The sequence below is a fragment of the Haliotis asinina genome, chromosome 12, assembly GCF_037392515.1.
Source record: "Haliotis asinina isolate JCU_RB_2024 chromosome 12, JCU_Hal_asi_v2, whole genome shotgun sequence".
In the NCBI taxonomy this organism is placed as follows: Eukaryota; Metazoa; Mollusca; class Gastropoda; order Lepetellida; family Haliotidae; genus Haliotis; species Haliotis asinina.
In genome coordinates, this window is record NC_090291.1 from 29,376,189 (window position 1) to 29,490,189 (window position 114,001).

Here is a 114,001-nt window from a genome sequence, read left to right on the forward strand (position 1 = left end):
AAACATGTAACTGATCTTCTGTTCCATTCATCCTCCTCAGCATTGTACTATTCTCATTGGTGGATTTAACGTGTCGGTACAAGTCGAGGTGGATAAATATCTTTACAATAAAGCAGTTTCATTAAATGTTTAATTTTTGTTTGATTTCTTTATCTTCTTCACATTTTCGCGTTGATGTAATACATTCCAAAATGATATGTTGGTTTTGAAATAATTTACTAATTTCTAAATGCCCTCCAAAGACGTCACTAATTTGTATGATTTCACCTACCCAGAACCAGCTCGCGAGTTAAAGACGTTTCAACAGACATTGTTAAAACGCTGATGTAAACACAAATTTGAAATTATTCAAAAACAATAATTATCGAAAACCACTGATTTACAGATTTCATATAGCCAATTAAGGTTAGACTGTAGACATGGTACAATAAGAAAGTTGCTTTTATTCTACAACTGCTTTCTAAGGAGAAGTATGCTGTAGGATGAATCTGGGATTGAGATTGGTATCAAACAAACATCGAATCACAATGGCTGTGGCTCGTTCCCCTCCCAGTCACTAGAACACAAGTACGTGTTGTGTTAAATGGACACAGCCTCATAAAACAACAGTTATGCTTGGTCTAGAGGTCAGGAACAGTACCACAGAGTTAGATACACGTTAAAAGTGTATAGCGAGATCGTTATCTGGGCCACATTCTGACCTGTCACATCACAGCGTAGGTCTTACCTTGCTTAATCCTTCCAAGAATATTAATCCAGTTACGTTACTTGTCCGTATTACACGAGTTCGTGTTGCGGGTTGCCGATTACGTATTGATATGTGGAGTTTCTGTGCATGGAATGCACTTCGGACCATTTATACTGTCTGTCATGTCTTGCTTCAGTGACGCCATGTGTGTATCTATTTTAAGATGTGATGGTCACGTGGTACCTTTACCCTACTCCCATTGGATTGTTTGCTTTCCGGCCGATCTAAACATAGCAACTGACAGGTACTTGTTGAATGACGGTGATGACAGATTATAACTCCACAGCTCTGGAAAATCCCAACAAGTTTCCAACTTCCACGGCTAGCCAGGTGGATGTCTGTCTAAATGAGATAAGGTGTATTAATAGGAGACGTTCAAAACACCCTCTTGCGAAATGAATACCGCTGCTTTGACAGGTCTGGGTGTACTTTACCCATGCATGTTCTATTCTCGTCCAGTCCTTTTTAAATTATCAACAGGTTAATAGATTTTTAGTCCAACATGCCATTTGATATGAATAAAGACATACACAAGTACAATGCACGCACATAGGAGATATCGCATACAATAAGGCGTCAATCATATTGGGAAACGATTGACGTACGAACTGATTTGAGTTACGACATAATCTATTGACTAATATAAAGGAGTATTTTTTAACACCGAGAAACTCTCACCGTTCTGTTATTGGAGTGTAGCTTTAAAGTACTTCTTGAGTTCACTTTAAGAAAGTCATATCTAAGAAAGTGATTTGATATGTATTTGGAATCATATCAGAGGTGAATGTCAAAATTGAAACAGAGATGGGATTGCGCGTGGATGGTAGTTATTGCATGTAGCTTAAATGTGAAAATTGAGGGATGCTGGGTTCAAACTGGTAAACAGAGGTGGAATTGAAAGATTGGTTGTTTGTTTGGCTTGTTGTTTAGCGGCGCACTCAGCTATATTTCAGCTATAAGGCTGCGGTTTGTAAATACTGGAGTCTGGATCAGACAATCCAGTGATCAACGACATGGGCATCGATTTGGGAAATTAGGATACGATAACATGTGTCAACCAAGTCAGCCAGAATGACCACCCAGTCAAGTTAATCGCCACCTACGACAAGCATGGGTTACTGAAGAGCAATTTTAAATCACATCTTTTTCCATGACAAGGGATAAATGCTTCATTGTTAAAACGGTCAAAGATCCTTTTAGTAATGTAACTTGTCATTTAATTATTGAATTTTTAAAGGAACACACGTTTTTGTAACTAGAATAGTGTTTTATTATTCGGATTTGAGATTATCAACTGAGATTGTTAGTGGCTGTATTCTCAAAGGGGATTAAAGTACTGTAAAATATTGCCCTCCTGCGAGAATACGTTTCAAAACCTTCAAAGTATGCATTTCAACATACAGTTTTTTTTTAATGTAGCATTTGTGTGATTTTAAGCTATTTCTCAACTTTCCTGCAATCGCTAGCGGGTGAAGAAATGGTAAAACTCTAGCTGGGGGTCTATGCAGGTAGCAAAGGTACTGTTAGTCACCGTGAGCCCTAGTATGGTGACCTACCTGCGGTTGCTCCCAATCTACACCCCGTTTTGTATTTGTATTGTCCTAATTTGATTTACAGATAGATACAGATGTTATTTTTTTTGCGTCAGTGATAATTTAGTTGTCTTACTATCCTTCGTTGACATTTTTATATTATTATTTATCTGTAACACGATCTACTCACGAAATGATTGAAATATTGCCAAAGTAACTTTAAATTTGAATTCACTCATTCGCTTAAATCGGATCTTTACGGATGTGGAATTAACAGAGAAGGCTTTACCGAGACGGGTTTTGCAGGTCGCTTTTACGAACATTCCAGTCATTCCAGTGTTGCCCATAACTGGTGTACCCCGTCGTGATATTGCTGGAATATTGCTAAAAGCGGCGTAAAACCATACTCACTCACTCAGTTCATGCATAGTTTGACACTAAGGGTATGAAGTCGCATGCAGATATAATGGTTTCCCTGACTGTGATCTTTAGTTTAAGTTTGCATACGGATATACTCCAGCAGAATGACAGAGGACTGTAAATATTCCAGACTAGACCAGATAATCCCGTGACTTACATCATGAGCATCGTTCCACGAAACAGTATGGAATGACACGAATCAACCTAAGCCATCGAGAATGGTCACTCGTTTCAAGTAAGTCGCCTCTTCCGGCAAGCATGTTTGGCAAAATCCCAGTTCCAACTGAGATCTATTCCGGGTCCCTAAGATCGTAATCTGCTTCTGTAAGTAGATCGACAGACTTGCAACCCGATTATAGTTTATGAAAATCTCGGTAAAACATATTTCTTTTTATGTTGAGTGGTAAGATATATTTATGCAAGAAAAAAATCGTTTAAATAATAATTAAATCATTTAAGGAATATCAGTCTCTTAACTGCCGAAATATTGATTGTTTTCGCGACATCGGACAAAACCATGAAAGGCAACCTTGATGTGTAAGTAAACAAGACCGGCAGCATGACGAGTGACGTTCCTTTCCGTCACTTACATACACGGTTTTTATTTACTGACCAACAACCAGTTCCTGTGGTGCCCGGCCGTAGATTATGGCGGATCCTATGAATATATTTCACCAGTGTTTCGTCATGTTGTGGGTGTCTTCATTCATCCATTTGTTTCCTCTACACTCAAGTACTATAAGGAGGAACTGGAGGAACGAAGTGGGGAAACCCGCACAAGTCCTCAACTGTAGCCTACTTTTACAATTAATGTACTTAATCCACGCAAATAACTGTTACTGGTCTTTCATCAGATACTACACCATCAAGCGTTATAATTTATAGCGTTTCATACGTGGGTCCCGTCAAGGGGGCGCACCTTCTACTTGAAGCATTGTTATCAGTCGTAAACAAATGCTTGAAGCATCATTTGCTTATTTTCAACAATAAATGAAAACAAAGTCATTTGTGTAATGTTTGATCTGAAAACACACGATTTCCTGATTTGCATTCATCTAACGTGTTCTTTCGGTCTAAATCTTTAAGATCACCGCATGTGCACCCAATTACCCCCAGTAACGCCTTCCCTATTGATCACTGGATTGTCTGTTCTAGATTTCATCATTAACAGACCGCCACCATTTACCGGAATACTGCTAAGTGCGGCAATAAACAAGAAAGAAACCAAATCTTCCCTTACCAAACCCGTGACCATACCTTTACCCCACTCCTACCCCAACCCATTTTTGTGTTCTTGCCACTTTTGAGAAGATAGGAAAATGTAATACATCATGTTGACCCCGAAGGTCCCGCGGTAGAATAGGCCTTCAGCAACCCATGCTTGCCATAAAAGGCGACTAACGGGATCGGGTGGTCATCGGTCCCAATTGAGCAGATCGATGCTCATGTTGTTGATCACTGGATTATATGGTCCAGACTCGATTATTTACAGATCCACCACATAGGTGAAATATTGCTGAGTGCAGCGTAAAACTAAACTCCCTCACTCACCAAAACATTGACTTGCTTCGCGCCTGAACAGGTAATATCACTCAGTGAGTGAATCTGATGTAACATTATTTCAGGTATACCAGGGCATGTGAGCTTATTTGGAAGGGAAGCCCGACATGAGACGTTTCCAACTTTAGTGATGACAAACCCAGAAACACTGCATCTTGGAGCACTGCCGATAAACCAACTGTCAAGAGTTGTGTCCCTTTTAGTTGAGAACGGATCTGCTAATCGTGGATGGCCCTAGTGAAAACGCTCTTCCCTATGAGGACCAGCAGTCACTGATCACCAAAGCAGTAATATACTGAGAGAAATAAATTCAGGATCACAGGACAATTCAGATGCTTGTTGCTAAAAAGGTTGGGTAAGGCCTCAATACTGTCTACGTATAAAGCTTTGCAACCTCTCGGGCTGACAGAAAATAAAACTGACTTGCGTCGCGTCTGAACAGGTAATATCACTCATTATTTCAGGTATACCAGGGTATGTGAGCTTATTTGACAGGGAAGCTCGACATGAGGCGTTTCCAACTTTGGTGATGACAAACCCAGAAACACTGCATGATGGAGCACCAGCTGTCAAGAGTTGTGTCCCCTTTAGTCGAGAACGGATCTGCTAATCGTGGATGGCCCCAGTGAATACTCTCTCCCCTGTGAGGACCCGCAGACATCAAAGCAGTAATATACTGAGAAAAACAAATACAGGATCACTGGACAGTTCAAGTGTTCCTTAATATTTTCCTCTTTTCATTCATCACCAGCTTAAGAATAGCGATGTAAAGGAGGAAATCAGGTATGGGGGAGCCCCCTTATTTGTTTCCCTCAGTATATGTCACAACCTAGCCACTTTACTTTGTTCTGAGAGATTTCTATAAAACGTTTTATAGAGATATCACATTGTGATGTTTCTGACATACACAACGGTATTAGTACCTATGCACGCACTGTTTCTATGTGAAACACTGTAAAACTGCTCCTCGTAGGACCTTTTTAATTCACAATCCGCAATCCAAATACTTGCGCATATAACATATAGCTTCATTTTAGCCTACCACATCCTGTATGTTAAGAATGAGGCAGTTTATTTAGTTTTACGCCGCACTCAGCAATATTCCAGCTATATGGCGGCGGTCTGTAAATAATTGAGACTGGATCAGACAATCCAGTGATCAGCAACATGAACATCGATCTGCGCAATTGGGAAAAGATGATATGTGTCAACCAAGTGAGCGAGCCTGACCACCCTATCCCGTTAGTCGCCTGTTACCAGTATGTTAAGACACACACTTCTGTTAAAAACGACTTGGAATCCTCATTCAAACTTCAAGCTTGAGAAAGGTAAACGAATCTATAAGAAACGCCAAGTTTGATGACTGCGTTAGAACATACGTCCGGGTTGACAAGGGTGTAAGAGTCTACGTTAAATGTAAGTTTGATAACACAAAAAGTACTTTTCTTAATCAAATAAACCAGAAGCTGCCATCAATAAAGTTGCATGTTTCCAAATTTACTCCTTTCTGGAATGGCAGTCCCCGAGTTCAATGATGGTGCTAGCCTAATATGCTCCCACTTTGATTTCTTACAGAACTTATAATGAGTGAATAAGCAACTGACTTTATTGAAACAAATTAACTTCATTAAATTCATTAACTTGAGGATTGAGTTTGGACAGAAAACATTTTAGTGTATCCGTAGATAGACTTAAGCATATCCGACCACTAGACCATGTAGTTACAGATGTTCGCCTTATAAGCCCCAGTGAGTTGAGCTAATTTGTAAGAGTGTGTTAATACGTTATCGATGAGGGGTACTCATTACAAACTGCACCACAAACGTAATAAAGTATAACCCCTGGGTATGGTCAGCATGGTTTTGTCCCGTGGGTACAGGCAGGCCTGAGCTGAATTAGATGTTCTAATTAGCAAGGGGCGGACTGATATAACGATGTGCAGTATTGATTAGATTATATCTAATTAGAACGACTTCGTGACTAGTAGTTACGCATGACGCTGATAGGATGCGCATGCAACTACTGATTTCATTTGTGTCGCTATCTTTTCTAATATTTTCATTTTCGTCGGGTTTTTGGGTGGTTGTATTTGTTTTGTTTTTTGTTGTTGTTTTTGTGTGTTTGTTTGTTTTGATTTGTTTGTTTGCTTGTTTTTGTTTTTTTATCTTTTGGGGTTTCTTTGTTTAGGGGTTTGGTTTTTTGCTAATTTAATTTGAATAGACGTTTTGATAAAGTATTAATTCTCAAAATGTCAAAGGCACCATACTTCACAAAATAACCTTTTCATAAACACACATACAGACATGTATTTTTTAAAAGCATACATGCATTGCAATCTAACAAGGCAGTGTGAATAACTTTCATACTTTGGTCCATAAAATCTGGGATCTCTATCAAATCACGTATCGGCATAGTATTGTTTTAATTCATTGAATATGTTAATATTGTTGATATCCTGTTCTGACATAGTATTCATAGTATTCAAGTATTCATACATCGCCATAAAACAAGGAAATGTATGTGCATGTTTAAGTGAAGTACACAAGCAAATAGAAAGGAAAACTTCCGACATTCAGTACTGTAAATGAAGCCAGAGCACATGAATAGCTGTAGGACATAGGAGTGTCATTTTGAAATGACAATGTGTGTAAGATTACAGGATGTTGTGAAATAAACCACGATACTCAAATGACATCAATGAATACACGCTGGAAGTATTTATGTAAATATTTGACCCAAACACCTCTCCACATTCAGTTCAGATAAAACCGGATATACGGGTGGCCCACAAAACTTCCAGCGACATATCAATATCTATATCTCTATATATATGTCCACATATAATATCTATCTGTATCAGTGGAAATAAACACTCACTCCACGTGCCCTGCTTGTATTAAGTATTTGATATGATGAATATGTGGATATATCATATCTTATCGATAGATAATGGAAAATAGATAAACAGTAGATGGGTATCGACAGTTCGCCAACTACCCCTTACATATTGATTTTGATTACATATATATCTGAGTTAGTCTTCTTAGAGTGTGAGGCCCATTTCTGGCGTCCTCCGTCGTGATATTGCTGAAATGCTGCTGAAAGCTGCGTATAACTTCACTCACCCACTCACCCACTCACCCACTCACCTATTCACTTGCCTCTTACTCACGAGCCTGGCAGTGTGCAAAGAAAATGTCTAGTGTACCTCGTCTGAATTTTGCTGAAAACGGCATTAAACTCCACTCCCTCCCTCACTCACCCACTCATTCATTCAATCCATTCAATCATTCAGCCACGTGTATGAATAGGTGGTATTTCCTGAATTCGTTAAGATAGCCCCCGCTTGCTGTTACATATTAAAAAATATGTAGGGATGAATTTGCATGGCTACTGTCTGCTGTTGTCATTGTCACTCGACTTATACATACGGACTGTACCACAGTCTTGCATGACGGATGCAGGGAGAGGGTGAAGGGGTGGTCACAGCCCCTTTTGTCCTGCAAGTACATTAAATGTCCAATAAAACCGGGTGAAACTTAAGCGTGCAACCCGACACCCTCAAATCAAAAGTACACGTTCGCCAATTAGCTCATCAAATTATCAAGAACAGAAGTGGTTGTAAGACTGATACCAGACTGATACCAGACTGATACCAGACTGATATAAGCCGATAATATCCAAAACAGGTACAGAAAGACATTCTCATCAGCTTGTCGAAGTGAGTGAGTGCCTATAGTCTTACGCCGCTTTTAGTTATATCACTGCGGGGAACAAAATGAATGGGATTCACACCTTGTGCCCGTGTGGGAATCGAACACCGATCTTCGACATGATGAGCGAACGAACGCTTTAACCGCTACCCCACTGACGTTGATCAACCTCATAATTATAAATGCAATTTCATACGCTTTAATTTCTGTATTATTTCAGTTAAAAACATCAAAACTATTTAATATTCATCCTTCCGTGTATCAGCTATACAGAAATGTTAGTTGGCTAAAAAAAATAGTAAAACTTCTCCATTCAGTTACGTGTAAATTCTAATCTGTGGCGGGTTGCATTACAGACAGTGCTTGACGGAATGGAAAATAATCTGGCCTAGGGATTGTGAGATAAACTAATGAGATATCTAAATATTGTGGATACCTTTGTGGCTAATGTGTTGTGTACACTAAGAGTCTCCAGTCAGTCCAAAGTGCGTGAGCCCTGTCCATTCTCAACCGGAAGTTTGTCGTAATCAACTACCATTTCCTCTATAGACAGTCGATCCCGGTAGAGAATGAGTAGGATTTTGATATTTCCAAGTAGTAAATATTTATTAAATCGACCTGAGCTGAATAAGCGGAATGGCCGTGGATTATAAGCCCTGTTTGGTCAAACGATATTTTCCTTACATTTGTATTTCTTGACATGTCTTTAGGCTCGAATCGGCAAACCCGAGAAATCGACCATACAATCAACTGAATTCAATTGACATATTTTGCATTTTTAGGCTAAATTAGGTGATGTAGCCGCTGTATCAAGATTTTAGCTTCTGTCAAAGCATACATACTGAGATACCCTTTTCACCAAATGTTTGGTTAGGTATGATAAAGGGGCGGTGTGGTAGCCTAGTGGTTAAAGCGTTCGCTCGTCACGCCTAAGAACCGGCTTCAGTTCCCCACGTGGGTACAATGAGTGAAATCCATTTATATGGTTTCCACCTGGAATATTGCAAACAATGGCCAATACCCATACCATACCCAATCGCTCACGTGAGTTAACAAACACCAATGGCTTCTCTAATTGTATCATGGTGTGTTTTCGACTCTTGAAGATCCGGGTCAGAATTGATCTTCAGTAACCCATGTTTATCTAAGAGGCGACTAACGGGATCGAGTGCTCAGGCTCGCTGACTTGGAAGGCAAATGTCATCGTATCCTAGATGTGTAGATCGATGATCATGCTGTTGATCACCGGAATGTCTGGTCCAGAATCGAATATTTACAGACTGTCGCCATTTAGCTGTAATATTGTTGAGTGTGGCATTAACCAACTAACAATGATGAATGCAAATCAACTTTTTAAAAATGTTTGGTTATGTGTGGTCTTGTGAAATTCGTTCAAACACTACTCACATGTGACCCATGGTCACAATGAATTGCATGGAATTGTTTCAATGTGCAAAATTGTGTACAAGGTTAAATTGCGTAATAAATAGCCTGTGTGTGTCATCGCGATATCAGGGTCGCGTGATGACATGAACAATGTGCCGTGGAGGTGTAGTAGCGGGTAGAGGGGTAATGTTGGTGGAGGGGTGCACGCAACACAACGCTACTTGTGGTTATAGTTGACAGCCGTTTATTTCAATTAAAATGAATAGTTGAGGTGACCCTGAAAACATACATACACGTAACTACATATTTGAGCGTAGCATTCATAACATGGCATTCATATGGAAGTATTGCATTTTCCATTTATTAACGGGATATAACTAGCCCTGATACTGCTCTAGCACAAATACATTGCAAAATATGAATAACAACATGAAAACTATTCATACATACATAAATCATTTTGGATATTCAATAAGTATGTTGCACATATACCTGAGGAAAATGCATTTAGTTTAATACTTATAAGGTCCTATAATGTACACTTACCACTGTGTGGCAATGAGTGACTACGACCTCTCATGCAGTCGAGTTGTCGAAGATCATTCTAAAAAATTAAAATACCACCTTGATAATACTAATAATGGTATATAAGATACGTTATGATAAAATCCACAAATCTCACATCTACCCTCACCACTTCATATCACATTCACACGATTATACATTCACACCATCTGTTAATTTTGTCTAGTTAGTTTTAGCCTGGTAGAGACCAACTGTATATGCCATATTTAATGTAAATATGTAATTTATATTCGATGACGTAATTTAGATAAATTTCACTTAACATACTCGTCCAACCGACGGTACTGATAGTTGGGAACATGGTGATACATTTAGTTATACAATAGATACATTTAGTTGTACAATAGATACATTTACTTATACACGGAAGCATTAATATAACACTTCCGTAAGGGGTACACTATATACAATATCATAAATACACATACAATATATGTACTGACCTGATAAACTCCTCATTAACTCCATAAAACATCCAATATAGTGAACTGATCCTCCTCTTTTTATGATCTTTATTGACTGCCACTAAGCTGTGTGTAACACAAACCTTTAAAACTTAGCAGACAATAGGTGGCAAGCTGACCAGAGAAACTGAGACAGAAAGACAAAAGAAGCATGTGCAGAGTGGAAGCGCATGGGTCAGAAGCTGGCCTGACCCAGTAGAGAGACTATTGTTAATTGGAGTGATTGTGGGTGCAGGGATACATTTAACTGAGAGGGTTTGTTATATTTTATTTGTACACATAAAAGCTGACACCTATACACTATATATTAACTATATACAAGTCCTTAATATTGAAACGTATAGACTATGAAACTAATAACGATTAAAAACATGACCTGGCCACAGAGGCTCCATATTGATAGCATATTTGATAGGTTTTGTAATATATCCCTCACATGACACATTTCACAGAGAGTCTTTTAACCTGATCATTTGTCCTCAAGACATTAAAGATCATCTTCGGGTAGAGAAGATGTCACTGTCCCTGTACCATATTTTTGACATTCCCGCTCAAATTGTCCGCAGTCTAGAAGTCCTAGATGAACAAAGTCGAGATTTTCTAAAGGTTTTGCATCTTCCGGTTCACTAGTTTTCAGTTAAATAGAGTTATCTGATTCAATTAAAATGACTTCTTTTCAGATACTAAGCGTCTGCCTACTTCAAGCTATATATATGCTTTTGAGAATACGTCGTTGGTAGTTAAAACATTATTTGTGTTCAACTAGTTATCTCGTAAGTTGATATAGTGCAGAAATTTTCATAATATGGCAAATGTCCAGTTACCAAAACGCCAAGTGAAAATAACTGTGTACAGGTTAAAGGTCACCATGTGTGCAGATACTGAGTGATAGCTAGTTTATGATAATTAACTAAATGGGCTTGATCGTTATGACAATATAGGTATGATTTATAATATTATATATAGTTTTCCATTATTTTAACCACTGAACGGAATGCATTTTCCGTAGCAACGCGTTTTCCGTAGGAACGCAGATATAGTACACCTATTCTGAAGATTACCCCCGTAGGCATGTGGAAGTTTTGAAATCTGCAAGTTTATTAAATAAACGCTTTTGCGAAAGAAAGTAAATGGCCTATACACTGTGTTGTTGACGTTGTTAAAGGAACTATGTAATTCTTTACTACCTTATGTCCATTGCAATTGCTTCTTCTGACCATATTCGCAAAAATTTAGAAATTGTACGAATTTCACATTAAAGTGAAACGTAAGTCAGAAGTAACCATGGCAGTGGATGTAATGTGGCATGTTGTCCTGTTACGTTGAATATATTTAGATATATATTTCTGATACAATATACTAACGTACACCTCTTCGTCACCATGCCAACGAAAATGTTCTACTGCGTATGTTCTGAGACTGCAGTCCCAATGATGACAACGGAAGAGTTCACTAGAATGGTCCAAATGTGTATACGATTTCTTCCAACTTGAAACATACAAAGTATATGGGTCTAGTACGTTGGACACGAAAAGAGAACTTTTATTACAAAAGCAACAGAGAACCAGAATCCTCTGATTGGTAAAAATGGGCTTCTCCTCTGTTCTCTATTAATATCCTGCTTGATGATATTTGGTCAAAGACCTGTTCAGTTTGTATACCTCAGGATATCCACATGTTCTTGAAATTAGTTCTAGGTATTTGTAGGACTCTACTCTGCATGTAAACGATCAATGCATGTATATCTTTAACATCATTTATTGACTGTCAATTTATGCCAGGTTGTTTCGTTATATATGGAGACAACAATGGAGACATGATACAACCTTGCTGCACGCCGGCATTAACATTCAACAAGAACTCCGCAACATTGTATATACATGTATGTAATCAGTACTTGTCGTGTTTTCATACGAGTGGTTAGAACCCGCAAATTCTTGCTTTCCGTAATTTCAACACTGACAGTATTGAATGCATTCTTCAAGTCTTTCTTGAAAGTTACACTTTGAGCTTCTGACTCCAGTCCTGTTTTTTTTAAAGTCGCGTAAAACAGTCGAAACAAGCTGCATATCCAAACTCATTGAAGGCATGACTCTGGTGAAAACAGGAAGATATCCGTTGATTTAGAATGTCATAAAGTATTTTGAATATGACGGGAACATCCGACTATGGTGGTTTATGAATATTCAGCCTCGCTTGATTTTTATCATAGATAGTGGTTTATTATATTCTTTTTTGCCGGATTGATAATGTATTATCTCCTTCGATACATCTTTGCTGTCCTAGGAAGTGGGAAGTGGAACAAGGAAAGACGTTGCCTCATGTGGGCGTAGATATAACTGACTTTGGGACAACTGTAATGCGCCTTGGGTATAAATAGATTATGTTTTCGGCGAAGTGGTGTGAATCAGTTTACTAGTCTTTGTAAGGTCAAGAAGGATTTTGGATTTTACTCAAGTGAAAACGTCCTGTCTGTTTATGTAGAAACGTATATTTTGCGTATATTTATATAATTCACCTGTTCATTTCACTTTGATAAGACGTAGCACTATATTCCAGGTATATGACGGCAGTCTGTACATAAGCGAATCTGGACCTGACAACACAATAGCTGACACCGTGGGTAAATATACTGAGTTGAGATATAATCAGTTGAGTGTTCGCTTTAGACTTGTTGCTGGAGATATAAATATTCCCGTAACTCCACACCTAAGTAGTTTGGAGGTGCGCATACATAAACACTCGTAGCCTTCTTGTGATCATGTGGCTTTTGATTAGTTGCTGCCTCGTGTATAATCTGTATGAAACTTATGTTAAATCATGAAAATAAAATACGCAATATGTGAAAATGAAAAGAGAATGAATCAACCCTTTTTAAACAATCCTTCGACATAACTAGGGCGTGTCCAGAGTGAGGCAGGTTCCGCTTCGCAAAGCGATCTTAACGTTACTCCCATATCCTAAGACCACACACACAACTATTCTTGTTTCTCTAAACATATGAAATATTTTTACGTTGAATTTTTGTTATGTCCAAAACCCTTGATTTATTTGGAAATCCACACCTATTTTCTCCGATAGAAATCAAATCTGAGAAGTTGAGTTGCGTTGAGCAAACTCGGGCTTTAAGTCACATCGGTATCATTCCAGCCATAAAGTAACGAAATCAAGACTGAATATTCTTAGACATTTGTATATGTTTTGATAACATACGCATTTATTACATTGTTATTTAAAAACAGGAAATGTCGTAGCACCAAAAAAAAAAACCAAAAAAAAACTTAATTCACATTTTGCGAGTCATCGTTTATTTATTTATTTATTTATTTATTTATTTATTTATTTATTTATTTATTTATTTATTTATTTATTTATTTATTTATTTATTGTTATGATAATTATAAGGGTTGTTTGCTACTTCTGTCCTATCTTTGCCTTTGTTTTAATTTTGTTTTTGTTGCTGTTCTGCTTGGTTTTGGTTTGTTTTCGCAAGGGTTACATTTGTAAAGTTATTTCAATTTAAGAAATAAATATATTTGTTATTCGATATGTATATTAATATATATGTCATTTTTTGGTACAACACACCTTTCAACTATTAGTCAGGTGAAACATTTCTAGAGGAGGCGCAAGTTAAGAACAAAGCTACAGCTGTTTCATGCATGACGAGTGACGGGGAATGTGAGACAGTCGTGTAATTACATCGAACCTGGGTTTTCTCATACGGAGTATCGCCTGGCTGGGATTCCCCCTCTGGTGACGACATCACTGCCCTGTTTGTTGACACACATTCTGTCTTGTTAATACCTCCGCGTATTCATTTCTACGAAGCACCTGTTGTTGAAGAGGTTTGCTCCCGTGTCATCGGCTTGTCCCGTTTCATCCGCTGATGTAATGTATGGCAACTCCGAAGGTCAAGAGCGAGGGGCGTGGCTTGCCGCCTCCACGTCGACGTTTCCACGCGTTTAATTTTAACACGAAAACGGTGTAAGAATCTATCCCATGAAATAGCACAAGAAGTCGTTGTCCATAAAGTTCCAGTCTTCATTATTGACTCACTAACTTCTAGACTACAATCAAACAATATACTCAACCGTTTAGAATTCTTGGCGCGGGTCCAAAGGGTGGGCTCGGGGGTTTGAGCCCCCGCCCCTTTGGGAAATCACTTATGACCACATTGAAGATTTTTTTTTTCTTTTTGCGTTTGGGGGGAGGAGGGGATGGGGTTAAGAGGTTCAAACACTTCCATCCGCCTTTCAAAATCCCAAGATCCGCCCATGGACTTAGTCTCGGAATTTAGGTAAATTTGATGGAGACAAGTTATTCCTTTCAGATGCAAAGGAGTCCCTGTGATTTATGAGATTAAGAGTCTGAGGAAATCTCTACTTGCTTCTCTTATGCTTTTTGGTGTTGTGAAAATGACTGACTGGGCGTAACAGGAAATAATGCGGCTCCGGGGCAGTGAGACAAGATATTAATCTGAGGTTGACATTTAGTTACATTCAGACCTAGAAGGAAATACATAAAGTTATATCTACAAACAATAAAATGCCAAAGAAGACCAGAACATTTCTTTAATTTCAGAAGCCGAGGAAATTTGCAGTCTAGACTTGCCCAATGTTTCTTTACTTGATTTGGGTTTCAGACTCCGAAGTTTTGAAATCATGTACAAAATCGAAACAAGCTGTATGTGTTCCGAAGCCATTTAAGGTATCAAATCAAATCTCTTGAATCCAGTCACAGATATCCGTTGATTTATTTTGCCTTCACATCCCCCATTTAACTGTACAGGGGTTTATCTCCGTCCGCCTGTAATATTTCCTGTCCGGACCATATCTCTATAAGGAACAGGATGTCATCCACGAAACTTTGCATACACAGTGAACAGATTATCAACTGGTGCCTTTTGCTGTTTAGGGATTTCAAGAATTTTATTTTCACTTTACAATGGCAACAATTATTTTAACCTTGGCTCTGTTCGTAGTAGTGACCTTGTCCGGGTCATATCTTTGAAACTATTCAGAATTCAGCCACGAAACTTGGCACACACATTGATAAGGTTTCAACAAGTGTATTTCGAATTTCCTTTGATCAGGAGCTTCGCAAAGTATTACATCATAAGTCATCTACAATTTCTGACATCCACTTGATCATCTTAACACAATGAAACCTTGCTAATACCAAGTTTCTTATTCCTATTCCTTTAGGCCATAGCTTAATAACCAGCGCCTAGATTGTCGAAGCTCTCTTGGCGCCAAGACAGCGCTAAGAGAGCTGCGGAAATGTAGGTCCTGTATACTACCAGGTGGATACATGCATTCTCACGATGTTGGATATATGACTCTTGTAGGACTTGATGATCACCTCTTTCAGTGAGTGAGTGAGTTTAGTTTTACTCCACACACAGCTATAATGGCGGCGGCCTGTAAATATTCGAATTTGGATCAGACAATCCAGTGATAACAGGAACTTTCAAGGGGGATCACCCACAGGCCCTCGTGTCATTGCGAGGATTAAAGATTTTAAAAAAGTACACCGTAGTGTAGGGGCCCTGTCTAGATATATGGAGCGGTTAAGTCGGGGGACATCTCAAAATTGTTATATTTTTAAGAAAAAAAATCTTTAATCACGAGGGCCGGATCTCCTCACATCGAATTTGTGCGAGACGAAGGATTTGTTATCTCTTGACCACTCTTATTTAATTTATTCCCTTGGGCCATGGTGCCACACATGGTTAGTCGCTGTTGTGTAATCTGTCCTCCAGACAACATTTTTTAAACAAAATCTCATTCATACAAAGATGTCATCCATGCTGCACGATAGGCGGCCCAGTTTGTGTGGCGATTAGAACCCATCGCGGATGGGACTCATTAGCTGGTTGTTCATTTGCGTTCAGGAATCTGTGCAATTCAGTGCAGGGAATCCGTGTGCTTCACTTTGATCTGTCACACAGTTATTGATACTTTCCTGAAGGCCCGTGCACTTCACTTTGATCTGTCACACAGCTATTGACACTATCTGGAAGGCCCGTGCACTTCACTTTGATCCGTCACACAGCTATTCACACTGTCTGGAAGACCTGTGCACTTCACTTTGATCTGTCATACAGCTATTGACAGTGTCTGGAAGGCCCGTGCACTTCACTCTGATCTGTCTCACAGCTATTGACAGTGTTTGGAAGGCCCGTGCACTTCACTTTGATCTGTCACACAGCTATTGACACTGTCTGGAAGGCCCGTGCACTTCACTTTGATCTGGCACACAGCTTTTGACACTGTCTGGAAGGCCCGTGCACTTCACTTTGATCTGTCACACAGCTATTGACAGTGTCTGGAAGGCCTGTGCACTTCACTTTGATCTGTCACACAGCTATTGACACTGTCTGGAAGGCCCGTGCACTTCACTTTGATCTGTCACACAGCTTTTGACACTGTCTGGAAGGTCCGTGCACTTCACTTTGATCTGTCATACAGCTATTGACAGTGTCTGGAAGGCCCGTGCACTTCACTTTGATCTGTCATACAGCTATTGACAGTGTCTGGAGGGCCCGTGCACTTCACTCTGATCTGTCTCACAGTTATTGACACTGTCTGGAAGGCCCGTGCACTTCACTTTGATCTGGCACACAGCTATTGACACTGTCTGGAAGGCCCGAAGGCCCGTGCACTTCACTTTGATCTGTCACACAGCTATTGACAGTGTCTGGAAGGCCTGTGCACTTCACTTTGATCCGTCACACAGCTATTGACAGTGTCTGGAAGGCCCGTGCACTTCACTTTGATCTGTCACACAGCTATTGACAGTGTCTGGAAGGCCCGTGCACTTCATTTTGATCTGTCACACAGCTATTGACAGTGTCTGAAAGGCCCGTGCACTTCACTTTGATCTGTCACACAGCTATTGACAGTGTCTGGAAGGCCCGTGCACTTCACTTTGATCTGTCATACAGCTATTGACAATGTCTGGAAGGCCCGTGCACTTCACTTTGATCTGTCACACAGCTATTGACACTGTCTGGAAGACCCGTGCACTTCACTTTGATCTGTCACACAGCTATTGACAGTGTCTGAAAGGCCCGTGCACTTCACTTTGATCTGGCACACAGCTATTGACACTGTCTGGAAGGTCCGTGCACTTCACTTTGATCTGTCATACAGCTATTGACAATGTCTGGAAGGCCCGTGCACTTCACTTTGATCTGTCACACAGCTATTGACACTGTCTGGAAGACCCGTGCACTTCACTTTGATCTGTCAAACAGCTATTGACAGTGTCTGGAAGACCCGTGCACTTCACTTTGATCTGTCACACAGCTATTGACAGTGTCTGGAAGGCCCGTGCACTTCACTTTGATCTGTCACACAGCTATTGACAGTGTCTTGAAGGCCCGTGCACTTCACTTTGATCTGTCACACAGCTATTGACACTGTCTGGAAGGCCTGTGCACTTCACTTTGATCCGTCACACAGCTATTGACACTGTCTGGAAGGCCCGTGCACTTCACTTTGATCTGTCATACAGCTATTGACAGTGTCTGGAAGGCCCGTGCACTTCACTTTGATCTGTCACACAGTTATTGACACTGTCTGGAAGGCCCGTGCACTTCACTTTGATCTGGCACACAGCTATTGACACTGTCTGGAAGGCCCGTGCACTTCACTTTGATCTGTCATACAGCTATTGACAATGTCTGGAAGGCCCGTGCACTTCACTTTGATCTGTCACACAGCTATTGACACTGTCTGGAAGACCCGTGCACTTCACTTTGATCTGTCACACAGCTATTGACAGTGTCTGAAAGGCCCGTGCACTTCACTTTGATCTGTCACACAGCTATTGACAGTGTCTGGAAGGCCCGTGCACTTCACTTCGATCTGTCACACAGCTATTGACACTGTCTGGAAGGCCCGTGCACTTCACTTTGATCTGTCACACAGCTATTGACACTGCCCGTTTGGTCAGCTCCTAATCAGGAACACAACTATATTGTAGTCTGTTTCCAAAACAGCTCACGCACGTTCACATAACAGAGTCTAAACGTGTTGTGATATTTTCATGACGAACTCTGTCACATGCATACTTGAAAGCTGAACTATGGGGTAGCCTACTGGTTACAGTGTTCGCCCGTCACGCTGCAGACACGGGTTCGATTCCCCTCATTGGTCCATTGAGTCCATTTCTGGTGTCGTAATATCGGTGATATTGCTGGAATGTTGATACAAGCGGACTAAAACTAAACTATCTCATGGCTGAAAAGCGGTCGGTACCAAATTCTGTCAAACGTGCTTTTTTTAACCCATTTTATTACACGTTTTATATGACATTGTAAAAAATATTGTTCATACTAATATTTCATTAGTCCATTTGACGCGCATTCTCTTCCCACAGAGGTTACTTGTAATATCTTCCTACGAACCTCTATTCTAATACGGCCATATTTCGCGGTTCTCATAAAATACCCTAGCGGCAAAAATGTCAGCATATTCAAATCCCTTTATCTGTCCAATCTAAAGACGTGTTACATCATCGACTTTGATTCAACTTGACAAGCAATGTGGAGAAACAAAAATGACATGACTGAGTTCTGCCTAGAAGAAACGTTTGAGTATCGCGCTCGGGAAGAGGTTCTAGTTTTCACGATGCATCCGGAAATTACCGAGATCTTTCGAACGATCACTTTTGAAACAAGGTCGCTGACTGCACTACATGATCTGATTGCCCCCAGTCACGAGTCTTGAACACTCGCACCATGAAAGGGTCGTATTAGAACAGAGTTTACCTGGGAAGATGTGACAAGTAACCACTGTGGGAAGAGAATGTTTGACTCGTTGTGGTGTAAATGTCGGAACTGTTTTGTGAGGTACCCATTTTCTTTTATTTTCTTATTACAATAGGAGTATGACAATATTCATACGACTGGTTAATACAGAGAATGCGTGTGTTTAAAATGGGAGATAACATACGTTAAATAACTGTATGAATAAAGTGTAATTGAAAAAGATTGGAAATTTAGGAAAGTAAGAGAGGAGAGAGGAAGATGTGATCAAACATTGGTTTGCGTCCATCTACATTAGTAAGGGGGCCTATTTTCTGAAAATTTGGTCTTGTCTCCAGACATGAATTTTTCTATGTTTTGATTTTATTTTTTTATCACTGTATTTCTTTTTGATCTAGGTTCAACACTGACAAGTCAACATATCTTTGTATAGAGCAAGTCAAGCTATGAAGCTATTATCTGTGTAAATAGATTATGACAAGACGACCAGAAAGTCACAAAAGTGTCATATTTTCAGTAGGAGTATGCAATGAATTTATGGAGTTGGTAATTGTATTTCAATACTGATTTCAGACTAGCGAGAGAGGGTACAATGTTTGCTTACTTTATAAGCCGCTTTTTTGTTTATAGTATCTGTGTGAAGAGGCCTGTGGTGAAATAAGCTACATACTTTCTTAGCTTTGAGTAGTATTTCGAAATTAGGTGGAATAAGAGGCAAGTCTTTTTGAATATCAATTTGGAACGAACTCTGTTTCGAATATAATTTCAATGATAATAATAACCCTATATATTCAAGGAGATTTTTTTACCCCATACAGTTCTACGAATATATTTTATTAGCGGTGATAATTGGGTTGGTATGGGAGTCGTCTTATTGTAATGACAATTTTGAATATAACGCTTTGTTGTTATAAAAAAAGGTGTTTTCAAGAATATTCAACTGTGGATCGTCAAGATGGAAATATATTAAGTCTACTCTTAAGAAGGTTCTATTTTCATACCAGTATTTTATATTTGCACTCCTTTGTCATAGTTTGAACATTTCGACAGGGAACAAAATGAATGTTCTAGTGTTTCACTCAACAGTTTCTCACTGAAGTTGCCTTAATTTCTATGAACCAACTTCTGTGTCTGGTGTGAGTGTTGGCATTCTGTGGAATCTGAAATTCTTTCGGGAAATTCAGTGTGTTATGTATTTTTATAACACCCCCATTTGCCCGACAACATGTAAACACTCTCGTGTTCTATATTTACTAGTGGGCAATCTGTCATACCAAAGTTTCCCACTGTGGGCTACGAGTTAAGATGGAAAACCCAGATTGCGAATGACAAGGGAGATAACTCTTAACATGTTCCTTTATGGACTGGTTATACATTCTGAATGCGTTTGAAAAACCGCGAGCTCCTTACAGCGTTCATCATGGCCACAAAGACAGCATCCAAGTTTGTTTCCGCCAGTGCGCAGGGTTTAGTTTCGTTTTAAAAGTTCCGTGTTGCCAGGTGGGCATCTATCATTTTATGGTGTCATCGTGGTAAAGCGTAAGCGTTTGGTTTCTTTCGCTGAAATTATAATGTGTTTAACATGTACCAGTTATCATGATGACGGTTTGGTCCGGTGTTTAGTTAACTGTGTACCATTTATAGTACCTCGAGTTGTATGATACTACCTTACTGCACAGTAAAGAGTGACATAAATCCAGATATGAGCTTCACATGCTGGTGACACTTTCCAGTCTACAACAAGATAGCCTGATTAATACTAATACTTTAACTTGTTTAGTGTGTCATTAAGTAAGAAGTAAGTGTTTCTTATACTGTCATGAACAGAATCAACTAGAATAATTGTGTAACTATGTTCAAGCGATGATTTTGTGTACCATGAGTCATGACGTTTAATACGTGACATTTAATGTTAATGGTGTTTTGCATTCAACAGATGTCTTGGAGACAGTGTATCATATGATCAATGAGACCAGTGGACACATTGTGTTTGTTTTGCTGGATGTTTTGTAGTTAGGTAGATATGTCCAGGAATGCTGAAGGATGTTTTATTTATTGATAACATGACAATGATATTAATGATAAAAATGGTAGTTTTAATCTGCACCCAGTGTGAACAACCAGTTTCAGTAATCGACCACAACGATGGAGGATGAACTGCATTGTGAATAAGTGTTTCTAAGATACTTCAGTGCTATCAGACGATAATATACTCTTTTTGCATTACATCACAGTGGTTGGACGACACTGTGCCATTCTAGTCTGCCCACTCATAACTGAACACTTTTCCATTATGTCACAATGAAACCGACGTCACGATGCATATCAGTTGTCATCACCTCGTACAGCCTGCTACAGTAAACTACTCTGTTGCATCCCGTTTCTTGGTTTGCAGTTACGTCCCTCAGCTGACCTTACTGGTGGAAACATTACGTTAATGTTTTCTGATGGATAAAACATCTCATAGTTCAAATCACAATTTTCCAGCGATACGGTAACATTTGCAATGTTTACTCTTCCACAATGCAATCGTGGAATGTCGCTTGACTAGTCAGCTTCATGTGTGTGTGCTGATATAAACTTATGTCGGTGGTTGAAATGTAACATTCATATTGCCCCATATGGTTTACATTAACCACATATGTAATTACAATAATTTGGAGAAGATACTTTTCCCAAAAGTAAACCGCCATCATACTGTTTATTATCTGTTTTATTTGGTAATGTTACTCTCACCGTAGGGCAGCAGACACATCAAAGGAACAGCACATCAGTTAGCCCTGTGCGAGGATTCTTACTATAGGTCTTCACTGTCGTTTGTTTTCTACCTTACATTAATCGTAATTATCATTAGAAAGTATTAAATTTGGCATCTTAGAAAAGAAATAAAGTTCACGCTACCGCAGTGTGTGTTGTAATAAACTATAGTTTTGCCCTGAACTGTTATAACATCAGAGCACTCTTACTACCGCCCTCGTGCTTTAACTATAATAGTTCCGGGCAAAACTATACTATTACAAAACACACTGAATTTCCTAAATAAAACTAGTCCTTCAGACCCTGTTCCAGTTCATGACTACATAATATTTAGGTTCACACAAATCTATGCATGTGGATACAACTTTTATGAGAATATGGGATATAAGCAACTAATGGGATCGGGTTGTCAGGTTCAGTGACCAGGGCCAGTTTCACAAAGCAATCCAAGCATTATGACTGTCGTAACTCTACTTTAAAGTATGGGAGTTACAATCACCTTAGCGATATGGTCGTTTTGTGAAGTAGGACCCTGAATGGCTCATGGTATCCTAATTACATGGATCTGATCACTGGATTGTCTGGTCCAGACTGAATTATACTGCCACCACATAGCTGGAGTATTGCAGTGTTAAACAGTAACAGGCAAACAAAGAAAACAATGCTGTTATTTCACCATAGCCTAGATGGTTAGCATATTTTGCCTAGAAAGTTGTTCCCTTTCTTTTCATCAAAATCTTCAAAGCTGTGTAAATTTCTCAATCAAAATTTCATGTAATACCATTGCAACGGTATATTTTGTCATTGCATATAATTTTTCTCATCTCTTGACAAAATGGAGGAATCATTATATAGTTTATCAATTTTGTGTGTCTTTTGTTTTCCTATCATCACTGTTACCTCTGACAGTCAATTGAATTCAAAACATTGAAAATATTTATGTTCCATTTAATGCCTCATCTTCAAAACACAGGACTGCAATCTAACCAACATACAGCACTCTGCTGCACAGGCTGATCAAGAATGTGGGTGCAGGGATGCACATCTACCCGACACATACCACATACCCACTCACCACTGAAACAATTTTCCCTGAGGAGTATATCCCTGGGGAGCATGATTTATGTGCACAGCCCTTCATCAAAATCCTGTATCCTTTCATGGCTTTGATGTTGGTTGGTACACACTCCTACCTTCTGAAGACAACTGTCGATGATGACCTCTGCATTTTCACTTATCTGTGTCCTTTTTTCACATGTGCAGATTAGCAGACCCAGGGATACCAATCATGTCAGGGCCAAGTATGCCAGAGGTAAGAGTTGAGTGAGTGAGTGAGCTTAGTTTTACATCGCTTTTAGCTATATCCGAGCAATATGACCAGAGATGGACCACAATGTACATGTGGAGAATTAAACCCTGGTCATCAGTATGACAGGCGAAAGGCTTTATTAAAACCACCAGATAAGAATTAAAAGTCAGAAGGAAAGTGTCCCCCAATTCTGACATTAAACGACAAAAGCGTTCCTGGTTTTCCTGCAAATGTGGAAATTTATGCCTTGATGTGATAGGAAAGTATTTTTTGTCAATTTGATCTTTCTTATTCTTGCTGCAAAGTCAGGGGATCAGATCAAAACCGTGACTTTGATGATTATTGTGTTCAGACCTGACTTGCTGGCATTGATAACTTGTCTTTATGCAGAATATAGAAGAAGATGCCTCTGCTGAGAAGTCAGGAGCTTGTGGTGGGAGCACCGACAAGGACAGCAACAACACCACCACACACATCACATACACAGGTAACTAGGGCTGGGACAGGTCTACATTTTCTACCCAGGTACTCCACCCCCTTTTACCCAACCCTACCCAGATGCCCATTATGTTAATTCCTGACATCAAATTTTTAAAACAGGACAATAGAGTTTTCAGCTCGGAGACTTAAAAATTAGGATTTCAATATTTTTACCTTGTATTGTATTTAAAAGAAGTGACTGGAAATTATGTCCAAATCTTCCAAGACAATACGACCAGGAAATAATAACATATTACCATGTTTAATCTATTACTCACATGATCATAACAGTTCGGGTATTGAGACCAGTGTCAGGGTCCACCTATCACCCACCTGACCCGTCCCAGCCCAACACGTAAACACTTAATATGTCCACTGGCTTGTACCTTGATGATCTTACAGTGGATAACAAGTACCTGGCTTTATGTGGAAGTAGATCTTACTGTAGGTAACAAGTACCTGGCCTGATACTGATGTAGATCTTACTGTAGATAACAAGTACCTGGCCTTATACTGATGTAGATCTTACTGTAGGTAACAAGTACCTGGCCTTATACTGATGTAGATCTTACTGTAGATAACAAGTACCTGGCCTTATACTGATGTAGATCTTACTGTAGATAACAGGTACCTGGCCTTATATCTAAGTAGCTTGATGATGTTTCTGTAGATTAGAAGTGCCTAGCCTTATATTGAAGTACCTTGATGATCTTGCTGTAGATTACAAGTACCTGTTGTAGCTTGATGATCTTTCTGTAGATTACAAGTACCTGGCTTTATATTGAAGCAGCTTGATGGTCTTACTATGGATAACCAGTACTGTGGTATGCACCTAAGTGGTTTGTTTATAATTACACACAAATCATCCAGCTCCTCACATTCACTTTTTCTTCAATTTCTGCTCAGCCCCAGATGGTGCCAAGTTCAATGTCCACACTTCTGGCAAGGCACCTAACATGCAGGTGGGCTACAACAATGTCATGCATGTGACTGACAGCTCATTCTCCAACACAAAAAGACCCAGGTTGCGACCAAAGATAGAGCCAACTCTGCCTTTAGTCAGTAAGTTGGCCCCAGAACATTTCAGCATTAGTATGACTGGTGTTTCAATGTGTGGTGTTTGGCCCCAGAACATTTCAGCATAAGTGTGACTGGTGTTTCCATGTGTGGTGTTGATATTTCTGTGACTTTCAAGGATTGTCCAGGACAGGAAATTACATGCAGTGCTTGTTTGATTGGTCATCTTAATCGGACATTTCCTGAAATTTAGCAGCCATGTCTCAGCAGAGGACTATATCTTGATCTTTGCTGTACTACAGTCAGTTTGACTCCAGATAAGAACAATGTATAGTAAGCATAGAATATTAATTGTCAGTATGATACATGGCAATATCTCCTCTATGCTTTTATGAACCTAACTGGGAAAAGTTGTTTAAGAAACATATTGTTACATCAACCAGTTGACATCTTAAATGGTAACAGAAACTGATCAAACTTGCACTTGGTACTCAACAATTCAAATGACCTGTAAGATCTAGTGTTTACATTATGATGATGATACCAAAATTCTTAGGTTCTCAGCAATTTTTGCAAGGGTGTTTCTTAATTTTACATGCAGCAAGCTGGCTAGTACATCATATATGTTTGGTTTTCTTGTCATATTTTGTCCCTGCTGGTGAGTAAATGCGTTAAAATCTATCACATCAGCATTATTTTTGCCATGGCGGAATATGGAATGTTAAATGTGAATATTGGTTCTGTTTTCGTCTATCAAAATATTTACATGTTCTTGTTTACACTGTGATTATGACATTTATAATATTATAATTTATCCCATTTTCAAGAAATGGGTCACGTGAGCTACAGTGCCTTATGACTCCATTTTTTTAACATTTAATTATATGTTTTGATTTATGTTTACAAAGTGCCAAACAGTATCTGTTTCTCTCTATTAAGAATCAACAGAGGTCCCTGGGGCCACTGCTATGGAAATAATTGCCGCCAATATCGGCAAGGACTGGAGATATCTAGGACGAACACTTGGACTGAGTGAAGGAGAGCTGGACAATATTAGAGCTGACTACCACATAGAGGGCCAGTATGAGATCAGCTACCAAACTGTTCGCAAATGGAAGGAACAAGGATACCCAACAGAACTCCGACGACTTGCAAAATGCTTAGTAAAAATGGGCCGTGGTGATATCGCCGACAAGCTGGCAAAAATGAAGGCGGCAGGAGAATCCTGAGAAGATTTGTTCCTGTAAAACTGACTGACTTTTATTAACTTTTTTGTCAAAGGCAGATGTTCATCTGTGATAACTATTGTCATACCACTCAAACTCATTAAAATCAGTCTTTGAAGTTTGTACGCTACATCTTCACACAAGGTGCAGTAATTGTGAACAGATACCATTTTTCTTCAAATATAGGACTTATGGTTTCAAATACACATATTTTGATAATAGTCTGCCTGTGTTCTTTCTTGCAAAGAATAATTTATGACTGAAGTGCCATAATTGAATATTTGTAAATCATCCAAAGCTGATGGTTCAGACATGAAAAAAATTAGTTGTATATGTAGTCAGTTAATTTTTTTTTATCATGATGATTGAAGCTGCAAGTAACATAAATGTCATGAGAGGTGATCAGTTGGAGAGTTGGCTGGTGTTTTACGCAGCACTAAACAATATGACTGTATGACAGCGGGCAGTAAATAATTGAATCTGGATCAGACAATTCAGTGATCAACAGCATGGACAGGTGGAAGGATTCATTTTTACCCTTCTGGCCAGGACCGGTGCTCAAGGTGTCAGTCACTTGTTTATCTGGTCCAGACTGTTAGAAACTGTTATGACATAGCTACAATGGTGGGGGTTGTATGAACAAGTGAACAGTTTTTTGTATTAAAAAAAGTTGTTTATTAAGGTTGAAAAAAAAAAGAAGTTTACATTTGTAGACAGGGTATTCTTTAAAGATATCACATCATTATTTATTTCTGTTAGCGAGTTCTGAAAACATGAAGGCCAGCATGTACATGTATGTCTAAATTCCCAGCCGGTCTCCAAGAGACATTGATCTGCCTCTTATCCAGATTTTTAAGAAATGTTTAAAGAACCTAATAGTGTACATAATGTCTTGTACTATTCACTTGTATGACTTTTTACAATAAAATGTAGAAAAGAGAAAATGCCTCGTGAAGTCTTTTACCAGTTTTGAATGTTCGTTGTTGATATTGATATTTACTAGAGTGAGTAAAAATGAGAGAAAATTGGATCCAGATTTCAACTATCTGCAAGCGTATCAGTTTACATGGCAGTAAAATGTATTGTCAGTCAATACTCTCGACCTAACTGGAGCCAGCAGTTTCCCACATTGGGGAGAGGCAGGGTTTGGTGTGATGTTTTCTTACCTTGATGAGGCAGCAGTATTATTTGTATTATTATCAGTATTAGATGTTGTGTTACCTCAACCAGGTGTGAATGGTTCTGCTTATACTGATAAAAACACTCACTCTACCATTGAAATATTCAGAGGTGCTTATTTAATTTTATATTTCACTTAGTATGTATTATACTCAGAGTCTGATAGATTAATAATGACCCTATTTCTTATTGTTGTCCTGTTGGTTTTGTTTTGTTTTGGGTTTGTTTGGGTTTTTTTTTTTTGGGGGGGGGGGTTGTTGTTTGGGTTTTTTTTGTTTGGTTGTTGTTTTTTTGTTTATTTATTCTTCCATGGCATAAGTCAAGAAGTCTGAAAACATGTCGAAATTAATTAAATCACATGTTTAGAAATATAAATGAAAATCAAGCTACATTCTTCATGCAATTTACTTTCATTGCAAAGACAAACTCAGTCGCATGTCATTGCGATGACATTAACATGAGAGGTGTCGCTTACAATGCATTCGCGTGGTACAAGCATTGCACAGAGCTTTTAGAAGCCGGAAGCACGCTGTTATCTATAAATAGCAGTTGCGGGAAAACCCAAAACATTTTCCAACTTTCGTTACTGATTTCGTCTTTAAGAAAACCCAACATTTAGAAACTAGCTTTTCCCATATCATTTGACGTATACTGATTTTGAAGAAATGGTAAGTGTTTCATCGCATAGTCTTTGACTCGAAGCAGGACTTCGGTCTGCGGACAGATATTTAGAAGAGGTTATATCCTGTTACTAGTCTCAGTAAGTTACATCTCAAATATGTACGATTGTGTTCGCTCAGTGTCAACTGTATTGTAAACCGAGTGAGTGAGTTTATTTTACGCCGCTTGTTTAGCAATATTCCAGCAATATCACGGCGGGGGGCACCAGAAAATGGGCTTTACACATTGTACCCATGTGGGGAGTCGAACCCTGGTCTTCGGCGTGAAGGGCGAACGCTTTAACCACTAGGCTACCCCCACCGCCCCCGTAGCGTAAACTGTTATATTCACCTTGCGTATATTCATATAAAAGACATATATCATTTTAAATAAATCATTTTATCGGTATGTTTACACTGAATTAATTGAAATCTTTATGTTGGTATATATATAATAAATTGATTGAAATCTTTATGTCTGTACATACATAATAATATTTAATTGAAATCTTTATGTCCGTATATATTTTTAAAATTAATTAAAATCTGTCTGAATTGGAAATCTAACACCAATATTTAACAACCTTAGTAGAGACTGTACCATTATTATCAATCAAAGTCTAACTTCACTTGGTAGCTATCATCATCAGTCTGGATGTGTTCCGTTTTCCTTAATTAACGTGTGACAACTGAGTGTGTATGTTGAATATTATATGGGGAGAGGCATTAATATAGGCAATTTGCCTGTTTGAAAATCTCCCGAAACCTTGTCCTTTGTAAAATTATACACATGTTTAACCCCCACCCCCTTAATGCCTATGTTTTATATATAACAAATGAAATGAAATCTTAATATGTTTGTGTTGTCAGTTGAGTCTTTTTATACAAAAAGAAATAAATTGTAATCTTTATCCATTAAAGATAATTATCATAACCATTGATACCGTTACTTAGGGGCTGGTTCAGCTTAAGGCCGGTTCGGGTGTATTCGGATTACATTGGCCTTTTGGAAGTAAGGCTTTAACTTGTGTAACATTGTTGGTGTTTGTTGGCAGTGAAAAAGCAATGTTTACCAGTGAGAATGATTGATAAAATTGTTTTCAAACATTGAAAAAAAAATATTATGTTAATATAGTGTTTAAAGTAAGGACCATCATGATCTTGTTCTGAAAGTCATGATTTGTTTGACAGGAGTGAGGCTGAAACTAGTTCTGTCAGAAGGCATTATTGTAATCAAGTGAAATACTGATTTCAGATCTCCTTATAAGAAAGTGGAGACATATATCTACTTTATTATGTACTGAGCATTGAAGCACTCTTATAATGTCAGTTGATGTTCCAGTTTTGACTCACTAAAGTCACAACTCCTAAACTTTATTCCTTCAATGTTATTTACCCTTATTTACCCTCTACCCTCTACCCTCTACCCTCTACCCTCTACCCTCTACCCTCTACAAAACCCTAATGATGTCATGTATATTGCCTTTTATGGCATATGTAATGTATCAGAGAAATTAAAAAATGGAAATGTATTTAACATTTCATTTTTCAAGAATAATAAAGTATTTGTTCACCTAAATTTGAGGTGTTTTATATGAACTAAGGTGTAAATGTTCCTGTTTTAAAGTACTATAGCTAGTAATCATGACAATGGTATATGATGAGTGTGTCCAGTGAGGATGTGATGGCAGTAATCAGTCATAATTCCTGTGTTTAATGTTGTAGAACAATGGTGGTGGTGCTTCAAGAGGTCCTCCAAGATCTACCGGTACGTGATGTGCAGCCCTTTCAGTTCGACTTTTGAAGATCTGGGTTAGAATTGATCTTCAGCTACCCATGCTTGTGACTAACAGGATCAGGCTCGCTGACTTGGTTAACACATTGTCATCATATCCTAACTGCATGGATCGATGCTGATGCTGTTGATCATTGGAATGTCTGGTCCAAACTCAATTATTCACAGATTGCTGCCATATAGATCCAGTATTACAAAGTCTAACAACAAACCAACCAAACTTTCCTATTCACCAGGATGATCCAGGATAGAATTAAGTTTCACCAACCAGTGCTTGTCATAACAACTGACTAACAGTATCAGGTGGTCATTTTGCTGACGTATTGCTGAGTGCAGCTTTAACAAACATACAAAACAAACAAACAAAAAGATATCATATTTTAATGTAAAAAGTCCAGTTCCTTGAAAATTCCCAAAGTGTGTGAATTATCTTTCAGCAACAGATATTTACTGGTGTACATAACCCTTCCCTAATTCCCTCAGTGGTTCTATTCTGTGATGGTTCTGCACTTCTGTTTTCGGTAAAACTTTCTGTCTCCTATGCAAAATATTTACTGGTGTGTAGATTTTCAATCTTTAGGGGCAGTCATTTTGAAGATTACTTCTAGACTGATCTTGAAATCGGTCTGGATTGAAATCGGTGCTGTCTGGAGCCTGGCACCTGCCGCTATGAATATAGTTAATCTATACCATTAAAAAAAGTAGGGGATACTGGATTTACAGGATTGATAAAATGCAAATGATGAAGCCAAGGAGAAGATAGATGATGAAGAGAAATTAAAGAAAAATGTGACAGTTTGTTCCTTTTCCTTGGCAATGTTTCATGGGTGTGGATATATATTACTTTTTCTCATATGCATAGGCATTGACTAGTGGTATGTTCACAAAATAGAATATCTCCTCCATAATATGGATAGATAAAAAAAGTCAACATGTAGCTCAGTAAGATATTTGAGGTGATCTGGATAATATATGAGACTTTTGATGATCATGTATTTAGTAAAAACTGTTATTGAATGAACAAGTTACATTAGTTATGTGTTGATCATCCAGTCTAAACTAAAAAGTAAACCAGGAATCATCCTGTAAAAGAACTTGTTGCAAACCCAACAAACATCAAGGCAATATGATGTAATTAACAAGTGTATTCTAAAATAACTAAGTTCACAAATCAGTGAGTGCATGAGTTTTATGCCGCACTCAGCAATATTCCAGCTATATGGCAGCGGTCTGTAAATAATCAAGTCTGAACCAGACAATCTAGTGATCAACATTATGGGTATCGATCTGCGCAATTGGGAACCGATGACATGTGCTAACCAAGTCAGCGAGCCTGTCACCTCTTACGACAGAGTCACCTTTTATGGCAAGCATGGGTTGCTGAAGGCCTCTTCTACTCCAGACCTTCACAGGTCCACAAATCATTGCTGAAGGCCTGTTCTACCCCAGACCCTCACAGGTCCACAAATCATTACAAGTCACAGTGGCGGTACAAACTGAAAGGCAGTATAACACATATCTGTGATTGTAGCAATTAAGACAGTCAGGGTAATATCCACATCACTAGACTGAACATTGAGGGTGAAAATGATCTCCACACAATGGCTGGTCTACTTCGAACATTAGATGCGATATGAGGCAAGAGTTAGCTCCCCTTATATACTTAAGCTCAAGACTCCAGGCTGTTCTCCAACTCTCTGGATCAGGATAGCTCATACGGTTTTCGTACTTTGTAGTAAGTGAATATGTTTTTTGACTGCTTTTAGCTATATTCCAGCAACATCACAGCAGGGACATCAGAAATGGCTTCACAGATTGTACCCATGTGGGCCTACACCATGACAAGCAAACTCTTAACCACTAGATTACCCCACGTACCGCTCCTCCAGAATATAACACACCAGTGCACATCATTGACTGTCCACATGTAAAGTGTTTGCTCTGATGCAGAATACCTGCATATTTGACACACAAATTATCTCAAATACGCAGTGAACATTAAAGCTTAAGCTTAAGATTAAACAATCACAGCTGATGTCTTGATGAAATTTCCATACTGGAGTTGACTCCCAAAAACATGTCCATGACTTCTCATAACACCATGGAGTCATGATGACTCCTGAATTTTCATGTCTAGGACAAACACTGCATGTACAATGCATTACACTTGGAACATTGTCACACAGTCAGCTTAAAACAATATTCATAACCGTAGTTATGTATTTATGCATCTAATGTCTGCTATCTCCAGCAATTTAAAAGGCTACCACCTTTTCCATTTTCGATAATTTAGCTTTGTAGAAAGTCAGGTGTTGTTTTGAAGTGTTAAATTTCTGGCTTCGCAGTGTTTTCGGATACAAAGAGCTCTGGGATACAGATAGGCTGCAGTAACATTTTGAACGTGCAAGGTGGTGCAGGAGTGCAAACTAGGAGTCGGCAGAGGACAGCAGCATCTGTACCAAAAGTGAAAGAAAAGAAACCCAAGCGACTGCCGTCCAGTAAGTATACAGCAAAGGAGTGAGGTTTGTTTTATGCCACACTCAGCAATATTCCAGCTATATGGGGGATACAGCAAGGGAACATTGGAGCATGTTTAATAGAGATAAGGACTAGTACATGTGCTGTAGGGGATTGGAGAGGTAGGTTTTTGTTCATACACTTTTCTTAAAGACACAATTTTGTTCCCATGGAAAGGAAGAGCTGAAATATTAAGCAAAATATTTTTAAAATTCATTGGTGAATCAAACACCCAGTCACGATCTGTAGTGCGTCAACCACCCATGTCACCATCAGCAATGAATCAAACACCCAGTCACCATTAGTAGTGAATCAAACACCCAGTCACCATCAGCAGTGAATTAAACACCCAGTCACCATCAGCAGTGAATCAAACACCCAGTCACCATCTGTGGTGAATCATACACCCAGTCACCATCAGCTGTGAATCAAACACGCAGTCACCATCAGCATGAGTCAAACAACCAGTAACTATCAGCAATCAACCTCCATCAGTGGTGACTCATACATCCAGTCACCATCAGCGGTGAATCAAACACGCAGTCACCATCAGTAGTGAATCAAACACCCAGTCACTATCAGTTGTGAATCAAACACCCAGTCACTATCAGCAATGAATCAAACACCCAGTCACTATCAGCTGTGAATCAAACACACAGTCACTATCAGCAGTGAATCACACCCAGTCACCATCATCTGTAAATCATACACCCAGTCACCATCAGCTGTGAACCAAACATGCAGTCACCATCGGCATGAGTCAAACAACCAGTAACTATCAGCAGTAGACCAAATTCCATCATTGGTGACTCATACATCCAGTCACCATCAGCAGTGAATCAAACACCCAGTCACCATCAGTTGTAACACTGGATCAAACACACAGTCACCATCAGCAGTGAATCAAATACCCAGTGACCATAGCAGTGAATTAAACATGCAGTCACCATCAGTAGTGAATCAAATACCCAGTCACCATCAGCTATGAATCAAACACGCAGTTACCATCAGTAGTGAATCAAACACCCAGTCACTATTAGTTGTGAATCAAACACCCGGTCACCATTAGCAGTGAATCAAACACACAGTCACTATCAGCAGTGAATCAAACATCCAGTCACCATCAGCAGTGAATCAAATACCCAGTCACCATCAGCTGTGAATCAAACACCCAGTCACTATCAGCAGTGAATCAAACACACAGTCACTATCAGCGATGAATCAAACACCCAGTCACTATCAGCAATGAATCAAACACACAGTCACTATCAGCGATGAATCAAAACCTCAGTCACCATCAGCAATGAATCAAACAACAAGTCACCATCAGCTGTGAATCAAACACCCAGTCACCATCAGCTGTGAATCAAACACACAGTCACCATCAGCAGTGAATCAAACACCCAGTCACTATCAGCAGTGAATCAAACACACAGTCACCATCAGCTGTGAATCAAACACACAGTCACCATCAGCTGTGAATCAAACACCCAGTCACCATCAGCTGTGAATCAAACACACAGTCACTATCAGCAGTGAATCAAACACACAGTCACCATCAGCAGTGAATCAAACACACAGTCACTATCAGCAGTGAATCAAACACCCAGTCACTATCAGCAATGAATCAAACACACAGTCACTATCAGCGATGAATCAAACACCTAGTCACTATCAGCAGTGAATCAAACACACAGTCACTATCAGCAGTGAATCAAACACACAGTCACTATCAGCAATGAATCAAACACACAGTCACTATCAGCGATGAATCAAACACACAGTCACTATCAGCAGTGAATCAAACACACAGTCACCATCAGCTGTGAATCAAACACACAGTCACTATCAGCAGTGAATCAAACACACAGTCACCATTAGCAGTGAATCAAACACACAGTCACCATCAGCTGTGAATCAAACACACAGTCACTATCAGCAGTGAATCAAACACCCAGTCACTATCAGCAATGAATCAAACACACAGTCACTATCAGCGATGAATCAAACACACAGTCACTATCAGCAGTGAATCAAACACACAGTCACCATCAGCTGTGAATCAAACACACAGTCACCATCAGCAGTGAATCAAACACCCAGTCACCATCAGCTGTGAATCAAACACACAGTCACTATCAGCAGTGAATCAAACACCCAGTCACCATCAGCTGTGAATCAAACACACAGTCACCATCAGCTGTGAATCAAACACACAGTCACTATCAGCAGTGAATCAAACACCCAGTCACCATCAGCTGTGAATCAAACACACAGTCACTATCAGCAGTGAATCAAACACCCAGTCACTATCAGCAATGAATCAAACACACAGTCACTATCAGCGATGAATCAAACACCTAGTCACTATCAGCAGTGAATCAAACACACAGTCACTATCAGCAGTGAATCAAACACACAGTCACTATCAGCAATGAATCAAACACACAGTCACTATCAGCGATGAATCAAACACACAGTCACTATCAGCAGTGAATCAAACACACAGTCACCATCAGCTGTGAATCAAACACACAGTCACTATCAGCAGTGAATCAAACACACAGTCACCATTAGCAGTGAATCAAACACACAGTCACCATCAGCTGTGAATCAAACACACAGTCACTATCAGCAGTGAATCAAACACCCAGTCACTATCAGCAATGAATCAAACACACAGTCACTATCAGCGATGAATCAAACACACAGTCACTATCAGCAGTGAATCAAACACACAGTCACCATCAGCTGTGAATCAAACACACAGTCACCATCAGCAGTGAATCAAACACCCAGTCACCATCAGCTGTGAATCAAACACACAGTCACTATCAGCAGTGAATCAAACACCCAGTCACCATCAGCTGTGAATCAAACACACAGTCACTATCAGCAGTGAATCAAACACCCAGTCACCATCAGCTGTGAATCAAACACACAGTCACTATCAGCAGTGAATCAAACACCCAGTCACTATCAGCAATGAATCAAACACACAGTCACTATCAGCGATGAATCAAACACCCAGTCACTATCAGCTGTGAATCAAACACCCAGTCACTATCAGCAGTGAATCAAACACACAGTCACCATTAGCAGTGAATCAAACACACAGTCACCATCAGCAGTGAATCAAACACCCAGTCACTATCAGCAATGAATCAAACACACAGTCACTATCAGCAGTGAATCAAACACCCAGTCACTATCAGCTGTGAATCAAACACCCAGTCACTATCAGCAGTGAATCAAACACACAGTCACCATCAGCAGTGAATCAAACACACAGTCACCATCAGCAGTGAATCAAACACCCAGTCACTATCAGCAATGAATCAAACACACAGTCACTATCAGCAGTGAATCAAACACCCAGTCACTATCAGCTGTGAATCAAACACCCAGTCACTATCAGCAGTGAATCAAACACACAGTCACCATCAGCAGTGAATCAAACACCCAGTCACTATCAGCAGTGAATCAAACACCCAGTCACTATCAGCAGTGAATCAAACACCCAGTCACTATCAGCAGTGAATCAAACACCCAGTCACTATCAGCAGTGAATCAAACACCCAGTCACTATCAGCTGTGAATCAAACACACAGTCACTATCAGCAGTGAATCAAACACACAGTCACCATCAGCTGTGAATCAAACACACAGTCACCATCAGCAGTGAATCAAACACCCAGTCACTATCAGCAGTGAATCAAACACCCAGTCACTATCAGCAGTGAATCAAACACCCAGTCACTATCAGCAGTGAATCAAACACCCAGTCACTATCAGCAGTGAATCAAACACACAGTCACTATCAGCAGTGAATCAAACACACAGTCACTATCAGTGATGAATCAAACACCCAGTCACTATCAGCAGTGAATCAAACACCCAGTCACTATCAGCAGTGAATCAAACACCCAGTCACCATCAGCTGTGAATCAAACACACAGTCACCATCAGCAGTGAATCAAACACCCAGTCACTATCAGCAGTGAATCAAACACCCAGTCACCATCAGCTGTGAATCAAACACCCAGTCACCATCAGCTGTGAATCAAACACCCAGTCACCATCAGCTGTGAATCAAACACCCAGTCACTATCAGCAGTGAATCAAACACCCAGTCACTATCAGCAGTGAATCAAACACCCAGTCACTATCAGCTGTGAATCAAACACACAGTCACTATCAGCAGTGAATCAAACACACAGTCACTATCAGCAGTGAATCAAACACCCAGTCACTATCAGCAGTGAATCAAACACCCAGTCACTATCAGCAGTGAATCAAACACACAGTCACTATCAGTGATGAATCAAACACCCAGTCACTATCAGCAGTGAATCAAACACCCAGTCACTATCAGCAGTGAATCAAACACCCAGTCACCATCAGCTGTGAATCAAACACACAGTCACCATCAGCAGTGAATCAAACACACAGTCACTATCAGCAGTGAATCAAACACCCAGTCACTATCAGCAGTGAATCAAACACCCAGTCACTATCAGCAGTGAATCAAACACACAGTCACTATCAGTGATGAATCAAACACCCAGTCACTATCAGCAGTGAATCAAACACCCAGTCACTATCAGCGATGAATCAAACACCCAGTCACTATCAGCAGTGAATCAAACACCCAGTCACTATCAGCAGTGAATCAAACACACAGTCACTATCAGTGATGAATCAAACACCCAGTCACCATCAGCTGTGAATCAAACACCCAGTCACTATCAGCTGTGAATCAAACACCCAGTCACTATCAGCAGTGAATCAAACACACAGTCACTATCAGTGATGAATCAAACACCCAGTCACCATCAGCTGTGAATCAAACACCCAGTCACTATCAGCAGTGAATCAAACACCCAGTCACCATCAGCTGTGAATCAAACACACAGTCACCATCAGCAGTGAATGAAACACCCAGTCACCATTAGCAGTGAATCAAACACCCAGTCACTATCAGCAGTGAATCAAACACCCAGTCACTATCAGCAGTGAATCAAACACCCAGTCACTATCAGCAGTGAATCAAACACCCAGTCACTATCAGCAATGAATCAAACACACAGTCACCATTAGCAGTGAATCAAACACCCAGTCACTATCAGCAGTGAATCAAACACCCAGTCACTATCAGCAGTGAATCAAACACCCAGTCACTATCAGCAGTGAATCAAACACCCAGTCACTATCAGCGATGAATCAAACACACAGTCACTATCAGCAGTGAATCAAACACCCAGTCACTATCAGCAGTGAATCAAACACCCAGTCACCATCAGCTGTGAATCAAACACACAGTCACCATCAGCAGTGAATCAAACACACAGTCACCATCAGCAGTGAATCAAACACACAGTCACCATCAGCTGTGAATCAAACACACAGTCACCATCAGCAGTGAATGAAACACCCAGTCACCATTAGCAGTGAATCAAACACCCAGTCACTATCAGCAGTGAATCAAACACCCAGTCACTATCAGCAGTGAATCAAACACCCAGTCACCATCAGCTGTGAATCAAACACCCAGTCACTATCAGCAGTGAATCAAACACCCAGTCACCATCAGCTGTGAATCAAACACCCAGTCACTATCAGCAGTGAATCAAACACCCAGTCACCATCAGCTGTGAATCAAACACACAGTCACCATCAGCTGTGAATCAAACACCCAGTCACCATCAGCTGTGAATCAAACACCCAGTCACTATCAGCAGTGAATCAAACACCCAGTCACCATCAGCTGTGAATCAAACACACAGTCACCATCAGCAGTGAATCAAACACCCAGTCACTATCAGCAGTGAATCAAACACCCAGTCACTATCAGCGATGAATCAAACACACAGTCACCATCAGCAGTGAATCAAACACCCAGTCACCATCAGCTGTGAATCAAACACACAGTCACCATCAGCAGTGAATCAAACACACAGTCACCATCAGCAGTGAATCAAACACACAGTCACCATCAGCAGTGAATCAAACACCCAGTCACTATCAGTGATGAATCAAACACCCAGTCACCATCAGCTGTGAATCAAACACCCAGTCACTATCAGCGATGAATCAAACACCCAGTCACTATCAGCTGTGAATCAAACACCCAGTCACTATCAGCAGTGAATCAAACACCCAGTCACTATCAGCGATGAATCAAACACACAGTCACTATCAGCAGTGAATCAAACACCCAGTCACTATCAGCAGTGAATCAAACACCCAGTCACCATCAGCTGTGAATCAAACACACAGTCACCATCAGCAGTGAATCAAACACACAGTCACCATCAGCAGTGAATCAAACACACAGTCACCATCAGCTGTGAATCAAACACACAGTCACCATCAGCAGTGAATGAAACACCCAGTCACCATTAGCAGTGAATCAAACACCCAGTCACTATCAGCAGTGAATCAAACACCCAGTCACTATCAGCAGTGAATCAAACACCCAGTCACCATCAGCTGTGAATCAAACACCCAGTCACTATCAGCAGTGAATCAAACACCCAGTCACCATCAGCTGTGAATCAAACACCCAGTCACTATCAGCAGTGAATCAAACACCCAGTCACCATCAGCTGTGAATCAAACACACAGTCACCATCAGCTGTGAATCAAACACCCAGTCACCATCAGCTGTGAATCAAACACCCAGTCACTATCAGCAGTGAATCAAACACCCAGTCACCATCAGCTGTGAATCAAACACACAGTCACCATCAGCAGTGAATCAAACACCCAGTCACTATCAGCAGTGAATCAAACACCCAGTCACTATCAGCGATGAATCAAACACCCAGTCACTATCAGCAGTGAATCAAACACCCAGTCACTATCAGCAGTGAATCAAACACACAGTCACTATCAGTGATGAATCAAACACCCAGTCACCATCAGCTGTGAATCAAACACCCAGTCACTATCAGCGATGAATCAAACACCCAGTCACTATCAGCTGTGAATCAAACACCCAGTCACTATCAGCAGTGAATCAAACACCCAGTCACTATCAGCAGTGAATCAAACACCCAGTCACCATCAGCTGTGAATCAAACACACAGTCACCATCAGCAGTGAATGAAACACCCAGTCACCATTAGCAGTGAATCAAACACCCAGTCACTATCAGCAGTGAATCAAACACCCAGTCACCATCAGCTGTGAATCAAACACACAGTCACCATCAGCAGTGAATGAAACACCCAGTCACCATTAGCAGTGAATCAAACACCCAGTCACTATCAGCAGTGAATCAAACACCCAGTCACTATCAGCAGTGAATCAAACACCCAGTCACCATCAGCTGTGAATCAAACACCCAGTCACTATCAGCTGTGAATCAAACACACAGTCACCATCAGCAGTGAATCAAACACCCAGTCACTATCAGCTGTGAATCAAACACCCAGTCACTATCAGCTGTGAATCAAACACACAGTCACCATCAGCAGTGAATCAAACACCCAGTCACTATCAGCGATGAATCAAACACACAGTCACTATCAGCAGTGAATCAAACACCCAGTCACTATCAGCAGTGAATCAAACACCCAGTCACTATCAGCAGTGAATCAAACACCCAGTCACTATCAGCAGTGAATCAAACACCCAGTCACCATCAGCTGTGAATCAAACACACAGTCACCATCAGCAGTGAATCAAACACACAGTCACCATCAGCAGTGAATCAAACACACAGTCACCATCAGCTGTGAATCAAACACACAGTCACCATCAGCAGTGAATGAAACACCCAGTCACCATTAGCAGTGAATCAAACACCCAGTCACTATCAGCAGTGAATCAAACACCCAGTCACTATCAGCAGTGAATCAAACACCCAGTCACCATCAGCTGTGAATCAAACACCCAGTCACTATCAGCAGTGAATCAAACACCCAGTCACCATCAGCTGTGAATCAAACACCCAGTCACTATCAGCAGTGAATCAAACACCCAGTCACCATCAGCTGTGAATCAAACACACAGTCACCATCAGCTGTGAATCAAACACCCAGTCACCATCAGCTGTGAATCAAACACCCAGTCACTATCAGCAGTGAATCAAACACCCAGTCACCATCAGCTGTGAATCAAACACACAGTCACCATCAGCAGTGAATCAAACACCCAGTCACTATCAGCAGTGAATCAAACACCCAGTCACTATCAGCGATGAATCAAACACACAGTCACCATCAGCAGTGAATCAAACACGCAGTCACCATCAGCAGTGAATCAAACACACAGTCACTATCAGTGATGAATCAAACCTTCAATCACCATCAGCAGTGAATCAAACATCCAGTCACCATCAGTGGTAACTCATACATCCAGTCACCATAGCGGTGACTCAAACACCCAGTCACCATCAGCAGTGTATCAATCACCCAGTCACCATCAGCTGTGAATTAAACACCCAGTTACCATCAGCAATGAATCAAACACCCAGTCACCATCAGCAGTGAATCAAACACGCAGTAACCATCTGCAGTGAATCAAACACCCAGTTACCATCAGCGGTAAAACAAACAAATATAGTTCAGAAATCCAACATGGAAGTCAGTTTTCATAATAACAGATTTCAGCTGTCCCAGGATGTCCCAGGACGGGTATATGGATATATGGACTGGGATACAGGGGATATAGTATGTCCATCCATGTTTTTGCCTGCTCCTTTATCTGGATGTTCACATTTTGATCAAAGACAGGTCACTGGCAGTTTGTTATGGCCATGTTTAACTGTAATCCTTTCAGAGTCTGAAAATGAGCCCTCACTGGACCAGATGGACAAAGTGTGTAAAACACTCAACAAGTACAAGGACACAGCGTGGAGGGACCTGGGGACCAAGCTGGGTCTGAGCAATGGGGAACTGGACACAATCTACCATGACCGCCATGCAGAAGGAGACTATGAACTGTCCTATCAAACCCTGTTGCGATGGAAACAACGACAGCCCACACCCCCACAGGTTAAGGTGTTGGCTCAAGCACTCTGTGATATTGGAAGGGGAGACCTCTCGGACATACTGGCATAACATCAACAGTTTCATTCCATAACACCAAAGAAAGAATAATACAAAGAAAAGAAGATTTATGGAGGTCAAATTTTTTATTGTGAATAATGCGTTGTGTATGAGGGCTCCTTCATCAGGTGAATGGTGGGAATATCTGTAGACATATATTGAGGTGCTGCAAAGAACACATGTTTAACAATTTTGAACAGTGTTGAAGAAATCTAATGTCATACAAACATGAGGTTAGTGATACACTAAAACAACAAGGTAATAATTAGGACTGGGACGGCTACTTAGGTGCTCGAATCTAGGTCTGGTACAGCTTGAATCGAGTACCCGGAAAGGGAGAGAACTCTGTAATGACAAGGGCAGATAATGACTTGTCTCTTTCAGTATTGACATAATATATATATACATCATTGGTATTATCCGATTAATGGATCTCAGTGTATAGTCAAGTTACAGTAACAGCTGGAAGAAAATGTTCCGTGTTTTAACAAGGCATATAAGTATTGGTGTTATTTTGATATTGGTTATACAGACGTAAATAAACAGCTAGAGATTAGGTTTAATGTCTTATTGCCAAAGTTTAAAATTTTTAATAATAATTTCGGTCAAATAGTGATTGAAAATTCAGAACAATGATAGAGCGGGCTTTATTCTTTACATTTCCGGGTACTCGATTCTGATTCGAGTAAGTACATGCAGATTCTCAATTCCACGTTTTCCTACCCGTCCCAGCCCTAATAATAATCGATATCATGGCGCATAGCATTATGTTGATAGGTCGCAGTTTTTCCCTGATGTACAGTTTTTCAAACTGACATAGAACCTGGTAGATGCATCCTATTGCATTAGGGCTTGCAGAGCAGGATCCTCTGCTGTTGACTTTGAGCAAATTCTTGATTGTCTTGCCACTGGTAAATGTGACTACACTGCCACCTTTATTCTTGAAGAGGCAGGAGATCCTGTGGCTGATGGGTTCCATGTAGGGATTAACTCACTCTGATGGTGGATGGTGCAGGCTTTGTGGATGGTCTCAGTGGTGTTGAGGGTTTTGTATATGGTCTTGGTGACAAGGTCCACAGGGTACCCACAGTACCCACTGAGATATGTGAATGTGTCCTTTAGATGTTGCAGTTCATGGGTGTTGGCGTCTGGATGGCAGGTGGACTTTGCACATGTTGAAAGACTAGCTACAATGGCTGTCATGATCTGGGAGTGATGACAGGAGTTGTAGTGGATGTATTGGTCTATGTTTGTCAGTTTGTGGTACACAGAAGTTTTGAGTCCATAGCTTCTGGCTTGCAAGTCAACACCTAGGAAGGGGAAGTTGGTAGTTGGTCTCCATGGTACACCTGATGGGCCCTGAGATGTAACAGGTGGTCGTGGTCATTGTGGTGGGCGATGGTGGTGAAGGTGTTGTCAACTTTGCTGTACCAGCAGAGAGGCTGGAATGGATCAGTTGGGAGGGCTGCTTCTTCAATGGATGTCATGAAAATACTCCCTACCATTCACCTGATAAAGGAGCAAGCATGTTAAGTCAAGACATTCAAGTACTAAACAGAAAATGACTAAAGACTGCAATTTCCCTGAAGGACTAATGTTCAGACTATATAGCCCATAGACAGCCACAGATGGCCCAGTTGTCTAGATGCAAAGTGGAACAGGGGATGTAGATATGAGCTCTGTTCTCCACCTCCAGTCTGTGCATTTCCATCCATTCAATTTCAAATTGGACAGGTTTTCTTGAAACTACCATTTATGCACTTGTGATTCAAGGAAGAGGGACATGTTCATTATAAAACGAGCATGTTAATCAGTTCCGAAACCCAGTGTTGAGGTTAATTTTTGGAGAGTTATGGCTCTTGTATATCTTTTAGGCCATGGAGCACTGTACCTAAACACTATGGATTCAAGGATGACGTTTTGTATACATCAGTTAGGGATGGGATGCACTTGAACAACACAGTAATCCCATACATATGTATGGGGTGTCAATCTTGATTTTTATGTATTTCAAAAAGGTCGATAAATTAGTGTAGACCATTAATTTGACAGCCTTTTTCGATCACATTGTTTTTAGTGTTTCTTTCTAGCTGAATGTATTTGTTTGAAAGTGAAATATATACATGCAAATTTCAAGTCATACACCAATCATCTTTCAAGTGCAATTTCTTTACTAACAACTGTGGTCATAAAGAAGTGCATATTGACTTTGATTTTTTCAATCATAATTTAAACATTTACTATTTTTTAATAGTATAGTATTGCTTAGTACCCAATTTCAACTATACTGTGTTTTCCCTTTAAGTCGCTAATGCTTATAGATAATCTGTTTTGGGAATTATTTTGCTTAATCGAATTACTTAGTATTTAGGGCGAAACAAGTTTAAACAATGGTTATCCCACACAAGTGAAAAACACTCAAGGCAATCAGCTTATATGCCACCTGTCTGTCCGCAGACTGTTTTACATTTCTGGAGCAGAGCCCAAGAATTGTTGAATGTTTCTAAGTACAATATACTGTCTTTGGAAGGTATATGTCACAGGTTCTGTTGAGTTCTATGAGCCAGCTCCATATCCCTGCCAGTAAGCTTCTCAAAAGTGTTACCAAGCCATAAAGATCCAGGACAGAATTCAGCCCATCATGCTTGTCATAGGAGGTGACAAAAAGGATCAAGTACTCCGCCTCACTGAAATGGTTTGACGTGTCATCGTATCCCAGTTGTGTAGATTAATGCTCACTGGATTGTCTGGTCCAGACTCCATTATTTACAGACTGCTGCCATATAGCTGGAACTTTGCTGAGTGTGACATTAAACAACAATCAACGCAATCCAAAGTGGCAAGGAGCTTTGTCTCGGTTTTAATTGTTTTCTCAAACTAAACTGACATCCGGTGGTATTACTAATGATTTGCTCAGACATTAAAGCATATGATGGTGTTTCTGTTCTGTTGATATTTGTGTTGATTACTTGCTTGCTGATCAACAAAGTATTACCTCTGTGTTATTTTTTATATTTTCCTCAAGGAGCATAAATATGCTTGAGAAGAATAAAATACTTAAAAAGGGTATTCATTGTTTTCTTTCACTGATTGAGTGAGTAAAAGTAATGTTTCATTAACATTGTTTTAGCTTTATAGCGACTCACTGAAACAGCCAAGTGGACATATTGGAAGGCCACTAATTCACTCTTGGGCAAGGGATGGAAGTGTCATTAAATTATGGTGTTGTCAGTATTGGCTGTCGGCAAGAGATAGCATCATCGCATGGGCATCATAGCTAGGGTATCATCGTATGATGGTGTTGTCACAACAAGATGTAATCAGTGAAGAGGTTCATCGGTGGAAGACATGAGATCAAGTTGTCATCACTTCAAGATGTCATCAGCAATCTTCATAAGTGGAAGGCATCATCAAAGCAAGTTGTCATCAGTTCAAGATGTCATTAGCACTCTTGATTAGTGGAAGGAATCATCAAATCAAATTATCATCAGTTCAAGGTGTCATCAGTGGAAGGCATCATCAAATCAAGTTGTCCTCAGTTCAAGATATTATCTTCATCAGTGGACGGCAACATCAGTTCAAAGTGTCATTATTTGAAGGCATCATCAAATCAAGTTATCATCAGTTCAAGATGTCATTAGCACTCTTGATTAGTGGAAGGAATTATCACATCAAATTGTCATCAGTTCAAGAAGTCATCAGTGGAAGGCATCATCAAATCAAGTTGTCCTCAGTTCAAAATATTATCTTCATCAGTTGACGGCATCGTCAGTTCAAACTGCCATTATTTGAAGATGTCATCAGCAGTCTTCATCAGTGAGATCAAGTTATCATCAGTACAAAATGTCATCAAATCAAGGTGAGTGCAGGATGTCAATCATAGAGTATGTCATCAGTGAGGAGTGTTGTCAGTGGAGGGTGTTATCAATGGAGGATGCCAGGGATACGTGTAAGTGGGGGAGGGCATCAACAATACAGGGTATTTGAACAATGCAAGCAGTTAAAAGAACATCATGTCAACATTACATGGTGCTATTGGTAAAGCCTGTGAACAGCACAGAGTGTCACTGGTAAAGGCTATGAGGGTTACGGGGTGTCACTGATAAAGGCTGTGGACAGCACAAGGTGTCATCGGTAAGGGCTGTGAGGGTTACAGCACGTCATTGGTCAATGCTGTGAACAGCACTGGGTGTCATTAAATTACATTGCAGAGGGCGGTGTAATAGCCTGGTGGTTAAAGCGTTCGCTCATCACGCCTGAATTGCAAGGCCAGGGTTCGATTCATCACATGGGTACAATGTGTGAGGCCCATATCTGGTGTCCACCACCGTGATATTGCTGGAATATTGCTGGAAGCGGTGTAAAACTAAACTCACTCAGTCACTGGTAAAAGCTGTGATCAGCACAGGGCGTCACTGGTAAAGGTAGTGATCAGCACAGGGTGTCACTGGTAAAGGTAGTGATCAGCACAGGGTGTCACTGGTAAAGGTAGTGATCAGCACAGGGTGTCACTGGTAGAGGGCGATGGAGTAGCCTAGTGGTTAAAGAGACAGCTCATCACGCCCACTCACTGGTAAAAACTTTGAGCATTACTGGGCATATCAATATGGGGGTCATCCGTGGAGGTTGTCTTCATGCAAACTTCACAGAAAACACTAAAAGTCCTTTTAACAAATTTATTCATGATTATGCGTTTTCATCTATGTTTTTTTCGTTGTATATAACAATGTATAAACGGACATGGCATAATCGGAAATGTGGACAAGAGACACACAGCACTCGACAAAACAGTTTCTTCTTTACTTTGTAAAACATATGATTTAACAAAAGTGATGTTACGTTCGATGTGCTGTGGGTAGAACACTAGAAGAAGAAACCATCAGCCATGCATTCAAATAGAGTTTGACATCTGTAGGTCAATGGTGTTACTAAAATTTCGCAAGGATCGTGTCTCTGAAACTTCATATTACACTCGTATACGCTCGTACATCGCATACATGTCTCTTGCATACTGGCATAGCTCATAACTGACAGACAGAACTCAACAGAAACAAAAACACATACATATACTTAAGGGAACAGATTCTAAGCAACCCAACCCTTTCTAGTCAATGACATTATGCATACATAGGGTATATTAACAGTCATTGCATAGCTTTTATTTGAGAAGGAAACGATATGCCACTAGTACCGTTTCTCATTTCACCACTGTAAACACCGTTCAGACCAATAAGATAAAGCAAATAACATGATATAGATAGGATGAATCTGCTTGTTGGTGCTATTCCTTGCATATTCTGAGGTATTACTTACTTATAATTATTGTACTTATAATGATACACGAGAGAAAAAGAGAAGCGAGTACAAAACCACACTGACTAGTTTCCTTAATTGTGACAATCTTAAGTGCGCCTGAAGTAATAAAACAGAATAAAATAAAATTCAACGCTCATGGGCAAACGATAGAAAATAAACATGAATGCGACACGAGGCAAGCAATGAAATATATTTGCGGTAGACACTAAAAATTTACTCTATGAAATTGCCTACTTCCGCTTAAGGAAATATAATGGAAACTACTCTGTGGGCGTGCTAGCGAGTTACACGGCTTCACCTGGCGCATTCCAGACATCAGGGGAGCTGCCGAAGAACGTGTTACTGTAATTGCTGCCAGATAACAGATGACCTGACACATCTCGACTAACAGAAGACCTAACACATCTCGTCTAACAGAAGACCTGACATATATCATATTTGGGGTTACACTTTATTTGTAAAGTACAGATTTTTGTACTTTTGAGGTTGAGTCCCATTCTGGATTCGAATCCATACTCTGAGAGTGAGGCATCGCAAGTCAGCGATCTAACATACTCAGCCACCGAGGCATCTACATTAAAAGAGCCTGAGAACTGGTAGTCTTTGACAGTTAAACCGAATATAAAGAAATGCTTACGTTTAAGACAAATTATGGAAACACCTTTAAAGCAATGAAATAAAAAAAGACATTATATTATATATACTGATATGATTGCATATCAGTGACATGATGCACTGAGTTAATCTGACGCCAATCTGTTTTGTTAAGTGAAAGTCACGCTGATTCCACCAGCGCTGGCAAAAACGTTGACCAGTGGAGGCAGGCCAATGGTGCATAGATCACGGTTGTCTCCCTTGTATTCAAAACAGCCCATGCTATAAATCCCAATAGAGAGAAGCAGTTGGAGGTAAGCACAAATTCTTTAAGACCAAGAGAGTTTGTTTACGCCGTCTATCACTTAAACCAGATCCTCTAAAAACATCGCCCATGTAGATACCACATCCCAGGATGTGAAGTTATTTGTTTGCCTATTCTTGGACTATAGTCCCGGGTTGTGTATGATGAACAATATAGGCCTACGACACTTCAAAAAGTTCAATTCAAAGTTCAGTAACCAAGGGACTTTTATTCCATTTATTGAGAGTCAGCCTCGATCTCTATCTCCCCTACGCCAGTGACGTCACATATTTGTTTACTGTAGAAGTTGGCGATGATCTCTTTCCGACCCAGACGTCTGGCAGACGACATTTTAATAGTTTCCCTGTGTTCTTCACCCGGGGCGATATTCTTCCTGCAAAGTGCAAGAAAAAAGAATCCGTTACTGAGTATGCACAACATTTGCATTTGAAAGGCAATATTGATAATATCATCTAAATGAATAGATTTTAAGACCACTCAAATCGACGATATACAGGATGCATGTTTAAATCACCCACCCATCATAACCATAATGGATTGTCCTGTATATGGAGATCAACACAACGAATGTGGGTCTTGTATTTAACGTATATTGTCGTAAGAGGCGACCGCTCCACCTTTGATTGTCGTAAGAGGCAACTTAATGCTAAGTGAGTGACGTACCCTCAACGATGTGGGACATGCTTCTTCCTGCAGCAAACACTGGACCATCTCATTCCGACAGTTACAAAGTGATTGCATCTGGTTTAATATCGTTGTTAGTAATATTCCTTCAATATCATGGCGGGGTACACATATTGTGCCCTTGTTTGAAATCGAACCCGGGTATTTGACGTGACGAGCGTACCCAAACCTTTACCCACTAGGCTACACTACCCCATCGTCTCCATCAACAGCCGCTATATTGACAACAAATATTATACTATGTGTACTACAAACACATGCGTCATATTTCCCCCTACAGTCACTTACAGGGTGCCCATTGGCGGATCCAGAAAGGGCGTTCAGGGAGTTAAGGGGTGCTTTTGCGTTGGTGGAGCCAGTGTGTGGTTCAAGAGGTTCGAACCCCTCCTTTCAAAATTCCTGGATCCGCCTGTGTTTTTTTTTTTGTTTTTTTTTTTGTCGTAGAAGCAACCTAAAGCAAGGTCCTGTTGAGTCTATGTTAAAGAAGGAGAGTTCTGGTCACCTTAGTGCTGAGATCGCGTTGTGCAACAGCACCCTGGTAAATATATCACGTTAATGTCTTGGTGACTCTTTCTGTACATACTTTATTTTGATGCCTGATATTCGTGGCATGCCGGGTCCTTCAATGTTGATGACGCCGCCAGTCAGGGGAAGTGACAGCGTGTTGGCGATCTTGACGACGACGTCAAATGGTTTCCCTAGCTGCGCATGTCCCTCCGTCTGTGAACACAGGTAGTTGAGTATACCCACTGAACCATGAAAGCAAATGAATGGACGCTGCAATTCTGAGACCATCCCTTTGTTTTTGCATGGCGAAAGAGACGTCATCGCATTCACAAAGTAGAGTGAGTCCTAGACTGTTTAGTTCTTTTGGATAATATCACACCTGAGATCAATCAACGAAGAATCTTGTTTTTTAAGTAACTTAACTTGAAAACATCAACGGTAACAATACGTACAGGTGTAACTGAAACTGCCAACTCGGCTAATCATTCGCGCAAACTCACCTATTTTGTATAAGACTCATTTGTGTGCTCAGACAGTAAATACCGAATGTTCAGTCACACAATCAGGCAGTCACACAGAGGCATACAATTGCGAACTAAGTGCACCTGTCACTCTAATCCATCCTCGATCAGTTATTAATATCCTCAGGCTTCTTTGATTGTTGCTACTCGGGGTGGATATTGCAGAGAAATTCCATATTGCGATATATTGCGATGCGAATGCATATACTGGGATTCGTATTGCAGTATATTGTAAGAAGATCTTTTTAGCAAAACACTGCTTATAGTCGAGGTAATGCTTGATTTATAAAGCAATATCACAACACAATCACTATGCTTGATTAAGCTTAAACAGAAACCTTTAATCATGACAAATCTCCACTCTCCTAAAAAAAGCCTTGAAATTTTACACAGCAACTTGATCAAGTCAGAACATATCAGAGATATATTTAAACCATTCAGATCCAAAACATTGCGAAACACTTGAACAAATGTGAAGAACACAGCTTCGAACTTAAGTTGACTTCCGGTCTGAAAAACGGAAATATCCGAAGATTTCCGAGTGTTACGAAGTTTCCAGAATACATGTCAAAATAGCAGTTTTCGATCAACGTATCCCAATACGTATCGTTTTCTTGTCAACCGGTATATACCGGTACATCGGTTATATTGCACAGCCCTAGTTGCTACTCACTGACCTTGACCTCTAGAAGAGGCTTGTCTACCCAGAAGACTTCTCGGGTAGCAAACTTCTGCCCCGTTTCCTTGACTATGCCGCAGGCGTACACGTTGACGTGGGAGTCGGCATCGCAGCTGTTGATGTACTCGGTTGGATTCAGCTTGAGGCACACTGCGCTCTCTACACAACAAAAACAACACTGTACCTGTTGCTGTATTCTGTAGGTGGTCTTCAAACACTGTCACCATTTCTTTGAGAGGTATTATGAGTGAGTGAGGTTAGTTTTATGCCGCTTTTACCAAAATTCCAGCAATATCACGGCGGGGAACACCAGAAATGGGCTTCACACATCGTCCCATGTGGGGAATCAAACACTGGTCTTCGACGTCACGAGCGAACGTTTAACCACTAGGCTACCATACCTAAAAGGTATTGTAGTTTGATGTCAAGCCACAATAGTTTCGGATAATTAAGTGCAGAAAAGTACATGTAGATAGAAGCAAACGAGTAACATAGACTGGTGAAGACGATGGGCTTTTGATACGAAGGTGTTCAGTTGGTATGCCTTACCCCCTGATGGTTCAATAACTATGGTGGGTGACGTCTCCTTGAGATCAACGGCTGACACGCCGGTGTAGTAGGCGGCAACGGCCGAGATGTAGACGTCAATGACCCTGCTTTCCCTGGAATCGTTCTTCACTTTGAGAGTAGCAGTTATCTCCCCTGACTTCAGAGATTCCCCCATGAAGCTAAATTCCATGTCCTCTTTAGTGGTGGGAAGTGTGATTGGCTTCCGGAAACACATCCCCTGAGCCCGAACTATAGCCTCTTTCTGATCACGACTTCCTGCGAAAATTAAAGAGAGCAAAAGGTGACCGGACCTTGAGTCACAATCCCATTACCGACATCTTTATGTTCCACTGTGACGATTCAAAATATATATCTTTTTGAGGAAGTTTATATATGCCTATATAACCCAGCCTTGTTCAAGCATGACATCCTGCTAAAAGTGTCCATATTGCGAACAACTGCAGCATGCTAGCACCCAAGACACATTTGCAACATCTTCAAAAAACATCATTACAGCGGTGGTGGACAATTCTTTAGGTATGTTTAGATATAGCTACCAACCGCCTATAAAATGTTACCCACCATCTGGTTTAATGTTTACATGTTTCCTGTCAGCTGCAGGTTGGCAGAGCAAGTTAGCTACCAAATGTATGTTTGTATATGATGATACCCACTAACTTTATGTTGGAATGCTTGTCACCCACCGTCTATGGAGTTGTTATAAGACGTTATCGGCCGACCGCACGCTTACATGAAATGTTACCTTCCGTTTGTACGCTTATATCAGATGTTACCCATCATCTGCATGTTTGTCTGTATCACGTGTTACCCACTGTCTGTTAGTTTTCCAATGACTGGATGGTCATTGTATGGTCCGTTGGCTGAAATTCTTGAATAAAAACTGTTACCCACCATCAGCATGTTTGTAGGAATTGGTGATGTCTTCTCTAGAGATTGTCCCGGCAGCCTTGGTACTGATGCACCTCCCAACGATGTTGGTGTCGGCTTTGAAGGCGCCCATGTTGCCGTCACTGTCAACAGTCCAATGAAGCCGGTCGCCGTTCACTTCGGCGAAGATGAACTTGGCGTCATAACCTAAATAAACGTCTCCGTCTTTGATCGCCTTCACCGACGCCGGTCCACAAGTAAAAACACCTGGAGAATGGTCAAGACACAATGAAAATATGTCTCCGAATTTATCTGTCATAACAAACATTTTTACTAAAACCTTTTAAACGATTCTTCTTCCTGTGTACGTATTCATTGTTTAACAACTACACTGCCAATTCACAAATCACATACATAATGTTATCTCCGTCGTTTTTGTTGTTTAACTCTGCAACCTCGTAGCTACGGCAGCCTATAAATATTCGAGTCTGGACCTAACAGTATAGTAACATGCTAATAAGTTATTTGATTTAACATTTTCACTGTTATATATCCTTTAAGATCTTGCACCGCATAGGCTGATTTTTGAGAGATGGATAGGATACACGCGATAATCAGGTCAGAGTCTGATGAAACACTTACCTTCGTTGCACTCTTGAGGGGTGGGGTCAAAGGCTTGCCAGCCATCGTGGCCAGATGGGAGATCAGGACGCTTGAACCAGGCCTCGTTCCATACATGAAAGTCCCTGGTAATCGATACAGTTCATTAGGGATTGGTTACGAAATTGTATTGATTGAATCAGCAAAAACGACTACCACATGATCTAACAAAGTAACAAGTGAGTGCGTTTGGTTTTACGCCGCTTTTAGCAATGTTCCAGCAATATCAGGGTTAGGGGACACCAGATGTGGGCCCTTATAACAGGTAAAGTCTAATGAGAAACATGGTTGCTGAATTCTAACCCGGAACTTCGATTTTTCTACGAATATTCAAGGTTCTGTGCTTGTTTTTGAGCCACTCTCAGGAGTGTACAATTCTGTTAGACTGCGTTTTATTAGAGGCAATATTCAAGGAATATCTCGGCATGGAAGCCAGACATAGGCTTCACACGTTGTATCCGTGTGGGGAATCGAACCGGGTTCTTGTACGATCTACCATGTAATCACTAGGCTCCCCCCACAACTCTTGTGGTGAATGAGGTTGAAATGATGGTGAGTAGGATACGGTCTTCTTAAAATTATCACACACCTACCAGATGGCATCGTTCATGGTTTTCCGGGGTCTGCCTTCTGGCGTCCAGTGGAAGTTCACGGTGCTGCTGAAATCACTGTCATGCGCAGACCGGAAACACGACACGCATCGAACAGGAATGCCAAGAGCTCTTAATACTGAAGACAGACGAAATATTCCCAACACATGTTAACTGAAATTATGTAAAACAGCTATGTTAACATGCATAATATTTACTGAAATAGGACACGGGTGACGGGAACAACTTCACCCGACTGCCTGACCAAAATCTTTAGGGAATGAGTTCAGTTTTAGCCAACTCAGCACTATTCCATTTATATCGTGGCGGTCTGTTAATAATCGAATCTGGACCAGACAATCCAGTGATCAGCAGTATGAGTATCGATCTACGCAATGGGAATGCGATATCATCGGCCAACATCATAGATCTCGTTACTCGCCTCAGATGACAAACACGGGTTACTGACGTCCAATTCTAATCCTTAAGGATGTAGCAGTCACAACGCTTCAATTCCCAGCAATGTTTTAATAGCATAGATAGAAAATGGACGACGAGTCAGTTGTTGCAATGCCGAAAACTCCGACTTACGCGTTGTCTCCACGGCAGCGAATGTCCAGCACTGTCCATACTTAACACCCTTCCTTTTCTTTAGGAACTCTTCCAAGATGGCGGCACTTCCGTTCCATGCATATGGAGCCACGCCGTCATCGTACTTTCCAGACCAGTTGCCATTAAGAACGCCGCCGTCACGCTCGTTGTTGTTGATCTGTACATGAACATCATAATATGTCCCAAAAGCATTCCAACACATCGTGACTGATACATACCAGTACAATGACTACATCAACACCCACGTGTCAGCTGCCCTTTTAGACAAGGCCCTGATTGTACATAATGACCCACACTCTATTGCACGTGGGCCTTGACAATAAATAATGACACCTATAGACAAGGCCATGTCTGTAAATAATGATGACTGCCCCTTTAAACATGAAACTGACGACTACCAATTTACACATAGCCCTGGCAAATCAATTACGACGCCTACCACTTAAAACATGGCCCTGACAATGAGTAACGACACCTACCAATTTACACATGGCCTTGACAATGAGTAATGACACCTACCACATTACACATGACCGTGACCTTCAGTAATGACACCGACCACATTACACATGGCCCTGCTAATGAGTAACGACACCTACCACTTTACACATGGCCCTGACAATGAGCAATGACACCTACCACTTTACACATGGTCCTGATAATGAGTAACGACAGCTACCACTTTGCACATGGCCCTAACAATGAACAATGACACCTGCCACTTTACAGATAGCTCTGACAATGAGTAACGACACCTACCACTTTACACATAGCCCTGACAATGAGCAGCGACACCTACCTTTTTACACATAGCCCTGGCAATGAGTATCGACACCTACCACTTTACACACGACCCTGACAATGAGTAACGACACCTTCCACTTTACACTGATAAAAAACAATGACACCTACCTCTTTACACATAGCTCTGACAATCAATAATGACATCTACCACTTTATACACGGCCCTGACAATGAGTAATGATATCTACCACTTTACACAAGGCCCTGACAATGAGTAATGATATCTACCACTTTACACATGGTCCTGACAATGAGTAATGACACCTACCACTTTGCACATGGCCCTGACAATGAGTAACGGGTTGTTTCTGGCCTGGTCGCCCAGTTCCGACTTCTCCATCAAGGCCAGGGCGGCAATGAGACATACGTCGTCAAACTGCAAAGAATGCATTAGTGTACAATTGCCGAGGTGTCCAGGGCCCACTTGCACAAAGCAATCTTAGCGCTACGACTGTCTTAAGCCCATGTTGAAGAATGTGAGTTACAATCATTGTAGCGGTAAGATCGCTTTGTGCAATTCAACCCTGGTAGGTACAACACACGTAATGTCTCCAAGTAACACTCACTGCGAATGTGGCGTATGATGTCCACGCCAGTCGGCATTATTTGCCCATGCTATTGTGATCATGTATGAAATATTTATTCAATGTTTTATATAGATGCGTGTCCCTCATAAATAACCTTTTTTAAGGACGTATTCAAATACATTGACTTGTTTATTCAACAGGGCCCGTTTCACACACTGTCGTAGCATCACGGCTTTTTTGAGTAAGCATGGCAGGTACGACAGTCGTAGCTCTACGATCGCCGTAGGTCTATGTGAAAGAATGGGAGTTACGATCACCTTAGAGCTACGATTGCTTTGTGGAACGTTGCCTTGGACCGCGACCACCTAGCGATTTCAAAGGTAGGACTTCTAGCGGGACCCAGAAAACGGTCCGGGCCAGACATTTGTCATCTGAAGCTGCATAACGTATATTCGACTGAACTCTTTTTGACTCATTCTCAAGCACAGTTTTGCAGACATTTATCCAACGGTAGATGATATGTGGACTCACCTGGCCGAAGTTCCACGGTCGGACGCAGTACTTGCCAACCGTTCCCAACCAGATCCGACCAGTTTCCCGGAGCACGTGCTCCTGACGTTGAGTCTCGTCTGGCAGAAACACGCTGTCCGCTAAACGTACAAACATTTAAGTAGATCGATTCACCTTCAAATTCAGCTAATCACCAAGTATTGCAAAATATATGCACAAAAAAGTTTTCAGAGCTACCATTAAAAGACCATTGAGTCCATCCATTCAAAAGAATCCATCAATTTAAGACTTAATTCTCCTCCTGAAAGCGTTAGGCTACCACATCACCCCTCCACGAGAAGACCTCTGGTGAAATATGTAAACTTTCAAACCAAGACCATATATAGTTCTCCGTGGAAAACGCTATGTCGGTAATGACGAGCTCAAATCTCCTGTATTCGTACGTATACCCCAGCATGCTTCAAGGACCTGTTGCCTTCGAACTAGTTGATCTATTTGAGTAAAATATCTGGAAATGCTGATGAAAACCACCGTCCAACAACACTCCTAAGATTAGTTGGTGTCTCCAGTCTAGAAGTTATGTAGGCTTAAAACTTTGTGACCATCCCTCGTAAACACAAAGGCACGCACGCACACATTGCGTTGTTTAAAACAGAGACCATTTCCACTATATGGTCTCTATTTACAATCACTCACCATCACACCAAGGGTTGAACAGAATGTATATGTCGTCTGGATGCTTGTAACGGAACTTCTCCACGTTCCCCTGGCTGGAAGTGTGCACGGTGTCCACAAACAGTTGATACCGACCCACGATGGAGTCAGCATCAGACGACACCTCCAACACCAACGCTTTTTCCTCCACCGACAAAATCTGGAAACCCCATGCATTTTCCTTGACCTTGTCCACTTTCTGAACGGCCACCACGCTACCTTTACTCTGCTGTGGGCGACTACCTAAGACGGGATGGAACATAAACTAACATGCAGAATAAACACATTTTACCGAAGAAACAGTTCTTAAATTATTTTACTTCAATATAATATTGAAGAGCCAAGAGTCTACCTTCAGTGTCAGAAGATCCAGAAATCTAGATTTGCCTCATACTACAGACGTGCAAGGACTAACTTTGCATATATTAGTTTTATGAATCTGTATTACTGAACAAGAAGAATTTGAGAAAAAATGTCTAAATTTAGTTTTCGAAATGTTTTGCATGGCTAAATACAGTTGCAAAACATTTCATCGTTATGCGATAATCAAATAAAGTGACGTCTCTTTTACTTAAGCCTCTCTGTTTGTGGTTTTGATATATTTAGGGTTGTGAACAAAATATAAATTAATATAAAATGGAAAAAGACTTTTGTGAGGAATATAATACTACATAGTTAGAATCACGAATCAAATCATGTGACCAATTTTATACCTATAAAAACAAAACAGAGCATAATTAGTGCTAAATCATATTCTCATTTGCACCATTAACGATAGGGACCTTCATAACGGAACGTGCTGGAAATAAAACACTGACCCACCTGTGACAAACTTGAGCACAATCTGATCCTCGGGGGCGATGTAGTTCCTCTCGAAATATATTTTGACTTGGAATTCTTGCCCGCGTCTGATGACGAGATTCGGGATCTCATAGTCACTTGTTCTGTGCGCTTCTCGGTTGACACTCTTTTCCAAGTCGATGTTCTTCGGCTTCAGCTGTCCCTCTGGATGAAGGTATGAGTGAATGAGGGAACAGGTCGTGTCGGTTCTGCACTTCTCAATAAGGTGGGGATAGAAATAAAACTAAGTGGATGTTTGGGGATGTTTGAACGAATAGGCTTGACCAAAGCTGTGAAGTTCCATTGAGAATGAACATGTTGTCTTCCTATTTCCGTAAAACTGTGAACTAACATAGTTTCCCATCATGGCGTGATCAGTATTGGTTAGACTCACGCGTTTGAATTAACATGAGACTTATTTCACACAAACCTCTACCAGTCATATCTCCACAAAGATGAGTCACAATGACCAAGTCAGACAATTACCTACTTTTCAGCCGATCCGAATGCTCTCGTGTGAAAGTGAAAAGAAGCACTACAAACAACTATGTTTACAGAGAACTCGAAAGCCTTGCTTCATAAGAAAATGGTATTTACAAATTAATCTTAATTTTAAAGTTTAATTAAATCTTAATTCTATATTTTATGTCGCGGTTTAGGTTTAGGCAGCATGTCGTTAACTAAGGCCCCATATTGCCCCTGTTAGAAGAGGTCGAACAATGATTCACAATTCATCTGGCTTACTGGTTACACCTGTTATGTGATATTTCTTTGCGCTTATTAAGTGTATTTTTTTAAACGTGCAATACGATCATATAGTATCACGGCCATAAAAGACAACTTTTCTAGCGGCCGAACATTGTTTTGAGATTTCCAGATTTCCTTTAGTCAGAGCACGCTGTACGACAAGCGTGTTGGCAATGAGAAAGAGGACCGTAGTAATTAACAAGTGATTAGATGTGTCTAATAATACTGATTGATATCCATATATCAGGTTGAATGAGTTGGTCTCAAAATTCTGGACCGGTTATCGTATTAAGTTATGCAACAAGACGGACCCAGTCTGCAGGATACGAGACGGGTGTATAATTAATATTTTGACTACACAATATTAATCCTTAGCAATGTCTTCTTGCCTACAAACATTACTCACCTTCTTTCTCCTTCTTGAAGCCTGTCAACTGTGCATCCTCTGCAAACGGGTTCTCCTGGTCTGTCGCTCTGCGTCCAGCCAAGTTATTCCCAAGTAACGACGTTCGGAGATTTCCGTAAAAGGATGCGAACTTCTCCGACAATGACGTTCTGGAAGAGAACATCATGTCAGTTACAGACACCACCAGACGACCACGACGTGTGCGCCTTTCAGAGATGAGGTACACTGAGAGGACAAACTGATAGTTCAGAAAGACAACAGAATCAGACACAGGTATGTCCTCTGGAGGATAAGTTTAAATACTGGTCCCGTCAAACCGTGGTAAGAACATTCAAACAGCTGGTTGTAATGTTCTGTAACCAAAGTTCACTTCCTCAAACTGAGAATCACCACAGTATTTTCCAATTTCCCTGTTACCAAAAACCCTGCTATGCAATCCTGTTGTTTTACAGCGTTTTTCTACGCTACGAACACCTGTTTCAAGAACAGGAGATTGAAGATAATACTTGTCCGAACATCAGTTAGAAGGTGGGGGCAGAATCCACGACCCTACATTGACAAAACTGCCAATTATCTTCGCAAAAACTGTTTCCGAAGTGGTGGTGTCAATTGAAAAATGTTACGGTATATTTTCGTCTGATGGAGACAATCTGGTCATATCTTGGGGAGAACTCCGCTGGGACTTCAGGAAATACCCAACAAATACTCTCGTAGGAGTTTGCCATTTGTTTCTCTGGGCATCACAATTGCCATTATCAATGAGACGAATGCCGTTTAGCGTTCGTCGATATGCCGTGCTCATTTTATGTGATATAAAGAAACGCTCTCTTGGTATTTACAGGGTGTACAACATAGCCTAAAGCTGCTGCGGTCGTGGTAGTTAGCCAAAGATTACAAACAGGCCTAGGCACTTATAGCAAATGAAGACAGAAGCGCTAGGTGAGTTGTAAAATACTATTCACTGAAGTGGCGATGATAGACATGAAGTCTAGCACTAGATATAAGCGACTGCTTATAGAAGCAAGGGTGGGTACTGTGTATTTTGTTTGAAATGCATGTCTGCAATTTTCCCTCTGCATTTTGTCCTTGAAAGTTCCAAGGAGATTGTTGAAAACAGGGGCCGAAGTTCCTGAAACTCGCGTTACACAGAAATGTAAACATCGGGCTAAAGAATTCACGTGTAAAGGAAATGGGCTATGCGCTGACCATGCACATCAAATTTGATTGAAATTGATATTAAAACATTGTTAGAATTATTTTCTTTTGGAAATGGCCAATTGCAATTGACCTTAATTCAATTAGCCTATTTATCTAAATGCACATCTAAAAGCAAAGCTTTATTCAAACGATTGACAGAATTCTTAAAAGGCATTTAGAAGTTGGAATGAATACATGACACCTTTCTATGCTTTCTGACCACCTGTTTCTATTCTTTTACGACGTTTGAGAGCTAATTCTTGCTCTTTCAACGACTGACAGTTTGCCAAAACATTTCCAGCCGTCCAATTTGAACTTAATGTCGTGAAGTCAAATCAAATGTCATAAATTCATTTTACGTTAAACTCGGTATTAACACACTAACTATTAATAGTGTAGCCAGTCGTCTTAGGACTGTCTTGCGTCCTTTGGACCAAGGTGAATGGGTAGTAGGTTTGAATCCCAGATACGCCCCGATTATGATCCTTGGATTTTCTGTGAAACGCGATTCACTTTGAAAGACTTTGAGTATGCGCTAATTTCAAATACTTACAATAATGCCAGCTGATATCTTGTGACATGCAGTTCATAGTCACACTAATAAATGGACATCGCTATACACTCGTGTTAATACGCTATTGATGCCTACTCTCCCATCTCTATATACCATGCGTCTCCACGCACTGGTACACTCCATGACTCACGGCTCCCATTACCTGAACATGGAAGGACAGCATGAGAGTGATGAACCAGCCACCTATAGCGCTATTGTGCATGCAGAGTAATGTCCCTTTGGTGTGCCAGAAACCTACGACAGTTCTTTCGAATCTCGTTCGGCTCTGAGGAATATTTATTGGTTCTATCAACCCCATAACCATTTGTTTCACTGAGTGTATTTTGTTGCCGCTTTCAACAATAGTCCAGCAATATCGCGGCGGGGACTCCTGAAATGGGCTTGACGTGATTTTATGAATGAGTGAGTGAGTGAGTTTTACGCCTCCTTGAGCAAATGTTCCAGCAATATCATGGCAGTGGATACCAGAAATGGTCCTCACATGATTTCAGTCACTTGGTAAGTATTGAAGACCAACCAGTCTCCAGACTTCCGAAATGAATCTGGCGCGGTATCATATTAATGAAGTGTTCAAAGCATAGTTCATAGTCAAAGTTCAAAGCGATATCATATGAATTCATTCATTCACCCATAACCTCATGGTCAATACGACTTAACTTCTAAATATCAGTATATTTAAGCCTGATAAATTAATGCCGATTAATATCGCACCAACGTTTTGTCTGTTTTCCATAACTGCATATTCCTTGAGGGACAGATGTTCCTTGTCCTTCACATTTACATTCAGTTTGGTACCGCAAAATATGTCATATTTGGGATTTCACTTTCTTAGTAAAGTACAAATTCTAGTACTTTTTTGGTTGAGTCCCATCCGGGATTCGAACCCGCACCCTCAGAGTCAGACACCTAATCGCCAGCACACAAAGTCAGCCGCCTAGCCCGCTCAGCCACCGCGACTTCCAATGTGCCCGACTCTGATGGTGCGGGTTCGAATCCCGGATGGGACTCAACCAAAAAAGTACTAGAATTTATACTTTACTAAGAAAGTGAAATCCCAAATATGACATATGTTGCATTTGACCACTTTCTAAATGGCATCGTGTAATCATAGCTTGGTACCGTAATATTACGTCTGTCAGTATGTTAGTAAATTATTTCTAATAACAGGCTGAATAAAATATTGATCATAGATTAGACTTTCTGTTTGCCAAATGTATGGATCGACAATAAGTAATTTGTACAGGTGCTTTAGATTCGTGGTATATCATGGACGTCGTAAGGAAAAAACAGCAAAAAAACGGTCTCTCAGTTTATATCCCCCATGAGGATTCGATCTTTAATTCATTCCTCAAGGGTCGGTCAGTTAACCATGCAGGACCTGCTTGTCTTGGGTTTCATTTGCATTTCTATGTATAATATCCCTCACTCACAAACACGCACGCACTCACGCACGCACGCACGCACGCACGCACGCACGCACGCACGCACGCACACGCATGCCGTACAGGAAATAAAATATCAAGCTTGTGCCACGCGTATCAGTATGGGAACAAACTGCGAGCGAGCATTGCCAGTGTGTATTTCGTAAAGCACAGCAGCCAACACAATCATGTACAGCCATACTGTAGCACATTAAACGTTCAGTGCTTACTTGACATAATGAAATTGTTACTGTTGATTTATCTAAATGAACAAATAATAGCAAATTTATAATGCGTAAACATAGCATGCATCTACAAGCTGTCAGTGACCACTACTACTAGCCATATCTAAGAGTATTTCCAATGATGTATTTCCATAGCCTGAAAGTATATAATCGACATTTCATTGTGCACGAAGTTGTAAGTGATGAGAATCATTTGTATGTATATACAGTCTTCTACTAAAGCGGATACAGTTAGCTCCCTTGCCCCATCGTTGCTATGGAGAGCCTAGACCGTATACTTACTGTGGAACCGGAGCAACGCTTAAAAAGAAATACATAATTAAAACATGAACGTTTAAAACACACGAAGTAACCTTGATACTTTTGAAGTACAATTCTATATTCATTCAAGATTCACAATGTTCTTGGAAAGAAACTCCCATCAAGGAGGTGCCCTGAAAGAGAATTACAAACCTATCTCAGTCCAGGACCACTCGACTGTTTCTGTTACCTATATAATACTTCGGAAATCAACGGAGTATGGAATACTGTATGAGTTTATACCTCATACCAACTGATCCCTCGGCGCAATGTTCTTACGATAAGATTTCATAAAGAGTCAATATCGCGGTATGCTCAACAATTTGAGAGCAATATTCGTATAAGGTTCGCAACTACAACCGTCGTGTTCTGTTACGTAATGTGCGAGTAACATGAAACAGAGAGACAAGATTCAAAATGGCATCTTAATGCAGTCCGAGATAAGGTCTTTAATCTAGGTGAGCCGAGTGAGATATAACCATTCGTTCAGTAGCGTACCTTTTTTACTACATATTATTGCGCTTTCACAATGTGTCCCCAAATCTGAAATCATAGATAACTGACGTTTGTGTTCTATTCATTGACGTTTGTCAGGAGCGAAATACGCCATGTACAGATACGCAGTCGTGTAGCATCCTTCTTCAGAGTGAGTTTTACACCGCCGTTATCAATATTCCTGCAATATCACGGCGGGGGACACCAAAAATGGGCTTCACGCCGAGTACCCATGTTCGAAATCGAACACGGGGGTTCTGGCGTGACTAGACTACCCCACTGCCACCCCAGACACATGTTATTGGGATTTGAAAGATTTGTTTAGCCATTCAGTTTGATAAATCCAAATCTTGCGTTTGATGGGGCAGACAAGAATGCCGTAGTGGGGCCGTCAATACAGTGTGACGTCACGCAAAAAGTACTGTTTGAGTCTTTGGTCTTTTAACAAAGCATGTTAGAATGCTGTGTAAAATACGACTTAATTTACAACAGAAATTCACTTTTATTTATTAAGAGACCTAACGACAGCTATGTGGTGTATATGTGTTACGACGTGACAGTAGACGGGTGAGCAAACTCATCGGGGCATGATTTGTTGGCGTTATCACTTTGTTTCACTCAACAAACGTGGGCGTGTGTGATATAGGACATTATCTAGCCTCATGTAAGAATGTCGAGCTTTGATTGGTCCACGTGACTCTGATAAAATACCATGTACATCCATCACGATCCGCCAGCGGGAGTATACGACTTTTATACGAGTCTGTACCAAACAATCCAGTGATCAACAGCACGAGCACTGATCCCTGCAACTGGGAAACGATGGCGTGAGTCAACCTATAGTCAGAGAGTCTAGCCATGCAATCGCAAGTGTGCCAAGTCTAGATTACAACAGCATATGAAAATGAAGACATTCACTGGCCTCCTATTAACTGTATTTTATTAACATAATCTTTCGTGTAAAATATGTTCATTTGGGAGATTGCATTTTAGCCCATGTCCCTCGGTGAGACCGTGAAAGTGCAGTATTTATGACGCTGACACAGACACTGATGAAACTCGCTCGTCAGATTCCGGGCCTCTGACAAGAGTGCATTCACTGCACTGACGGTTATCTCCGGATGCAGACAGACTGGAACTCGACACTGATTGGGAATGTAATTCATACCACCAAGAATGCCCTTTTCACTTACGAGGAAATAGAGTTATCAACGCTCTGACAAACAACCTAGGGCTTGTTGTTCTCCCTCCTCCCTCGGGCCAGACCACTCTGAGCGTTATCACAGGATTGTAGGCATCGCCTCCACACACTCACACACCTGTCGCTATTGAACCTGTCGAGACTCGTGTATCGTACACACCTTGCACAGACAACACATAATTAGATGACACGAACGACTAATTGCCATCTGCGAAAGGAATGAGCGAAATAAATATCTCTGCTCAGATCTGGTTTTAATTATGTGCACAGAATGTCGGTGAAAAGTTAGATTTTCTCGAATTTTGTTTAGTCGACACATCGTTTAATACAATGTTCGGATAAATAAATTCGAACATTACGTAGTGGTCACTTTGAATATTATATCATTGAAAGTACGGTCTAAGGGCGACACTCTGTTTGTCTCGAACTGAAGTGAAAAGTATGCAATAAATAGTGGGTAACTTGCGTTTTAGGCCGCTTTTACCGAAAATTCCAGAAATATTACGGCGGATCACCAGAAATGGGCTCAACACATTGTATCCATCCACCCGGGGAATGGAACCCGGGCATTCGGCGTGACGAACGTTTTAACCACTAGACTACCTATGTGGTAAATAGTCAAAGGACTTTCAATCAACAAGGTGTACGGAGACGAAATAACTAGTGACTAAATAGTCTCAGAGACAAAATAACTATCATATATCAGATGAGGAATAGCTTGTCATGCGGGCCTGGTCAGAACTGGTACCCACAATCCTGTGTCTCTCGTGGATAGAGTGATTCTACTGGATAACCTTGGTGAATGCCTTAATCGTGATATTGATCGTGATATCAGCCACCGATTTGTTTGGTCCAATCACAGGTAACATGCTACAGTCACATACCTAGAATACTGAGTGCAGGCCAACCATTACTTACATGCTGCTGTCATACAGCATACATACTGAGTGCGGGCACGTGTTTTCTCACAGAACTCACTGGTCACAGTTACTAACAGGAAGGACGGGCGGACACACACAGACACGTGAACACACACACACACACACACACACACACAGAGAGAGAGAGAGAGAGAGAGAGAGAGAGAGAGAGAGAGAGTAGAACAATCGACCAATCAATGCCTTAAAAGTATCTTAAGGACCGAGAAAACCAATAACTGATGGAACGAACATGAAAGCACCAGGTCATGATCAGGCTACAGCTGAGTCGGTGATTAACACGAATGCAAGGTTCCTTCAATGTTTGAGGAGGCATTAGGTTACAGTTGAGTCGGCGAATACATGGTTCCCTTAACAGGCGAGAAGAAGCCATTAAATGCATGAAGAAGAACTCGACATCTCAGTTACACCTGCACGAGTATACATGGACATTCTCATACGGCGCCTTCGTGTACGGCGCACACAAACACGGGAAGACCACAAAACCTTATCAGCCTCCCACATGTAAACAGTGCAGATACCTCGGAGGAGGTCCTGTACACAATATCAGTCAACACGGCCCGACTGTGGCTTCCAAATTATCAGTGATCCTATGCATAACCTGCAAAACATCGCAGTGCAGGAGCCAATGGTTGTGTACCATGGATATAGGCAGCAGGTCAAACATAGTTTTATTGTGATGTGTGTTTGAGATGTCCTGGGTCAATTCTTCAAAACATGCCATTATATATACAACGGTCATAGTTAAAGTATATTTAATATTCCGTCTCAGGTTTCTTTTCTTTGGAGGGTGGGGGTGGGGAGTAATCAATTTAAGTTTGTTTTAGAGACGAACGTCCAAGAACAGATGGTTATGGGTCTGGTCCGTTAAATTATCACTACTGACACCACCGATGCTGTCAATATCCATGTTGAATCAATCAATAGTTGCAGTGTCTAGATGGACTATGTATACTTCTGTATTGATGATGGTGAAGTTTGTTCATTCAGTCATTCGATACATGCTGCTGCATAAACACTGTGTACTATTTTTCAACATGTATGTGTCCACATCATGACTGTCAAGGGTATAATGTACGTATAAACTATGTCTCCACACTGTAAAGAGAAATGTCAATACCAAACTGAGAAAAAAATTCTATTTCATGTTCTTTCAATAGCTTCCCATATTTTGACAACATCTGATTTGGAACATTTTATAGCGTCATAGAAAACATGGTGTGGGACGCAGTAGGAGGGTTTCAGACAGTCGATATCTTATGTACAAGTTTGTTGCACAGGAGTCGGTGGCGTTGACGGCTGTCATGGTTTGTTACGTTCACGCTGACGTATCTACAGTAAGCTCAAGGTCATATTTCTAACCTGATTTCAAGAGGAGTACCATAGAACTTCAAAAGGACGTTTATACCGGACTACATTAACTTTAGAAAACACCGATACTACAACACAGGCCTCATTAGAAACAAATATAACCTCTACAATGACTTCAATAGGAACCATTACACAAGCTTCGATAGGCATGCCTCCACGCTGAGAGGAACAGGCATACCCCCACACTGATTTCAAGAAGAACAGTTATGTTTCTTCTAACTATGAAAACTACCCACGCCACACCTCCCAAATGTCAGGTCACTCAGGTATGTATCTAAATGTAATGGGAAGATACTTTGTGGATACCTTCACTCCCCAAAATAAATTTGAAGTTGATAGCAGCCAGTTTTAATCAAGTGTGATAGTTTGCACAGGCAAGGATTTGTACGTCGATCCTGATATACGCCACAGTGTACAGTCAACACGCCATTGAACCATGATACTGGTACATCTTCAACTTAAGTATGTGCGTTGTGTTCTCTGTGTTTGTTGTTTAACGCCAATATTCCACCTATATGATGGCAATCTGCAAAATAAAAACGTCTGGACGAGACAATCAAGTGATCAACAGCAGGAGCATCGATCAGCAAAATTAAGGTTACGATGACATGTGTCAACAAAGTTAGCGATCCTGACCACCCGACCCTGTTAGTTGCCTCTTAAGACAAGCATTGGTTGCAGAAGATAAGTTCTAACTCGGATCTCCACAGGTCCTCCACAAGTATAAACAAAATGCCATATTTCGCAAGCCTTCACAGTTGGTAATAAACTAAAAGCAAGAACACACGCATCTGGCACGTGAAGTAGATAGACAGCAGAGGCGCATAAACAAGAAAATATTTCACCAATTAAACCTTGGCAAAAGTCTGGAAAATACTTTTCACGTAAGCAAAGTGATGTGCAGGTGTATAGCTGCGTGTAGACATGACCATTTGCCTGGTAGTTCCTGAGATACTGCCAGAAATAATGGGGACAGAGAGAACAAACACGCTACGCAAGTGACGGCAAACGCTCAGGCGAGTGACGACAAGCACTGAGACGAGTGACGAGAAACATCGAGACGAGTGACAAACATTGGGTGGTTGTTTATCTCTTCCCTTTTCTCTCTTCCCTTGTAATGTTCTATGTATTGGGATGTGGACGGTAGTTGCAATGTGCCGTCGTAAACACGTTTTCTTTGAAGTGCAAATGTGAAAATAAAATTCTTCAACTTAACATTGCTAAACTTTTTCCAGATACCACTTGTCGCCCATGTTTGGCGGCACTTACCACGCGATCAAGACTGTGCTGTCTATGCTTGGTAAAGTAGTCCTTCAAGCGTATCGGACAGTACAGATTTCAAAGCAACACAAGTTGTTTGTTTTTCTCGTTGTTGTTTTCTCGTTATAATTTCTTGTTTCACAGAGTTAGACTTGCAAACTGGATAAAAAAAAATACTTCAGTTCTTAAGTTTAAAAATATGTATGCGGTTTCGTTTCAATATTCACGTATATATAACTCATAGTACCAACAAATAAATTCGATGTTAATGGTGTGGCATAAACATGTGATTGTATATCTGTTACCCACGAACAGACGGATCGAGTTAGTCACTTAACAATGAGGCACAACTTAAAGTCTCAATATTGTTGTGGTAGCGTTCTTTCTAAAACAATGGCCTCTTTCTGGACTTGATAGTGCTACCGATACGTTCCCAAAAGTAGTCTTACTGTGATATACTAGTTGTTTTACTGTTCTTGGGCAACAGATTATATAAAATAAAATTGTTAAGCATTTACCCTTTCAGTCACGATTTGGCTGAAATATTGCCAAGGTAACTTCAAATTTGAACTCACTCGCTCGCGCTTTAACGTGACATAAATGAAACATAAATATATAAGGCACCTGTGATCTCACATGTTGTTGACAATAACCTATACAGTCTTAATGAAACAAATACCAAGAATGGTTTGATATTAAAATTACATTTCTCAAACTAAGCTTATACTGATTTGGTCAGATTAGTTCAGAATAAGTTCTTATGTATACTTCAAGAACACGATATTTACATCAGTATAAAGTTTATCAGTCAATGTGTTCTTTATGTTCTTTTGCTTGCATATTGTGCTGTGAAAACTAACATAACATTCGGCTCCTCGTTTCAGAGAACGAATGGTACGACAGCGTTGGAAAATAATAATCTACAACGTGTAAATCTGAAACACACAATTAATAAGTCACTAAAACAACAAATGAAATACATCGCATACGTTTGTTAATAGGGGTGTAACAAAATACACTTTCTTTTGTCCGTCCCTATTGATGGTGTGCGTGTGCGTGTGCGTGTGCGTGTGCGTGTGCGTGTGCGTGTGCGTGTGCAAGCGCGTCTGCATGTGTAACACTATGTATCCAATACTCCGTACCCCGACATGCTGGCTTCCACTCCGCTGGTACCAGGTGCGAAAAGATGCGAACAGCGAATATGGCGTATGTTATTCGCCCGCAATAGTTTGTTTATCTAATTTCCTTGGCAAATTATTTTAAAATACATTGCATTAAAACACATATTACTTCCTTCAGCACGAGGGAAGGGGTGTTGTGCGATTACAAAAAAAGAATCTGCAAGCATTTTATATCTTATGCCTAAACGTGATGAAAGTTACCAGCCGGCTGAATGGCGACCTGATATTTTGCTAGCGATATAAGTGCTCATTACGGTGGAAGTGTTGTGGAAATGGGTAGCCTCGGTGAGCAGTTCGACCCCATCTGCCAGGGATCACTTGTGCTAGATTCGATCTCGAAGCCTCCCACGCTATGAGGGATGTGTCGGTATGTATACTGTTGCAACTATATCGCAGCGGGAAACGCCAAGAACATATCTGACTTTGCAGCTGTCAAAGTGAAAGAATCGAACTGGGCAACGTGCCTGAGGACTGTTCTTACCACGTGGCTAGGGCACAGCCCTTAATTACTGTAGACGGATACCAGATGTACCGTGCACCGGCGTGTTAAGGAGATGAAGTAATATCTGCAGTTCGAATCTAGAGCTTCCTGGCATCAGTCATCGTCTCACCAATCTGAACCTAGACCCGGGTTACTTTCAGTTGGTCTTCAGCAACCAATGCTCGTCGTAAGAGGCGGGAACGGGATCGGGTGGTCATGATCACTGACTCGGTTGACGCACATCATTGTATTCCAACTGCGTAGATCGATACTTATGATGTTGATTTCTGGATTGCCTGGTTCAGACTCCAACATGTACATACCGCCGGCGCATAACTCGAATATTGCTGTGAGCGGCGTTAACAATAAGCAAACAGACTGACAGTACGTGGCGCAGTTCTGTTTCTGGAGTTGCATCTTTCAGACACTGTGATGATGGGTTCGAATCCAGTAGTAGCCCTGATTATGTTTTAGGACTGGCACCATAACATTGCTCGAGGTTTTCACCAAAATAGTAAATGTCTAAAATATGAGCAATAACTATTTTGACCTTTCCTCCCACGTCTACCTGACACGCCGTGACATAATTCAATTCTTCAAAGTTCAAATCGACATTAACCAAACTCACGATCCTACTTAAATTAAAAACAAAGTCATTATTACAGCAACCGCACAGTGTATCTGTATGCCAATGGCTGCACCCCAGTCATGTCCTTCTATCAGAGACCATATAATAGATTATATTATTATATGGTCTCTGCTTGTATCTTGATTACAACCATGCGTTGAATTAGTTTGTGTCATGGCCATGCCGTGATGAATGAGATTGGTAATCTACGTGGAATCTGCAAACCGTAACTAATCTACGTGGAATCTGCGAACCGTAACGCCTATCACCTTACACTAGATCTCTAAAGACAGAATGCAGTCGTAGTGCCGTATTTAGGTTGAGAATGCGTAACCCTATTTCCTCATTTCGGTGTTTTGGCTTTCAGAAGACAGACGCCCAGTTTACAACAGCATTCTCCGGTCAGCGTGACCTTTCACACATCGTTCTCCTCTACACTTAAACCCCTAAGGTCAAGAGGTCAGATTGAGCATTCAGTGGGACTGGAAACAACACCTAGACATTCTTGTTTGTCCACCTACAGTTCATTCCTTTTCTCAACTGGATCACCATGACCCGTCGCTGGGCCTCACGCTGGGCTGTAACCCAAATCATTTCTCAAGACACATGAATCCATCAAAAGTTGCACATGTGCTGTTGTCATGGTAACATGACGAATGTCTGACGTAATGAATCGAATTCGTTTATATCTGATTGACTTCAGATGTAACTTTACGTGATCCATTCCAGAACTCGGCCTCTTATCTTAATTAGACTGACCAGCGTCTCTCCAATACGATTCACAGCGATAACGCCAAAACTCGATCCTTACTTCTGAACTGACTAAAACAAATCAAATGTTATTACGATTACTTTTCATGACCTATGTCCTCATGCACAGTACAAAAGCGTAAGAACAGAAGGCTTGGGTTGGTGGATTAAGTACTGAATCATTTCACTAAAAGGCTTGGGTTCGATTCCACACATGGGTGTCTATTCCTGGTTTCCGCTGCAGCGTGTTTTCCTGGAGTATAGATGAAAGGCTACTCACTATCAAACACAGTCAGTGGTATCTGGGGATGTACTTACTATTTTAAAGTGATCTTTTATTATGGAATAAATGTTAAACAAAAATACTATATAATGGTACTACTTACTGTCCAACATAGCTGATGGAATTGCCTTCAATGCGTGTAAGTGTATTTTTTTTTAAATTCAATTTATGCATGCTATCATTATTACTGTGTTAGTGTTTTGTTCTCTTGTTTTGTTAGACCTACACCCAAGACATTGCATCTTTTCCCCTTAACGGCCTTACAGGTTATAGTACACTATTAAAATTGACCATATTTGTTTATGTTTAGCGTTGTTTGTTATTAACATCATGCTTTCGCTGAATGTGACCACAAGTATTTTCAAGCGGTTGACATTTTGTGCGGAACTGAGGTTCGTATGTTTAGCTTCCTGTACTCGGAAAATGAGCTGGCTGGGTGATCAGTTTTAAGACCTGAATATACTCTTATGCCAATGCAATAGGTGTTGATGACGCCGCTCTGAACACATATTTAAGAGACAAATATTCTCTCAGTTGATCATAGGCTTAAGATAGTCGGAGCCCGTCTTACATATCTTACATGTGTATAACCACGTTGCAGGGCTACGCATTTGGTGCCTATATACCATAGCCCTTAATCGGGTTACTACCCCAAAGCCAGCAGATCACGAGATGGCTAAGTTCCATCCACGTCTACTGTATGAACTACTGACTGTACAACAATTTCCATATTTTATAATTAACAAATTCCATATTTCGTTCTGCTTCCTTTAAGAAATATGTGATTAGAATAACATAAAAAGAAACATCATGAGAAATTAATGAAATTCCCAACCTTAATAACCTTTTATTGCAATGATTTTCTCGCTTAAATACATCTTATTTACAAGGTCACAGAACACGTGGAGGGTGAAATGCTTCCTACCACATGTATTTGTCGTATGTGTAAGTGTATCATTTAACCGGCTGCAGTAATCGTGGCCAAACATCCCTGTCTCTCCTTAGTATGGAGTTCCCCCATTGTACGGCGTCCACACCGCATCTATTTATTCCCCGGCACGTGATGATGCAGCTAAGTGTATACTCAGTGAATGTGTCAGAATGAATGCCTCATTGTTTACATGGCCGTCAAAACACCCCCGCCCACACCGACGCCATCTTCCAACAACTCCTGAACAGCTTCATGCAGATGACTAATGGAGCCGGTCTATCGCTCCGTCCCAAATACTTGCACGAACAATTGGGCAGGATTTGCTACCAACTATTTGGATGCACGAAATGGATATACAGTTAACTGTGGTTATAAAGAAAAGAGAATATTGACTACAGATCGGCATAACCGTTGTCCACTGTACGTATTTCGACTGAAATATACAGCAAGCGTTCGGACAGTTCCTCATACCCGTCACTTCTTTATAAGCGTGTTCGGTCTAAACGTAGGTGACAGTACCCTTATTAGCGTATTATTTGGAATTCATGTAAGAGATACCAACGACTCACCAAGTTTCATGGCCGTAGAGTAGCGTGTATTCTAGAGGAGGGACCCCCGAAACAAAATTTATGTGTGATGTTTCCACTAGAGTAGCTGTGTTCCAAAGCTGTACTGAATGCTGAACCAATGGGTGTATAGTAATTTTATCCTTTAAAGAGGCAAGTCTTAACAGTATATCATAGGCTGTCAGTCTGTTAGGGGGATATTCATAGTTTTTAGAAATTATCATTTAAAGTACTGTTTCGTTAGAGATTTGTGCAAATCTGCTACTGGATGTGCAAACCTCTGAACAAGACAAGCAAGTATGTATTTACTATCAGATTATGAACTTATGGGGTCTTGGAGTTAAGGAAATCGCTGCCCATACTTCCGGTTATCTGCACAGCGTAACAAGTAACACTCTGTGAACCAGGCAGCGGGGCAGTCAAGTTCATTACAATCAAGACAAGATTATGCTGAGCGCATAGGTGTATAGTAATCCTGTCATATAAAGAGACAAGTCTAGATAAGCGGACAATCCAATGATGTCAGTCTTTAGAGGGATATCTATTTTGGTGAGTTTTGTTTATTTAGAAAAGTATTATTTAAACAAGTATTTACTGCCTTAGAGACTTGTGCACGTCTATCAGAGGCCATACACCAGCAAGTGAACTGCGTGAAACGAGAGCAGTCACAATGGTTCTGGAGTAGGAAGAGTGCTGGGATGATCGCGGGTTCAGATCTCAAATGTACCATGATTATCTTGCTATGTTTGTCAGCGCTATTGGCATGTTGTTTGGGTTCACCAACGTGATACGTGTCTAAAGCATACGCCACTCAAACATGTTTATTCCTGTACGTGAACTACTACAGACTTTCCCCATAGCAAGCTGACACTCCGTCATCTACTGTTCAAAGCGTTGAAACAAACACCCTCACTCAACATGTGGTCACACATGTACCATGCTTCCTTATTCACTTTTAACTGCATGTATCACATTATATAAGTCGGACGTCTGTAAATAAATAACACAAAGCCGGAACAAAAAATATATTTTCGAGCCGTGACTAGTTCAGAAGAACTACTTGGACTCATGTCCTTCTTATGCTGTCTCGTGGATGTACGGTAATACTCCGTACGGGAGCAGTGAGCACGTTGTGTGCTATTATTAGCCTATAGTAAACGTATGAAGCACTGGCTAGCCCCCGTGTTGGGAAATGTCAAGTTCATGAGATCGAGCATGAACCGCTTCATATAGCATCGTTGTTCCCGTACGTTGTACAACACACCCAAACCACAACCAGATTATTACAAGAATGACGTGAGCCATGGCGGTTGTAGGAAGAGCTAATTCAGTAGAACCCATATTACCCTACTGTATCTGATATGTGGCATGGTTGTACTGTAAGTGATGAGACGTCATCATGAGTAGTGAGGCATCATTAAACGGTGGTGAGACGTTATATGTGTGACAAGACATTACAATGTTTGATAACACGTTAATATATCCGAGAAGACGTTAGTCTCTGCAATACGACGTCACCATATGCGGTAAGACGTTAGTCTATGCAATAAGACGTTACCATAGGCGGTAAGACGTTAGTCTCTGCAATAAGACGTTACCATAGGCGGTAAGACGTTAGTCTCTGCAATAAGACGTTACCATAGGCGGTAACACGTTAGTCTCTGCAATACGACGTCACCATATGCGGTAAGACGTTAGTCTCTGCAATAAGACGTTACCATAGGCGGTAAGACGTTAGTCTCTGCAATAAGACGTTACCATAGGCGGTAACACGTTAGTCTCTGCAATACGACGTCACCATATGCGGTAAGACGTTAGTCTCTGCAATAAGACGTTACCATAGGCGGTAAGACGTTAGTCTATGCAATAAGACGTTACCATAGGCGGTAAGACGTTAGTCTCTGCAATAAGACGTTACCATAGGCGGTAAGACGTTAGTCTCTGCAATAAGACGTTACCATAGGCGGTAAGACGTTAGTCTCTGCAATAAGACGTTACCATATGCGGTACTACGTTAGTCTCTGCAATAAGACGTTACCATATGCGGTACTACGTTAGTCTCTGCAAAAAGACGTTACCATAGGCGGTAAGACGTTAGTCTCTGCAATAAGACGTTACCACAGGCGGTAAGACGTTAGTCTCTGCAATAAGACGTTACCATAGGCGGTAAGACGTTAGTCTCTGCAATAAGACGTTACCACAGGCGGTAAGACGTTAGTCTCTGCAATAAGACGTTACCACAGGCGGTAAGACGTTAGTCTCTGCAATTAGACGTTACCATATGCGGTAAGACGTTAGTCTATGCAATAAGACGTTACCATATGCGGTACGACGTTAGTCTATGCAATAAGACATTACCATAGGCCGGTAAGACGTTAGTCTCTGCAATAAGACGTTACCACAGGCGGTAAGACGTTAGTCTCTGCAATTAGACGTTACCATATGCGGTACGACGTTAGTCTCTGCAATAAGACGTTACCATATGCGGTACGACGTTAGTCTATGCAATAAGACATTACCATAGGCGGTAAGACGTTAGTCTCTGCAATAAGACGTTACCATAGGCGGTAAGACGTTAGTCTCTGCAATAAGACGTTACCATAGGCGGTAAGACGTTAGTCTCTGCAATAAGACGTTACCATATGCGGTGAGACGTTAGTCTTTGCAAAAAGACGTTACCATATGCGGTACTACGTTAGTCTCTGCAATAAGACGTTACCATATGCGGTACGACGTTAGTCTCTGCAATAAGACATTACCATAGGCGGTAAGACGTTAGACTATGTTATAAGACTTCACAATATGTGTTAAGGCACTACAATATATGATACGTGTGTGATGAGACGATACAATACACAAGTCGTATCTATATGGGATAAAACGTTTACATTTTCAGTATCAGACGTGATATGTGGTGAGACTTACATGTGGTGAGGTGAGATGCTGAATATATGCGGCGATAAATCACTATATGCGATGAGACATTATCGCATGTATAGTGAGAGCTTCTCATATGTGCGATGCAAGACATGAGATGACTATAAACCGAAGGGAAAATATACCTAGTTATGTATTTTTAAACTATTGAGTTTATAATGTAATTGACAGCGGAAAGAACTGTTGGTAAAAATGCATGGGTATTTGGGTATCTTGTTTAAAAATAAAATGGTTAATGTTGACCAGGATAAGAAAGGAATTGGCATCCGCATAGCCCGTACCATGTTTGAAAGGTTCTAAACCTGTACAGACTACAAAAAAGCAAATACATAGACTTTCCAAAGACAATATTCTCAAATACGTTCAAGCAGTTGGATATTATGCGAACAAAATGTTTTTAGGAAGTTCGAAGTGCAAAGATATTTTATAATAGCACGTAGACGTTTTCACTGAAGGTTCATAAAGCGGAAGAAAAGTTAATTCTTGCATGTAGTATCCACAGGTAAAATATTTTCAACTTAAATTTATACCAAATTAAACACAGAGATGTGGTTATTTTGCTCAGTTTATAAGCGATAACAACTAATCATATGGGCGATATAACATCATAAAACACGAGATAGTTGCTGCTACACGTAATACTCGTCCCTAGATGTGCGCCATCATGATATCTTAGGGGTTGTTTTATAGGACAAGACATTATAGTACACGATAACATGTGACGTGATATGCAATAAAATGTTAACAGGTTTATCTCCCTGATATACACAGCAATGTTTCCGTGGACTCTTTTAGCAGGTTAATGGCCAACATTTCCAGTCAAAATGTATATAAACAGAAAGTACAAGTAATGGTGGATAAACTTTAACTAAGATATTGTTATTCACTATTGTTTTGTACATTAAGCTTGCAGTGTTTCAGGGACTGTTTTCAGTTTAGCAACGTTTTCATACTGTTTACTCAGGAATATTGTTTTCAAGAGTATTCTTTGTGCATATATCTGATTACCATACTTTTATCTTAATTTTGCAATGTTCATGGTTTCAGGAACTGTTATCACCGTAAAGTTTATCAGTTGCGCAGTTTATCAGATAGAATTGTTTTATCAAATCAAGTTTTCAAACGTATGCTTTCGCTCTCCCTTCAGGTTGTGCAGCTATTAAATCTTATCTGATTCATCAGCTAACGCCAGTTAACAAGACCTTCTCCACAGTCCGAGGGTTTTTTCTCAGGATTTCCCTTAAAGAAACAGCCGGTCCCGTGTTATGTACAAAGCTTGGTTGGCACAGGCCCAGTGGCCTATATGACTGTCTCTGTATAATGTGTCTGTCAATTCCCTGCTGACTTACATCCCTTCAAATAAACTGATAATAAACACCCGACTGAACAAATACACATGGTAGAATATATCTCCCCTGCATCACTGACGTGCTTCATCCTTCGGTCTGGCTGCTACAGACTGGAAGGCACGACGAGCCTCTACATCCACATCGGCAGTGTTTCTGGCGCCAGTGGTGAAACCTGGATACACAACCAACAAGGGCCACTTAGGTTTGGTTTAGATTGTTTGTTGTTTAACGCCGCACTCAGCAATATTCCAGCGTGTATGGATAATCTGTATGAATAAATCCAGCTATAGAATTAGTTTGAACCAGACAAACCAGTGATCAGTATAAGAAGCATCTATCATCGCAACTGTGATGAAATGTGTCAATAAAGTCAGTCGTTTCTGTAGCACATGGATGATTAATGTTTTGTCTATATAAGAACGAACTACGGATAAATTATTATCTGTTACATGGTCTCTGACTGGATGTGTTATTTGACATTACTAAATAACTTAATGTAAATCATCACTTCCTGTAGCATAGGGAAGTGAAGTTGAAAGTGTATTTGTCACATTGGTGGTTCAAGGTCACTCGTCTCTAGGAATCTGAATGCCCTTTACTGAACTGAGCATCGTCAGTTCCTTAGATAACGGAGGTTCAGGGTACTTCGTCCTTAGGCAACTGAATTTCCTGTATAGAGCAGAACATCATCCGTTCCTTACATTCCTAGGATACTGAATGTCGTGACTTCATTAGACCACGAAGGTTCAAGGTCATTCGTCGCTAGGATAGTGAATGTCCTGTACAAAACATAACATCGTGACTTCATCATACCACAGACGTTCAAGATCATTTGTCCCTAGAATAGTGAGCGTCCTGTACAGAACAGAGCATCGCCATGTCCTTAGATCACCGGGGTTCAAGGTCATTCGTCCCTACGATAGTGAATGTCGACAGAACAGAGCATCGTGACGTCTTTAGATCACGGAAGTTCAAGATCATTCGTCCATAAGAGACTAAGTGAAATGACTAATGACGGTGTATTTTGCCTGTTCGTTAGTTTGTATATCAGCGATTCATTCGCCAAGACAATCTCCTTTTTCCAAGAACAAAACGGTTTGAAAGAAGTTTGTGGGGTGTGTGGGGGGGGGGGGGGGGGGGTGTGGTGCGATGTTGTCACATTCTCGTTTGAGGTGTATATGTCACCTCACAGCAAACTCTGTAGACGTCTCTTACATATCTCTCTTTTCTTTTTCCCGAGAACAGTGTGTAGCTAGGGTTCTAGTGCCCGTCTGTGAGATAGTTTTGCTGGTCAAACAATTGTTTGACTCCCTATTCCAAACAAATCATCAAATATTGTCCAAACTCCTCCTAACATGCATACAAAACCACCTCGACACAAACTATCTTCAGCTGATATAGATAAACGGTTGCTTTAAACATCAAGTGCACGTACAAGTATTTGCGTTATTCTAAACACCAACGTCTTTAAGAGCCGGTAATGATAATGGTTAATGTTAACAACTATGAGCACGCTCATTTACCTGTGCCACTATGAGACTTAAGTCTTGGGCGATGACTGGTTTGTTTTTAAAATAGAACATCGAAAAACGCATTTGTTTACCGACTCATTACTTTATACACGATTGTGACCTTGTGGCATTCTGTTCCTCATGAAAGAACTTAAATATATCTAGAATTCTCGGTTATTAGTTATATTTAAGTAAGAAACACATTCAAGACGTTAACAGTAGTTCTGAATGAACCTGAAACTCTGCGTGAGATCTGGCTACACGGAAACAAACGTGTCCATAATGGTTTTCTTGACACAGGTTAACTGGTCAACCTATTTTCGTACCGAAAAGCGTATTTTGACAGATGTCTGCTGTTTCAGACGAGAACGAAAACGCCTTTAAATCTATCCACATCAGCACACTGCGACGACAAACGCGTGGATCAAAGTAAATACAAAAAGATGAATCGCAACGCGGAAATAACATTCCTTATTGGCAATTTACTGTTCATGACATGTGACTTAAGTTACATGCGATGATAAGAAACATCGTTCTCTTTAATTGAATGCATGCGGTCCAGACATCACCGAGAGCATATACGGGGATGTTATCTCATTCGGTATCTCCTGGCAAGTTACACAGGATGTGCTCCTCCTGTTTCAAGATTAATCTTATTTTTTTAGCAATTGAAAGCTCATATTCTTCAGTTCGATATTACTTTTCGGTTTACATACATTATGTGCCATATTTTATCATTAGGAACAGGATTAGATACCAGTTATTACGCCCAAGGCCATCTCACGCGGATTAGTCTGTATATTTACAGATTGTAGATAAAATGGTTGGAAGGAAAGTGGAGAAATAAATAAATGCACATTAACATTGCTCACTACTTCATATGTTCAGATATCCAGCTGCGTGGCGTTTTACACGTTATGTAAATATAAGTGTATGTGTATACAAGTGTATGTATTTAGGTTAGAACTGGTCTGCAACAACCAATTGCTGACGTCAGAGGGAACTAACGGGGTTTGGTGATCAGGTAGTCAGTCTCACAGTCCAAGAACCAACTGCTGACGTGAGAGGGGACTAACGGGGTTTGGTGATCAGGTAGTCAGTCTCACAGTCCCAGAACCAACTGCTGACGTGAGAGGGGACTAACGGGGTTTGGTGATCAGGTAGTCAGTCTCACAGTCCCATAACCAATTGCTGACGTGAGAGGGGACTAACGGGGTTTGGTGATCAGGTAGTCAGTCTCACAGTCCCAGAACCAATTGCTGACGTGAGAGGGGACTAACGGAATTTGGTGATCAGGTAGTCAGTCTCACAGTCCCAGAACCACATTACATGTATTTTGCCTTGTCCCCTCCGCAATACCAAAGCCCTAAATGAAGGTGTCTAGATTTCTTCAGGTTCTTTCTTCCTTGGGGTCCTTTTCAATTGAAATGGTTTTATTTGTTACAACAAAATTACATATTCAGAGTCTAGGGGTTAGTTTTGTGATCAGGGTGCATGTCATCGTACCCCAAATGTATCTTGACCAATGCTCATAATGTCAGTCACTGGACTGTGTGGGTCAGACTCGGTTATGTGTACACCGCTGCTACATAGCTTTACCTGAAGATCCGGGATAGAACTGATCTTCAACAACCCATGCTTGTCGTAAGAGGCGATTAATGTGATCGGGTAGTCATACTCCCTGACTTGGTTGACACATGCCATTGTATGTCAATTTCGTACATCTATGCTCATCGTGTTGATCACTGGATTGACAGACCTTAACTCGATTATTTACAGACCGCTGCCACGTAGCTGGAATATTGCTCAGTGTGGCGTTAAACAACAACCAACTTAAGTCACATGGCTGAAATACAGTCAGCGCTTCTTTCCTGCAACAGCATCAACGATACGCTGAGATTTGACAACGAGGTCAGAGAGCCTGACCACCCGATCCCGTTAGCCGTCTCTTACAGCAAACGTGCTGAAGACCTATTCTATCCCAGATTTTCGATAGCCTACTTAATGGTGATTCATTACACAAATGCCATTTACAAATTGGCCAAATATAACATGCGTCATGGTCGATGCACTCTACCATAATAGAAACCCACCAACTGACAACAATGACAATTCTTATTCACGACTACTTTCAATATCTGTTTCCTAGATGAGAATCTGTTTGACAAATGTTTCCCACTGCCTATGAAAAGACACTGTGAAGTAAAATTTCCTTGTAACAGCAACTACAAAAAAGACACATAGCGAGTCGCTCTAGCCCTGAACAATACATTGTCGATAGCTAATAATTACACACGACGACGAGGCCACACACATTTTCTTGAAAAGAGAAACTTACCATTTGTATTTGTTTTTCAAAAAATGTTTAACGTAAGTTTTACCGGTGGGCTGTTCTGCTGTCGAAACGGAAACGAAATTTGTTTATGAGTCACCATAGAAGAGACACGTCGGGAATGCTTGTTGGGTTGTAGCTATCTACTTGCTCAAATGAACATATTTTAACAGAGCCAATTCAAATAATTTTTTATGAATATAATAAAGTGTATCCCAGAGACATATTTCAGTTTTAGCAACTGTTGTAGATTTTTCCCATGAGTTATTTTGGTTTCAGGTGTCTGTATGGTGCATCAAAGACCCCATTCTCTCTCCTCCTCGACTCTGACGTCACATCCTGTCTTAGTTCTAGTCTGAACTCAGGAGTTCCAGCTATTTCTTACAGTATTACTATTGATGTTTCTGCCGTCTTGTTATAGAGTAGACAAGCGCTCAGTCTCTGAATATTAATAATTGTGGAAGGAAATCTAGACTAGCCACATTTTCTAGACTTGTGTGGGCTTTCTTGCATATATTTACTTCAGGGTCTATACGACAGACTAAGGGCTTGGCAGTAGTGGGGGGAAATGTGGTTCAGGGACTGTTACCCAGACTAGTTATACTGCTTCTTGGCCTGTGTGTGGATAAGGATGGGCTATGGGTGAACTGGTTGAGTGAGTAAGTAAGTGAGTGAGAGAATCATTATCGTTTATACCACTTGCACCCGCAGAGTTTATAGAAAAACCAGGAGCCTTCTCGTGGGGTGAGTTATTAACCTGTGTATGAATAACTGTGGACGAACTGGGTGAGTGAGTGAGCCAGTGCACTTTTACCCAGTCTGCAGTGTATTAGAGGGAACCATGTGGTGTTGGTAATCAAGATACATGTGATATGATGTGGGTGAAATTACTCCAGTTGCCATGACATGCACTATGAAAGCGACATCAACTCGCTCATTTCCAGAGCTCAACGACACTGGGTGCCGGAGACTAATTTTATGTAAAAAGCACAAGTGTAATGGCGATGACGAACATCGGATGCCTATAAACAGTTAAAGCGTTATAGACGCGACTGACGCCTGTGTCAAGCATTCAGCTAAAAATATAGGTAAATTGATAAGGTCACGCTTGTCTGTGTGTGGCTGTGAAAGATAAAACTAAATAAATACAGATTAAATAGATTACAAGAAATAATTAACGACCTTCTTATAGGCAATGGCCATGAAATAACGCCAGTTACGACTTGTAAACCTATAAACTCGATTAAAATGTGCAAAGCTGCACACCACGGACGCGCAGCGCGTCTCACTCGGACAAACTTGCAGGAAACGGCGAAATAGGGGATTGGGGAGTATCCGCCCTGAGATGTCTCAGGTGTCAAGACAGAAGCTGACCCCCTGCTTTTGTTCCCATGGCAACAGTTAAAAGTTGCCGTCCATCTTTTTATATTTACTTTACATTAGCAAGACTTTATATTCACGACAAGAAACACATCGCACCAGAACGACCCGCGCTCTCCGCGCCATTCGAGTAAGTTGGTCCGATTGAGCATTCTGTAGCCGTTCAAACCAATGTTCTACATGATGTCATAAGTGAGTGTCATGTATGTAGGACCTACCTTTGTTCCGGTTGTATGTCGTATTTTTCTCTGTGCATCATGTTGACGAGAATTCGGGTAAAATCCACTGAAGTGTTCTGTTGATTTTGTTCTCGGCAGATCCCGTCACTCGGCGAACATATTTAGACTTTTACGTATATAACGCGCTCTCCTCGCGGCTGCCAAGCAAGACGGACTGCGCATGCCCCGATGATGCTCTGTTTACACTGGTATACTTATGGCTTTGAATTTTCGAACGCTGTCGTGATCATTTAGTCTTTCTGACAACACTTTTGTCAGAGATTAGCGAGATTCATAAATTCATTATATCTACACGAAAACAAAGCATCTTATAAGCCTGTTTTCATAAGTGTTTGTACTCTTAAGTTGTTTCAACAATTTGTTATTACAAAGGTTGAATCGCCTTAAAATATGATATATCATTCGACAACGGTAATTGAACTTCTATGTCAGTCTTTGTTTTGTAATGTGTTATAGTGAGGTATCCGTGTAACCTGCTGAGACAGTCCCTGTATTTTTCTGTGTGATGTTACGCTACCGTGTGTTGATGTATACTGCACAAACGTGACGACCAGCTGTCTGAGGGGTCATATCAAAAATATTATATCTTTTTTCAGTTCTATGTACTTAAAGGGCTTCTTTATGTTCTTAACATGTAATAACATTGTCTGAGATTTTTTATTATATTCCTTCACAAATATATTTAAGAAACAAAAGAATTGTTTTCGATAGATATCAATTAAAAATCATCATTTGTGAACACTGTGTGGACATTATAAGTTGTTCACTGGACACGAGAGGGGCATGGGTTGATGTGCCGAGGGCGAGGTGAACATATACAAACTTCGGCATCGAGGGTACATCAACCCATGGGTCACGTGGGACCAGTGAACAACGTGTTTAACTTACCGAAAACCTCATTATTAATTCTGACCTGTTTGAAGCATAGATATTGGATCGTACACTTCAGCCAACCTGTGTGAATCAATCGATTCGAATCCAGCATCTTGCTGTTTTCACTGCAGACGTTGTCTTAGCGAATTCGCCGCAGTGTAATTCCCTTTCTTAATATTCACAGGGACTGCATTTGAACGTATTGTCTAAATTTATTAATTTGCGTGCGAAGTAAATATGTTCGTAGCCATCGCTAGATTTTGCAGAGGACACAAGAAAAACAAACCCAGAGTTAACTCCCTTCCATCGTTTTGCATTCACAAAACATCGGTAATTTCTGTGCATCATGCGTGATTCAATGATATTCGAGATGAAGAAGTACCACCACTAAGTAACGAATGAGTTGCCATTGTCAGAGGCGTACATTGCAATGTGCCTCGCTTGTCAGCGGGGTACATTGAAAATAATGGAAGGGCGCTTACCTATTCAGAAAACGACATTTATGTGTGAGGAAACATAAGTCGCTGTGTCGAGGAAGAACTTCGCGTCTGCTGAAAATTGCAACTGAAATTTAGCTCGCAAGGTTAACATAAATTTATCAAAGGTCTCTTTATCAGACGTGGCTCGGTGGTACAAATGTTGGCTCCACCACAACAAATAGCAGTAATTAAGATAGCTGATGCCGGGTTAAGCAATATTCACTCCACCACCAAGATTCCGATAGTTTACACCCGTATTCTCGAACAGGAAGCGCAGAAATGGGGGCTGCGAACTGGGGTCTGCGACGAAGCAAAGCGTTTCAACTACTGACGAGCGTAGACCGTAAGTCCATATTTAGATCAATCCTGAAAAAAGGCCATTAAAACTATTGATGTACAATCCAATTTTAATCCATTTTCATATCTTTCCTGTCTGACAACACTTTCACAACAGGTCAAGTCAAGACAATAGACAACATGTATTATCAGCCAATCAGCGTGGAGGTTTGGACCCACCCACCGCACCAACCGATCCAATCAGCGTATAGTGTTCTATGCCGTGCTACTTTCGAAAGAATCAAAAATTCGAAATCAAGGTGGCGGGGGTGACTACCAGTTGTTTGTGCCGAAGTAACTTGCTGTACAGAGTTCCGCCCCCTTTGGCACTGCAGAAACGTACGTAAAGTGGGTTCCAGTTCCGGTTTGGTCAGGTGATGCTTCTGGGTTTTCACATACGGGGTTGGTGGGTTTTACAAAAGTGACAGACGTCTAAGACCACTCAGGGCATTCCTCCAACATCAAACTCACACGCCCAGAATAGTTGGACTACTGTTTAAAGCGACGTTAAGTACCCAACTCACTCACACCAAACACCAACCTGAGATGAAGATATCACGCGGAATACTGGTATCTGATTGGGACAGAAGACCTAAAATCCAAATCCTGGAAGATGTGTTTTGTCGAGGTTTGATGACTAGAGGTTTGAACGGGGATAAGGACCGTAGACTGTAGTCTGCAATTAGATTGATCACCGATTTGACCTGTGTTTCAGTTGTAGGGTGCTCCATCAACTGGCTATGGAGGTAAAAGGAAAACAGTTCGTACCTTTAGTTTATCATACAGACCCTGAAGCAAATGTATCCAAGAAAGCCCACGCAAGTCTAGAAAATGTAGCAAATGTAGTTTTCCACTGCTTAATGAAGGAAGTCTCAGGGCTCGTTTATTCAGTCAGTCATTTATTTATTTATTTATTTATTTATTTGTTTGTTTGTTTGTTTGTTTGTTTGTTTGTTTGTTTATTTAAGACTAGTTGTTAGCCTAGTACATGTTTAGCACAAGACTCGGAATGATGTTCTGATGATGGACAACAGTTCTACATAGCCTCTCCCCAAGACCATGAGGATAAATAATTGAATAGCCTGACACAAATCTAAACTGATTGAGCAAAACTATATTGCCTCTCTCTAATTTTTGTTTTCGAGCTCGTTACAAATATTCCACCTCGTTATTGTCATATATATAATGACATCATGCTATTCACTCACTAAAACAATGTATGGTGATGGATTAATCATGCAGGAAACGTTAAATCGTCCTGCTGTTTTTTCTATGGTCCCCGAGGCGTGGCAGTCTCCACCGTGTTCTCAGCAAGAAGGGTTGGGAGAAGGAAACACGCTGCAGAATGTCGCCCTGTGTTTGACTCATGTTTTACTGTGGAATGCAGAGCAGGGAAAGAAGTAGTTCGACTGTTAGCACACGAACACTGTTGTGTACCTAGCTTGAATCGACAGCAGGCTGACCCTAGTAACTGAATCCTCTCCATCATTAGCACCGTTGCCGGTCTCGGTCGACAGTGATGGACTTCCGACATGGGCGGTGTGGCTTGAGAGGAGGGGGGCATGTGGCATGATCCCCGTGGCCTGTTTGAGGGGAAGTGGACTGAGGAGGCCCGGGGGTGGGGGTTCTGATGGGCAGTGACTGACAGACAGACAGACAGAGACAGTGGCTAAGTAGATATGCTTTTCAGCTTTTCTCCATACGAATAACAATAACACATACCCATAACTGCAATAAACCGCGTTGTTATTCAGTTAGCAGATATTATATTCCCTATGCCGATACGACTGTCTCAGTGAGGCTGTAGTTTCCATAAAACTAAATATATAGTCTGGACCGGCCACACTAATATAGTTCATAACATGGCGAACTAATATGAAGATCATCGCGGTTTCCATGTCCCGTAATATGTCAAAATATAATTTGATAGGTCAAGTCATCTATAAAACTCAGTAATTATCTATTTCATTGTAAAAACAAAGTTCATAAGTCAAAACTAATGTTAAGTAATCTCAAATTTAAAGTGGTAGATACACAAAACCTGACACCACTAGAACACGTGAAATGTGTAATGTCCTGGAAGATGAGCAACGCCATGTAATGTCCTGGTCAAAGAATAGCCAAAAAAGTGATTCACTTCTACAAACATCCCTTAATCAGTGGATCATCGGGTGAATCATGAAGAAGGGTTGATATACTCTGAAACGTCTTCCTCATAATAAAGATAACGTCATCCGTAAAACATATATATATATATATATATATATATGTGTGTGTGTGTGTGTGTGTGTGTGTGTGTGTGTGTGTGTATGTGTGTGTGTGTGTGTATATATATGTGTGTGTGTGTGTGTGTGTGTGTGTGTGTATGTATGTATGTATGTATGTATGTATGTATGTATGTATGTATGTGTATATATATATATATATATATATATATATATATATATATATATATGTATATGTATATATATGTATATGTATATATATGTATATATATGTATACATTGCTTTTGAGTGTCTCTTCAGAATTCCATTCAAATGCCATTACTGAAATGAGTTGAGGGCTAATGGATACGTTTTATATATTTATGTTTGGCATAATATGTATGTTTATTCATTTATATAGCTATTAGTTTATAACTCTTTACAGGGAACCTTTAAAGTTTTTCTTCAACCATCTTAAAGGGTTACTGATGCGGAGTCTCGCCAACTGTCTAATTACGAAACCAAACTGCAAATTGGTCAGCGCCAGCTCCCTCGACCGTGACAGACACGGGGACTGGACTCCTGACCACATTAGCAGAATTTCTTCACCCTAAATAGTCATGAGGCCGGATGCCCATCATATGCCATTGTTTAAAAATATCCATGGTATTCCTTGTCTTATCGTAACAAAATATCCCAGCAGTGTAGTTTTTTTCTGATGCTTGGGTGGTATAGTGATTGATCCAATTTGATCCTATTTCTGTGTTTTTAACCTCGATATTTAATCATGTTATGTGAAAATATGATGTCTACAGGCACGTAGCATGCCATTTGTTTCAGTCGGAAGGATTGCAAAGCTTTATATTTAAATAGTTTTGAGTGTTAGTTCAGCTGTGATAGCAAAAATCATATGTAAATTTTGGTACCTATGGTAGCTACCTTGGTTTATTTTTTATAATAATAAAAAAACACAGTTGATTTATTTGAATTTGTAAACTAAAAACAATGACTTTGCCTTTGGTAGACAAATCTAAAAATCTTCTTACGTGAAAAAAACCCAACTTATTACACCTATTTACCCAAGTACACAGCAAATGCCTGTATGTATTCCTTATGTAACGAAGTTCCGTTGGTATCCTCAAAACAGTTTCGGCCCATAAGTGTTTTCAGAGATTATAGAGATTACATCTTCCTTGCTGTAACTCGCGTTTGATGGTGTAAACCTACACATGTTATTTGTCATCATTCTCTGGATGGTCAATTAATGAATTCATAAGAGGTATAATTAGTAGTAACACCACTCAGGTTGCTCAACAAAGGTTCCCATTTGGCATTTCTCCTGTCTGGAGTAAATACTCAACATTATAAATTAAGGTCTGTAGTAGCAAATGTATTGTATGTTATGTAATATGTGCATGTAAGTGATGCAAGAGGGTTTATCAGCTGAGTTACAAAAATAAACATCGATCAAAGGATTAACCGATAACTCACTGATTGATTGATTGATTACTTTTGTCTTCTACAGCGGATTTGTCAAAAGGCAGTATGTGTAGATGTACTAATCTATACTGACTACACCCTGTCGTAAAGTGAGAGTGTAAAAACAACATCTTTCCTTCAAAGAATTAACCACCCTTGCGTTGACTGATTAATTGCTCATTATTCGTTAACTAAATTACTTAGAATAGCGGACATCATACAGTTAGTTGCCAGGTGTGCTATCTTGGGTGACCAGTGAGAGGTTTATCTGGTTTTCACCAATGTGAAAGACGTGACACGATTTGTTACTTTTTCGCAAACTAGACAGTTGTAAGACACGTGACATAGAGCAGGATTACTTACCAGCTGCAGATGAATGGAATATCTTTCTTTTATGTGGATATTGATGGATACATTCGTGAACAAGGTTGTAGCCTGACATTGTTGCTATAAAATTAGCCTGTTTTAAATTCATTATTTGCACTTTGTTTTAATTTATTTGTTGTAACATTCAGCAGAAACTATCTGAAAGAAAACACACACTAGATCGCGTATGTGTGTGAAATAGGATCCACATTGGCAATCTATACAATGTATATATGTTGCTGTCATGTTAGAAATTTACGATAAGTATAAGCAGACCGTGTGGGTTTTTCTATTAATTTTCAAAATCATACAAATATGACAATAAACTAATAAGGGTTATGAGACAAAATATAGAGACGTACATTGACTTCGTTATATTTCCGTCTTAATAGTATTTTACCATTTCTCCCACTGGCAGATGATTAAGTTTTAAAGTGTTTCATTTGTTTTCATAATACATTTGTAATGAAGTAAAAATGACTTCACCTTTGTCGATCTGTCTGTAATTAAACTCAGCAGAGGTCACGAACCAGTTACGAATTCTGGCATATCATCCGGGTACTCACGGGAGAAAAACAATAGCAAACGTTTACACCAGTCCACGGAAATTGCTTCGCATCAGTGCCCCTTTAAGGCCATTCAAACTTTACTTCCACTAGGAAAAGTTAACTTAAGCATGGAGAGGAATTTGATTCGTGTAAAACAGATTCAGTTTGTTTAGAGAGAGTTTGTATACAGAGACATATATGCATGTTGATGTATATGAAATTAAATATGCTTTTATATGCTCGGGCGACTTTTTGCTGGGGTCATTGCAACAGCGTCCTCTAAGAAGGCCATATGTGGCATATTTTACGAGCGCTTCTATATTTGCCAAGATCTGTCAACGCATGAGATACTTATTTACTATTTATACTTCACATTATATTGAAATAAAGCGTGCCTAACCAGCAACGGCTTGTCGAGCGTTTAGCAACTGTCTTCAGCAAACGCTTGTGAGAAGATTCATCTTAAATTAGGATCATTAGTGGACTTAAAGGGTTTTATGAAGATATTATTCCAATTAATATTTATTCAAGTTTCATCTTCCCATTCGTCAATAATCCTCAATTTTTCTTCCCTTTCTGCGATGTTATAGTAATAGTTCTTTGATCCTTTTTTACATGAAATGCAAAATTATCAAGTATCACATCTCAGGGGTTTTTTTTCGACATCTGTCGCTTTGAGGTACATACAAATGGCCTTAATAATTGCGTGAAACTCGGGAAAATGTATTCTGTAATATTTATGACGAAATTGTTCAAATGTCATAAACTTCCCATCATCATTCAGTAAGCAATAAATATTAGCAACATTGTGTTCATAAAACGCTCTATTGTTCAACGATTTGCCTTATACAGTATAAGTATATGTTTCTGTTGCAGGAACTTTTCATAGGTATTTGGCCTATTTTTATATTTTTATAACTATATTTGGCAAACCTTTAGAGTATCTTTCCAAAACTCATTTTGCATAGAATTTGAAAGCTTAAGTGGACATTCACTACCATATATTGAGAGGTTCAAATAGTGCGGGACACTGAATAGATGCCGGCAGTCCGGTATAGATATTAGTAGCTATAGAAGCCTAAGGAACAAATGTAAGTCCTTATTGTCAGCGAAAAGGGAAATCTGTTACGCCCAACAGATGTCATTACTTATGGAACACAGAAAGAATCCTAAAACATTTTGGAAGATTCTGAAGAGACAGAGAACTGAGATAGACTTGCCAAAAGACATTAGTGCATATCGGTGGTTCAAACATTTTGAGAAACTGTTCCATGTGTGTTCTGGTGACAACATCGATGTTATTTCTGTAAAAGATAAGACTTCTCATCTTTATTTTGAAAAGGATACTTTATGTTCATATCTTGGGGAAGATATTAGTGATCATGTTGCAAGAGTTAAACATTCCTTTTACTGAGGCTGAAATTGAGTTGGGTCTGTCAAATCTTAAGCAAGGTAAATTACCCGGGGAGGATGGTATTCCAAGTGAACTTTTGAAAAGCACTAAAACTTACATTATTCCCTTATTGACACAAGTCTTTTATAGTCTTTCGGATAGCGGTGTATTTCCAGCACAGTGGGGTAAAAGCGTTATCTGTCCATTGTAAGTCTGGAGATAAAAAGATAGTGGATAATTATAGGATTTCACTAATAGCTGCTCTATGTAAAATCCTTGCTGCTGTTTTAGATAAGAGGCTGAGAACTTGGTGTGATAAGAGAAATGTTATCTCCGACTTACAGGCTGGTTTCAGACCAAATCATTCGACTGTTGATCAAATATTTTCCTAGCAAGCAATGGTTCAAAAATATCTTTCCTAGAAAAATGGTCGATTCTGTTGTATATTCATTGATCTTAGAAACGCATTTGATTGTATAAACCATAGGGTCTTGTTTCAGAGTTCATATGATATCGGTGTTAGAGGCATCCTCGATATCTCCAAGGTATACGTTCCGAAATGTCTCCTGGATGCATCTACGGCTCATCCCGATAAATTTATTACCTCCCTTGGCTGGCTTTTTATCCAATCACGTGTCTACGCTGGGAATTTGAGCGAACCAATCACAACTCACTTTCGCTTTTTAAATTCTCTAACCGATTAAACTTGGCAAACAAACCATGCGTAGGTTCTCTGAAAGTATTAGATGGATTTCTTGCATATGTTTTAAAAAAGGTTTCGGACCTATAACGTTGCATGTATGATTTCCCCAAATTGTGAGTCGCACGGCGAGCAAACCTTCGCAGTTGCAACTGCTACCTTTGTTGACACTGGCAAATTCGGTTATAACAGCGACCACTCTGATTGGCTACTGTGAGAAAGCGGAGTCAGCAAAGGGAGGTAATAAAATTATCGGGCCGACCCGTAGATGCTTCCAGGGTATAGTGGAGACTTTTCGGAACGTAGACCCTGGAGATATCGAGGATGTGTTAGAGGTAGATTTCTGAAATTGTTGATTTCAATGTATTCAACACTTTCATCCTGTGTCAGAACGCCCAGTGGTGTAACTGGGTTTTTTTCCCCAGTGTAATATCGGGGCTAGACAAGGATGCATTTTAAGTCCTATAATATTTATCATTTTCATAAACCAGTTATCAGTTATGCTTGAGGAGCAAGGGGGAAATGGTATATTCATGTCTCAAGAATGTCCAAATGTGGTTGCATTATTTTTTTTGCGGATGACATTTCTGGTGTTCGTGATACTGTTGCTCATTTTCATAATAAAATAAATGTTCTGGAAAGGTTTTGTGACGAGACAGGAATGAAAGTTAACACAAATAAAACTAAAATCATGGTGTTCAGTAGAGGAGGCCCTCTCAGATCCTATATGGAAAATGGTACTATAAGGGAAACAGAATAGAGGTTAATAACTATAGATACCTTGATGTTGTGTTTACTCCTGCTCTATCATGGACTAGAGCACAGAGTTGTACAGCATCTCAGGCAAATATGGCTTTAATGTCATTCTATGGTTATCAGTATAAATACGGATTAGTTTCCTGTATAGAGATATTTGAAGTTTTCGTTACAATGGTTTTACCTATAGTTACGTATGGAGCAGAGGCAGAATAAGTACATGTTAAAACCAGTTAAATACTGGTGTAATTTGATTATGATGGATAAAAACAGAATACCTTATCAAGCCTATTGTAATCTTAAGACACTTGATGATGTAGGGAGAATTCCATGGGCATCGCATATCAGAAATATTTTATTTCAATTTGGTTTGGGCGTTTTGTGGATAAATCAAGACATAGGAAATGCAGGAAAAATGAACATTCCTTTTACTGAGGCTGAAATCGAGTTGAGTCTGTCAAATCTTAAGCAAGGTGGCGAGTGGTCCTCAGCATAGTGCTCAGGTCACAAATCAGTTGAACTTAATTAAGCACCGTCGAGCTCGGACAGTTCTTGGATGGGTGACCGTGTATGGCAGTTTGACATCTGAGAGTTTCTAGGACGTCGGTCCTGTTCCACTACTACATTCCATGACATTACAAACACGTTTTAAGTCAGTTCAGATGTAATAATTTCAAACTTGCAATCAAAACAGGAAGGAATAATAATGCAACCTACTGTAATAGACTTTGTCCATATTGTCATGATAAAGATATGTCATTAGTTGAAGGTGAATACCACCTATTGATGATCAGTCAACGCTATAAAGATGCAAGAAATGAATGTTTACGCTATATTTATACGAGTAACCCGTGTAGAGAAACTTTTGTAAGACTTATGTCAAGTAGGGATGAAAACAATAAGTATTGCAAGGTTTTTGACAAAGGTACGTAAAATTAGAAGTGCATAAATTCCAGTTATTATTCTACAACTTAGATCCAAATGATACTTGTCAGAAGCTTATAGTGTGTCTTTGTACTGTACAAATTGTCTGACTTGGCAACAATTTATGACAGTCACTTGTCACCAGCATGAAACAAAATATATATCGGTGTTCTGTTCTGTAATGTGGGCCATGGCCCTGTATACTGAATAAAGATGTCTGTCTGTCTGGGACAGTTTCTGTCAACAGGTGTTTCCACTTTCATGTTACTTTCAATGATTCAACATAGGCATATGTATCAATCATTCCACCGTCAATTTCATAAATCTTACTTCCATAGTGAGTTTAATCATTTTGTTAACATCGACCGAAAAGATTATACCCCAATCCTAAATCTTTCTAAAACTTTAAATTCTGCAAAAATCTCAGAGTTTGTCTGATGTTTTGAGTGTGATGAGCGTTTCATTGCGTAGTATATCTTTACTATTTTTTCGAATAGTTGCGTGCATGCGTGCGTGTAATAAAGCTGAACAACAGAGAACAAATCGAACTGCATTAGGCGAGACGATTCAGGCTTCAGAGAAAAAGACGATATTTGTTACAAGCAAGAGAAAAGCCCCGCCACGTGTTTTGCAAATTATCATGTGACAATCTTGAAATGCAAAGTCATCAGTGCGCAGGTTACAAGAATAGTCGAAACTCCTCGTGTGTTTCCGGACGTCTTCACGAACACGCACGAGTTGAATCGATTTGAAGACTGGGCTCTAGCTCTATTTACATTTAACATTCGCGGCGCAAACAGGACGTGGAACCATTTTGGGCACGAGTAGTTACGGGTGCACTGAAAAACTGGCCAATGCTCTGCACACGGCTGGTCACAGGAGCGTCGAAAGTGCACAAATTGTTCACACCCATTCCACAGTTCAAACGTTGTGACAACATCCAGGTTGTTTGTCTCCGTCTTGCCAAGTGTTCTAGCTACACCATGTCCCTCAAGTCACACTCCAAAGGTATGTTACTAGTATGTTCGGGATGTCCATCAAAGTCTCACCCCGAATCCGAGGTCGACATTGAAACGACGGGCGATTCACAAGAACTTAAACAGTATCTAGATCTAGTTAACAATATTAATTGTAACACCGCTCGGACCACCACTGGTGTCACCAGTCCCGAAACTCTTACGATCTGTTTGGCCACAATGCAGTCTCCCAGTTCTTGTCAGTGTCAGCTTACTTTCACCAAGTTTTGAGGACACAGACTCAATCACTGTCAGCCCCGATCTGCTTCTACAAGATCTAGATCTTGTTCTTGCGATATGATGTACAGTCAGGTAAGAGTTCCTCTGTAAACCCCGCGTTTTACACAGCTTCTTCCCCGATGTAATATTCCAACAAATTTATTGATTTTTTATTACTTATACCTGTTCTAGTTTACTGAATGAAAAGTTACCGTGAGGTATGGATGTCAGGCTGTAATTTTGGTTTTTGTTTGGGGTAGGGGTACGGGCGGAACTCTTACCTCATTGAAACACACGACGTTCGGGCTACTTGTGGATGTGTCAGAATACGCAATGTATTGTTCATGTGAAAATGCTTTCACAAATTGATGTCCTGCGAGAAAATGCGCCGCCATTGTTTTGCGAGAGTTCATTAGCTATAGACATTGAATGATTTATGGTAGAGAGCATACCCACAAAACTATGTTGAATATCTCAGTTCGTCAGATCTGTCTGAAATATATACTCAGTTTTCAGTTTGATCAATCTATTCACATCCAAGTGTGTGGTGTGTTGTGACTAAAACTCTCAGCATTGAAATTCTTTTCATTTTACAGTGTGTAAAGTCCACTCATACTCAGGTCATCAAAATTTGCTGAGTCACTGTACAGGAGTCTCATAAATACTTCTGTAGTCACACACAAGCTGTTGTAGTGATTGTTTTGCTGCACTGTTTCATTTGCTGCAATAACGGGGTCTAGATGATATTTTCTCAATAAAACTCATTGGAAACATTCTCTATAATGAGAATGCATGACCATGAACAACACCTGCAGCATCAGCATTGATCAGGAAAATCTGCCTTTTAACATTGATATGTCACATCAGTGGTTGTATCACTGTTGTGTTGAATGTTACATGTTCCATGACAGGCTGAACCATGACCATTTTGACTGTCTCGGGTATCAAGTAAACAGTCATGTCTTTGTCGCCAGGGTCTCCCTACCCTAGCCTCTCCCCAGGGACATTGCGGATCTACAGCATGAGATTCTGTCCATTTGCCCAGAGAACCCGTCTTGTGCTGGAGCACAAGAAGATACCGTGAGTGGAAACACAAGCTAAAACTTTCCCAGTTTGTTCCACTGAAACACCAACAACAGAAAACACTTCCACTGAGGCACTGACAATAGTAAACATTCAATGACAACAATAGACATTGCCAAGAAGGTACTGACAACAGCAAACATTGCCAAGAGGGCACTGATAGGAATAAATATTGCCACTAACGCATTGACAACAGCAAACATTGCCAAGAGGGCACTGATAGGAGTAAATATTGCCACTAAGGCACTGACAACAGCCAACATTACCAAGAAGGGACTGACAATAGTAAACATTGCCAACGGGGCAATGGAAGCGCTAAACATTTCTCTTTAAGGCACTGACAAGAGTACATGTTGCCACCAAGGCACCTGCAATAGTAAACATTGCCACCAAGGCACTGACAACATTGCCACTAAGACTCTGGCAGCAGTAAACATTAGTACCAAGGCACTGACAACACTCAACATTGCCTAGCAATTACAAATCCGTATTTACAGATGGGACCAAGAATGATGGTGCAGTAGTCATAGGATCCAGAGCAGTATCTTCTAGATTACCAGATAGCATTTCTATTTCCACAGCAGAAGCTAATGCCACATTAACAGCACTTAAATATATTCAGGTGACCCTTAACATAAACAATATATAATATATTCAGACACTCTTTCTTGCCTTCAGGCTATTAAAAACTTATCAAGTAAACATCCACTTTTAATAGAAATTATTGAATGGGATAATGATCTTGCTACTGGCCAATACAACATTATCTTTTGTTGGTTACCCAGCCAAGTAAGCATTTCTGAGATTACAGTGGCAGATCTTGCTGCTAAAGCAGCACCCAACAAATCTGTGACGCCACTTCTTATTCCAGACTCAGATTCTGAAGCTGTCATTAGATCTTACATCCATGATCTGATGCAGAAGAAGTGGGACACTCAAGTAGGTATGAATAAATTACATGCTATAAAACCCTGTATTGGCTACAGATACTTGGGTTGTCAGTCCAGATTTGAGGAGCTTATCATACGACTTTATCTTACCTCACACATGAATGTCACTTTCTTATTGGCTAAGAGCTATTCTATTATTTTCAATGTACCCTGCTTACAGGCAATGTATTATTTTCTATGTACACCATTGGGAATTCCGAACTCTTCTGGTGCTTCATGGTAGTACTTTTTTACCTCGAATAACATTAAATCACGCATCAAACATGGACATTATCGATGTTTTGCCATTGAAAATTGATGTTAGGGAGATAACTCTAAATCTAATTACCTTGTGTCATCTGCAAAATGGCGATTCACCTCACATTCAAAAGGCTCCGGGAACATAAACTAACCTGTAGGGTACATGAGCCCATGGCTCTCTCGCGACCAGTGAACAACTTATAATGTCACATTGGCCACACAAGATATACACATGATTATTTGCTTAAAGGTGAGGATCCTCATTCTTGTATCCCTTGTGATAAAACAATCAAGCATGTGTTGCTTCACAGCATTGAATATTCCATCACAGGGGATAACTATTTCAAATCATGAACTTTGAATGATCTTTTTAAGAATATTAGATGTCATTTAATTATTGCATCTTTAAAAGAATTAAATTTGTTAAATGAATTGTGAATAGGTAAATGTTTTATGTTTGGAAGTTTATATGGCTAACGTCAATTGTGAGTGGCTGTATCTTCAAAGGGGGTTAAAGTACTGAAAATTTTTTATTCACCTGAGAGGGTACGTAAAACCCAAAACTTTCGTGTCAATTTAAACTTCCCAGGCTTTTTAAATGTATTATTCTTGTTGTTTTAAAAGTACTGTAAGTCCTCATGGTCCCTACTATGGCAATCTATAGCCAGGTTTTATACTGTACTCTCTGAATAGGGCTATCAGTTTAAACTCCCCATGCTGGTTTTAAATTCTAATTGTGGTATTTTAGTTGTTTTGCTGTCCTTCATTGACAGGTTTTCATTAATTTCATACATTCCTTTTCTATGTCAAGTATGTTCTTGTCAGGATATGGCTGCAATATTGCCAATATGCAGTTAAATGTAAACTCACTCACTCACTCACTTAACATTGCCACTCAGGCACTGACAACAGTAAACATTGCCACCAAGGCACTGACAACATTGCCACTAAGGCACTGACAACAGTAAATATTGCTACCAAGGCACTGGCAACTGTACACATTGCTGCTAAGGCACAGACTACAGAAAACATTTCTACTAAGGCAGTGGCAGCAGTAAGCATTGCCATTAAGGCACTGACAACAGTAAACATTGCCACAAGGATACTGACAACAGTAAACAATGCCGCTAATGCACTGACAAAAACAGAGAACACACCAACTACATCACTGGCAAAACATTCAACACTCCTTCTTGGCTCTCACAACTTTACATGCCCACTGAAACAATGGCGCCCACTGGTGACATTGTACATACCTATTGGCAAAGACACTAACAACATCAAACACTATAACCTTACTTATCACTTTAAATGCACTGTATCACACTAAATTCGAAATAAACACTGCTTTTCTGTCAATATCTGTCAATAGTACTAACTGTCAACCGTTAAGGGAGCTACCGCATAATGTATTTCCCGCAAAATGTGTTTAGAGTACAATATTATATTATGGAGCTTGAATGAATTGCATTAAATCAATTTTCATGCCATCTACTGGCTTAACATTAGTGCAAGCAAACCCCATAGAGTTATGTCCCATTGAGTGCTTTTTACAATTATCTTACGCATAACTTGTGATTGAAACAAGTTCGGCAAACTCAACAACACAACATGAGACGGTCTTTGATGTACTGAGCAATTGTTTACGGTCCATATATGGCATAGCTTCAGTTACCGATTTCAGGCAAGTCCTAAGGGAAATTAAGTCTTTTAATGCATCAACAGAAAGCTACAGTGAATGCATATGCCCCCAAAATATTATATATAGGCCAAAATATTGTCAAAAATGTGTGATATTGTGCCTTTGAGAACAAGCTGTGTAATGTTATTTTGGAGGAGGCTATTAAGGAGTTAGTTAACTACAGTAGACAACAGCATTTGGAGTATTACACCTTACACTTAAAACAAACATTGTTGAGGGTGGGAGTATTATTTGAATTAATAACAATAAATGCATTAATGAAATCCTAAAATTACACAATGCCATTTAGAAAGTGATCAAATGTAACATGTTATATTTGGGATTACACTTTCTTAGTAAAGTGTAAATTCTAGTACACAATGCAAAAAAAGTACTAGAATTTGCACTTTACTTAGAAAGTGTAATCCCACATATAACATGTTACAAAATCTAAAATGCAATCTGCTGAAGCATGTGACTTGGTGAAGTCGTAGGCAACAATGCATGTGTCTGTTCCCAGGTATGAAACAATTAATGTGGACTTGAAGAAGAAGCCAGACTGGTTTCTGGAGCGAAACCCCTTGGGCCTGGTGCCAGTACTTGAGAAGGACGACAAGGTGGTGTACGAGTCACTAGTATGTGATGACTACCTGGACCAAGTCTACCCAGACATTCCTCTGTACCCACAGGATCCCTTCCAGAGGGCAAGGGATAGGATTCTGTCAGAAACCTTCTCACAGGTAAATATAACAGTTTGTGACTCGTCCAAACACTGGTCACATCAGCTTGTATTAATCCTTATGCTGTAGCTTAAATCTACTAGAAGTAATGCCACATTGCAAAGCTTAAAGGTCACATGCAACCAAAAAATCAAACATAATAAAAAACACATTAATGAATTATTCATGACATACAATATACATTGCTGCTTTTTAAAAAAAACCAAATAAACAAAATTATAAGCGTTCAATCGCGATTCAAAAGTGCAATATTTTGTACTTCGGCTTACTTCCCCCGAAACGAAGCCCTCGGGAGACCGAACCCAGTCATAGCGGGTGGATCTGCACTCAAGTGTAACGACAGCTTCTGATTGGCTGGTTCATTTGCTGATATGCTGAGGGTTCATTGTGTGTACAGAAAGATGATCTGTTTGATGGGCATTTTAGAAGTATGGCGAGTCACAAGAAAGTAAGATTCTTTATGGATAACAACTTCTTTTTGTGTACTTGATGTGTCGTTTCAGTATGGATTCATATAATGTTGTCAAACAAAAAATGATATACACTAAAAGAAGTTGTTATCTATGAAGAATGTATATAGAGATGTTAGGTTTTAAAAATACATGTTCTCTGAATTTGTGCTCAATCCAATCAAAAATCATGTCAGTAGAGATGGTAAACTACTGCGTGGTTGGAATCTGTCATTCGTCCAAGTACAAAGCTGGACTTGAAACTGACAAGAGTTTGCACCAGTTTCTGTCAGATCCACTCATCCGAAAAAAATGAATGTTTGCAACCCACACACATAAAGGTGTGTATCACACCTGCCTAATTACATAATGTGGCAGAGACGGGACTCGGGTGCACGAGTCATAAATCAATGAATCTTCTTTATGTCGTATAGTCTGATAGGTGTTAAGTTCAAATTGCACGTGGTCAATGATTGAAGCTGTGTACTGCATGTTGTCTTTACCAGACAGACAGGCAGACATATAGGTATGAATAAACCAGACACTGAGCTTTCTCTGTGACAGAGACTGCTTACCACAGACAATAAATTTTTTTTACGTAACGAGTAGATTATTTACTTGTTTGTGTACACAACCAAGATTAGACCACTGCTCACGAGCTCAGACTCTGGCCATGCATACTGTTTCAAGCTCCGCGAACCTATTCACTGCGCATGTGTTACTGACACAGCGCAGCACAGGTGTTGAAACCAGTTTTGCCCCCAGCACTTGGGGAAATTTAGTAAAACGTTTGAACTCTGATTTTGCGGGCTTTTTTTAAGCGCGTTTTTTTTTTTCAACTTTATGGGTTGAACTGGCATTTTTTATGATTTGTTTCGGTAAGTGCATACCGAAAGGTACCAGAATCTGCAAAGTTGTGTTTTACGTTGCATGTGACCTTTAATAAAGCAAATAAATACAGGAAAGTTATAGCTTCGTCATTACTGAATCATAATGTGATTTATACAGTGACTCTGTAAATAAATGGCCTGCAGGGACTCCACCCGTCACCACTTTATCTCAGAAGGACTTTCTTCACAACTCTCCTTTCTAGGTCACCTTGAACACAAGTAGATCCAAATTATTTCAATGAATTTACCTTAACTTGAACACTGTAACTTGAAGGCTAACTTAAAAGCACTATTGTGGCTGCTGATCACCCAGAAACCCACTATTCTCAGGCCAACTTGATCAATCAAAAAGGAATGCTTCTCATAGATCTTGCTTCTCAAGATCCGAGTGAATTCACTCTCACTCAGTTGTGAAGATCCGACGTAGAATAGGCCTTCAGCTCGATTATTTACAGTCTGCCGCCACATAGCTGCTGGTATATTGCTGAGTGCGTAAAACTCAACTCGCTCACTCACACAAGATCAGATATTTAGGGCAGTGGGGTAGCCCAATGATGAAAGTGTCCACTTACCATGCTGAAAACCTGAGTTTGATTCCCCACATGGGTATAATGAGTGAACCCATTTCTAGTGTCCTCCTCGTGATATTGGTGGAATCTTGCTGTCAGTGACATAAAACCATCCTTGCTCAGCATCAAAGCTTTTGATAAGATGGCTTTAAAGATAGTCTACTTACTATTCCTAACTATCCCTAACACTACAGCAGCAAGGAGTGAGTGAGTTTAGTTTTACGCTGCTTTTTGGCAATGTTCCAGCAATATCATGGCGGGGGACACCAGAAAATGGGCTTCACACATTGTACCCATGTGGGGAATCGAACCCTGGTCTTCAGCGTGACGAGCAAACGCTTTAACCACTAGGCTACCCCATCGCCCCACAGCAGCAAGGAAGTTAATGGGTTTTCGCCCGTTCCTCAGAGTGATCGTAACCCTATGACAATCGTAACACTTACTGCAATATAGACCTGCAGTAGTCATAGCACTATGATGCCTGTATGGAACTAGGTCCTGGATGACAGCTCGGATTAATTCCAGAGGGGCTGATATAACTCAGTCCATATGGGTTTCCCTTGAGGGGATTTCATTGATGGGAATGTCCTCATTCTATCCACTATCCTCATCCAAATCCTGATCAGTAGCATCTCCGTTGTGGCTGCACTCCACTCCTGAGTTCTCCTGGATTCATTTGACCTTTGAAGGTTTGGGGTAGAATAGGCCTTCAGCAACCCATGCTTGCCATAAAAAGTGAATATGCTTGTCGTAAGAGGCTATGGCAAGCCTTAGATATTTGTTATGTTATTAATTCTTGTTGATATATTTGTTATTGGTAGACGCATGGGTGGGATTCTCTATTTTTTATCCTGGAATTTTTATAATTTTTTTTTTAATCAAAAATTCACAAGAAAATATACACAATAAGTACAAGCATAAAATGAATGCTGATGATAGTTAATACAAAGGTATAGAGGCTAAATTAGCCATTGTTACATGCATGATAACTATTCTAAAACATTTGATGAATTGATACTATGAATACTAGGACTGTCAAGCTCTGTTTGTTTTAAGTGAGGGTAATCAAAAGAGGCGTTCAGATGGAAGTAGTTCTCATTGGTGATACAAAATATGTGTACTGTTACAGGTGTTGACTGTCTGGTACAGATGCTTGTTTATGTTACAGGTTGTAACTAACTATTACAAGTTACTGATGGCAGGAGGCAGCGATGAGGCAGGAGAGAACTACTTCAAAAGTTTGAAACGTTATGAAACTGCCCTTGGAGAGCGAGGCGAATTCTTTGGAGGTGAGAATATGAAATGGTGCTGAGATTAACAATCAGTTCTCTTCTGAAACTGACCAAAGAGTTTAACTCTCACTCTTAGCTGACTGAGATTAACAATCAGTTCTCTTCTGAAACTTGCAGATTGTGTGCCATATGAGTTATATTCAACATAGTTCAACTATTATTAGCTATCATTGAGAACATCTTTATCTCTTCTTCAGTATTGTTTATCAATGCCATCATCTTGCATACCCAAGTCCTACTGATAGAGTCCGACTGCTTACGAATGACAACAGCCTGGATGATCAAGCCATTGACAAATCCCCACATTCAAAAATCCAAATACTATCCTTCGATCAAAACTTTATTGAGAAATATACTTAACCCATGATGGTAGGCCTTCAGCAACCCATGCTTGCCATAAAAGGCGTCTATGCTTGTCGTAAGAGGCGACTGATGGGATCAGGTGGTCAGACTCGCTGACTTGGTTGGCGCATGTCATCGGTTCCCAATTGAACAGATCGATGCTCATGTTGTTGATCACCGGATTATCTGGTCCAGTCTTGATTATTTACAGACCGCCGCCATACAGCTGGAATATTGCTGAGTGAGGCGTAAAACTAAACTCACTCGCTCACTGAGAAATACACTTCCATCCCTGGAATAAGCAAGTCGACTAAAGGAGCCAAGTATATGTATTGTGCATATTTCCATGCAGATGTTAATATTTTTGGGAGACATGCTGGGAGGTGCGAGATAATGTTCCTTATGAGACTGTACGCCTTTCCACCTCAAAATACACTTTTCAGCCACCATGACTAAACTTTGAAGACACATGGGGAGGGCAGGTCTGTATAGTCTAACATGGACCATGTGTTGGAGACTATCTGAATCTCAGTACAAATCTGTTGTTTATGTGTTGGTAAAACACTGAGTCTCATTCACCCCTTTCCTCCAAACCAGGTGCTACCCCATGCATGGTGGACTTCACTCTGTGGCCATGGTTTGAAAGAGGTGGAGTCGTGGAGAAATTGGCGCCAAAGTATGTCATCAATGAAAGCAACTTTCCTAACCTGGCAGCCTGGCAGAAGAGAATGTATGAACTTCCAGCGGTCAAGGCCACCATGTTTGACTCAGAGTCTCACGTGAGATTCTTTTCATCATACAAAGCAGGTGCCCCAGACTATGACTTTGGCTTATGACTAGGCCAGGCAAAACTCTAAATGCTGACTGAACCCAACCAAGGCTGATTTTGTTTTAGTGCACGTTAAAGATCGCATATACTCTAGGGGGTGAAAATAAATAAAAGTCACTCATTGACATCGTTATAAATGAAACCCTGCTCATTTCGATCTTTAATTACCTTAAATTCTCAAATGCAAACGAAATTTCAACCAATCAGAGCTGCACGTCTCTGTGATGTAATTGTAATATGAGGATATACAGGATAATATACAGGATTGTACAAACCTGAAATCACGACAGCTGTTGTGAAAAATGAAAGCTATATGTTCTCAAAATCTACTATCATTTAGTTTTGTCTCCTGCTTTGCCTAGTTTTTGAGTTACAAACCTTGTTTTCATAGACAATTCTGTCAAAATCAATAAATAAATTATTATTTATTAAATTTTCATTGTGGTCAGGGGTGAGTTGGAGGAGAACTAACTGCCCTATCAGTTCCATGCAAAGCGGGATTAAGTGATTATTTGTTAAACAGAGTAGTACAGGGTTGTGGTTTTATCTTTAATCACAAATTGCTCACTGAGGGTCATAAGTTCATTTTAAAATTGTTATTGTTTAACTTTCTGTTTGCGGCATTGAATGATCAAATTACAGATATTTCACTTAATTAAGATAATTACTACATGTCCGGAATGAACAAGTGATAGAAATATATGTAGAACAAAAAGGAAGCAATTTTTCAGCTGAAAGTTTCGATTAAGACAAACAAGATCATACCTTATTTGTCAAGGTAGTGATGACCATGATTTAAATATTTCCTTCAATTAGGTTGATCAGAGCATTTCTGCTGAACACAGAAGTTTCCATTTGTCATAGGGTAGTATACTCTTATATTCTTCAATGAGTGTCAGATTCACACACAGAGAGGACAATACACAGTATTTATCCCAGAAATCTGCTTGTATCAACTTAGCCTCTACCAAGGGGCCAATGTATGTAAGTGCTGTCAACGGATATACCAAGATAGTATTCAATGTAATCTGGTTTCATCTGTTTGATTGGCATTTTAGAAGTTGATGGATAATAGTATAATACTTTATGGATAACAACTTCGTTGTTTCTGTGATGCGACGTTTCAGTGTCAAGTGCTTGAAGAAGCAATACCTGTTTGCATATATACTACAGAGTAGAAATTATTGAGTGTTGGACGATTTTATGTAACAACAATCAACTATCCAGTTGTGGGTGCTCTAAACTTGTGTGAGTAGTATGTATTTATTATAGCATTCTAAATTAGAAAATAATGTATAATGGATGAAAACAATTAAATAGCTACTGTTAAGCGGTACTTTGAAATTGTTGCCATCAAGGCATGGACAGTTTTTATGCATCCATAATTTGTTTATCACTTCTGTTTGTCAGTCTATGTAAATTACGTCGCAATTCTGAATTGTGGGGATTTATCCACTTACGAACCTTTTTGAGATCTAATCTTGTATTTAGTTTATTCAAATCAAAGTAACTTATTGATATTTACATCGAAAATATGGAGTTATGTGATGTTCTGCCATATTTGGCTGCAGTTGTTTGTAAATAACCTTGGGAGAATGAATGTTCTCCTTGAATTACAAAAATATACAAATTTGATAACTTCAGTATTCTATATCAAAATGGCAATTTTTATTAATTATTTGTTTTATATCTGAAGTATTTTTGAAATTGTAGATTGCATTCATAGACAGTAGACATGGTTTGACTTTTATGTTTGCATTACTACCAACTGATGTTTGTAACTTTATTATCCAGGTGCCATAATTGCATTGATAATCATTAATGTCACATGTGAATTAGTGTGTAGTTATCTCGATCCTCCAGGTCAGCTTTTGTAGCACTTGTTCTAAGAAGTGGATGAAATTGTAAACGTTCATGAATCAAATGTTCATGAAAATCTTTAAAGAGTGCTTTTACTTGCGTTTAGGGTGTTATTTTTTAAAGCAAGGTATGGAATATATGGACTATATATGTGGGCAGTCCACAAGATACATGTTACATACATTTTGCCCGTAGGTGCCATATTAATGAAGCAAGACATAGTACAGGTTTACAGCTTACCGGTGCTGCACATTCTCAGAGAATATTGAAAAGATTGCCAGGGAATATATTTTAATGAGAAACATGTTTCTGATGTATTTTTTAAATTTGTACTTCTTGTTGCTGTATTTATACAGATGATTACTATGGGTACAAGATTGTCAGGTCTTGATTTATCAGCAAATAAAGTTGTTGCAGATGAAACCATGTTATGTATCAATCAGGTGAGTATAAGTGTTGTATCATCCAAAACTGTTTCACAGGAGATGTCACTTGTCTGAGATCAGACAATAGATATTAGGATGATATCTCCTAGGAGATGTTGTTTTGACACTAGATTTGTCACAATGCTATGACATCGCTGCACTGCAAGTCTAATGGCAGTGCAGTGTTCAGATATGTACATTTAGGCAGGGATACTCTACAACAGGGATAGGTCACTCGCTTGCTTTCTTTACCATTTGTACTAATTAAGGTGTACCTCGTCATGCTCCAACACACACTGCGACTTGGCTCATTCCCAGTGCAACTTCAGTTGTGTTTAGCCAGGGACACTATATAGAGTATATACGTTGTAGATTATCCCTGCTTTAAGAGAAATTCAGCCAGTTTATTGTATCAGTCAGAATTTTACAATGAATGAATGAATGAATGAATGATAGTAAGAATTAAGAGCAAGAATTATGTGAATGAATGAACGAGTAAATGATACATGGCGTCCTTCCCTCCCAAAACATGTTAAAGAACGCAAAAATATCGCGAGAACTCGTGTTAACATCAGCTGTCCTTTTAAAACATGTACTTTGAAACATTTTTGTTTACATTAATAATTTATTCAGATATCTTATTGTGGGGAATTGAATGGACATTAACAAAACGTTAACTGACACTGTCACACTGCCCTCAGAAATAAAATGTAAAACTCTCACAAAGCGTTGTAAAACACCTTTCCAGTTTTGTCAAATAATAAGATCAACAAGAAACAAAGAAGTTATGGAACTATAACCCTCAAGCATCAATGGCGAATCAGATCAGATCGGCTGTATGTCATAGTTTTCACACACCTCAAATACACCCTAACATTCTTTTTTCGATTATGAAACTATCACTATTACTTGCAAACACATTTCACCTCATAGTATGTTCCCCTCATATGAATTAGAGGTGTGTGTGAAAGATGTTTTTGAGGAAGTAACTAGGAATACTCAAACAACGGCGTATAGCATTTCAATGACGAAATGTCATATTTTTCACACATCTCAATTACACCATAACACTTTTTAAGTCATAGAACTGTCACTATTACTTGCAAATAGCTTTCAACTAAAGGTATCTTCTCCTCCTAAAAATTAAACGAATGTGTGAAAGAAGCTTTTATCGGAACAATTTAGTCTATCTTCGCGGTGAATCGAGAATAGAAGCCAGTGAGCTATAACTTACGACTTGAAAATTTACTACAAATCTACTGTCCTAATAGGGACACTTATACCAATTATTTGACGTAAACTGAAATGACAAAATAGTTAACTTATCTTCTACATGTTGGATTTCAGTTGTTATAACACTCAGCTGTTAACCAGCTGTTGAAAATAAACCGGACTCATTCTTAAATACTATGCTGCCAGCATATTGGCTACACTGGTTACGTAACGGCCCGAGACATACGTTCAGCGGCTTTCCGAGGAGTTTCCTCTCCCTGTCTATATTGGCTCCCTGATTTAGGAGATAAAAATCATGTGGCAGGGAAGAAAGGGAATACTTCAGTTCCAAATGTATTCCCATGCTTCAAATGCTCAATAACACCCAGAAATTGGCCAACACATGATGTTTATCGACGTTGTAAACACAAAAAGTAAACCAAAGGGTTTTACTGTGTGCACTCGTTGACATCGAGTATGAGTACAGCAGTGAAGTGTCATCAGCTGGCCGTTTCAGCTGGTTCCCATGGTTGCATCTGGAGTTACTTTTATGTGACCTCATTCTAACTTTATGTCACAATATGATTTGAATGACGTCACCATGTTCATGACACAACAAAACAATTGTTTTCGATGTTTCTACACGTCAGTATGCAGTGAATAGTCTTGTAGTTTCCGGGAATCTAATAACATTTGATCATGTTTTTCAACCAATCAGATTAAAGAACACAGTGACTTTTGGTTTACAATTTTCATTGAATATTAATGAAGAATAATTTTGGATGATAAATAGAATCTCACCCTCGTGTCTACTGATACAGCTAAAATATCATCGGCAAACCTCCGATATTTGTTACTTTATCAACTCGTGTTGATATATTTGATATCTATAGACACTTGAAAAAATGAAATCTCATTAAAGTGTTTAGGTCTTCTATTTAAATACTTGACCAACAGCTGCGTTTCTTTTGCTGTTCAGTATATGTTTCAGCCTGACTGGTTGGTTTTATTGGGGAAGGCCGGTGTATATTTTTATAAAAATAATAATATGAATTATTAAATTTGGGTATTTTAGACAGTTGTTTGCGGTAAATTGTTGTGAAAAAGTACCATTGTAAGACTAAGGTGACTGAAAATAAAACATTTCTAAATACATGTAGTTGTTTACACAGTATGATCTGGTTGATTACAACAATAACCAGATACTACGTTATGTTACCATGGATACAGTATGTTCGCCACTTGTTGAGCTAACTATTGTAACATTTCATCCATGTTCCACTGGATATACAAAACGTTGTATGGACCATTTTTGCTGTGATAGTGTTGGAATATTGCTGAAAGCGGTGTAAAACCCACCCACTCACTAATTATGTTTGTATGGTTCTCTCATAATATTCATATTGCTGAAACCTTCACGGGATATAATATCTCAAAACCTATGACCCAAGTTTGGTTAACAAATTGTAAATGTACTCAGAAAAAAGTCAGGATAACATTTGATAGTTCATGCATTAATTTGGTTTGTGCCACATTATTAATAATGGACGACTATGTGTCTAAGGGAACTAACTCGCCTGACTCGAACGTGACTAATCAAGTCGAAATATCATTTGAATCGGACATAAAATAATCAACGGTCGCATACAGCCCGTTGGACGTAATATTGTGATTTGGGTTAAGTTGATTTTTTTATTTAACGCGGTGGGGATTATCTATCTATCCATCTGTCCAGCCAACCAGCCAGCCAGCCAGCCAGCCAGCCATAATGAGACGCACATTGTTTGTTTTTTGAAAAAGAACCTATCTTACATACGCGACAGACGTACGTTTATTTCTAACCAATACGCTGTTTCAAAGCCACAGCAAGATGTGCAGATTTAAGATACTCAATAAAATACACAATAATCAACTACTTCACAGTCTTGGCAAAGGTCCAAGTTAGAATTTATCTTCAGCAACCCTTGCTTGTTGTAAGAGGCGATTAACGGGATCGGGTGGGCAGCCTTGGTGACTTGCTTGAAACATGTCATCGTATCCCAGTTTTGTAGATCTATCCTCAAGTTGTTGATGTTCATCACTTGATTCTTTAGTCCGGAGTCGATTATTTACAGACCGCCGCTCACTCACTCACAGTCGTCAAAAAAACAGTTTTACAACACTAGTATCACGCTTTGATAAGTAGACCAGTGAATCTTTGGGTGATTAATCTGTCTTGAGTTTTCGAGATTCTTTTCGAGAATTCGAGGTTCTTACTTTTTTGCGTACCTCTACTCCCTCGGTTCTTACTTTCCCTTACCTCTATTCCACCCCGGTTCTTACTTTCCCTTACCTCTATTCCCCCCGGTTCTTACTTTCCCTTACCTCTATTCCCCCCGGTTCTTACTTTCCCTTACCTCTATTCCCCCCGGTTCTTACTTTCCCTTACCTCTATTCCCCTCGGTTCTTACTTTCCCTTACCTCTATTCCCCCCGGTTCTTACTTTCCCTTACCTCTATTCCCCCCGGTTCTTACTTTTCCTTACCTCTATTCCCCCCGGTTCTTGCTTTTTCCCACCTCTATCCTTTCGGATCTTCCTTTCCCTGCCTCTTTTGATATTGCTCTGATATAAACTACATAACACCAATTCAAAATTAGAGTCCTTGTTCAAGTGTTTGTCATACAGCTGCTATGTTAGTTTTGTCAGTTGTCTCTCCGGAATTAACTGCAGTAAAATATGCATGTTCATTGCCATGTTTCACGTAGGACGGAAACATCTCGTTTAGACCGTATGAAATAAAATGCTCGACTATTTTAGCAAATGTGGACTAAGTAACAATCTGCAATCTCAAACAAACCTAACGTACAAGTCAAGTTTGATCCAAAAGGAACATATGAGACCAAGGTCACAACAAATCAGTTCTTTCAGGTGGAGCTGATCCGTAAAGGTCCCGGGGTAGACTAGGCCTTCAGCAACCCATGCTTGCCATAAAAGACGACTAGCGGGATCGGGTGGTCAGGCTAGCTGACTTGGAGACTCATGCCATCGGTTCCCAGATCGATGCTCATGATGTTGATCACTGGGATGTCTGGTTCAGGCTCGATTATTTACAGACCGCCGCCATATAGTTGGAATATTGCTGAGTGCGGCGTAAAACTAAACTCACTCACTTGGGTGGAGTTACTATGTTGTTTTCCTCATCTCATGGGCGGAGGGGTAGCCCAGTGGTTAAAGCGTTCGCTCGTCACACGAAAGACCTAGAGACCCGTGAAGGTCCCGGGCTAGAATAGGCCTTCAGCAACCAATACTTTCCATAAAAGGCGAGTATTCTTGTCACGAGAGGCGACTAACGCGATCGGGCGGTCAGGCTCGCTGATTTGGTTGACACATGTCACTGGTTCCCAATTGCGCAGATCAATGCTCATGTTGTTGATCACTTGATTGTCTGGTCCAGACTCGATTATTTACAGACCGCCGCCATATAGCTGGAATGTTGCTGAGCGCGGCGTAAAACTAAACTAACTCACTCACCCAAAGACCTAGTTTCGATTCCCTACACGGTTAGTGTTTGTAGCCCATATCTGGACTTTCCCACTGTGATATTGCAGGAACATTGCTAAAAGCTGCATAGAAACGTATTCTTTTACACTTCGCCTCTTATTCCTCCTACCTTACTTTAGATCTGGTCGACTCCACTCATTCAGTGGTGTAGTCAGACTGGGTGACTTGGTGACTTGCAGTACATGATACCCCGATGGTGATCATAATATCAGCTACTGGTTTGTCCGACGTATTTGCAGACCGTCCTTATGCAATTTTACAATTCGTGGGACGGTATAAAACAACAAATACGCCTGCCTGTGTAACAAGGCTAAACACTCTACAACTGGCGGCGTAAAACCATACTCACTCAGTCATTCACTAAAATAATGTACGGTGTCCTGTATAGTTAGTTTCTCATAACAATGCAAAACAGTTTGTTAAACTTTCGGTCAGACTCTTACTTTAATATGCCCTAAGCACCACGTCAAATTGACCCGTGAAGATCCGGGGTAGAATAGGTATTCAGTAACCCACCCTTGCCACAAAAGGAGACTAACGGAATAGGGTGGTCAGGCTCGCTGACTTATCGTTTCATCATTGCGCAGATTGATGCTCATGCTGTGGATCACTGGATTGTCTGGTTCAGACTCGATCATTTACAGACCGCAGCCAAATAGCTGGAAACTTGCTGAGTGCGGCGTAAAACTAAACACACTTACTTACCACACGTCTAGCCTGTCTCACAGCCCCTAAATCGCAATATTTGCCCATACGCCCTCTAAATTAAGCAAGTCTAGATTTGAGGTGTAACGGCATGGGCTTCTTTTCACTTTAAATACCGCATATAACTCACTTGTTTCTAAACGTCTAGACTTCATCTTCACCATATAATGGTAAAAGTGATCATGCCCTAACTTCATGGACAATTTGATCTTACAGGCAAACAAAGGACTGAGCTTAAAAGAACGGAACTGGTATAGAATATGCTCGTTAGCCATTTTATTCAATGATCCAAGGGTAAATGATTGAGCATAACCTACCATGATCTTAACACAACTAACCCTTAGTGAGTGAGTATGGTTTGATGCCGTGTGTAGCACTATACCAGCAATATCACGGCGGAGAACAACAGAAATGAGCTTCACACATTATACCCATTTGGGGAATCGAACTCGTGTTTTCACCAATGAGTGAGTATAGTTGTACGCCCCTTTAGCAATATTCCAGCAATATCTCGCTCGGGGGAACCAGAAGTGGGCACATGGTCTCTACTTGAGATGTTGTGTCCTGTAATACTACTTCTTTTGATTCAATAGTCGCATCAACAGAACTTGTATCTAACTTCCTGTGACACAAAGTTGACCCCGTCGTATTATCTCCCACCAAGTGTCGTCAACATAATTTGGGATGTGCTTAAATGAGAGAATAAAATCTTCTGACGATTAACATTTCCTGCTATACACATGCATAATGGTAGAGGCATAATTCACAAATATTTATATACGTTGCGTTAAATGCCCATGCAAGTCACGATTGTCCAACAGCGACAACAACAATAACATCGTCGTCAGAGAGCATCAAGTTGTTTACTCTTATTCAGACCCCAATGCCTGTCATTCATATCGCCTTGCGCACGTCAATGGTGTCAATTTCATTCAGTGGGGATCACGTGACAACTTACGTGTTCTGGCTAAATGTATTGTCATTTCAAGTCGTGGCGAGGACCAGTAACAATGTCTGATCGCGGTGTACTTGTTTGCGTCACTGGGGAGCGTTTAGCCATCAAAATGTGCTTAATGACTTGTTTGCGAAGCGATTATACATGACACAGTTTGAATATTATTTTCTGACATTTTTATTGTATACGCACAAGCAGTGACCTTTGTTCAATTCTGGCGTTGACCCCGATGTTGCAATGCCCATTGATTGCAGTTTATACCCTCTAGATATATTGCTGAACGTATCGGTTTCTTAATGGACCGCCCTAGAGGAAAGTGGGTGTTTGTGTGAACAAATCTTAGTAATAAAATGGCCACCTAAGATGAGCTTAAGAATTGAGTAAATTCAAGTTTGCCAAGAAGCCTGAAACAGATACACAAGCTACAAATTGTGAGATCATTTCATTAAAATTAGACTGTTAAACATATCACTCACCAGTCTGTCTCGCAGTTCCCGAACAATACTATTTTCCCCTTCGAACAGGCTGAATGTAAAGCTCTAAATGAAACAAATCTAGGTTTTCCTCTTGTTGTGAATCTTCCATCTCAATGGGGCTCTTTTTTAAGCAGGTTTTCTTTCTTTTTTTTATTTTATTTTTTTTATTTTCATTTTTTATTTGTATTTTTATTTTTATTTTTTTTTTATTTTTGTCTGTGAAAGAATTTTGTTCAGTGACCACGCATTTACCCATTCAGTGGTGTGCTAAAATGCTTATCTTATGATGGCCGAGTAACACAAAATGCTGTTATCATATTCATTTGATCATAACTGATGTATTCTTCGTGACAACAGGTATGTACGAGGGGATATCAACATGTATTGAGCCTCACCCGGAAAATGCAGCTGTTTTTATTTTTTGTTTTTCTACATAATATTTGTGAACCTAAAGCCAAATCTGATTTTTGACGAGAATTCATCCAATGCCATTCTGAATACATTTTATATGATATTATCTGAGGACCTAACATTATCCAAGAGCTTTTCATTTTCTGCAATTATTTTACAAATATTATACCCCAATGTGTTGTGATGACTCATATCTCGTGAACCAAGTTGGTTTGCTATGTTCCAGCCTCAAGATCCCCATTTTATTTGACCTTTTAACCTGGTACCCCCCAAAAAAACAACATATCTGCAATAAATGCATCACAGACTTTAGGATATAAAATGTGCAAGAAACATTTTGTTTGTTTGAGGAGGGAGACTATATACAGATTGTAGATTAGATTATCCCCGGTTTGAGATAAGCAGAAGTCCGTTATAATCAAACTTACATAATAAAGTGCATAAAAATGCAATTTGAAACTACAGTCGCTTGTTAAAGTGATTTTTATGGAAAAGCATCTACAATGTGAATGAACCCCACTAAGATTTTTGTACAAAGTGCCCTACTCCCCAACGACCATGCATGCAGATGCCGCTGTGGGATAACACACTAGCGTACCCTTAGAGCAACCTATTCTCTATTGGATATCATAGCAATGTATGCATGAACCGGATAATTCAGTATTGTATAACACAGCAATCTATGTATATATACCAGACATTTCACTGCTAAATAACAATGTATGCAATTCTATATTGAATAAAACAGCAATGGTTGCAGTGGCCAGGTAATTCTCTTTTACACAGCAATGTATGCACATGGTAGACAATTCTCTGTTGAATAACCCATCAATGTATGCATGTACCAGGTAATTCTCTGTTGAATAAACCAGCAATTTATGCATATACCAGGTAATTGTCTGTTGAATACACCAGCAATGTACGCCTGTACCAGACGATTCTCTATTGCAAACACAACACGGTATGCATGCACCAGTTAACCTGTATTTGATAACACAACACTGTGTATGGACCAGTTAACCTATATTCGATAACACAACACTATGTATGAACCAGTTAAACCTGTATTTAATAACACAACACTCTCAGTCTAAGGAAACTTATCCTCAGTACTTTTCGTTACACTCCACCACTGAGACTCAGTGGTATAGTGTAACGAAATACACTGAGACGAAGTTTACTTAGACTGACAACACTCTATGCATGGACCAGTTAAACTTGTCTTTGACAACGCAACTCTGTATATATGGACCAGGTAAATCTGTATTTGATAACGCAACTCTGTATGTATGGACCAGGTAAATCTGTATTTGATAACGCAACTCTGTATGTATGGACCAGGTAAATCTGTCTTTGACAACGCAACTCTGTATATATGGACCTTACGCCCTAATCACATACGTGTGTCATGTATATGTGACCGGGGACACTGTGTGAGTACATTTCTGGTGTCCCCGCTGTGATATTGCTTGAACATTGCTAAAAGCGGCGTAAAACTAAAGTCGCTCACTTGGTCCTTGAACAGACAAACCCATGGACAAAAGAAGGAGCGGCTGTGCACATTATTAGAGTACAATAGGACGAAATGGGACAGTGATGAGATTGTCATCCTTTATATGAATATGAGTTATATCCGGTGGATTTATAGGAGTTTCATTTTACAGGATTTTTTTAACACAACAAACGATGAACGGGCTGTAACAAGTGGTAGCCATTGGAAACAAAATAAATATGTTATCCACCAAATATCCATTCTAGTGGGCTATTAGATGGGAAATATTAGAAAATATTCTGCTCTGAAATGCGTGTGTGAACACTTTAGTAAGTTAAACAATATAATAAAAACATATCCATACACATGATCAAAAGTCTACCCATGGCTATTTTCGCACTGGGTAAATACGTATTCCAAACTCGTTTGATATAGGTGAAACTAGCATCCCTTCAGCCCTGAAAATATAAGTCCCAATGTAATTTATTCATAGCCATAAGAGAGCATATATCCATGTTTCTGAAACTCGATAACGCTTGTCCAATGTATTCAAGGGAGATAACTCTGTTGACCAGACAGGTACATCTGTATTCCCGTGTGACGAAACCATTCCTCAATATCACACACAATTCATGAAGAGCGGGGTTTTTCTTTAAAAATCGGTTGATAAATCATCCGGAGCCTTAACATACTCTCATAAATCACTGTAACATTTTATTTACTAAACAGACAGTTGATGTCACACTATGTTTTCCCATTTTTCATGACAAAAAACACTAATATAGGATTGAAAAAAAATGTGTACCAACGACCTTCAGGTCTTTATCAAATAAATAAATAAATAAATAAATAAATAAATAAATAAATAAATAAATAAATAAATAAATAAATAAATAAATAAATAAATAAATAAATATTTTGAACGCGTGTTTATTTGAAACGCAACGAATGCTAAGAGACTGCAAATCCGTACACTGGCTTATCCCTATACTAATATGTCAAGTGCTTTGACAAGACTGACAAGTGAACAAATCATTATACTATTTCGTCGAACTAACTAACTAAATAAATAAATATAAATAAATAAATAAATCTGTGTGTATGTTTCCTCCTCCCTCTCTCTATCTCCCTCTGTCTCTCCATTGTATTAATAGCTGCTTCTGTGTGGAATTGTATCCAGCAGACACAGTATGCGTCTCCATCCTCCTCTTGTCATAACACGGCTTCACGTTTGCTACAAATAGAAAACATTCGCCGTTATTTCAGTGCCATGTCAGGTTACATGTCATCAATATAGACACGTGTTTGTGGTTTGAAGCCTCAATCTACAAGTAGCGTATATT

At 40.0% G+C, this 114,001-nt stretch overlaps 4 protein-coding genes across 6 annotated transcripts; 3 read left to right on the forward strand and 1 right to left on the reverse strand.

Annotated features, from left to right (window-relative positions):
• The first annotated feature begins 20,573 nt into the window (after nucleotides 1-20,573).
• LOC137257757 (protein immune deficiency-like) lies at nucleotides 20,574-26,917 on the forward strand. 2 transcript variants are annotated; one of them, XM_067795179.1, is made up of 5 exons: nucleotides 20,574-20,684; nucleotides 23,205-23,253; nucleotides 23,641-23,737; nucleotides 24,637-24,792; nucleotides 25,687-26,917. In XM_067795179.1, the coding sequence occupies exons 2-5, from the start codon at nucleotides 23,230-23,232 to the stop codon at nucleotides 25,974-25,976; spliced, it is 567 nt and encodes a 188-aa protein (XP_067651280.1). In that variant the 5' UTR covers nucleotides 20,574-20,684; nucleotides 23,205-23,229; the 3' UTR covers nucleotides 25,977-26,917. The 2 variants fall into 2 exon arrangements, with proteins under 2 accessions (XP_067651280.1, XP_067651279.1); XM_067795178.1 differs by having other exon boundaries at nucleotides 20,614-20,723.
• Nucleotides 26,918-27,690: 773 nt separating this feature from the next.
• Nucleotides 27,691-44,246, forward strand: LOC137258871 (receptor-interacting serine/threonine-protein kinase 1-like). Its single transcript, XM_067796566.1, has 4 exons — nucleotides 27,691-27,820; nucleotides 29,537-29,579; nucleotides 31,952-32,104; nucleotides 40,911-44,246. The coding sequence occupies exons 1-4, from the start codon at nucleotides 27,818-27,820 to the stop codon at nucleotides 41,189-41,191; spliced, it is 480 nt and encodes a 159-aa protein (XP_067652667.1). The 5' UTR covers nucleotides 27,691-27,817; the 3' UTR covers nucleotides 41,192-44,246.
• A 1,595-nt stretch (nucleotides 44,247-45,841) lies between these two features.
• LOC137257957 (hemocyte protein-glutamine gamma-glutamyltransferase-like) lies at nucleotides 45,842-81,373 on the reverse strand. 2 transcript variants are annotated; one of them, XR_010954608.1, is made up of 15 exons: nucleotides 81,202-81,373; nucleotides 57,653-57,801; nucleotides 56,482-56,664; nucleotides 55,642-55,902; nucleotides 54,967-55,085; nucleotides 54,177-54,284; nucleotides 53,084-53,261; nucleotides 52,496-52,631; nucleotides 51,885-51,988; nucleotides 51,267-51,509; nucleotides 50,355-50,630; nucleotides 49,804-49,964; nucleotides 48,682-48,818; nucleotides 46,773-47,787; nucleotides 45,842-46,725 (listed from the first exon to the last, which is right to left on the reverse strand). XR_010954608.1 is itself a non-coding variant. In XM_067795476.1 (14 exons), exons 1-14 carry the CDS (start codon nucleotides 81,240-81,242, stop codon nucleotides 47,631-47,633), a joined length of 2,253 nt encoding a protein of 750 aa, XP_067651577.1. In that variant the 5' UTR covers nucleotides 81,243-81,373; the 3' UTR covers nucleotides 45,842-47,630. The 2 variants fall into 2 exon arrangements, 1 of the variants encoding a protein (XP_067651577.1); XM_067795476.1 differs by having other exon boundaries at nucleotides 45,842-47,787.
• Nucleotides 81,374-92,063: 10,690 nt separating this feature from the next.
• LOC137257769 (pyrimidodiazepine synthase-like) lies at nucleotides 92,064-103,864 on the forward strand. The gene is made up of 5 exons (XM_067795194.1): nucleotides 92,064-92,289; nucleotides 93,491-93,596; nucleotides 96,991-97,210; nucleotides 100,287-100,407; nucleotides 101,350-103,864. The coding sequence occupies exons 1-5, from the start codon at nucleotides 92,136-92,138 to the stop codon at nucleotides 101,586-101,588; spliced, it is 840 nt and encodes a 279-aa protein (XP_067651295.1). The 5' UTR covers nucleotides 92,064-92,135; the 3' UTR covers nucleotides 101,589-103,864.
• Nucleotides 103,865-114,001: the final 10,137 nt, after the last annotated feature.

Excerpts from the sequence above, each read along its gene's own strand:
- LOC137257769 (XM_067795194.1), top strand. The coding sequence starts at position 92,136 with ATGCTCTGCACACGGCTGGTCACAGGAGCGTCGAAAGTGCACAAATTG. Across the intron at positions 92,290-93,490 it reads CCTCAAGTCACACTCCAAAG|GGTCTCCCTACCCTAGCCTC; the intron begins GTATGTTACTAG and ends CTTTGTCGCCAG. Across the intron at positions 97,211-100,286 it reads TGTCAGAAACCTTCTCACAG|GTTGTAACTAACTATTACAA; the intron begins GTAAATATAACA and ends TTTATGTTACAG.
- LOC137257957 (XM_067795476.1), bottom strand. The coding sequence starts at position 81,242 with ATGATGCACAGAGAAAAATACGACATACAACCGGAACAAAG. Across the intron at positions 55,086-55,641 it reads GTTCAACCCTTGGTGTGATG|CGGACAGCGTGTTTCTGCCA; the intron begins GTGAGTGATTGT and ends TTGTACGTTTAG. Across the intron at positions 52,632-53,083 it reads CGCTGCCGTGGAGACAACGC|TATTAAGAGCTCTTGGCATT; the intron begins GTAAGTCGGAGT and ends GTCTGTCTTCAG.
- LOC137258871 (XM_067796566.1), top strand. Across the intron at positions 29,580-31,951 it reads AGGTCCTCCAAGATCTACCG|TGTTTTCGGATACAAAGAGC; the intron begins GTACGTGATGTG and ends CTGGCTTCGCAG. Across the intron at positions 32,105-40,910 it reads ACCCAAGCGACTGCCGTCCA|AGTCTGAAAATGAGCCCTCA; the intron begins GTAAGTATACAG and ends TAATCCTTTCAG.
- LOC137257757 (XM_067795179.1), top strand. The coding sequence starts at position 23,230 with ATGTCAGGGCCAAGTATGCCAGAG. Across the intron at positions 23,254-23,640 it reads CAGGGCCAAGTATGCCAGAG|AATATAGAAGAAGATGCCTC; the intron begins GTAAGAGTTGAG and ends GTCTTTATGCAG. Across the intron at positions 23,738-24,636 it reads CACACACATCACATACACAG|CCCCAGATGGTGCCAAGTTC; the intron begins GTAACTAGGGCT and ends ATTTCTGCTCAG.